The sequence below is a fragment of the Equus asinus genome, chromosome 19, assembly GCF_041296235.1.
Source record: "Equus asinus isolate D_3611 breed Donkey chromosome 19, EquAss-T2T_v2, whole genome shotgun sequence".
Taxonomy (NCBI): Eukaryota; Metazoa; Chordata; class Mammalia; order Perissodactyla; family Equidae; genus Equus; species Equus asinus.
Window position 1 is genome coordinate 19,489,969 of NC_091808.1, and position 108,372 is coordinate 19,598,340.

Here is a 108,372-nt window from a genome sequence, read left to right on the forward strand (position 1 = left end):
CATTTTTCTTTCACTCGTATGAAAAGCTTCCTTCACGTCCCTTTTATCGTGGGGTAGGAAATGGCCAGGACACCTGACACTGAAAAAAATTGTAGACAAACATGTAGGGACCATCAGACCAGGGCGAATGTCAAGAATGGACACTTATGGAACTCTAAACCTATTGTGAATGTTTTGATCCAACTACAGGCTTCTGGCTCTAGCTTCAAACTGCAAATTTAACAGATGAACTAAAGGTGGGGCACATGGCAGCCATTGTCTTTCTGATTGGTCAGTTTTACTGTTCTTGAGTAGCCTGTTTGTTTAGAACTGTTTTTCCATTCTCTTCTGAAGTCTCTAGATGATTAAAAGTTCATGCTTCTTTTCAGCAAAGGACAAGGCTTCAATCAACCCTGAAAGATCATCTCTAAGGCAAAGGTGAAACAAATGGAAAGGAAAACAACTCTCCCATGCTGAGGAAGGACGTGGCACAGAAGTCAGGCTCAAAGTCAGGTAGCATCACCATATGGTACGTCCGCCTGAAGGCCAAGGACATGAACTCATAAAGGAGCTCATCTGCTCAGTTCTGGGTTTTCTCTAATGTTGTTTTCCCCTAAAGAGCAAGGATTGCTGAGTCTACTTTGTGAAACTGAGATATAACTTGGTTCCCTATAGTTCCCACGTCCTTGAGCATCTTCCCATTTGTGCCCTATTAAGGGACAGAGGCTTCCTATTCCAGCGCAATTGCTGGAGCCAAACCACTTGAGTTTGGATATCAGCTCCACCATCCACTAGGACTGCGGCTTTCAGGAGAGTAAGCCTGTCTGTAAACTGGAGTTAACAGCATACACCTCAAGGTTGTGAGGGAAACATGAGTTAATAAATCACAATGTACTATGCATTCAGTGTTAGAGACTATTTCTTTAGCGTTTCTTGGCCCGAAATCAGTTCCGATTCAGGTATGGGTCCCACCTATTTGGTTCCCTCAGTACAGATAAACCAGGGCTGAGCGAGCTGTTAGCACACAGATGGCTAGGGACTTCTTAAGACAGTGTTAAGGTTGTAGGCAACATAGTAGAAACAATTGTTATGGCCCCAAATTTCTATTGATCGGGAAGACAAGGCAATTTCCTCCTGCATACACTTTATTCACACATGCTAAGTCTCACTAAACATATCACACTGTCAGGGAAGATGACTAAGGGGAGGTTAGGGCTATCAGGGCAATCCCTGCTTCTGGCCTTGTTTTGCACCAAGGTAAATCAACAGCCGGAGCAAGACTGGGAACAAGGAGGTAAGTCAGAGCGAGGGAGGACAGAGCAGTGTGGGGGCAGCTCGCAGTGAGGCAGGCAGGCAGGCAGGCAGCATTTCTAGCCAATCAACACTTTATTTTTCCAGTCAACACCTGCAGACATTACTGTCCACTCCCTGACCCTAGTAGGGGGTCCCACCACACTCGGAGCACCCACGGCCCAGAGAAGCGGGTCTCCTTATTCCTCCCTAAGATAGTAAGAAAGCCTCTCATCCCAACAAGGCAGAACTCCTGCTCACTGACGCAGTGCTGGTGCACGTGCTGTGGGATCCCTGCTCTTCTCCTGTATCATGAAAGGCAGGGATGAACTAGGGCAGGGTGCAGCGGAGGTTACACGGGCTACAGCGACCTAAGTGCGTAACTTTTGGCCTGACCCATCACCCCAGGTTTAGTCTGTACCTCCCAGGCAGGAGCCTCCCTAAAGCTCAGCCACAGCTGTGGAGGAGGGGCTGGCCAAGCATGGGGATTGAGCTGCTAAGGACAGGACACAGCAGGGAAATAAAGCAGAGAAGCGTGGGACAGGAGAGAAAAATGATAAAGTGCCTGAACTAAACAACCAAGTGGGACATGAGGACACAGCAGCACAGGTCCCTGAGGATAGGAGGAAAAAGAAAGGGATAGACCATCAGGACTTGGGACATAGTGGAATGAGAATAGAGATGAGGCAGGGAGGCAAGTGCAGGCCATGGGAAGGACTTCCGTAGCCCTGTTCACATCCACTAACGCAAACGTAAAATTATTTACAAACTTAAAACCAATCCCAGGTACTGTAGCAGGCCCGGGACAGCAGGCAGGCAGGCAGAGGGTGGACTGGCTACCCTGTGACAGCCAGCGTCCCCACATATTGCCCCTCCCAGTGTAGTAGGGAAAGAAGGAAACAGTGACAGCCCTAGCCAGGAAGCCCTCCTGTGCCTGCAACTCCTTCCCCCAGGGCTCACGGCTCTGCCACGGCCTGAGCCTCTTGGTCTGACTGTACCAGAGACAGGGTGTCGGGCCCCAGGGGTGGAGGGGGTGGAGCATCAGGGGGCTCTGGGGATGTCTCTGGCCCCAACCCCAGCTCCGCATTCAGCTGCTCCAGCTCCCCCTGATCCAGCAACTCGAAGTCCTCAGTGGTGAGTGCCTCTTCCTCCTCAGGGGCAGGCAGCGGCTGGGGCGAGTCCTGGGGAAGAGGTGGGAGCACTGAGGGGGAGGGGACCGGGTCACTTTCAGCAAGGCGAAGTAGGGGTGAGAGGGTGCTGGGCGGAGGGGTGAGGTCACCACCGGCTGCCTCGGGGCTCAGTGTCTCCACTGGTCCTCCAGGGGAGAGCTTCACTCCATCTGTGGGAGACCCTGCCCCATTGAAGTGCGTGTTCACAAAGTGAAGAGGGGACGAGAGCCGAAGCAAGGTTTCCTTGGCTGCCACATCTTCTTCCTCCTCCTCGGAGTCTAGGTCTTGCCTTGAGATGGCCTGAGGGGAGCCCAGCAGGTCTTCAGGAGGGGCCAGCTCTGTCTCCTCTCCCTCCCCCAGCTCACGGCTCAGGGCCTCCTCTGGCTCACTTGGCAGGCTCTGCTGGTCCAAATCTGTGCAGAAAACAGAGTCAGGAATAGGCCTGTTCTGAACATCCACAACAGGTCGATCAGTTCAAGGATGAGAACTCAGGATGTGGAATACTGGGCCAGGCCTCAGGTGTTATCTTTCAGGATGGGGGCAAGAACCAAAGAGCCCAGCCAGCACCCCACGACAGGAAACAAGAAGATCAAGAGGGGCTAAGGGACATACCCTCAGAGACATCAGTTAGTTGTGGAGTGGTGGCCCGGGATACAGAGAAGCCGCCACTCTCCAAAATAGAAGCCTCCTCATCAGACAGCTCGGAGTCTGTAATGGCCAAAGCCAATGCTGTTTTCTTCACATCCACCTGCAGGAAAAGCAGGACAGACACAACAGGCGAGGGGATAAGAGAACCCAGTTTCCAGAAGCCCCCCCCCCCGCCGCCTCCTGCCCCTTGAGAACCTCTAAAGCACAGAGGTTCTCCCCCCACCTTCCACTTGACACCCCATCTCCCTTGGACCTCACCACCGGGGAGAAGCCAGCCAGCTCTGCCTCGCTTTCACTCTCTGTCTCCGCCAGTGGCTCATCACCTCCAGGGGGTGCATTCTTGCCCTGCCGTTCTAGAGAAGCAAGAGTGGCAGGGCAGTGACCAAGCAGGGACTGGGGTGGGGTTGCAAACATGGGCAAAGGACTGGAGAGTATCTAAGTTCCAGCGCATTGCATGAGCCATAAGCCCCCCTCCCCTCACCCCCCATTACGGGAGCCCCTTACTTTTCTTGTCGTGTTTGTGATGTAGGGCATCAGCTTCCGCCTTCATGCTGTAGTCCAGCTGCATGAGCAGGGGCTCAAGGCGAGTGTACATCCGCTGGATGAGCTCATGATACACCACCAGGGGCCACAGCAGGATACTCAGCACTAGGGGTTAGAGGGGCCACTCAGAGCTCCGTATGCCTATTTCTTAAGAACCCTCATTCAACTGGTCCCTAAATAGGGCTGAAGGAAGACGAAGTCCTTTCTGGAGGCTGTGTCAACCTCCTCCCTCCACATCCACTGCCCTCCTCCCCAAAAAACCTCCCTAAATGGGTAACTGAGCAGAGAGAGAACTCTGCCCTCCCTTTGGTTCGGTCCAGGGAAAAGAGACAAGAACAGGGCTTTGGGAAGGGCAGGGGTTAGACCTTACTCACACACAATGTAGGAAATCATAATCCCCGGAACATAGTGTCCCAGCACAGCCAGCACAGCACAGGCAGAGCAGACGCGAGCACAGAACTGCAGAGAAGAGCAAAGGGTCTAAGAAGAACTGTGGGCTGAAGTATGCAGCCCACTCGGCTGGGTACGCCCTCCAGGAATGCAATGCCCAGTCTAGGCAAGAGAATGCTCAAGACCACCAGTTCAGGAAGTCTACAGCTGACACTGCCAAAAACCTATAATTCACACTAGTCTGCCTTATCAGGAAACAGTGTAACAACATCAGAAGCTTATGCCCTGAGGTGAGCCTGCCTTCTGTCCCAGGCTACTAGCTATCAATGTGGCCTCAAGACAGCAGTAGGCCTTTTCCTTCGCTGTCTCCAACAAGGGAGTTCACACCACTGGCCCCACCCCCGACCTCTACTCCCCACAGTGCAGGAACTGTTGCACGACTCGGGGGAGGTTACCTGAGCCGGATTCTGCCTCTTGTACTGCAGCAGCTCCTGCAGGTGAATCTGGAAGGTGAGCCAGCTCTCAGCCAGGTATCTGCACAACTCGGGCACACTCAGCAGGTGCGGCCGGGCGCCTGACCCCGCACCCTCACTGGGGAGACATGACATGACCCCTGGAGGCCTCAGACACCAGCTTCCTAGGCATTCAAATCCCTCTTGAGAATGCCAATGAGATCTGCAGTCTAAGGAAGTGGACAACCCCACCTCCCAAAGGGAGGCTGTCCTGGTGCTGGGATGCAAAGCCCAGAGCTCCCAACCCTCTGCCCGCAAAGGAGCAGGCACACAGACACCTACACGGAACGTAGGACCAAGCTTGGCACCAGCCCACTCATACGCTGGAGTCTGTGCCTGCAGAAGCTGCAATGCTGCCCTGTACCGCGGTGACATCAGCACCAAAGCGAGACAGGGTTTGGGCATTAGTCTTCAAGAGGTGGCCTGCACTCACCTGTCAGAGTGTGGCTCCTCTGGGGTTGATGCTATAGAAAGAGAAGGGGTACACGTTACTGAGCGGTAGGGGTTCTGGGAGACAATCCCCAAGGCAGAAATAGGTGCTCCTCCTTGGTAGTCCCAGAGCACTTTCTTCAGATGCCAATCCCAGGAAACATTATGTTGTTACTGTTCCCTGGACAACTGTCTCCTTCTTTGGACTTTAGCCTTTTCAAACACAGGAACCACATCTTATCCACGTTTACATCCTAAACAACTCACACACAGCCTGCACCTAGTTGCTCCAAAACACCTATTCAGCAAATATACAGATAAGAAAAACAGCAAGAAGAGCTAATGTTCCCATCACATGTGAAGCCCCATCGTAACCACATAACGTGTGTTAACTCATTTAATCTCCACCTCCCTACGAAGTTAAGTTCTATTACCCTTGTTTTATAGATGAAGAAACCGAGGCAGAGACTGAGCGACTTTTACAAGCTCACACAGGTGGTAAGTGGCACAGCAGACAATGGAACCCAGACGATCTGGCTGCAGAGTTTCACAGTCACATTAATTTTGAGAAAGGGGCAATTCTCGATTTCCTAACTGGGAGAGTGGTGGTGCCTGGGAGGCAGGGGGCCTGCTGTCCACGCCCCTCGCCATTCAACCCAGCCAGTGGGGTCAGGCACAACGCAGGCGCACGATGGGACTTGCTGGATGAAGGAAATCACACTCACCTGAGACATCAGGGAGGAAGCGAGGCTGCCAGAGATCCAGCAGAAAATAGGCCAAAAGGGAGATGCTGAGTAGGAAGATGGGCCGGAGGCACGATGAAGACAGCAACCTTCGGGAGAGACCGGGACCTCAGCGGGGAGTGGGTGAGACAGGATCCCGCATCCACCGCAAAAGGGGGAATAGCGCCCACGGACGGCGGAACGGGAACCTCCAGGCCGAACTCGGGGTCGAAAGTAGGCGAATGGGGCAAGCCAGGGGGAAAACAGCCTTTACAAACTGGGCGATGGGACCTTCCCCCAAGGCAGGTGTCAACTCCAGAAAGGGGACCGGGGCTCCCGGCCCCTCCCGCCCCCGCTCTCCCGCGCAGCCCGGCCCCGCCCCCTCCTCCGCGGCCGTTACCAGAAGAGGCCGTTGAGCGCGGCCGCCGTGACCAGGCTGTGCAGCGGCTTCTCCCACACCAGCAGCCGCTGCGCCGCCGCCAGCACGGCCTCCCAGCCGCGGAGCCGCAGCCACAGCGCCGTGGCCAGGCGGCCCACCGCCTCGGCCGTGGCCGCCTCCTCCTCCGCCTCGCCGGTGGCCTCACTCATGCCGAGGCTCAAGCCCAGGCCCAGGCCGAGGCCCAGCCCCGGGCCCCCAGCTGCACCGCTGTTACCACCGCCACCGCCGCTCGCCATAGCCCCGCCGCAGCCGCCGCCCGAGCCCGCGAGGAGCCAGGGCTGCGCGGCCGCCGCCGGGGGCGCGTCAGGCGGAAGGGGGCGCACGCCGCGGAGAGCGCCGGCGAGGCCGCGGACGCGCGTCACGTGACGGCGGGGCGCCGACCCCGTCACGTGACGCGGCCCAACCGCCGGGATTGGGAGGCCCGCGCCTGCGCGCTGGGGGCTGCCAGGGACCTCCCCCCCGCTTCTACGCAGGTGTGTGTCCGGGCTGTTGAAGTAGTGACCCACGTCGGCGGCTGGGCTGTGTCTGGGTCAGCCTGGCGGAGGGATAGTGTCTCCGCGTTTCCCCACCCCAACCCGTTTTCTTCTCCCTGGATAGGCAGGGCGGCTAGGGAGTCTAGTGCTGGCCCGGTGTTCCCGGTGTGAATCGGACCCAAGGGGCTGGAAGGGGGCTTCCAGATGCCCAGTATCCCCGGTAGGATCGGCTTCTGCTCTGGAAGGGCGGCGGCCGTCCTATTACTCAACCCTCGACATACTGGTCCTCCCAGTTCCCTCCCCTCCGCGGATAAACAAACACCAGCGCGTGACTCGACACACTCCAAAACAGCTTCGCAACTCAGAAAAACAACTTGGAAAAGTTGTTTGCTCCCCATCTCTTTTTGTAAACTTTACCGCCTCCACGTATCGGCGCTCCTTCCAATCCCTTGTTCCATCGGGAAATTGGGGTCGAGGGGTGAGTTTAAAAATAAAACCCTGCGTGTTTACTCTTTGCGGCGCATGTTAACACCATTTATTGAGGCTTACAACGTACCAGGCCCTTAATACTTTCTTGAGATCGTTTAATTTTTGCAATAACCCTACAAAATACGTAATTAGGTTTACATTTTCAAACTATACTAAAAGGAAGGTATACAGCCAAAAGTAAGTTTCCCTGCCACCTTGTCCACAGTTCACCCACTGTTAAGTTTCTCGTGTATCCTTTCCAAGGCTTTTTATGGACATTGCTCTGTGTGTGTTTATTGTTTATCTCCAACTCGCTGTCCGGCGTCTTTGTCTTACTGATATTAACATCTACACAGGTACGAAAGGTCAGCCCGGCTCGTTCGTCCTCAGTGCGGCATGGTCCCCTAGGAATCGTCCCCGTTTCGCAGACGAGGGCGCGGCGGGGCTCAGCTCCGTGACTCGCTGGGCTCAGGGCGGCCAGGAATTCGCGCGCGGCGCCTTCCCGGCGGTCGGGGCCGGCGGGCGGCAGGAAGTGCCGGGCGCGGACTCGCCGGCGACACCTCCGCGGCTTGTAAACGCGGGGCGGACGCGCGGCGCCGCATCCACACGGCCGGCGCCTTGCAGCCGGGTCTCCTCTCCACTCCGCGAGGTGAGCGCCCAGGCCTTCGAGCCCCACACCCGAAGCCCGGAGCCCCGCCCGGGGCGGAACAGGAAGAGGCGCCCGCCTGCTCGGGCCCCGCCTGCCGCCGCCGGCGCGAGGGGAGGGGGCTGCACTGGCCAGGGCGGCAGTGCGCGCGGGGAGGCCGGCGGGCAGGTGGACAGGCGGGCAGGAACGGCTCCGCGGTGCCCCTACAACTCCTTTCCCTCCCTTCCACCTTCGCAGGGCGGTGGCTGGCGGCACGATGGACCTGGCCGGGCTCCTGCTGGACGAAGAAGGCACCTTCTCCCTCACCGGCTTCCAGGACTTCACGGTGAGCGCGCGGCCCGGCCTCCCCGCGCTTGGAGCCGGGACCCCGGGCGCTCCCCTCGGGGCCCGATCGCGGCTGCGAGCTCGCCTGACGGTTTTGCCCGAGAGCCGGGCGGCAGCCGCTCGAGCCTTGCCTACTCGAGGCCCTGGCTGTTTGGGCCCTGGGCAAGGAGCCGCGGGGTACAGAAATGGGGGTACGGGTGGCCAGCCGGGGCCCTTCTGGGAGAACCTCTCCTGGGGAGCCCTCAGTGGAGGAGGATTCCTCCCCGTGTGGACAAGCCGACACTGGCGAACAATCCACAGATCGTGGGGCTGGGTGGGGCGCGGGCCGGACTAGCAGTGAGGCGGGCCTCCTGCCCCACACCCCTCTCCTAGCCCGGAGCCGGGATCTCCATCATGCCCTTCACCCTCTATCCCCCTCCTGCCCTGTTTCAGTTCCTCCCGGGACACCAGAAGCTGAGTGCCCGGATCCGAAGGAGACTCTACTATGGCTGGGACTGGGAAGCTGATTGTAGCCTGGAGGAGCTCTCCAGCCCCGTGGCAGGTCCGACAGTGTTGTGTCTCTGGGCACGTGAGAAGCGTGAAAATGGGGTTGTCAGCAGTCGCCGCACTGACTCTAGGTGTACCCTCCCTGGGCTATGCAGTTTCCTTGTAGCTAGTTGATTGGTAGTTGGTGTAAGCACTAGGTTTATATGTCACATTTTTTTTTAAACCCAAATGAGTGAAAAACATTGCTGTCTTACAAATCTGTATCACTTTTGATTTGTATACTAGAAACTTTTTGTTTTCTGAGGCTGTCACGTGTTTTCCAAATAAACATAGCAAGTTTATTTTCTTAAACGAGTAAGAGTGGAAGACAAATCCAGATAATTTCAGGCAACAGGAAAATAAGGAAGGAGCTGAAATTCAAACTCAGAAGGGGCTTTCTGTCTCAGCGTGGGAGAATCTGATCTGTATTTTGCTACTGTGGTCCTGTCCCCAAGGCCTCAGATGGTGTAGATCTGGGTCTTCTGTTGACAGCAGTGGGGACTAGCTGGGGAGGGTTGTTTACTCACTCTGCCTTCCTTCTGCCCCCTGCAGACATTGCTGTGGAACTGCTCCAGAAGGCGGCCCCCAGCCCTATCCGCCGACTCCAGAAGAAATATGTAGCTCATGTGTCACGGTGAGCCCGGAATTGAGGGAGACAGGATGAGAGGGTTCAGCCTCTAGGGAGAGGGAAATAGTTATCTCTGAAGAGAAGATGTAAAGCCACAGGGATGAGCACCAGAAGAGTTACAACAGCTGAAAGACCCTTGGGTTTAATTACTGATCCTTTCCGCCATCCAGGGAGGCATGCATCTCCCCGTGTGCCATGATGCTGGCTCTGGTGTACATTGAGCGGCTCCGGCACCGAAACCCCGACTACCTACAGCACGTGTCGTCCTCTGACTTGTTCCTGATCTCCATGGTAAGACGCCCCCTCCCCTTCATCTCCCTGGTGAGCCAGGAGCCGGGTGTGAGCTCTACAGACACCACTTCTGCCTCCTCTGCAGATGGTGGCCAGTAAGTACCTGTACGATGAAGGGGAGGAGGAAGAGGTCTTCAATGATGAATGGGGAGCTGCGGGGGGTGTGGCCGTGCCCACTCTCAATGCCCTGGAGAGGGGCTTCCTGAGTGCCATGGTGAGTAGCTGTCCTTTCTCTTGCTCTGTTTCTCTGGCCCATCTTTTTGTTCCTTTCACCTTTTTCTTTTCTTTCTCAACCTTCTGTTTGTTCGTTTCTCTTTCTGCTTATCCTCCTTGTGTCTTTCCTTATTAGCGTCTTCCCTTCCTAGCCCTTCTGCACTAACCACAGACCTTGGAGGTTCCTAGTGCCGTGAAGCCAGAAGTGGAGCATCCCCCACATTCCTCCAGGCCCAACAGGGCACGCTCTGAGTCAGAGCTCATCTTACGGGGTTCTGCTTATTTGCTTCCTAACTTTCCTTGTCTCTAGACTCTGAGCTCCCTATGGGCTTGGACCATTCTCAGAATTATTTTTTCCCGTTGCCCTTAATGGAGAGTATAGTGTGAAACCCGATATGTGGAGAGTAAATGAGTTAATACGTCAAAGCTCTTGGAACAGTGTCTGGCACAGAGTATGTGCTAAGTGTTAGCCGTAGTGGTGGTTACAGTTGCTCCTGCAGCTCCGGTTATTAAATGACTGTGGCTCGTACCTGGACCCAGTTTGGTGCCCTTCTCTTCCTACCCACAGGATTGGCGTCTCTACACTGACCCTCGGGAGATCTTTGAGGTGCTGAGCTGGCTGGAGAGCTGGTAGGTTCTAGGAGTTGGGAAGAGAGGCTTGAGTGACTTGGGGGCTGAGGCCTAAAAAGAGGAGCCAGACAGAGATGAGGGCCTGTGTAATTGGGAGGTGGGAGGAGACAGGAAAGAGAATCGCCCAAGGTAGTGGTTCCCAAGCCTGGTTGCCCTCTTCATACTCATCTTTGGGAGGGTGGGAGAAGCTTATGGAAAATACAGATCTTGGGCTCATCCTCAGTTTCTGGATCAACAGGTAGCCTGGGAATCTGTGTATTTAAAAAGCTCCCTAGTCCTTTTGGTGGGTTCCAGGGGGAATGAAGGTGTCGTTGGGCCAGCTGCAGGAGAGTGGCAGACACTCCCTGTCTTTTCTCCCCTTCCAACAGTGTGGCTGAGCAGCAGGGACGGCGGCGGGGCTGGTACACCTACACAGACCTGTGTGTGCTGCTGGAGCAGCCGGCCTGGCAGCTGGCCCTGGGCTCCCTCTGCCAGCGGCTGGCAAAGGTGAGGAGGGGACAGGAAGAACAGGGGGCTTGAGTGGGCTGGTGTGTAGGGTGGGACGATGGAAAGCAGATGCTGAAAGGCTTAGGAGAAGGGATTTGGGAGTAGATGGTGACAGAGAGCTCTGACTTGAACGCAGGTTTCTAGTGACAAGGGATGGGTGTGTTAAAGACAGACAGCAGCAGGTTTAGGGGGAAGGGTATTTGGGTACTGACCTTTCTGACCCTCTCTGCTACAGCTCTCCTGCCTGTTAGCCATGGCATATGTGAGCAGTGTGGCCCTGGCTGTGGCATCGGTGGCTGTAATACACCAGTCCTTGGGGCTGTCCTGCAGCCCTCCACCTGGCCCCCCCGACCTTGGACTGGCCTCCAGGTGCCTCTTGGAACCCTGTGTACCTTCTCCTGTGCCACAGTGCCTGCCGTGTCCTGCTAACGTCTCCAGCTGCCTGGGAGGCGATGTAGGGCTGCGTTCACTCTGGGGCAGTCTTCTGGCCTCACTGACTCCCCCCCCACCACCTCCCCCTGACCCTCCTGCCCCTCCCACTCTTTTCCATAACTGCCCCCTTTGCCAGAAGCCCCGGAGAGACTCCCCAACCTGCCATGCCTGCCACCACCTCAACCATACGATCCCCACTGGGCCCCCCAGCCCTTGGTACCACTCCCATGGCCTGGCTCCCCCCTGGTCCTGGAGCCCAATGCTCCCTCTGCTCCCACAGCCCCAGCAGTGTTCCCTTCTCAGCATCATGGAGCTGGCCCGCCTCAAGTCTTTCATTTTCCCAGGCTAGATAGGGCTCCAAGGAATGCATGAAGAGGACTTGGGTGTCTCTGAGAACCTGGAGGAGCAAAGCTTGATTTAGATCTTCTCTACCTCTCTGGGTCCTTGGCTGGTCTCCAGTCCTCCTGGGTGATGGAGCTTAAGGGGTTGTGGGACAGAGGACTGAAGGTCACTCACTCTCCTAGACTCAGTGGCTGGCTCCTTGGCCAGGGCAGTGGTGGTGCCTGGGAAAGTAGCTGCTCAGTGATCAGGGGCATGTCACAGCTGGGCAAAGGAGAAGCTGTGCTCTCTCCACCTCCCCTGGGCTCTGCTAGACTTTTGTTTTTGAGCTGCCTAGGATGGAAGGGTAATGGTGGGAGATGGGAGAATTGGGGCTACAGCGGCAGGGGGGCATGGGGCTGGGGCGCGGGACGGACGTTGACTGGGGTCTGTGTGATGTCCCTGGAGCAGGAGAGCTAGGGACTGATCTGGCCAAGGTGGTAATTGCAGAGGGAAGGGGGGAAACCCTCTCCACATCCGTCCCTTGGATGTCGTCTAAAGGAGCTGGGGACTGCCGGGACTTTCAGCCTTGCCCTTTTGTCTTCCAGCCTTCTCTTCTTAGTACCCAGCTCCCAGGCTTCCCTCTTTTCCGGTTCCTCCTGGGTATTTTCTTCACAGGCCTCTCTGGCCGCCGCTTTGTATCTGGGTTTTTCACGCTTTTGTAGAACTGACGTTTCAATAAACAGTTTGAGTTGGATGGCCTGGCCTTTTGTTCCACGGCAGCCCCTGAAGACCCTTCCCCATGTCTGCCTCTTCCTCCTGCCTCATCCCATCATCTGCAGTTCATCTTCCCTGAACCCATTTCAGGACTGCCCTGATTGATGGTCATAGGCTCCCATGTCAGACTTCCCCTCATCCCTGCTCCCAGCACCTTGGGGCCCTTAGCACTGCTTGACTTGGCTGCCATGGGACACGGATGGTGATTGTCCCATGCCTGGGGTTGCCCTGTCTGTCACAAGTTCTGGGTGAGCCCCATGCTTGTGGATCCTGAAGAACATCTGGAGGAGAGGCCAAGCTGAGCGTCCAGCAGAGCCCCAGGAGCTCACTGAGGACAAGCCCTGGGATGCCTCTCTCTAGCCTGACTTCCAATCCGGTCTGACACGTGGCGGCAGTCATTGTTGTTGAGAGACATCCAAGGCTGAGTTATTGGAAGAAGGAAAACATCCCAGGCCGCTGGAGTGAGGGTATTTGGGACTGCTTACGATGATCCACAGCAGTGGTGGTACTGCCCCCTGGGGGGCAATTTGGAGATTTACAGGGCATTTTTTTACACAAATTTGAGGGGACAGTACTGGCCTTTAGCCAGCCTGGGCAGGATGCTAGACATCCTGAAATGCTCAGGACCCCCCTTACTATGAAGAATTTCCAAGACATCTGAATGACCCGCTGGACATCATGTATATAAAAAACCTGTTCATTGGAGCCAAGAACGATCTAAATTTTCACATGTAAACACAAGATAGTTTTTGCACCTTTTGAAGAAGACTCAGTTCGAGAGGAGTAAACCCCCATGCAGATTAAAGCTGTCCCCACTTTGTTCAGCACTGTATCAAGAACTTGTCCACTATCTGGAGCAGCGGGTCACCAATGGCAGCACTGCCTGTGGCACAGGAGCCGCCAGGAAAGACCAGTGTCAGTTGGCATTGTAGCTGTCACAACCATGATGATTCTACATGTGGGAGTGGGCACTGGACTGCTTCATTGTCTTCTGGTTTACTTGGGCCCGAGCTTTCACATATTGAAATACCTGTTGTTATAAATTACTTTGATTTCTCCTTGATGTGACAATGAGGACATTACAGCAGTTGTGGTCACTGCTATTGTCATGCACGATGTAGGGATGTGACCCTTGCATTGTCTTTTGAAGTGTTCTGGGGCCTTGACCCTGAAAGGGTTGAGAACTATGGTGTGGGAGTGATAGTTGGAAGAGGCGCTGCTGAGGAGGGAATACAGTCTGTCAGATCTCCCCAGGCTACTTTATGGATCTCCTCCCCGGCCCCCCTACCCTGCTTTCCAGAGCTTGGAACAGGGGATCTAGATGGAGATTCTTGGGGAAAAGTGTCCAGAACACGACTCCCTGGTTAATGGGTGATGGAATTTGCACAAGAGCTGGGCAAAGGTGAAAGGGCCCTGTCCTGACCCCAATCCTCATCCCTTCGCTCCGCTTCATTGACACCCCACCCCCTCCGCACTCCAGGCAGCTAACTTCACCCAGACTCTGACCTCTTACTCTCTCTACTTAACTCTGGCCCAGGGCAGCCAAGACAACACAAAGGCAGGGCAGCATGAGCCGACCAGGCCCCCATCCCACCCAGCTGTGCTCCGAGGGCTCCCAGGATGCTCCCCTGCCACCGCCACCACCGCCACCACCGCCACCACCACCTGCTGTCCCAAAGCCCTCTTCTCACTCTGGGGCCTCTCTGGGCGGGCCTCCTCCTTGGGGCCTCAGCTGCCTTCTGGCTCTGCAGGTAGGAGGCAAAGGTGCAGGAGTTGGTGCTGACCGAAGGGAGTGTTTGGGAGAGTGGGTGTGGCATGAAAAACCTTGCAGAAATAGGTATTTTTTTCTATTTCTGAAGATTGCCCCTTCCCATTCCTCCACCTACAGCATATCTTGGTCCTGGCTTCTCTGCTCTGTGCCTCCCACCTGCTCCTGCTTCGAAGTCTCCCCCAAGGAGGACTTTCTTACTCTCCTGCCCAGCTCCTGGCCTCCAGCCTTTTCTCATGCGGTGTGTCTACTACCCTGCAAACTTGGATGGGCAGCAGGTGAGGGAGAACTCTCTGGAGAGAGAGGGATGGGGTCCCGGGGGTAGGAGAGGCTGGGGGAGTCCTTTTGGCTGTCACAGTTTTCCAGACCTGCCGGGGCTGCTATTCCTACAGGCTGCCTCTTGTCCAGGCTCCATCTTTAGAGTTCCTTGTCCCCGCTCTGGTGCTGACCAGCCAGAAGCTACCTTTGGCCATCCAGACACCTGGAAACTGTGAGCACAGAGCTAGGACACGGGGTGAGGGTGGGGTTGGGAGCGTACAGGTATAGGTGGGCGTGGAATTGCGATTGGGCAATGATGGGATTGGTGGGCACTGTGGGGCCTGGAGCGGTGCCAGGCACCAGCTAGGACTGAAGAGCAATGGGTCTTCATTTCCCTCCCTTCTCTCCAACTTTTCCCAGCCTCCCTCGTGCTGCGCCTGTGTAGGGGGCCTGGCTGCCCTGGCCTGGAGCCCTGGAACGCCTCTCTCCGAGAGGTGCGTGCCTAGAGAAGGGGAGCAGGAGGGCTAAGGTGGTGCCAGGATTGGGGAGGTTCTTGTTTCCATTTTGCAGGGACTAAGATGCTCTGGAGGAGGGACCCACCCCTGGAAGTAGTTACAAAGTCCAGGCTGAGGTCAACTCGATTGAGCAGACTGTCTTCTCTTTGTCCTCTTCTCCACTCCACCAGGTGTCCGGGGCCGTGGTGGTGTCTGGGCTGCTGCAGGGCATGCTGGGACTGCTGGGGGGTCCTGGCCACTTGTTCCCCCACTGTGGGCCCCTCGTGCTGGCCCCCAGCCTGGTTGTGGCAGGGCTCTCTGCCCACAGGGAGGTGGCCCTGTTCTGCTCCACGCACTGGGGCCTGGCTTTGCTGTACGTAGGTCCTGAGAGGCGTGGGGTGGTGACCAGTGGGGTGTGTGGGACTGGGGGAGGGCAGAGCTGCTGGCCCTACCTGATTTGGCAGCGATCCCAGCACGGACGACACTTTGTAGACTTGGAATCCAGGGCTTTTGCTGAGTTTGTTCCTCCCCCCTGATCTTCACTATCTCCCACTCACCCCCAAGGTGCTCTCCTTCCCCCTTCCACAGGCACCTTCTCCTCTGGGACCCCCTTGTATGGTAGTTTGCCACCCCCACCTCCGTTACCCCCCTCAGGATGCCTGCTGCCCCTTGCTCCTAAAGCTCCTGCTCTCTCCTAGGCTTATCCTGCTCATGGTGGTCTGCTCTCAGCACCTGGGCTCCTGCCAGTTACCCCCATGCCCCTGGAGGCCAGCCTCAACCTCAGCACCTCACACCCGCATCCCTGCCTTCCGGCTCCTCTCGGTAGGTGGGGTCAGGGCAGGCGCAGTTGAGGGTAGAAGGGCTGGCATAGAACACTCGCTCAGCCCCTACATTTTGGCTTCTGTCCCCCATCTCAGGCTGGCTGGGAAGGTTCTGGGGGAGGGATTCCTTCCGTCTCAGTCTCGCCCCTCAGGTGCTGATCCCGGTGGCCTGTGGGTGGATCGTCGCTGCCCTTCTGGGTCTCAGCGTCATCCCCCTGGAGCTGTCTGCCCCCTCCAAGGCACCCTGGTTTTGGTTGCCTCACCCAGGTGGGTCTTCTCCTAGTCTTCCATCCTCTCACTCAAATAAAGGTGTCTATTTCTTTAAACTCAAGATTTAATGAATTTCATTTCTGAGTTAAATCCCGTGTTTTCGCAAAACACACAGGAGAGAAATTGCTAGTCTGAGGGGCAATGCCAGCCCCTTATCACAGGTGTTTTATTTAATGTTAACAGACAGCTGCAGGCCCCACCACTCCCAACTGTCCTCCTCACCCAGTTTACACATTTATGTTACCTACTCCCACAAGGCATTTGGGTTAGTGACCTATGTATGAAGACTGCTTTTGAGACATTGTATATGAAATGTACTCATTCATCCACTTAATAAAGGTCTGTTGAGTGCTGATTATATGCTAGACATGTGACAGGGGACATAGTGATGAACATGACAAACATAGCACCTGTCCTCATGAAGTTTATAATCTGCTGGGGAATACAGATACTAATTAAACAGTAACCCAAGTAAATGTAAAATTGCACATGGTAAATGTAACAAAGGGGAGGTACACTGTGTGATGAGAGCTTATAATGGGGACTCTGACTTTATCAGAGAGGTCAGGAAAGGTATTCTTGAGGAAGTGATCTCTGAGCTGAGATGTGAGAGATGAGTAGGAGCTAATTGGGTGAAGGCAAGAGAGAAGAGCATTCTAGGTGGACAGAACAGCATATGCAAAGGCTCTGTGGTAGCCAGCAGCTCAGCAAGTACATGGGTCTGAAACAAGGCCAGTATATCTGGAGTGAAGGCAGTGAGGCAGAGTGTGGTGGGAGATGAGGCTAGAGAGAGAGAGGTAGAGATCAGATCAAAGAGGCCCTTTTAGACCATGGTAAAGGGATGGCTCTTTATCCTGAGAGTTTGGTGGTTTTGTCTCAAGACATTATCTTCAAAGACAAAGGAGCCTCTAGGGTTCTAGTGGCATAGGCCTTTGGAAGCAAGGGGATGCTCCAGACTTGAGTCTGGCCCCAAGGCAGCTCTTTCTCCCTCCCCAGCTGAGTGGGACTGGCCCTTGCTGACACCCAGGGCTCTGGCTGCAGGCATCTCCATGGCCTTGGCAGCCTCCACCAGCTCCCTGGGCTGCTACGCCCTGTGTGGCCGGCTGCTGCAGTTGCCTTCTCCACCTCCGCATGCCTGCAGCCGAGGGCTGAGCCTGGAGGGGCTGGGCAGTGTGCTGGCCGGGCTGTTGGGGAGCCCCATGGGCATTGCATCCAGCTTCCCCAACGTGGGCACAGTGAGTCTTGTCCAGGTAGGTGGACGGGGCGCCCATGGGGGAGTGAGTGCTGCAGGAGAGGGAAGGGCACTCACACTCGCTGGCCGCCAGCTGTGCCCAGTGCTCTGTCATGCTCTCCACACCAATGATCTCATTTAGGGAGGTGCCTAGAAGTGGTGAAGGGGCTAGGGGTGTGAGGAAGACACTAAGTCACTACAGAACGCCTTCTGTGCCTCTGGACACTGGACCAGGGCTGGGGTTCCAGTGAAGAACAAGTCAGATCAAGTCCCTAATCTCTTGCGGACAATTTAAGAAAAGTAAACAAGATAATTTCAGAGTGATAAGTGCTATTAAGAAAGCAAAGCAGGGTAACGGGATACTGGTTGGTAAAGAGGCCCCTTTAGGTGCAGTACCCTTGGAAGGGTAACATGTGAGTTGGGATCCAAATGATGAGAACGGCCAGCCAGACTAAACCCTTCAACAGCCCAGGAGGTGGCTGCATCTTCCAGTGTCTCCTCTTCACCTAGGCTGGATCTCGGCGAGTGGCCCACTTGGTGGGGCTGCTCTGCATGGCGCTTGGGCTCTCCCCAAGGCTGGCCCAGCTCCTCACCACTATCCCGCTGTCTGTGCTTGGTGAGTGGATATATCAGCAGGACTGGTGTTGAACCAGTACCCGCCAGCATGACCAACTGGTTTGTTGTGGCTGGCACCCTTCTTTCTGAATAGCTTCCCCGAAACATGGATATAAGCATGGGTCAGCTGCCCTCATTTTCTCAGCCCCATATCTTGGCCTCTTGACTAGGCTTCTGGCAGAATCAGAAATAAGCCTTTTAGTGGTCTCTCCATCACAACCTACCCTGCCCTGCCACACTCCCTGCTGTACCAGCCTTCTCTCAACCCCTTTGATTACTTCCATATGAGACAGGTGGGGTGCTGGGGGTGACCCAGGCCGTGGTTCTGTCTACTGGATTCTCCAGCTTCCACCTGGCTGACATTGACTCTGGGCGGAATGTCTTCATTGTTGGCTTCTCCATCTTCATGGCCTTGCTGCTACCAAGATGGCTTCAGGAAGCCCCAGTCCTCCTGAGCACAGGTGGGAGGCGTGGGGAAGGGAGGTGGAGTTGCTCAGTAGCAGGAAAGCAAGGGCTTGAGCTTCAGGCTCTCTGGACTCCAGGCCCCACACCCGTCTCTGGGCTTTGGTGTAAACAGTTGGCCCCTTGGGATACAAAGGTGCCTCCAGATGTTACAGTCTAGTAATAAAGAGATGAAGTGTGAAGGAACAAACAGAAAAGGTTCAGATGAAGAGCTGTGGTGCTCAGTAGCGAGAGAGATGGCTTCTGTCTGAGATAATCCCGGTAAGGTTTAGGGAGAAAGTAACGTTGAGCTGGTCTGGAAGGATGGCAAGATGTAAACATATTTGGTGAGATGAAGGTCATTCCTGGCGGAGGAACCATCATAAACAAAGACATAGAAGTCAGAAATCATAGGGTTTGTCCTGGGAGCAGCAACAGGTAGCCTGTTAGCTCAGCTTAGCAAATAGCAGTGGTTCTCAACTGAGGATGATTTTGCCCCACAGGGAACATTTGGCAATGTCTGGAGACATTTTTGGCTGTTACAAACAGGGGAGTGGGGATTGTCATTGGCATTTAGTGGGCAGAGAGATGCTGCTAAACATCCTGCAATGCACAGGACAGTCCCCTTCAAACAAAGAATTACCTGGTCCAAGATGTCATAGTACTAAGATTGAGAAACCCAGGCTAGAGCATGGAAGGTAAGAAGTGGGGAATAAGCTTGGGGCTTTTAATACCAAACTTTCCAGAGATGGAGCCTTGAACTATCAAAGCCTAACTGGAGGTGCATGTGGATGCTCAGAAGACTGAGAATTGAGCAGGGATCCTGTGGGAAGGGCCTGGGTGTGGGAAATGGAGAACAGAGGGACAAAGGTAGGGGGATGGAATGACAACTCAGAAAGATCTGTTTTTAGTCCAAGACGTAGGTTTAGAGCTAGAAGTATGAGACCTCTTGGCCTTGCATAGGATCAGAGTTCCCTTCCCGCCTGGCCCCAACCCCCTGTAGGCTGGAGCCCCTTGGATGTGTTACTGCACTCGTTGCTCACAGAGCCCATCTTCCTGGCTGGACTTTTGGGCTTCCTCCTGGAGAACACCATTCCTGGTAAGCTGAGGCCAGGCTCCAGCAGACTGGGGAGTGGCCAGGAAGTCATCACTCCCCCGGTTGGGCAGTAGCCTGACCAGCCTCTCTTTTGCAGGCACACGGCTTGAACGAGGCCTAGGTCAAGAGCTGCCATCTCATTTCGCTGCCCAAGAGGCATGGATGCCTAAGAAGTGCAGGGAGAAGGCTGCTCAAGAGTACGAGCTTCCTTTCCCCATCCAAAACCTGTGTCCCTGCATCCCCCAGCCCCTCCGTTGCCTCTGTCCGCTGCCTGAAGTCCCCGCGAAGGAGGAAGGAGGGCCCTCTGAGCCAGGAGAGACAGCTGACTTGCTGCCTAGCTTTGGGGAGCAGTGCCCAGGGTCTAGCAGAGAACTTAGGTCCCAGTAATTACTAGGACTCCTACTTGTGTCCTAGTTAGTTTAGCCCTATTTCCCAGCTTGCTGGAGAGTCACCTCCCAGGCTCTGCTTTCTCCTAAGGAAAGGGTGTGTGTGTGTGTGTGTGTGTGTGTGTGTAAAACGGGCCACCTAAAGGTCTCATTTCCCCATAGGTGTGTTGCCTTCTCTTAATTGAGCCTAATGGTTCCAGAGCAGGGGCCATGGTTTGATGGACCATGAATGAATGAATGAGATTTTGCCTGTGAACTATCTATACTTGAACCCCAGCATCCACTTAACAAATATTTATTGAGCACCTCCCATCTGCAAGGTCCTGGAACTACAGATATGGATGTGACAGGGTCCCTGTCCTCTCAGGGGACTTACCGTTTAAAAAGACTTATGTAATTACTAACTAGAATCCAAACCAGAAGGCAGTCTGTAATAAAGATTAAAACAATGCAAAGAGGAAGAAACAATTCATTCTGATTGGGGATAGCGGGAAAGGCTTTATGAAAGCAGCAGCACGGAGACTGGCCCTGACAAGAGCAGGATTTTCAGTGGTGGAAAATGGATGGGAAGAATTCTTCAGGCTCAGGTATCCAGCCTTAGCAAAACTGTAGGTGGTACAAAGCACAGATGAGCTGAGGGATTTCAAGCTTCTCAGGAGCATAAGTACAGGAGTGGAAGGAGACAGGAGAGGCAGAGGATGAGGTCAAACCGTGGGATTTATGCCTGGGAGACTCATCTCTTAAACAACTCGAGCGCTAGTGAGGACCTGAGACATTATCTAGTGAAGGTCAATCCTCTCGTTTTATTTGGAAAAAAAAAAAAAGAGGTTGGACAGGTAGGGGGAGGGAAGGGAAGGGATTTGAGTTTGCCAAGTCCAAATCTGGGGACCCCTCTCCTGCACCTCGTGCTGCATTCTTTCTCCTCCGCAAGAGTGACTCTAAGGAGCGCCACCCGCCTCCTCCCTACCGGCAGGTCGCCCAGGCTCTCGTCTGGCTCTCCTGGCCGCGATGCGCCTCCAGGTCCGAGCGCTCCTTTAATCAGCTCAGGGGGCGCAGATGCCCCGCCCACACCGGCCCGGGCCCCGCCCCTGTGCCCCAAGACCCCGCCCCCCGTGGCAGGGAAATGCCAGTACTCTAGGCCTTTCGGTTTGCGCGGGCGGGCGGGCCTGCTGCGGAGAGAGTGGGAGCTCTCGCAGCCGCTCACGGTAGGTGGGGTCGGGCTCGAATAGGGGCCGAGGTGGGGACCGGACGGCGAGGAGCTGCCCGAACCCTGCGGACTGGCCCGGGCAGGGCGCTATCCCCGCGCAGAGACCCGCGCGCGCCCTGGGTCCTGGGGCAGGCCTCCGTGGGTGGGCGGGGCTGCAAGGCCGCGCGTGCGCAGCCCGCCTCCCGGCGGCGGGGCGGGGTTTGCAAGGATGCTCTTTGGCTGCAGCAAGGAAGGAGCTGCTTGTGCGGTTTGTTATCTCCTGAGGCGTCCCGAGGTGCGCCTCAGTGCAGCCGCTGCTGTAGCAATGGAAAGGCGGACGGCGAAGGCCCTTCTAGCGAGAGCGGGTGGGGACTGGACGCCAGGCGGGGCTCCTGGGGTGGGGCTGTGGTCAAGGGAGCGAGGGTTCGCCCTTTTCCAGAGGGACGGGACGTGGCCCAGCCTGGATGGCCGCTGGGGCCTGGCTGCCCTCTGCAGGATGGCGGAGGAACTGCGCTGAGCGGGGCTCTCGGTCGAGGGGCGGGAATTGGTGCAGACGCCGGTTCTCAGCGACCTCACCCCGCTGTTGGCCCTCGGCGCTCCCCACCTCCATGCAGGAATAATAAACGGGTGAATCTAGTTAACGTGAAGGTTAAAGGCGGCCTCGAAGGGAAAAAGAAAAAAGTGGGCTATAGAGGCCTCAGAGTCGACAGGACGTGTGTGGTGGGAGCAGCTAACCCCAGGTCTGGTGCTGAATGTCACAGACCTTTTTCTAAAACTCCTGCCCCGCCCCCAAAACAAGACAAAACAAAGTACAACCATACAGTTTGAGAGTCTTGAGCCTCAGGGCTTTGATGTGACAGGCTAGGATAATTAACCCAATTTTGGTGACTCTTAGAGTGCACACTGGGGAGTGCCTAATAGAGAAGGGCTTGGCGACTTCGCTTGCGTTTTGACCTTTGGCAGTGTGGAGCTCTGGTCCGGTGAGGACTAGCTTAATCATTCCAAGATCCTCTCTTCCCCGTAGGAACAGCAAGTGAGACTTGTGGCTGGTGACTCAAGTACTGCCATCCAGCAAACAGAGTTTTCAGACAGCAGCAAAGGAAAATCACAAAATATATTTATATTTCACCTGTCTAGTGACTGTACAAATTAAGTTGTGTTACAAGACTGCGCTTCAGAAACTATAGTTGGAAAAATAATGGCTTAGACTCAGATGGAATTGACTGGAGGAACAGAACCCTGCTAACCGTGTTAATGAAATTCAAGGAATTTCGTTATTTTCTTTATATTCTAAGATTTCCCCCCCACCTTCACTTTGTATTTATAGACTGAAATAGTGAAGGAAATTATATCACCTTTTTTGTAACTCACAGGAAAAATGATCAAAGTTCCTGTAAAGTAGGCATAGTTACTGAACATCCACTGGGTTATGGCTACAAATGTAGCTGCTGCAGGAGGACAGGTGGTTTCCAGGAGCGTTAGGATGTGCAACAGGGTCTGCTGTCGTTGGTGGCAGGACCTCGGGGTGGGCATGTGGGGGAGGATGGGAGTGGGAGTTAATTCACCGCCTCTCCCTCTGCCGTGCTGTGCTTGTATTCATGACTTCTTAGTCGATCAGGCTCTTCTTGAAATGGGATTTGGGGCTCTTCTGTTTGCTTCTGGACACAGAGTTTATTAGCTGTTTATTTGTGTGTCATTGATCCCTTTGAGAGTTTGTCCATAGCTGTGGACCTCTTCCCCCCAAATGGGTATACACATGTATGCACAAATTTTGCATGTAATTCCGGAGGATTCACATGCATAGACTCTAGATTAAGAATCCCTGTCTTAGAGAATATATATATATTTATATATTTGAAATTCTGAGAGCTTCTAGAGTTTTGCTTTTAGATAACGATCAAATAATTTGAATTTCCTGCCCATGACACTTATGACTTATGATGTTTTATAAGACAAGAACTATTTCTTCTCTTCTAGAAGTTCTGGTAAAGGACAGCATTGACGGATTTATTAGGAATGTGATAAAGATGCAAGAAGAATGGTTTAGGTTTCCACGTTAAGTTCTATTATTAGAAAGCAGAAGTACTGATATCAATATGCTGAGGCTTAAACTCTATAGAAGAAAGGTTTTTTTGTGTCCTCTAGGAACTTAATGTGGAAAAAAAACCCCTCTCAAAGTTATAAATAGATTTTTAGTGGCCAAGAGGTAGTAAGGTTGGTACTCAGCTGGTTATATGTGGGAGTGGGGGCTGGGGGGTGGGAGATGGGGGAGAGGGGTAGAGTGTAAATCCTTGCCTTCTGTTTACTAGGGAGGATTTTCACAAGACTTGTTTGATATAGACTGTCTGCATGGTGCCCCTCCCCAGGCCTACACTACCCTAGGGCACTTTGCTGAATGAAGACTCTCGTGCAGATGGACGAACTGGAGCGAGGCCTGTTGATGCAGCCGTGGGCGTGGCTACAGCTTGACCAGAACTCCCTCTTGGCCAAGGCTTATATCACTAAGCAGGGCTATGCCTTGCTGGTTTCAGATCTGCAACACGTGTGGCATGAACAGGTGGACACCAGTGTGGTCAGCCAGCGAGCCAAGGTAAGTGTGAAGAGAAGTCTTGCTGTGGAGTGGAAGTGGATATAATTTCTTTCCTGGTGAGGGTCAGGGGACATTAACATCCACCACCTTGCTTGGTGGCAACTGCTAGGTTGCCAAGGAAGGTCGGATCCAGTTGAGACAATTCCGGTTAATGCCCTGCACTTCTCCCTGTAGCCCTGGGATCATTCTGTGGTTGTGAGCGTGTATGTTAGTTTCTGTACTGCATACGGTACAAGGTGGAATTGTGAAGTAGACCAGTTGATCACTCTCTTTTTGTTTTCTTTTTCCTGTGTTGATGTTTTTATCTTCCCTTCCCTTCCTCTCATGCCCACCGTCTTCATGTTAACTGGGAGTTTTTCTTTGCTGTGACTTACGAGGGAGTCAGTTTCCTTTAGCACCCTCACCCTTTACAACTCCTGCTGTCTTTTTAGGAGCTGAACAAGCGCCTGACTGCTCCTCCTGAGGCTTTTCTCTGTCATTTGGATGATCTGCTTCTCCCGTTGTTGAAGGACACTGCTGGCCCTGGCAAAGCCACCTTCTCCTGCGATCGTGTGGCAGAGGCGCTGGTACTGTGCGTGCGGAGTGAGCTCTCTGGTCTTCCTTTCTATTGGAATTTCCACTGCATCCTAGCTAGTCCTTCCCTGGTAAGTGCAATTCCAACATGGAATGGGGAAGGGGAATGCCAGCTGCTTTGAGATGAAGCTTTAGGTGTTCTTGGTTTTTTTTGTAGACTCTGTTTGAAATTCTTCTCCAATTAGAAAACTTTCCTTGGCTAGACAGAGGGCAGAAAGGATTCTTGACTGCTGCGTCCTTTCCTTGCAAAGGAGCAGACTTTGGGTCTACACACTTCATAGGTGTCTTCATTCATTACTTTATTTGTTCAGCATTTATTAAGCATCTATTATGGGCTAATTGTTGCGTGTCCAGATCTAAAACAATATAGCCTGTTCCTGGAGTTCATCATCTAGTGAGAAGACAGACAGGAAACAGGATAAAGTCTGGTAATTCTTTGATTGAGGTAAGCCCAGGATGATTGAGGATCCGAAAGACCTTTTTGAAGAGAGAGTTTCTGAGCTGAGTTTTGAAGATGAGTAGGAACTAATTGGGAGAAAATAGAGGTCATTCTAGGCGAGAGTGCAATTTTGAGAGGCGTGAAGATGTCTAAGCGTGGGGCAAGTCGGGGGACTTCGTGACCGCAGGGAGTCATGAGAAATGAGGCAGGGAGTGGCCGGATCTTGAAGGATTCTAATGAGTTTGGGTTTTATTTCAAAGGCAACAGGGATTCCTTGAAAGACTTCAAGCAGGGGTTTAACTTGATCCACTTTGTCATTTATCAAGATCAGTCTGGCAACAGCATAGAGCACGGACGAGGGTTAGGTATCTTTCTGAACATTATCTCGTCGTTTAATCCTCACAACCATCCTGCAAGATAAGTAGTCTTATCCCCGTTTTTCAGAGTAGGAAACTGAGGTTGAAGGTAATTTGTCCAAAGTCATCCAGCTTATAAATGGATGAACTGGGGTTCAACTCCCAGAGAGGTCTGATTCAAGAGCCATTTTCAGGGACTAGGAGGATAGTGTCCTTTGTTTGTTACTCATTCTTGTGATAGTTTTTATTTAATCTTTTTTGAATGAGTAATTCATGCAAAAAGTAAACATATCAAACGTCCTCTAGGAGGGTAACGTCGTAGAAACGTGTAGTTTTCTAGGCCTCCAGAGCTTTTATTAGAAATTAGTTGAGGGGCTGGCCTGGTGGCATAGTGGTTAAGTTTGCGCACTCTGCTTCCATGGCCTGGGTTCACGGGTTCGGATCCTGGGTGCAGACCTACACACCGTTCATCAAGCCACACTGTGAGGGCATCCCAGATACAAAATAGAGGAAGAGAGGAAGAGCACATATGTTACTCCAGGGCCAGTCTTCCTCACCAAAAGAAAGAAAGAAATTAGTTGAGAGTGGTCATTAAGAACCAGGTTGCAGGAGTTACTACTGCTGGTCCCTTCCACCCTTCTGTATAAACAGAGCCTGCTCCAGTCAGTAGCGTTAGAGGACGGAGTCTTCTGTGGGAGGCCTAAGGGTGTGGGTTTATCAGCAGAGGGGTCTGAAGATGAGTGGGCATCACTTCCTATCTCCCTTCTTTAGTCTCCCAGGGGTGATATGATGCTTTGGCATCAATGGGGTGGATGGAACCAAGTGCTTTTTGAGAAACTGTTCTCTGGTGTTTATTTTTGATCTGGAACCCCATAAAACCAGACTTGAGTGCTTGGAGAACTGCTTCCTATTCCTCTCTGAATTTCTAAGGCCCATCGACAGTGCTTAGCAGATAATAGTCACTCATGTTTATTGGTTTTAATTGAATTTCTTGTGAAATTTTCCATCCTGCTTTAGTTCCAGAATTTACCTATTTTGTTCAAAACCCTTGTAACCTTTTCCAAGGAACACCAGGGGGCACTGTTCCCTCAGTAATACTTTTTCTGGGACCAAAACATTCGGGCTGCCTTTGGGAAGCAAGTCTCGTTTTCCATCGCACAGCCCTAGAAATTCCGAATGGTCACAGTGGGGAGGCGGTTCTCCTTTGGGGGTGCTGCGCTCTGATGGTTTTTTCCTTCGAAAGAATACGGGAAAGAACACTTGTATAATGATATTATGGTTGAAAATAATGCATAAAGAAAAAACTAGCTGTTCTAGGCACATTCCTCTAGTCGAGGAGCCGCAATGAGAAAAGAAACAACAGTGGTTAGCGTGGAATGAGTCTTGTTGGCGGTGGGGAGAATTTAGCGTTGAACAATGGATTAGCAATTATGCTTTAAGGTAAAATAAAATATTTATTATTGAGAAAGGAAGAATGCCACCCCCAGGGAAACCCCTGACCCCGAGGAAGCTTTTCGAGCCAGTGGACACTGGCAAGGATGTAGGAGGTTACTATTTTAGGCTTGTGTGTGTGTCTGTGAGGTCACACAGTCATAATTTTTGTTTGTTACTCATTCTTGTAATAGTTTTTATTTCATTTTTTTTTTTGAATGAGTAATTCATGCAAAAGGCAAACATTTCAAACAGCATTTAAGGGTGTATGGTTAAAAATAGGTCTTCCTTCTACCCCCTTTTCCAGGCCCTTATTTTCCTTCTCTAAAGCAACTACTGATATCAGCTTCTTGTGAATTCTTAAAGAAAGCTATATATAGATATGTATATACTCAGACAGTCAAAAACGTATCTGGGTATGTGTGTGTATTTTTGCAAAAGGCGGCATGCTATTCACACTGTTCACTACCTTGCTTTTTTCACCTAATTATAGAACTTAGAAAGCATTCATAGCAATATGTTGAGAAGACCTGCCTTAATAGTTTTTAATGGCGGCATAGCGTTTTATTTAATGAATACATCAACATGTATTTAATTGATGTGCTACTAGTCACCTAGGTTGTTTCTATTCTTTTGTTGTTGTGTATAGTGAATATCCTTGTATTTACTTTTCTATGTGTAAACGTGTGAGGAAATTCCTGGAAGTGGAATAGCTGATTCAAGGAGTATTTGCGTCTTTAATCTTGCTAATGTAATATTACCAAATTGTCTTCCAGAGAGGTTATGCAGTTTAACTCTGACTCGTCATACGGGAGAGTGGGAGAGTACCCGTTCCCCACGCTCTCTACAACGTGCTGGATTCACATTGCCAATGTAATACTCTTAGGTCTCTGCAGGATATTGTGGGATATATACACCTTTGAGTCTCTGCCTTCTAACGCTGGGCCCGTTTCCACTTCTGGCCAACTTCTCTTCCTCTCTTCCTCCTTCCCACTGACTATTCTTTCTAGTATCTCACTTAATTCTTTTTTGTTGTTGCCGTCTTTGTTTTTTCTAATGTAATTTCTTGATATTCTGTACTTTGACTTTCACGTCTGTCACCTCTTTGGCCATTTTCTAATTCCTAGGAGTCACATCCAAAGCTTTTCTGTGGTGGAAAGAGCACAGGCTTTGGGATCAGCAGTCCTGAATTTGTAGCTCAGCTCCACCACTTTCACTACCTTGTATTACCTTGGATAAGTTACTGAATTTTTATGAGACTTGGTTTCTTTGTCTGTAAAATGGAGATACCAATCTTTACTATGGAGCTGTGAGCATTAAATAAGAGAATACATATAATATTACTTAATCTTAGCATTATAGTGGGCCTGTGAGAGCAAATATCCAACTCCATGATTTTTATTTTTCTTGTTTTCATTTTTATTTTTTGCACAGAAGGATTGGCCCTGAGCTAACGTCTCTTCCTATCTTCTTTTTTTCCTCCCCAAAGCCCCACTGCCTGGTTGTATATCCCATGTTAAGTCCTTCTAGTTCTTCTGTGTGAGCTGCCGCCACAGCATGGCAACTGACAGATGGGTGGCGTGGTTTCATGCCCGGGAGATGAACCCGGGCCGCCCAAGTAGTGAGAGCACCGAACTTTAACCACTAGGCCATCAGGGCTGGCTCGCATAATTTTTCTTTTTTAAAAAAGACAAGGACCATGAGAGTCTTTGGGAGTAAGCCACTTTCACGTATAGGTGCTATCAGAGCCAGGACTAGAATCTAGCTCTCCTAACGCCCGGTCTGTTAATTCCTTTCACTGTCTTGCAACCTGATATGATTCATCTTGGGATTGATGACTGCCGTTCTGCTCTCCTGCCTGTGACTTGTGAGCATTTCTCTGAGAAATCTGAAGATGTTGGAGGAAATTGTAAATAGCTTTTCCTCTGGAGAAGATTGGCAACTCTTGCTTCGATATCCACCCACTGCCTGAGCTCCTCAGCTGTTGTGAGCTTTTTGAGGGCAGAGGCCTATAGGGCCAGAGCATGGATTGGGCACACAGTAGGTCTTTGTTGAGTTAATTGCTGAACTGAATCTCTTTATACATTGCCATGTGTAAATGAAGAGGGGGTGTCCCTGACCTCCTAAAACACGTCAAGATTTTCCCTTGTGGTGTCTGTGGATTTGCTATGAAATCCATTACTTCAGCCGCAATGCCTTGTTCTAATTAACTAATCTGAGTTAGTGTCTATCTAACTTTGAAATGAGTTATACTCCATTGATTCAGAGTGGTATAACCCAATCCTGTGAAATTATTTGAGAAATATTTACTGATAAAAAGCTTTTTTGCTATATAGACATTGGAGTCTGATGGATAATTTCAGGTGCTTAGTATGGCATTAAGTAGACTTGGCATCGATTAAAAACAGTTTCTGAGGCCAGCCTGGTGGCGCAGTGGTTAAGTTCGCACATTCTGCTTCTCGGTAGCCTGGGGTTCGCTGGTTAGGATCCTGGGTGCAGACATGGCACCGCTTGGCAAGCCATGCTGTGGTAGGTGACCCACATATAAAGTAGAGGAAGATGAGCATGGATGTTAGCTCAGGGCCAGTCTTCCTCAGCAAAAAGAGGAGGATTGGCAGCAGATGTTAGCTCAGGGCTAATCTTCACAAAAAAAAAGAAAAAAAAAACCCAAAAAGCAACAGTTTCTAATCATGTTTTGTGTTGTTATATTTACCACCACTCAAAGAAATTGCTATTAAGGTGGCCTCCCAGGGAGAGGCTGGTTATTAACTTCAGGAGTTTCTGTTATTTGAAGGCTGTCGCCAGATGGACCGTGATGCTGCTTGGGCAGCAAATACAGTTACTTTCACTTCTACCCACCAAACATTGACTTGCTTTCATACAGGTATTCACCTATTTTTCCTCCTGATCTACCTTGAACAGGACCAAACTTCAAACAATTCCTGGGAAAGACGGTTGGGTCCAGAACAGATAAATTTTCTGGAAGCAGAACTTCTGCCACGTTCTGAACAGCACTAAGAACCTGATCTGGAGACAGTACCAGGTTGCCACGTGCTGTGTGACAGAAAGAGGTGGCCGGTGGCTATAGCTGGACTTGATTTCTTGCCTTCCACTCTGCTCCAGTTCCCCGGCATCTCTTGGGTCCTAGTGCTGGTACAAAAGCTGCTGCCACTAGCCCTTAACCTCCCCCCTTACCCCCACACCCAGTCGTTTCTAATCTGTGCTTACAGAAATGTGGAAAAAAAGTCCTTTCCTCTCAGTTTGAGCCACCATACAATTGGAGTTGTTAGTAGTAAGTTTTACTAGACAATTAATGGCAAACAAAAACATAGAAGTCTAAAGAGCCCAGACGTCTGATCCTGATCCAGATGAGTCTGGCTTGCACATCTTATGGGGCACTCCAGCAGCATCTTTTCCTCCCTTCAAGCCTGTGTGGGGTATCGTGTCTAAAAGTTCTCCTTTTTAGGTCTAGGGCGAGGGTTGGCGTACCATGGCCAATGGGCCAAATCTGGCTTGCTGCCTGTTTTTGTAAAGTTATCTTGGAGCCCAGCTGCCCTCATTGATGACATGTTGTCTATGGCTGCTTTCATGCCACAACAGCAGTCGAGTATTGCGACCAGGACTGTATGGGCCACGGAACTGAAAATGTTCACTATCTAGCTCTTCCCGAAAGAGTTTGCTGACCTCTGATCTAGGGCATTTCTTTAGTGCCTCCTTTCGTTCTTCTCCTTGGGGGAAGGGAGAGGAACTCTGATCACATCCCCTAGCCACAAATAGATTATCAACTTCATTTTCTTTGACAGGCTAATGGACACCTTGTTATAGGTGAATTAAATGATTATCCTGTATAGCTGTACATTCTTATCACCCTGGCCGCACCTGCAGTATGGCTGTGCTTGCATCCTTCTTTCCGCCCTTTAAGAGCAAGATGTGCATGTGTCTGTGGGGAGGTGATTAGTTCCTTCCTAGGCTGGCCTCTTGGTGACTGGCTTGCTTCTATGATAACAATGACCTTAGACTTTGCTGTGTTTGTGGGAACAGATTGACCCTCTGGGCTGATGCTGGGCTGTCATCAGCCCTGAAAAGGCTCTTACTTGGTGTCTGGGTCTAATTCGACTTTCAGAGCTCTCTGCTTTCTGTTGATTTTCGTCTTCTGTTATACTCCAGCTGGCATACTGTGTTTTAACCATGCCTACTTTCTTGGAGATCTTCTGCTTGTGTCTCCCCGTCTCTGCTCTGAGAGTTGAGTCAACACTGTCCTCAATCACCTGTATCACCTCCTTCTCTTTAAATCACCCTCTGGCTTATCTATTCATGTGGGTTCTCCTTTACTCTTCTCCTCCTTTCATCTGTGCCATGAAGAAAATCCTTGAGCTTCGTCCTTTACTTATTTCATTGTTATATTTGTATTTACATTCATGTAAATGGATTGCTTGCCTATGAAACTACGAATTCCTGTGAAAACATTTATTCCTCAGTATTTCTTCTAGTTCCTAATATAGGGAGTGCTTTGTAAGTGTCTGTTGGCTAATTAATGTCTCCTCCTTGAAAGGTTTCCCAGCATTTGGTTCGTCCTCTGATGGGCATGAGTCTGGCATTGCAGTGCCAAGCGAGGGAGCTGGCAACACTGCTTCACATGAAAGATCTAGAGATCCAGGACTACCAGGAGAGTGGGGCTGTGCTGAGCCGAGGTGAGCGGACATTCTTTGGGGAGTTGGGTGGGGAGGGGTACAGATGGTCAGAGGGCCACAGAAAAGGCATTAGAGAGGTGCTTCCCCGGGCAGGGCTGCTCACTGACCAGGAACTGGATACTTGATACTGGGACACTTCTCTCTGCCTCAAGGACCTGGCTGGCACCTGAGGGGCCTCTAGAAGCTGTAACTGAGTCCAGACATGCCCTAGGCAATGGCAAGGAAAGACTTGGGAAAGGGGCCAACGGCAACACGAAATTGTATGAGGGCGACACCACTTGGGACTTTAGGAAGCCACATAGCTCCCACTTCAGAATAAAAGTTCAGTCTGACCTTTGTCTTTGTGAGGGGAAAACCTCCTGGAGCACGTGCTGCCCCCGACCCCGTCATTTGTTGCTCATCGCCCTCTCTTCCTCCTCTTTGCCCGCATGCTCTCAACCCTTCTTCTCCCGCTGGACTAGGTGCCTCTGGGTGTCGTATCTTTACCCTCTCTTTCAAGCTGTTCTGTTCTTGCCTCTGCTCCCTTTCCATCTCACAGGTAGGAAGCTCATGCTAAGACTCGCATGTCTTCTCTTTCTCCCTTCTTATTACAGATCGGTTGAAGACAGAGCCATTTGAAGAAAATTCCTTCTTGGAACGATTTATGGTAGAGGTAGAGTATTTATTTCCTTTCTCTTATGCAACTTTCCTTTCCTTCGTCTTTCCAGGTGCCTGAGTGGTGACTTGCATTTTAGGTGTCAGGTTGCTTGCATGGTTGGGAAGCCCTTTTGTTGTAAAAGCTCCCTGTAGAAAAACTGTAAAAGTTTGAGATGTAACCATCTCTGTCCAAGAACCTAGGAATTTCATTTGGAATCCTCTAACCTTGGAAAGTGTAGTTGACCAGTTGCTAAATTTTGGCCTGTTGAGATCTGATCACAGGTCTGGATTGTGGAGCAGGGGGATAGTCATTATTTCTTGTCCAGGCCCCTTCAGCATCCCGCAGTAGAGGAAGGTGAAGAGCTCAGGGCTACCATTTGGGGACTGTCTTGTGGGCACAGTAGGCTGTGGAAAATCACAGTGTTTGTACAAGGGGCCTGGCAAGGGCATGAATGGGGAGTAGATAATTGTGGCCTGTCAGAAGCTCCTGCCTAGGTTTCCCTTCTAAGGATTGAGCTTGGCCAAAAGAAACATCTATTAAATGCCAAACTGGGGGAGTATTAATAATAGTGACCTTTGATAATACCAGTCAATATTGATCTTCTTCTCTAACTCTTCTGGGACTTGTTGGTTGCACAGTAAGTACCCTAGTATTATTGCTCTATTTTCTAATTATACATGTTACCCAAGTTGGTACTTTATTATGTAAATAAATAATGCTATTATAATATTGTGTTATGTATAGATTATTCATATTTCTGTCTTGTCTTCTAGGCTAATTTGTAAACTGCTTGTGGACAGGGATGTGACTCATATGTCTTTTGAACCTGAAATTAGTACTTTTCACAGGGCTGGGCATCAAGCAGGTGTTCTTGGCTTGGAACCTCTGTTCTGCCTCTGTGCACTGGCTGAGCAATGACCCCAGAGTGCTTGGGGTCGTAACACTAAGCAAAAAATTGCGAGCTGAGTGCTCAGTCCGTCTGCTGAAGCAATTGTGACTTGGAGAAGAAGGAAAGGATGTTTTGTTAAGCCCTGAAGCAGAATAGGTTTCAAGTCTTTAAGGGGAAAAAGAGACCATTAAACCTAGACTTGTAACAGAGATTTCCTAGGCCATTTTTCTCCCAGATGGCTTCCCCAGTCTATAAGTTTGGGCATTAAGGAGGTTAACATAGGCTGACATAGTAGTTTGGATGGCTAAAGTAGGATGACGTGCTAGTTCCCTGCCTCAGCCACCTAGATAAACAATGCAAGGCGTATTCTTAGCCTGACAGAGAAGTCCCTTCCTGATCTAGTACCTGAGAACCTATCCAGCTTGGTTTCTTGACATTTTTCTTGATGTGCTTTATCCTTCAGCCATATAGAATGACTTTGAATTGCCAGAAATGCTGTTTTCTCTAGCCTTTATATCTTTGCACGCATTGTTCCCCTTATCTAGAATGCCCAATGCCCTGGCCTTATCTATCTTATAAACTTCTATTAATCTTTCAAGTGGCAGCCTCAGCTTCTTTGGGAGACCTTTCCAGACTCTCCTTGTAAAGATAATCTTTCTCCTCTGCTACTATAGTACCTTGGTTCCTACCTCTGTTTTACCACCTATAATTTTGTAGTATTACTGTTTGTATGTCTGCAACACTGTGTCTTTCTCTTCCACTGATCTGTGGGCTGTTTGAGGTCAGGGACCATGTTGAATGCATTTCTATATCCCCAGCACTGAATATAGTGCCTAGGAGTAGTAGCTTCTCGGTAAGTTTGTGGGTGAATATGTGGATAAGTCTATGCCAGGGAAATTTTAGGAAAATCGTGGCACTGTGGCCTGTGGATACAATGTTGCTTGTTAGACCTATATTTGGTGTCTTTTAGTTATTCTCCTGGTTTATTCTTTGGATAAATCACTTCTCTCAGAGCCTCTATTTTCTCATTTATAAAATTGGAGGCTCATCTCTTCTAAGCCATTGGGGTGGGAGGAACCCTGCAGAATTGAATGAGAAAGCATATAGAATGTAGGTGCTAGCCCGGGAAGGGTATTGGTATTTGGAAACCAACTACTTTAAAAATACCTGTCCTTGGGGCTGGCCTGGTGGTATAGTGGTTAAGTTCATGTACTCTGCTTCGGTGCCCAGAGTTCATGGGTTTGGATCCCAGGCAGAGACCTACACACGGCTCATCAAGCCATGCTATTGTGGAGTCCCACATACGAAATAGAGGAAGATTGGCACAGATGTTGTCTCAAGGACAATTTTCCTTAAGCAAAAAGAGGAAGATTGGCAATGGCTGTTAGCTCAGGGCCAATCTTCCTCACCAAAAAAAAAAAAAAAAAAAAGGAATACTGGTCCTTTAGGTTCTAGGTGGATCACACCCGAGCTACATAGGCTTGTAGAATTTTTTTATATCTGGAAAGGATCTGAGAGATGGGTAGTTGTAGATTTCCATTTCATAGATTAAGGAATTGGGCCTCAGAGAGGTTAAGTGACATGCTAAGGTCATGGAGGGTGGCTGTTATGTTATGTCCCCCTACAGTTCTTGTCTAGGATTATCCATATTTTATTATGCTGCTTTAACTTGTGGTACACACGGATTAGAGGAGAGTTAAGGGCTAGGATATTGTGGAATTCTTGTGACCTCTGGGGTCATTGCACTGTCCTTTGGGATCACTGAATGTCCTGTGGAGCTGCTAGAACTGCAAGATTTCCTAGTGGGACTGCAGAATTTTTTATGGCCACTGCATCTTTGCAGTTACTCTGCTTGCCTGGGGTCCTACAAACAGGACACAGAAGGGTCATGGGGTCACCCAAGACTGAGCTGGAAGGATGTGCCATCAAAATAAGCAACATCGGAAGATAAACAAACCGGGGACAGAGAGCTCGGGATGAAGGTACGGGGGGGCCAGGGCTGATGTCAGAGGGCCATGCGGTCAGAGCCGGGGGTCTGTTTTTCCTAGTTCTTGTTGGGACTATTGCTAGGCAAGAGGCCATAGGGGTAGGGACAGAGGACAGGGGGACAGGGAGGTTTCTAGGATCCCAAGGCCAGGAAGAATGTTTAAGGATTGAATAGGGGTTACTTCTCCATATTTAGTCCTTTTGCTTTTCCTCTCCACGTAAGAGCCTCTTTCTCTTTTCCAGGGAGCCCAAGGGGGCCGTTCGATAGTGGCCTATCTAGAGGGGAAGTACTGGCAATGTCGGTTCAAGTCAGCTGATGGGGTGGCTGCTGGCATGATCCTCATAGAGGCAAGATCCCCTTAAAGAGCATTTCCTAAGGCTGGGGGCTGAAAGGCACCATTAGGAGGGGAAGACGAGTTAGGGAATTGGCGAACATTATTGCATAGCCGTAGGAACTGTGTTAGAGAGGAAGTTTAGGACGAGTGGGCTGGCATGGCCCACTCTCAGTCTAGTCCACTGGAGGGAGTTCCTTCCCGTGGCCCTGTCCGTGCCTCCTTCTCTCCATCTGGTTGCCATCAGGCTGTGCGGCTGCTGGCGGGCTCTTTATTTATTTATCCCAGTGTAATGGGGTGAGGAGGGAGCTGGCCTAAGGCTGGCATTCCGAGGCCATGCCGCTGAGCCACAGGCGGTTTGCATGGGTGTGTGAGTCACTGGGGCTGCATGCTGCTCAAACCAGACGCGGCCAGGCTCAGGGACAGCAGGCAGCCCAAAATAGAGCCCCGCCCTCTGCAGCTGGCAACCCCTGGCTAAGAATCAGCCCTTGACACCAAAACCTGGGCAGTTGTGCGAAGTTGGCTTTCTTGGGGAGGGGGCCCTTAACAGACAGAGAGATTTTGCAGTTCTCTCCTGTATCTTCAGAGAGGAGTATTCAGCATAGCAATCACACCCATGGCTGCATTCTGAATGCCTTGTGAGACTTAAATTAATCTGTTCGGTATCATACCTTAACCAGTTTCTATTATCTACTTATAGTTATATAACCGTAGTTAATGTTGATTTGACTCAGCATCCTAAATGTAGCCATGGCCTTTGTGTCCTGTCTAGTTTTTGTTACTGTCTTCATCCCCTGTCTGGTCGCATCCTGATTCTAGAGCAGCTCCTTGGAGCTATGAAGATATTCATTGCTGCTCTTAGGAAGCTAGAGGTTATATCAAAGACATCTGGGGAAGATGGGGAGTCCTTTAACCTGAAAGTTGCTGTCCTGGTAAGTTCGTTCATAGACAGCTTCCACGTGGTTTCCTTGGCTGGCTTTCCATTCTTTACCTGCCCCTTAAATGTTAGTGTTACCCAGGTTTGTGTCCTTGATCGTCTCACCCTTCAATGTCTTTCTCTCTGGGTCATCTCATCCAGACCCAGCTTCAACTATCATTAGTACACCACTGAGTCCCAATTTTATATCTCTATCATGTGTCCAGCCATATTTCTTTCGGTACATTTGACATTTCCACCTGGATGTCCCACATGCAACACCCTAAACGTGTCCAAAATTAATCATCTACTCCCCCCAGCCTATTTCTCTTCTTATATTCCTTCTCTTGGGGAAGTATACCATTATCCATTCAGTTTTCTAGGCTAGAAACTTGGGAGTTACCCACTTTTCTCTTGGTCCTTACTTCCAAAGCCTAACTTGTCAGCTGTCTTTTGAATCTGCTCTTCTTCTCTATTCCAGCTTCCGTTGCCTTAGATTGGCCACCCCACTCTCTTTTTTGGTTTGACCATGCAACAGCCTCCTGATTTGTCTCCCAGTCAGTCCTTATTTCCCTCCAGCTGACCTTGCAGTTAAATCAGAGTGGCCTCTTTGAAACAGAAACAGAAACTTGATTGCTTAAAGTCCTTCAATGGTTCCCTGTTGCCTACAGGATGAAGTTCAAACTCCTGGCGTGCCACACAAGATCCTTGATGATTTGGTCCTACTGACCTCTTCGGTCTTATCCCTCTCTGCCATAGCACTGAAGTGCTGACGGCTTCCTGTCCATACATCCCTTGACCAATTTGCCTGTAGTCCCTGTCTCTTGTTCTCCTAGCAGACTCCTGTTCAACTTTCCCAACTCTGCACAGGCATCATCCCTTTTGTGAGTTTTCTATGACAATTTTTCCTTTCCTCAGTCTGCTCTCTTTCTTCCAGGCATAGGTACTCTCTCCTGCTGTTCCCACAGCTCCCTGTACATACCTCCGCCATAGTATTTGTTGGAAGGGAAGATACAGAAATGAAAAGGAAGGATGGGGAGGCAGGGGACAATTGAGTTGGCTGATCCTTGCCAGTTTAGCTTTTTCCTTTATAATGCTTAATTCCTTCTCCTCGATATACTTTCTTTTTATGTGGCTTCCACACCACAATACTCTCCTGTTTTTCTTCCTATTCACGGGGTGCTCCTTGGAATCTTTTGCTGGTTCTTCTTCTCCCTTACCTCTTAATATTGGAGTGCCCCAGGACTCAGTCCTTGATGCTCATATCTTTTTTCACTCGTTCCGTTAGTGATCTCATCCCATGGCTCGAAATACCATCTTGTTGATGAATCCCACATTTAACCTTTATTCCTAGACCTTGCCCCCAAACTCTGGACTGCCTGCTCAGCATTTCCACATGGACGTCTGATCGAGTCTCAGACTCAACATGTCCAAAACTGAACTCCTAATCTTACTCCCAAATTTGCTTTTCCAACAACCTCCTCCCACGTTAGTTGATGGAAGCTTCATCCTTTCTCTTGCTGGGGCCACAAACCTTGGAGTCATCCTTGACTTCTGTCTTTCTCTCACATTCTACATCTCATCCATCAGGAAATCTTGTTGGCTCTACCTTCAAAATATACCTGTAATTTCATCTCTGCTGCCCCCACTGTGGTCTGAGCCATCATCTCTTTCCTGCACTATTGTGATAGCCTCCGTCCTAGTGTCCCTGCTGCTACCTGTGCCCCTTCTGGCCCATCTCTGATGAAGTGATCTTGTTGAAACACAGATCACACCACGATATTGCCCTGCTCAGTGCTCTTCGCTGGCTTCACATTTCCTTATAGAGTAAAACCCAAAGACCTTACGATGGCCTATAAAACCCTCCATGGTCTGGACCTCGTTACCTTTCTGATCTCCTCTCCGCCTACTGTCTCCCTCCCTTGCTCCTCTGCAGCACCCTGGCCTCTTGCTGGTTTTCTAATGCTCTAGGCATCACCTGCCTTTAGGCCTTTATGCTGCCTGTTCCCTCTGCCTGGAATGTTCTTTCTTCAAATATTTGTGTGGCCAACTCCCTCACTTCCTTTATTTCTGTATTAGTTGTCTATTGCTGTGTAACAAATTACTCCAAAGCTTAGTGTCTTAAAACAACCGACATTTATTATCTCACACAGCTTTGGAGGGTCGGGAATCTAGAAGCAGCTTAGATGGGTGATTCTGGCTCAGGGTCTCTAAGTTGCAGTCAAGATGTCGGCTGGGAATTCAGTCATTGTGAGGGGCTGGAGAATTCACTTCCAAGCTCTCTCATGTGGCTGTCGGCAGGAGGTGCCACTTTCTTGCCATGTGTCCTCTCCATAGTGCTGTTCACGTGACATGGCCTTGGCTTCCTCTAGAGCAAGTGATCCAAGACGGAGAGACCAAGCCAGAGACCACAGTGGAAGCTGCAGTCTTTCTAACCTCATCTCAGAAGTGACACCCCATCACTATCTTGCTATATTCTCTTCATCAGAAGTGAGTCACTATCCAGGCCACACTCAAGGGGAGGGTAATTAAGAGCCACCTCTTAAGAGGAGGTGTGTCCAAAAAATGTGTGGACATATCTGCATGGACTACAATCATGGCCTTGTTCAAATGTCACCTTCTCAGTGGTTTACCCTGACGAGCCTATTTGAAACTGTGAGCCACATCCCTGCCCTTCTGCACCTGGCACTCCCATTTCACTTTACCAAACTCTGCTTTTCATTTTTTCCATAGCAGTTATCTTCCAACGTATTACTGTAAAACTTACTTATTTTATTATGTTTGTTGTTTATAGTCTGTCTCCCTCTGGCTAGGATGTGTGAGCTCAGCCAGGATAAGGATGTATGTTCGGTGCATTGGATTATCCAAAGTGTCTAGAACAGTGCCTCCCACATAGGGGACACTCAGTAAATATTTCTCGGGTGGATGAAAATCATATCCTCCCACTCCTCTTTGTTTTCCCTGTATTATGACTGGGCCATGAAATCATCACCTGTTGGTGGCCTCAGACTGAGACAGCCTACTGTGAATAGATGAGTAGCCTAGGGAGAGGACCACTGTTGGAGTGCCATCCTCCACCTGCCTCGTTTCTGTGACACATAGTTTACTGGAAGGTGGTCCCATCTTTGCGATGAAGTACAAATCTTGAATCTTTTATTATTGAGAGACCCTAGCAGCTCTTTTTTAGGCCCAGTTAAGAAATTAAATGTCTCAAAAACGAAAGGAATAGGAACCTAACAAAATCCTGGAAAGCACGTTAGTCATAGAGCCAAGTAAGTTGTTAAGTTCCTCCTTTGCTCGGTCTTTCCTCTCTCTGGGCTCTGCTTCCACCGTTCGAAGGGCGGCTCCCCTACCGTACGTCTGTTGTTCGATATGTAGAGGAGGACAGAGATTCAGAACATGTTTTTCGGTGTCCCTCATGGGCATCAGAAAGAAGGATAAGTCTAGAAGCATGAGAGTGGCCTCCCTACCGTTGTGTGTCAGTTCTCGGATCTAGAGAAACTCGCAGTTAATTCCTTCTTCCAGTATTCAGCATGGCGCACGTGCCCTGTGCCAGGTTCTCTGAGCGTATGAGGTATGACAGTAGTGTCATCAGAGAGCTCACTGTGCTTACTGAATGATAATAGGGGCCAGAGGCGTGGAGGGGTGGAAAAAAGCTTCCTGTAAAAGGCAGGATTCCAATGTTTTTTTTAGGTTTTGCTAGGGAACTACATGGAAGGCATTTTAGGTGGGAAGCCCACGGGCGAAAGATATAAAATAAGAATAAGAGTGGGTGAGGATTAGTAGGAAATAAGGTTAGTAAGATAATAACTTGATGCTAGGTTGTGAGCAGCCTTAAATGCTGGCCTGGAAGATTGGTGCTTTTGTTCCAAGGGGAAATGTGTTTCAGCTTTTGTCTGCCTGTAATCCATTGATTTGCCCATTCCAGTCCGTTTATTAACCTCCATCATTACATGCAGTGATTCTCAAACGGGCAAGTCTCCCAGGAAGGAGATGGGGCGCTTCCTTCTCGCGGTTATTAATTACCGTTGTAGATAGTGGGGAAGCAGTGAAAGTTTTGGAGCACTGACATCTGAAAGTGATCTTTTGGGAAGATTAGTCTGTCAGTGGTATGCCTGTGTGATCTGAAGAATAGTGGTGCCATTGACAGACTAGGAAAATCATGGGTGGGGCTGCTTTAAATCTAATCTTGGGCATATAAAGGAATGGTTTTCCTTATTTAAAACACAAATCCACCAGTATTTGAGCTCTGGAATGAGACTCTCCAGGGAGGAAGGGGTGGCTGCACGTGTTTCTCAACTATATTCTTCTGAATTTTGTCCTCTCTTGGGGGCTTTCTCACTGTGATTCCTGTAGTCACCATTGAGCCCTGCTACCGGGGGTCCCCTCTTCTTTTATTTTTGGCCCAAGAATGCATAAAAAGGCTTCTTTCTTTGTTTTCCTTTTACAAAGCTTTCTGAGGGCTTATACTTTTAACAGGATAGTTGTGAAAAATCTGAGGGAAAACAGAAAGGAAATCAATATAGAAAATACAAAAAAGATAAAATTACTCATTTCCAAAAGATTTCTGATTCTGGAAATCCCAATAGTGAAGGACTGTTATCATATTCCAAATTCTCTTATCCTAAAAAAACTCAAAACTAGGTGTTACAAACTCAAGATGCCTGTAGGGGGTAGGCATATAACATAAATATGTGTATCAGCCTGGATAACAGACAACAGAGATTTCTAGAGGCCGGTGGAAAACTAAATTGTGGATGCTCCCTGTATCTAGACCCAGGTAGGCCAGCACAGTTTAACACATGCTGCTCCAGGCAGGTGTGTATCTTACTTCATTTAAAGGAAGTTACCAACTCTTCTAAAATGAGAACTTTTGCCTTTTCTGTTTAGCCTCACTACATCTGCTGTTAGTCTCTCATTTGGTTTTAATCTCCAGTCTGAGAAATTCACTTAGTTCAGAACTGAGTTGCGAGGTGCTGATGTTTGATGCCTTATTTCTGGTGAGTGATCGAGCCCTTTTAGGCCTAACCTAGAAGCTTCATATACCGCTGGACCAGTTTGCCATGATTCCCACAGGTGAGTCTCTCTCCTCTTCCAAAGGGTTTCATAAGAGTCCATTCATTACGGTGTGACCATTTAACCATGCCTTAGCTTACAAAAAAATCGATGGCTTAGCTATAAAGGTAATTTAAAAACATAAGATGAAGATTTTTTTCAGTACATGTTGGCTTCAAATTGATTATAGGACATACAAGTGGGAATGTTCAGGAAAGAGTTAAAAAAATAGGGTTGAAAAAAGAACTTGTAGAAATAGATTTGGGACCCTTCTTCAAAGGAGTAGTGTTTGAAGGCATGAGAATGGGTGCATCTTTTGCTGGGAAGAGCATGGAGAAAAGAAAAGAACAAAAGTCTGGTGATTGAGATTTGGGGCAACGCCACAATTGGAAGGAGATGTCGGAGCCAGTGAAGGAAGTGTGGGCGAGGTGGGAAGAGAATCTAGATAGAGGAGTAAATTAGCCAAGAAAGGGCAACTAACAGTTATCAAGGACATACTGTGCCCGTGCTAGACACAGAGGTAAGTGCTTTATCTAAGTTTTGACGTTAATCCTTACAACAAACCTGTGAGGTTGGTGATATGATCCTCGTTTTAAAGACAAAGAAGCAGAGACTCAAGGCTCAGCAATTTGCTTCAGGTCACTCAGCTGACTTACTTGTGTTTGTCTCTACTCAAATCCCGTGCTCTTCCCGTCCCCAAGGAGGGTGATCCGCAGCGCCACGTGCAGGAGAAAATCAGAGGGAAAGGGTGACTGCCTGAGTGCCTGGGGAAGGAGCAGCGGGCAGGTCACGGTCTTGGCAATATCAGCGGATTGCAGGCAGCTACAGAAGGATGAATTGATAAGGCCGTGGAGACAATGAGTGTAGGACTCCCATCAGAGAAGTTTCACAACGGAAAGGAAGTGAGTTAGCTGGAGAGCTAGAAGTGGCTTCAATAAAACCCTTTTTTAAGATGGGAATACACACAGATGTTTGACAGCAAAGGGGAAAAGGAGGGGAAAGGAGAGATTTCTGCTGGAGAAGGGACGGTGATCGTGTGAAAGCAGGGGCCTGCGGAGCTGAGCGAAGTGCAAGGATGAGCCCTTCATCTGGGGTTTGTGGGTGGCCTGAAGGCACTGGTGATATTTTGAAGAGAGATGACTTGATTTCTGCCTGTGTCCATCCCCTTTCCCCAGGCAATGTAGCCTTTTCATCCAAGAATTTTTATGTCCTTTCCAAGGGCATTGAATTCGCCTTGCTTAAAAAGAGGATCAGATGGTTACATGACTTCTCTGTTATGACAGAAATAGTGAAAGGGACAGAAGTAGAAGGATAAGCAATATTCTTTCCCTCTTCTGAACTCCCACGACTCTTGGTATCTTTCCTGTGTCACTGATCACGTTGGCCTTGTATTGTAGGAATTTCTATACTTATCTTCCCCTGTTAGGTTATAAACTCCTGAAGTGCAGAACTGTCTTGCTCATTTTATTTCCTCTTCTGAACCTACCGCAGTGCCTTGTAGATAGGCGGTTCACAATAATGAGTGGTTGTAGCTTAAAGGTCTTGGCATTCGAGGAGTCTCCCACGTTGGTAAAGGTTGTCTCTGGATATAGAAACGAAGAGAGAAAACAACAGTATCAAACAGCTTACTCTTAAGCTTTACCTGATCTGTTGGCTTCCTCACTTTGGCCTTATACCTAAAGTGTTCACTTACGGCCTGCACTTACGGGTGGTATTTCCTTTGGATGGGGGCTGCATTGAAAAGTGGGAGTTCTGCCAAGACTGAGTCCTAGAGCTCAGCAGCTTAGCTGTCCAGGGTTTAGGGAATGATGCTGCAGGATTCATCAGCATCCTTGTTATCTCCCGTAAGGGGAGAAATTGCCACAAAGTGGCAGAGAGCATTTTTTTCATTCTGTGTAGGAGATCTTTGGTCTATTTGTTTTTCTGTTTGGAAATTTAAACTCTGTGTGGACAGTACTTATTAAGTACCAGTGAAAATGTTAAACATCGTGGAGTCATACTGAAAAGTGAAAACATGGTTTCTGCCCTTGAAAGATGGACTTCTGAGAGAGATTAGACCACTGGGATTTACACATATGCAAAAATATTCTAAATAGATAAAATGTATCTTACCTGAGACAAGGAAGAATAGATTGATTTGGGGAGGATCTGGGGTCCGTACCAGGCTACTTTGGGAAAGGTATTTGTGGAAGAGGCGAATCTTGAGCCAAGAGTCCAGAGGGATTTTGAATGGCGGATGGCTGCCAAAGGAAAGACACAGCTAAGTGCTATGTTCAGTCATACAATCTGAGAGGCGCTCCCTGGGTGCGGTGGTTCAAGGGAATCCTTCAAAAGCTCTTGGCATCCATTGCTCTTGTGCTTGAAGCTCAAGCACTTGTGATGCTGCACATTGTCCTCCAGAGAACCCCTCCCGGTTTGGTGTGAGTGAAGTTAGGAACGAGAGGAACTTGGAGACAGGATGCCAGTCCTGCTTGATCGAAAGAAGGAATAGTCAATCGTCTTAGCATATAGTTTTCTGCAGTCCCCCAGCAGTCAGGGGAAGAGCAGAGTGAAACTACTGAATTTAGTGGGTGCCTAAGGAAATGCAAATCTCAAACAGAGTACCCCCAAATTTGGGCTAACCTCTGATACTGAGATCAATTAGAATCAATATAAAATGGAGGAGATTTGCTATCTACAGAACTAACCCACCCAACTGTTTGTAAATAAATTGCTTATGAGACTAGGCTACAAATCTCCTCCAGGCGTAGGCTGGTACCTTAAGGAAGGAAATCATGGCATCTTATATCTTGTACAGAAGATTAGAGCCATAGACTTTATGAGCTGGAAGGGACTATCAGTCTAAGAATCTATCAAGCCTCTTTGTTTTACTTATGAGGAAATGAGGGCCCACAAAGGTAAAAGAACTCTTATGTAGACAATTAGTGGTAGATTTTGCACCAGGACTCAGAATTAGGTACCAGGACCCAGGGCTCTGAACTTCCAGTCCAGTATTCTTCCATCATGTCCATGGCCTTGTCACATGTTACACAGCTGTGGGCAGTAGGCAAGTCTGAGTCCTATTTGTGAGTGGGACAGAGACCTGATTTAAGAGAGAGGAAAGTGGTCCATAGCTGGAGAACTCTGCCCCAAGTACTGCCTTATTTCTTACTCCACATCCCTTTCTTCCATCTCTTGGTCTTGCACACCTCTAGGCTCTTATAAGCCATTTGAGAGAAACTGTTATATAATTAATTCATGAGATCTGAGGAGATGTACGAACAGAGGAGCAGGGTTGTATAGAATTCAAAAAAAGAAAAGCCCAGGAATAACAATTTATTAACTTATCTAGCACAGTGCCACAGCAATGACAGAGTAGAATGAGGATGAATGTCTAGCTTTTTCCACGATGTGTGTGAACTACCCATAAAGTGATGTGCTGTTTTTTGCCCCTTTTCTGTGTCTAACAAGTAGCACTCTCAGCGTTTATTCAGCTTCCCAGGAAAAATCAGCTGAAGATCTATAGTCACTGGAATGGCATAGCCTCTAACTTATAAACTAATACATTGGCATTTTAATTTCTAAATTAGTTTCTTATGATTTTAGTTAGTGTCAGTCAATCTTCCAGAGTCTGATTATCCCTAAATTAACTAATGAGAACCAAGTTAGAGACTCTGGGCCTTTGATGACCCCTACAAAGTATTGATTCCCATGAGATGCTGCTTGAGCAGCCGCTTTGGGTATCTCCGTCCATGGATCTCTTTGCCTCCCCCAAGAGTTCTTAGTGAAAACACTGAGTCCTGGGGGCCCCTCTACCTCCATCCGAGAGCGTCAGGCTGGATTTAAAAGTATCACAGAAGTACTCGGAGTGCTTATCGGATGCTCTGTGCAATAGTGGACCTGATCGTGCAGCTCCTTTCATCGAACCTAACATGCACACTGAGAAATCCTCCCTCAGTCTGGGGCTTTGCCCAGCTGGAGAAGCCCTTTGGATGGTCAGTGGGGGGTGTGGGAGTACTAACTCGGAGGGGGTCTCCCTCAGCACTCTCTGAACTCAGAGCTTCCCTTTCTTCGACCTCATCTGCAAGGGAAGGAGGGAGATATCGGTGCTCCTTTGCCCCTCTTTGTTTTGTCATGTCCATTTTAGGAAATTCAGTGCCAGAGGACTGCCCAGAGTTGTGTGCCCGTGATCTAGCAAGCCCTAACACCTCAGAGTCCGAGGGTTGGTTGGAGCTGTACTGGTCTGGTCAGAACCCCATGGTTCAGTGATGTCCAGACCAATAGCCCCTCTTGCCTCCAACTGCTTCTGAGCCTGCAAAGCCTGAATCAAATGACCATTGTACTAACCTCGTATCGGGGCTCAGAATGTCAGTTTTCAGCTTGTCCTCATATATAAATATAGGTCTCTCTAGATATAAAAAGTGAGAGTCTTTAAGTTGCTTTTTTTTTTTTTTCTATACCCCCTTTCATGGGGCAAGCTAATGAGATGCATATCATTAAAGACCCGATGTTTTGTGGGACGGAGCCTTTTAAACTGGATGTGCCTGGCTTAGTCATGGCAAATATTTACCAAAAAAAAAAAAAAAAAGGGACATACCATATAAAATTAGAGTTCTGAAAATAGTACTGAGAGAGGGAGAAAGAAAAAAAAAAAAAAAAAGAAAGAAAAAAACCGGGACAGAAAATACAGGCCAGTCTGTTTGGGGAAAAGGGAAAAAGAGATAAAATGAGAGAAACCTCGGCAGTAAAAACAGCATCTTGGTAAACAGACTATAAAAAAAATTGTGACCTGCTTTCTGGCAGCCCTGGCGGCTGTCGAGCGGGTAAAGGTGGCGGAGCTGGCGTCTGTGTGGACACACGGTGCCCGGGGCGCACGGCTCCCCTGGCCGCGCAGGGCGTTAAATTTAGCCACATAATGATGGGCCTGAGGACAGCCTCTTGTTGACCACACCATAATTACTGCTTCGCTTTATGAATTTTATTTTGCTTATTCTGTTTCCTCCTCCTTTGGCATGAAGGAGGCCTGGAGTGGGGGGAGCCCCACCCCCACACCCCTCCCCTTACTGGACAAATGAGTCTTCATAGAAACTTGGGTTCTTGGGCCATCGAGGTAAAGACTAAGCTCCCTTGATTAATCAGAGAGGGAGGGAGGTTTGCTGGTCCTCAAGGCTCTTGAATTATCATAGTCACATCAGAAATGGGACTGGCCAGCCCTGCTGCGCAGAGCTCTTGGACAACGTGTCCTGAAGGCTTCGGTCTTAGAAAGCACTTCATGTGAGGCTGAGAGGTGGACGCTTGCGCTCTGTCTATACCGCAAGGGCGAGGTCCCAGGTGGTGTTGGAGTTTTTGGTCTTTGGTCCTAAGCTCCCTAGCTGGCTACTTAGACGTTTAGTTTTGACAACATTCTGCCTCTGGAAGAGGTGCATTGTTTTCTACATGTTGGTCTTAGTGATAACTGGGTTCTTAAAGCTGAGGGTCTAATATAATCAAGGGGCTGTGCTCAGGTAACATCAAAATGCGTGTTCAGAATGTCCTATTGAAACCTCAGCTATTGTTCTTCTTGGCACTTGGACAGATGCTCTCGGTTTTAGAAGTGAAATAGTGTAGTTTGCTAGAGCGTACCGTGGCCTTCGTCAGAGGGGTGCCCTGAGGCTTAGAGGTACCTGCAGCTCTGGGGAAGGGACCAGAAGCCCTTGGTCTCAGACCAAAAACACCATACTGGGAGAGAAAGTAGGCTGTAGAAAGGGCATCAGAGGAGTTGTATGGGCTAAGGTACTGGGTCATTGGGGGTGAAGTTCTTGAATGGTGACCTAGGCTGGCAGCTACCTATGGCCCCACAGTGGCCCTCCAGCTGAGGAAGTGGTGGAAAAGGAAAAGCAAACAGGGGTTGTGGTCAGGGTACTGGCTTGTCTGTCATTGGCCAGGACTGTCCTGTTTGTGTGTCAGGGGTGGTTGGGCTCCTCCCGAAGCCAGGCAAGAACGTGTCAAGGAAAGGCTTCTTGCAGCTCTTGTTTTCTCAAAACAAAGGAAACTCCTTGCATTGCTGGAAGTCGCGTGCTTGGATGCTGAGTTTGTTATTGCCTGATAACCTGGCCACCAACTCCTGCCCTCCTCTTCACCCCATACAGCCAGTGGCCTAGTGGGAGCAGCTTCCTGTTCCTCATCCCAGGCAGCAGATTCACTCTCTGTTGTACCCAGAAAGGGGAAAAACGAGGAGCTAGCCCTCCTACCCCCAGACCTATCTTCTTCTCTTCCCATGGAACCTTCTAGAACAGTGCTTTTCAAAGTAATCTGACACATGGTCTTACTGTGCATAACTAATATGTGACAAGTTCAACAATACTCAAACTCTTTCATACCCTCTTCATCGAGATGAGTCCTCGGAACATGTGTTTGATGTCATGGCAATGTCATGTTGCTATAAAAGTTTTTTAAATACTTCAGATTCAATTTCTATACTTACCTCATCATGGGCTGGTAACCAAGAGTTCACGGACCAGCACCAGTTTGCTGATCACACTTTGAATAGCATCGTTCTAGAACCTTAAGACCTAGTGAGTTTGAGCTAGTCCCTGTTGGACATAGAGGTCCTGTCCTAAACCTGATCAGTGGAGGCTGAGCAGACAAAGGAATTCTTAGGGAAATTTCAGGCAGTAAGAGACAATCTGATCTCAATTGCCAAGTCATGCCAGAGAGCTCCGAAACTGAGGTGGAAGGTTGGACTAGACGATTAAAAGTTTCTTTCCCAGTGCTAAGGTTCTGTGATTCTAAGGTTAAATGGTGAGGCCAAGAGATAAAGTTAAGGGCCATGATGATTTTCCCGTAGAGTATTGATTCTAAGCCCTGAACTCTAGGTGACTCAATGAGGTGAAGAAAAAAAAGGAGTGGGCGTTCTTCGTGGAGTTCATTTACGAGTCTGTCATTATCGTCTAGATATGGGGTCTGTCTTATACAGATCCGTCTTGTGTTTGGTCAGCATTATCTTAGTCTTCTGTTAGGAGACCACCAAATTGTTTCTAGAGGTTGAGAGATCTAAGATTGAGGAGAAAAGTAAATATTGGCAGAGTTGGTGGAATTCAAGTTAGAGATAAGAAATGGGCCCTGGATTAGAAATGTGGATTATTGGCAGGGCTACCTGACACCCTTGTTGGAGAGTGAGGGTAATACTCAACGCAGGAGGCTGGCAGCCCAGGTCCAGACAGCAGCTGGTTGGAAAGGACTTGCCACGCAGTCAGAGGTTTTCCTTTGCCAGAGAGAAAGTAATAGGGGACTGAGAGGAAAGGCTGTTCGGGAAGGAAGCCAAGAATTTAAAGGACTGGAGAGTTCCATGAGGAAGGGAGTGGGAACCTGCGGGGTCCCACCCTTGCTAAAGGACAGAAGGAAAAGAAGTGGGCCTGGTCTCTTCTTCTTTTCTCTTTTTAACACTCCACTGACCGCAGGGATCTGCAATCAGGAAAAGAAACCAGATAGAAGCTCCCGATTAAAGTAAATCTGGTCACATGTCCCTGCTTAAAACTATCGGTGGCTTCTTATTACCTTAGGATAAAGTCCAAACTCCTTAGTAAAACCATTAAGGCCTTTTATGATCTGGCCTTTACTTACCTCTTTAGCTCCAACTGCCACTCGCCTGCTAGGCCCCACTCACCCCCATCCACGCTCCCCACCTTCCATCCTAAATCTACACTTCAGGCTCAGTGAACTGATGTCAGTTCCTAGAGTCCATTATTCTCTCTCTATCTCTAGTCCTTGGCACATGCTGTTCCCTCTGGAAATCCCCTGCCACCACCAGCAGACCTTCTCACCCGGCTAACTCCTGTTTACTGTTTGCGTTTCAGTGAAGATTTCACTCCCTCTAGGGAGCTTTCCCGGCCCTCTGAGTTCAGGTCAGTTGCCCTTCTTACGTGGGGCTTTATTTGCTGTCTTAGGCCCCATCAGCACTGCATCGTTGTTGCTGGTTTTTCTGGCTCCCCCACTAGATGCTAAGTTCCCTGAGGACAGGGATGTTATCCATCTTATGTAACCCGTCTGATCCATTGGAAGCACTCCGTGAATTTTGTGCTGCTATGTATTCTGCGCAGGATTTTTGCCTTTCTTATTTAATTTGATTCTCTTATAACTACCTGGTGAAAGGAGCAGGCTAAAATGAAAGAACAAATTTACATAAAATTTTTTTTTTTACTGCACTAGGGCCACTTCAGGACGACGAGATATGATGGATTGGCTCAGAGAAATTGAGTGACCCTGAGTCCTGCGAGTAATTGCAGTTGAAACCAGGAGCTCATCCTCGACTTTCTAGTACAGAGCTTTTTTCCACTCTCTCACACTCTCGTCTCCGAGGCTCTGTCCTAATGGAATGTTCTCGGGAAGGCAGCATGCTCAGAGAGTGAAAAGCATTCCTGTGACTCTTCTTGAGGCTGCACATTGAAACACTGGTCTGAAATTATAGAAAAATGGCCAAGCACCAAACTGGAGTGTCATCACCTGGAAAGTCAAAGGAAAATGTCAGGGCCTCGAAACATGGAAATGAGCTGAGACACCGTTAGAGGGGAAGCCTCGATCTTGGAGAAGGATCTGAGAAACGCTGATATTTTCAGCTGCCAGATGTTTTCCTTGGGGCCGCCCTGAGAAGAGGATAGCCAGTTGGGACCAGAATAGAACTAGGGGGAATATTTGCTGGCCCTCCGCCGGCTCTAGCAATTTCCCAGCCACTGAGCAAGGAGAGTGGATGAGCTAGAACCTTTAAGTCTGCCTCTCAGCCCTTTTTATCCTTCAGCTCTTGGGAGCTGGAGGGAACTGGTATCACCCAAATCAACGGAAACCTAATCTCTAGGCAGAGCTGGCCACAAGGCCAGGTTCAAAATTATCCCTGTGCCCTGGCCTTTGGGCAGGGACGAGCAGGCCTGGGTTCTCTCACCAGCAGCGATTAGTAAATTCTAGCCATACAGGACCCAGACGCTCTTTGTCCAGCAATGTTTTCCCAGTGTCTCCTGGGGAGTGATTCAGGGCCAAGGTGACAGTGGGTTTGGAGCCCAGATGAAAGGATCGCAGGAACCACAAGACAAGATCCCTTGTGTGGTGGCCGGCTGGAAGGAGGAGGGAGTGAGCGTGTGTGGAGGTCAGTGACGCAATTCCCCTGGCTCGCAGGGCTGGAGGAGGAGAGGCTCGCGGTGTGTCTCCTTATAAAGAGGCCCTAGCCACATGAAGCAGGGGGTGAAGGTGATCCCACTGTGAGTCACCCAGGAAGGGACGCCGTGTGCCCAGAGCCCAGAAGAGACGACTTGTGGATTTCCCACTCTTTCCTTCTACGATTGTATGCGTAACACAGGCTGCTCCCGTCACTCACGCTGCGCTGCCTCTCTTTCTGTCTTCCAGTCCCTTCTTCCTCCTCATTCTGCAGTATCCCTGATGTGTGTGGGCTTTCAGTCTATCAATTTCTTCTGGATTTCTAGAGTTGTTTTGCTTTTTTAATCTAAAGTTTTATATCTGTTGATTTCAAGAAACCCCAACCGTACTAATTGTGTTTGCCTTTGAGAAGATGGCCTGGTGGCTCCTTGCCAAGCTGGTTGTTCTTAGATTGTGTTTGCTTTCCTTGTTATCTTCACCAAGGCAGGTATCATATCCTGGACTGGAATCCGAAGGGATTTGAGGGGCCCCTGGATCCGATTGCCCCTCGGTTGAAAGCAGCTCTCGTCTGGTCTTTATTGAGGTCTGGGACTGAAGGGAGCTCCGGGGAGTGTCCCTCTAATCAGCCAGCCACCAACCCCACACTGCCTTGTAATAAAACAGCTCTATATTTGTTCTGTTTATAGTCTCCTCTGTAATAATGCCACAGCCCTCACTGCTCTCTCTCTTTGGGGAGATTTTCTGGGTAATAGAAAATTTTGAAATGTTAAAGAGGGTTGTAGCCTCCAGTATGTTTTTATCTAGGATGTGTCTTAAGTTGGGAAGATGCCCAGGAAATCCAGGCAGCCAGTGAGTGCTCTGGGGAGGAGTGTGTTGTGGTGAGCGTCGTGTGTGTGTGTGTGTGTGTGTGTGTGTGTGTGTGTGTGTGTGAGACACTGTGGCTGTGAGGACAGGGTGTGAGGAGGGGAGGTGTGGGAGAAGCTGTGGGTACGTGCTGTGTGGTTGTCGTAGGTGTGGAGCGCCCTGCTCTCGTGGTGGCGGCAAGTGGAGAGTGTGGTTGGAATGGGGAGTGTGAGAGGTGTGCAAAGGAGCCAGTGCAATGATGGAAAACCCTGTTTTGGCAAATTTCAAAACTGTCAGGTATGTTGGATGGTGAGACCGAGAAGTTTAGCCTCAGAATGGAACCTTTTAAGGCTCACATTCCATTCATTCTTTTGACTGACGTCCCCTTTACTCTGGTCCCGAGCCTTTTCAGGCCTGGGCTCCACACAGTTCTGCTGACATTCCTTGTTCCTCCTTCCTTTTCCTTCCAAGGTTTCTCGTCTCTTTCTTTGTTGACCAGGAAGAAATCAGAGACAGACTGTTATGGAGGGGGGTGAGCAGAAAGCCACCTTGATCTCGGTTAGCAAGAAGGACCCTGGTGTCCCAGGCTGAGGGCTTGAAGTCCACCTATACAGTGAATACTGGGAGTTGTCCTTACCAGGCTCTTGCTAACAATTCTGATTCCTCATTTCCCCCTCCTCCCTCTCTACCTCTGCCTACCCCCACCCCCCGGATTCTATAAATACTTTATTATATGGCACTAGTAAAACTTCAAGTATTTCTTTTTATTAGAGCTACATAATATGGTAATTGTGTGACAGAACACAGCTCCGGTGAGCAGTCCCCACCCTCTTCCTAGGTGTGGCCTCTCACCACCTCGGCCTGGGCTAGGCCCACAGGCTTCTCTGTTCCTCCTGAGTGTGTGTGAGGGGGGCTGGGTTAGCATTTCAGACAGAGCTCAGGGGTCAAGGCCTTTGAGTAGGACCAGGCGGGAGGAGTAAAGTGTGTGAGTACAGCAGGAGTGTTACTACGAGCATTAATTCCCAACACTGCCTGAGGCCACTGAACCTGCCTTTCCCTTTTAATAATGTGGTCATGTGCCATAGATGTAGCTTGTGAACTTAGACCCAGGGCCAGGGGTGCATGGGTTTCTTTGGTCGACTCTGATTCACAGGACTGCTCCCTCATTTATTTATTTTTAATAACAGTCATCATTTGTTCTGATGTCTCCTGGGTTCAGAATCCGTAGGCGCTAGAAGAACCTTATTGCTCCTGTGTCTTGCCGCTTGGCTCTGGAACATCTTTCCTCTTAAACCAGAGTCGTTGGCCTCTGTGTCCACTAGTCTCACAGAAGGTGTGGGGCTGGAAACTCCACGGTCTGTAGATCTTTCACTGCTGTCACTGTGTGACCTGCTAACTGTGTATTTTGTTTCCTAAATGAGCCTTATTATTTGATTCTGGGTTTTGTCCAATGAGATCCGACTTGGAACCTTCCCTACCCGTCTGCTGTAGCTGTTGAACTGGGTCAGTCTGTCCCCACCAGTTCTTCTCTGCATTGAGTGGGACTCAGTTTCTGCATCCTTGCTCTGCAGAACTTGAGAAGTGGGGATTTCTGCCTTGGTAGCAGCTAACAGAGCCCTCAGTGCCAGGGACGTGGGGCACAATGTTTAGTCCTTTCTTAACTGCCCTTGTGTCCAGTGTTTGCGTAGGGGCCAACCCCAGTACTAGACTCCGCCACGCGCTCTTTACTCCCCATGGAGACGTATGGGCATATGCTCTTCCCACCTTTTGGGCCCAGCCAAGGCTAATATTAGACCTTCTAGCTGGGCTGCTGTTCCCGAAAGCCACAGGGTGTTGTTAATATTCATGTGACCGCAGAGGCTCATTAATATTCATGAGGTATCTGCAGTCTTCCTTTAGGCCCTTAGCTTGGAGAAAACAGGAATGATTAGAGTTTCTAGAACTTAAAACTAACCCTATTTCCTGGAGTCTCTTGAGGGGGAGGCAAACCTTAAGAGTAAATGTCTGGGCCAAGAGAAAAAGGAGTTTCCATGCCAATACCCTAAACTGGTCTGACAACTTAGTGGAGTGTGCTGGATGGCTGATGTTAATGTTATCATCCTCACCCAGTGTTTATTGAATGCTACTGGGTTTAGGTTCTTGTATGAGGTGCTGTAGGGGGTAGGAAACTAGCATTGTTAAATACTTGGTGAGTGTTGGGGATATAATGATAACTGACATGATTCCTGCCCCAGGAAGCATACGGAAGAGAAGGGGAGACAGCTGGGTGTACACATAACCCATAATCCAAGGTGAGAGGGTTTACTGGAGATATAGACAAAGTGCTGAGTAAGGACAAATGAGGAAGTCATTTTCTGTGGGGAAATTAGTGAACGATTCCCAGGAAGCTTTTGAAAGGAGGGTGGGTTTAAGGAAAGTAAAGTAGAATTTTCTGTGACTCCTTTGATAACCCTCAACAAGGCATAAAGCCCCACCTGGGCTCCCTGCTTACCAAGCTTGCCTGCTACTCCTTTTGTCAGATGCTTTGCTCTTCCAGTATCTTATTTTTTATTTATTTATTTTTTTGGTGAGGAAGATTGGCCCTGAGGTAACGTCTGTGCCAAGCTTCCTCTATTTCGTGCGTGGGACACCACCACAGCATGGCTTAACAGGCCGTGCTAGGTCCACACCCGGGATCCGAACCCATGAACCCCAGGCAGCCGAAGTGGAGTGCACGAACTCAACCACTACACCACCAGGCGCGCCCCCTCCAGTATCTTATTTAATAGAACTTCTTTCCTATAAAGTACCTGTCTACTTCCCAGATGGGAAGTTTCCCCCTTTTTTTTCTGAAAGATTTAGCTAGTGAGAGCTCCTGTGATCTAGACTTTGGCCTAGTTTGAGTATTTCAGAAGAGGGACATAATTCCAGATTGTGTAATTAAAATAAGAGCTTGAGAGCCTGAGGCCACCCTCCTTTCGTGTTTAGCATTAGTTGGCCTAGGATTTTGGTGTCTTGTTTGAAAGGTGCATGGGGTCCTAGTGCCCATAGGAAAATCAGAACAATAACAAAAGGGATGGAAACAGAATAATAAAAAAAAAATATCCAAAGAAAATGAGATTCTTTAATTCAGAGAGTAGACTGAGTGGTAAATCATTCTTTTAAATATGAAAAATTAGCACATGTAGGATGGTAAATAGCTTTTCTGCATTTCATTCAAGGTATTGCAGGAAAAGATGAACTTGAATTACAGCAGTAAGGACGTAGCTGAAGTAGAGAGAAGAATTTTTTTTTTACCTGACTCGAATGTTCCCAGGGAAGCTGAGGAAACTCCCTTCCTAGAATTCTTAAGATTCTTTCCCCAACGACAGGTGTAGCACAGTTCTGCTTGGAAACAATTGGGGAGCAAGATTAGGAGAGGGCATGGCTGGCCCTAAGATTCTGTGGTTAACTCTCTGTTCCCCTCGATTTACTGGCTCATGCTAGGACCTGACAGAAGCTTCTCTTTCTTCTACCAGATGACAATACTTTTTATGGAGCCCCACATATTTCCTGTGGTGACATTTGGGGAAAAACCTGTGTATAATTAAAGCTGTCACTCCTAGGCACCCTTCCACACTTCCTACTAAAGGCTTGTAAATCTTGAGGTCTGAGGAAGCTGACCTTGGAAGCTGGAATGCCGTTCCTAGAGTTAGGGCCAGGAATGGGTTTTAAGGAAAAGAACTTATCCATAAAGAATATGAGGAAGAAATAATATTAACAGTTCTTTTTCTATACACATTTGTTGTGCTATTCTGCATCTCCTTCCTCTCATGTCCTCTTATATTTCTTCATTCTGTCTCTTTACAAAGTCTGTTTATATTTTTGTCTTGATCTTTGCTGTTCACACAGGTATTCTTTAAAATGAGCGAGAAATTACTAGGTCACTTCATGGATCAGGTCAATGATGCTAAAATGGGGGCTCCGTGAGAGTAGGTTCCTCGTATGTCTTATTTACCACGGTGCCTCCAGCTTGTGCCTGGTTCATCGTAGGTGCTACAGAAATATTTGTTAAATGGATGAACAAATGTTTATATTTGTGAGGTGAACTGACTTCTCAGTGAGCTTATTGCTCATTAGAATGTTTGCCCAGACCATAGTGAGGACCACAGGAATGGTGGAGCAGTATAAAATGTCTAGGTCATTGCTCATTGGATGACACTGCTCTCATTCTGCTGTTTGATGACAAAGGATCATGTCATTTGGTGCAAAATTAGAATTTCTACCTAAAACCAAGAAAATCAAAACAGTGTGATATGGCAATAATTTTTAAAATACATGGAATCTATTAAATGGAGGAAGGGCTTGTTGAGTATTCATAGTTCTCAAATCAGCACGACTCTTGGAGAATGGAATTCACAGACTAATGGCTGTTCAGACTGGAACTAAGAGACTGGCTAGTTGGAGTTCCTAAGACCTCTCTCCCGGGAAAGGGGCGAAGGGTGGAGTCTGGGATTCGCTCACTGCGCTCCATAGGAAGATTCTCTTTGGTGGAACTTATGGTTTCTCTTCTCTTGGATTCCATTCCTTTAGGGCTTATGATGAATTAAAGAAGGTGAATTTCAGGTCCAAACCAGTTTTAGGATCTGTTCTACTCAACTGTCAATAAGGGACAGCAGGTGGCGCCAAAACATTGCCCTACTTCTGGTGCTGGCTTGGGAAAAGACTGGAGATGGAGAGAGGGGAGTATTCTCTTTCGAACTGGGGAAGGGCGGGGGACTGGCTACCCAGGCCGTTGCTCAGGTAAGAAATGCTTGTGGGCTCTGTGTCTCCAGCTCCCCGTCACCCAGCATCTGAACCTCCAACGTCCGACTTTGGCAAGAGGATTGGCGGGGAGAGCGGGATCCCAGCAAATTAAAGAATGGAAGCAGAGCCTGTCCACTGTCTCTCCTTTAGGGCCTGATTCTACCAGATGCCATGGTTTCTGCGGCTCTCGCCTCACTTCTGTGAGCCTCTTTTTCTTTCCTGGGAACTTGTTTCTCTTTTTCGACGGATATCTATCTTAGGATATTTCTTGTTCCAGGACACTTTCCTTATGGATAGATTCCTTTTCTTCACTGGCCCCTGCCCCAGTTTCTCTGGGAGGCTGGGAGTGGGGTTATGGCGGTGGAGAATGGAGAACACGGCCCCTGGACGAACTTAAACTGGCGATGCTGGTTGGGAGAGCGGAGGAGGACGGGGAAGCTGGTTCGTGAGAGGCTCCTGGGTTCTGAGAAGGAAGCAGAGCACTGTCAGGGCTGAAGGACACGGAAGCGGAGAGTGAAAAGTCGCCTCAGGATCTGCCAGAACACAGAGGCTGGCTCGTTAGTCCTCGCTGGAGAGGGCACAGCTCCCCAGCCCTGACTGATTCCCACAGCCCAGTCGTTAGCTCTCTTCGAGTATTGTCCCTGACGCCCCTCACTTCCCCACTCCCCTCGCAAACCCGCCGGGCTGTCTCCAACCTTCATTCCTTGAGCTTGTTCCTGGGGCCTCCCCCTTCCCTGGGGCGGGTTTAAGGGCTGGGCGGAGCTGTCGGCCTGAATCCCCTGTGGCCCCTTTGGTTCCTGGTTCTATATATATCCCTGTCCTTCTCTGCACAAGGTTTGATACGGCTTTATGGGCATTTCCATCCGCTTCACAGGCGCAGCCATCACAGAGGCGTGTTTCACCCGAGAAACCTCAGCGGAGCCTGGCCTGTGGCGGACTCAGTCTGGCCCCTGAATCAAGGCTCTCTTCTCTTCCTGCCCTCCCCCGTCCCTCCGCCTCCATCTCCCCACTGCCTACCCCCAAGTGAATAACAGAGCTCTGGGGAGCCCTCAGCCTCATTGGCAGAGCGTTTTGGAACTCCGAGACTCATGGAGAATTCTTTAGTGTCTGTTTCTCCACGTTAGTTGGGGAAGGTGTGAACCCTGACTTCTGGTTTGGACACTGCTGTAATAGGGCAGTCGGGCATTCCTTGAAAAGAATGGAACCCAGTGGGTTCTGGCAGGTTCTCTTGAGGCATATGAAGAGAGAGAAGAAGAGCCATCATGAACTGAGGCCGGAGGAGCCAATGGGAGCCTACTGAGGAGGGTCAGGAGCAGAACTGGGTCATATGAGTTCAAAGTGATGAAGGGGCAGGGACTCAAGGCAAAGGATAGGAAAGAATACTCCCCCAGGGGACTCCCTTTTGGCTCAGTCTCTGGCCAGGAGATGAAATGGTGGAATCTGGTTTAGAAAGGGAAAGTTTGCATAAAATAAAGGGAAACTTGTTAAGCAGGCAGAATTTGCATGGGGAAGCAAGAGAACCTCCCTTCCCCATTTTAGGATGTCCAACATCCCAAATAATCAGAATAGCTACCATTTCTTTGTACTTATTGAGTGCCAGGCCCTCTGGCTGTAAATCTTGTTGTGACTCTTCACACCCCTTTTATGAGTTGGTGTTTTCCCATGGTACAGAGAGTGAAACTGAGATCCAGAGAATCTAAGTTGCCCAAATCACATCGCTAATAAATAAGTGATGAAGCCAGCTCTCAAGGCCAGTCAGCTAAATCCGAAGCCCGCGCTCTTTCTACTATACCCTGCTGCCCCGCTAAGGACCCCGTAAGAAGGTGACAGAGCTGATTCTGACTTAGTTTGTGGTCTGAATAAGGTTTAGTCTCTCTCCGTTATTTAAAAGTTCACATTTCCACATGGTTCTCTAAACCTGACACCTGTGTTTACTTGTGAGTTACCCTGACATTCTGGCTGATTCTCTGAGCCTGGGAATTCCCAGGGCACCAGGATGCTTGGCTGTGCCCCATATAGGATTGGCACATCTGTGTGTGCATCTCTTTGTTATTATGCAGCCGAGCTCAGGCAAGAAGCAGCTCACTGTTGTTGCGTAGAGGCCTCCATCCCCGACTTAGAGACATCAGTCCATTTGTGACTCTGCTGTCCAGAGTGGCCTGGCTAGGTATTTTCTTTTCCCTGCGATGTTTACTGTTCTTTCGTGGGATTTCAGATTTCCATGATGGCGGAAGGCTTGTAAAATGCAGGGGTGGGGAAGGGTTACTGTGGCAGGAGCCTGGGCCAGGCCAGGTCGAGCCAGCAGCACAGACAGCTTTTATAATGGTGTGCAGGGCTAGAAGGCTTGTAAAGGCGATGCAGGCAGATAGGGGGATAAATCATGCAAGCAGTGGGCAGGGTGGTGAGGCGAGGTTAGGAATTAACTTTGTGTTGGATGGAGCCCAGGTTGTGGGATGGGAAGAGAGGCCTCTCCTCTTTTCCTCTCCTCTCGGCTCTGTTCTTTGCCTCTCCTTTCTGTTGGCCCTATTCACTGCAGGCTGTGACATGTTTGCCCCAGCCCTTCCTGTCCCTGCTCCAAGTTGCTGAACTAAATCAACAAGGGAGAGGGTACCCCAGAGCAAAGGAAGAACGTACTCCATGCTTCTACCAATCAGACTGCTTTGTTTTATTGCAAGTATGGAATGGAACTGGCTGACCCCTTCCTTCTGATAGCCATATATGAGGGTGCCCATCCCTGGTTCCTTTCTGCTTGTTCTCACGTATTATGGCCTTTACCTGGAAAATGGATCTGAGTCCTTCGGGATCATAAAGAAAGCAGAAAATGCCCTTCTAGCTATTCTGAGATTGCCCGTCTTTGATGTACGGTCTCAGCCTGCCTGAGCCAGGATGTAGACCTTGACTGGCTTCTTTTGAGGGCTGAGGCAAATCCAGATAGCTTTGTTCAGGAATTATATTTGATGATGGCCTCTTTTTCTCTTGGAGTTTCTGTGTGTCATGTATGGAAATGAGGGAGCCGGGAGAAATGCAGAGAGAGGCCACGTGAGTGGTCAGAGTGGAGTTTGTGTATAAAAAGAAGTCAAGGCTACATTTTCTCTGAAGACTTATGTGTGTGTCTATAGTGGCTGAGTGTTAGGAGCTGGGTACTTATTGCAGGGACAGTGTTTATAAGCCTCTTCAGGCCCCAGTGATGTCTGTTATGATCTTCGTTTCTCCTTACAGCCCTTGTGTAGTGCTTTGTGGCTGATCAATGCATATTTTTGACTATCTGCTTGGGCTCTTGATTGGCACGAGCAACCAATCCCCAGGCCCTCTTCTCCTGTGCCTCTCTTACCCTCCAACATCTCTCACCATAAGTTGTCCCTCTAATCATCACAGCTTTCAAGTGGATGGCTCAGCCCAAACTAAAGTCATTGACTGCATTTCTTCCTCCCCAGATCTGTAATAATAGCACTGCCACTTTTCTTTCTAATTAGGCCCTAATTGAAAACTGGTTGCATTTGGATTTTTCTTCTTCTGTTCTGCTTTTTAGTTCCAGTGGTGGAAAAACATTCAACTGAGGTTTGGGTTTTTCCTTTCTTCCCCCCTACTTTTTTTCTTCTCCTCCTCCTCTTTCTTCTTCTTCTTCTTTTTTTTTTTTTATATGGTGGGATTCTTTTGGAAAAGCTGTCTCCAGCCTGTTGGAGCCCCACTCGCAAACCCCAGCCTTCTCCTAGAAGACCGGGTCTTTTCAAGTGGTTTGCATTGAACACGTCGGAGGCCCCCAATGCCTGTGACAGTTTCTGTTAATTATAGAGGCTCTTTCCCCCTCTCACATTAGTCAAAGGAGTTTTGTGTGTTTTAACAGCGTTTTCCCTTGGCTTGAATAAGACTCTGTTCAGACATTTCCTTGGGCTGGTGAGTCGGCAGGACTCGCTGGTACCCGGTAGCAATGTTTCCTTATTTGCTTCTCTAGGGGCTTCAGAGATTACGGTGGAGAGATGCTTCCTAGTATGCTTGAAATTTAGTTGTTTCGGGATTACAGACATAGTTCTTACACAACCCAAAACTTCTGCAGTGTCTAGGCCTCGGATATAAAATAGATGTGCACTTGTGTGTGGAGATGTTCTCCAGGTCTGTGGGTCTCTTCTTGGTGCTTCACTCTGCTTGCAGCCATGTCCAGTCGCTGTGTAAGAGAGTCCCCTTCTGACCCGAGTGTTCTTAGGTTACATCAGAGCATTTCCGGGGACCCTGGCTTCCATTTTCTATTTCTTAGGCCTTCTAAGCATTATCTCTTATAGGCTTTTAGAGCACTTATGTTGCTGTCAATCTTTAATATTAAAGTGCCCTTCTGTCTTGAAGCCCCCAGGAATGACACTTTGCTTGCGTGGGCCAACGCATTCTGAATCGGAATCCACCCAGGCCAGTGATCTGCTTAGGGACGTCTCTGAGCGATCGGTCTACCAGTTTGGCTAGGATAGAGCGGGAGATCACGAAGTCATATTCAGCTAGAAAGCCTACGTGCGGCTGCAGTTTGCTGCATTTTGTTGAATTTAGGCAGCCTGCATTTAGTCTGGCAGGAGAGACTGGATCAGCAAGGTCTCCCAGATGGGGCTGTGGGGAGAACGTCAAGAGACCCTCCCAGGCACTGTGTCCTTGGACACGTCACTTCCATTGCTGGATGATAGTCACGTGCCCCGTCATGGGCTTTATTGTTTTCTCAGAGATTTACTTAGCGGTGAATTTCTCCTTAAGAATACATTGATTTTGTTTGGATGAGAATGTTGTGGGAGGAAGGTCTTGAAGAGTGGTAGACCGATGAGTTCTGTTCAGAGCTTCTCCTGTGAGCTTTGGTGCTGAGAGTGAGGGGAGTGGACTTTTTTGAAGTATTAAATGGGTGACAGTCTTAATTATGGTAACTCTCATTTCCCTTTTTCTAGAAGGATGGGATCCTTGAAAATAATATCAATTCTGGCAGTAGCTTAATAGGTTTGGCGAGGAATCTTAGGCTCGTACAGGGAAGGTCAGCTAGCTCGGCTTCTCCAAGGCCTATAGAAGATGAAACTAAGACCTAAAGAGGGGGAGTCATTTACTGATGGGAAAGATGGGGGTGGAGCAAGGAGAGAATTCTTGTCTATGTTAGAAAAACAAAAGCCTTAGAGGCCCTGAGTGGCTGAACCTGGAGGCACCTCACTTCTCTGGAGCCCCTGAAGCAGGACAAAGTCATAGGAAGCACATTATGGAAATTCATAATGATGACATTTTCAAATAAGTTGTTGGGTCAGAACTCACGGAAGCCGGTGCCCCACCTGGAGTCCAAGCTCCCCCTTCTCTTTCCCTTTTCTCTCCTATCCATCTCCCCCTCCCCAATTCCCTTGGAGCCCGTGCTTCTGCACGTGTTTGCTGCACCAGATGCAAAACATCTTCCTGCCTTGTGACCACAGAGACTGCAGCGTTGGAAATTCTTCCTGAATTGCTGACATGGTTGTGCTGTAGATTGTTTATGTTTTATGACACACGTTTAACAATATAAACTGTGATATATTAAGGTAAAACATTGAACAAGGGAAGCAGAGTCGAAAGATACCAGTGACATGTGTTTGGTTCGCGCCGAGGAGGTAAAGGACTTTAACTTCATCTCCGCCTTCTTCATGTGACAGAAGTGACAGACGCTTGTCTGCCCCGTGCCCTCGAGGTGCAGGTGTAAACAGTGCACCACGCAAAGGCACGGGATCTTTCTGTGAAACTGGGCGACTGATCTCAGCAAAGTCTTCCCATGTCTCTTTCAAAGAATTTTTGTTTGGAATGCTTTCAGATTGTGATTCTTGGGAGCACAACTTGGGGGTAGGTCGTTGTCATGCCCTACTCTCTGGAGATTGGATCCAGACTCTTTCTGCTCATTGTGCTTCATCATGAAAGTCCTGAGTGTTAGGAAGTCTAAGAGGGTGACGGTCTCAGAGGTTTGGCACAGAGCGAAGTTGCGCAGCGTCTGTGATGTCTGCTCCTGCAAGGCTGTGGGTTGCCGGAGATCAGCTTGCAGGGAAATGGTACTGAGGAGTCTTTCGTCCTCCTTCGTATCTGGACCTTTGGCAGCTGGGATTGTGGCTTTCGGGCCTCTCTCAGCGAGCTGGCCTCCCTGTCGTCCTGTAGTGAGGGTGGATTAGGTTGTGCCTCTAGGAAGCTTCTACCATACCAAGTTCAGGGGAAGCTCGGCTCTCCCTTCTGGTCCCTGGATTTGCTCTTGGAGAGACTACAGTTTTTTGGCCAGTTTGAAGTATAAAGGTGCACAGTTAGCTAGGATAGAGTTAATAAAAATATGGCTTATATCTGTGTGGTGTTTATGGTCAGCAGAGTGCTTCCATTACATTGTCTTTCAGTGTGGTCTTTGTGAATGAGGGCAGTGTTTTTCTCTTATTACCCCTATTTTATAGATGAGGAAACTGGGGTCCCTGAGTTCCCAAGCCTACATAGCAAGAGGGCTGCAGAGCCAAGACTCAAGCCGGGTCAGCTTAGATTGTTCCACTGGGTTAAGTTGGTCACCTGATCTTCTGCCTTATGACTCTTGGGTTGACCAAGGGCCAGAGTTCAAAAGGATAAGCTCCCCAGTGTTCTCCCCATTCAGCTTCAATCTCGGTTACATTTCTCACTATTTTTAGCAATTGTTTTTCTTCCTAACTCTTCCTTTTCCCTCTCTATCCCTGCTTCTCTGGCCCCCACTTTCAGAGACGGCCTTATTGGCTTTCCTAGAAATTCCTCTTGTAAGGCTTTTGGGAACTTTGACCTACCAGGAGTAACTACGTTTAAGAGAGTGTTTAAAATGTCTCCTGCCCCTCTTGTTCGTCCCCCACCCCCAGAGCGTGGCCTCGCCCCATCCTGCCATCGTGCTGGCCAAGCGCGTGGGGCAGCTGTGGTCAGTCCCATTTATAAAACTGGTAAATATGGGACCGGTTTCTGTCCCCTCCAAAGGTCAATATTTGTGCAGAGTTTAATTTTAACTTAACAAGCAGTTGTTTTCTGCAGCTGCCCTGGTGTGTTGTGTTGTGTGTGCTCTCCTTCCCCGTCTTGCCCCGACTGTGCGTCTGTGTGTGCGTGTATCTGTGTGCACACTGTGGACGTAGTTCTGATCTTCAGAACCTGCAGCCCGCAGGCTGGGCCAGGCCCTGTCTCAGGAAGGGCATTTGGGCTGAAGGGAGCTAGACAGAGGGCAGTGGGCCTAGCATGTGGAGACAACAGGGGACAGAGAACTACTTATCTTTGGTAATCCTAATGTCATCACCACATCTTCCCTTGCAGGAAAGATTCTAGAATGCAGCCTTTGAGAGAAGTGGTCCCCTCTTTTAAAATCTGCACTGTCCTCCTATTTTGCTTTCTAAAGAGTTAGTTAACCCCTTATCCTGGGTTCTGATTTTGGTAGCTGCTGCTTGAGTGAGGCGAGGGGACTACATTGGATAATCTCTTAAATTGTCTTCCCACTGTTTTGTTTTTTTAAAGATTGGCACCTGCGCTAACATCTGTTGCCAATCATTTTTTTTTTTTTTTCCCTTCTCCCCAGAGACCTCTGGTACATATGGTATGTTCTAGTTGTGAGTGCCTCTGGTTGTGCTATATGGGGTGGTGCCTCAACATGATCTGATGAGCAGTGCCATGTCCATGCCGAGGATCCGAACCCACGAAACCCTGGGCCGCCGAAGCAGAGTGTTCAAACTTCACTGCTCGGCCATGGGGCCGGCCCCTCCAACTTTTAATGTCCTAGGATTTTATGAAGAATAAAGCAGTGGACTCGCTATCAAGAGTTAACTCTATTCCAGTTTCTAGTTTTAAAATCCTTCAAGAACTGATTCTTGAGCTGGTCATTTTTTCCCTCTGATCCTTAGGTAAGGGGACGTGACCTTTGTTCCTTATAAGGATTTTGTGCGAATGGATGAGATTTTATTTGAAAGAACTCTGAGCTGTTTAAACAAAGAGAAATACTTTAATACTAAGCTCATCTTACAGACCTGTGACCCCTTGCACAAGCTTTTAAGTTTTTTCTGCTTCCGAGCATGTCCCTGCCTTGGACAATTTAGTCCAACCGGCCATCAGCCCGGCTCCTCAGAGCACAGGATCTGAAGTGGAGGAGGAGCTCGGCCGTGCATGATGTGGGCTGTGGGCTCCAGCCACTGTGGCCGCCTCCTTGCTCTTCCTTGAGCACTCTAGATGTGTCTGCTGCCTCAGACCTTCGCACTGGCTGGTCCCTCTGCTACGAATGCTCTTTCCCCTGTTATCTGCATGTTTTTTCCTTCTCTTCCTTCAGGTCTTTTTTTCATATTCTGCCTTCTAGTTGAGGACTTCCTGGCCATCCTACCTAAAATTCCATCCCCACTTCCATCCACACTGCCGCCACCATTTTCCATCCTCTTTCCCTGCTCTCTTTTTCTCCTTTGCACTTATCCTTACCCAACATACCACCAGTTTTGCTTTTCTCTTGTGTTGTTTTTCTCCCCTGTGAAGGCATGGATTCTCCATGAGGGCAGAGATTTTGCCTGTGTGTTCATTGCTGTCCCCCTAATGCCCCAGTGCCTGGCACATGTAAGCTCTCAAAACGTGTTTGTTGAATACGTGGAAGGAAAGGAGAGAGGGAAGGAGAAGAGGGCTTCCGAAACTGATGGTTCTTCGTAGGGGGTACGGAAACCGTAGGACAGGTAGTCAGAATGATTTGGAGGCCTTTTCAAAATTTTCACACTCTTACCAAAAAAATTCTGATATGTACCCCCTCTACCTCAGAAGGGTGAAGAGTCATTGCATAATGACCTATAGTTGCTGATGAAAATATGGGGCATGCCTCATATGTGTTGCATGGAAAAAGGTTGAGAACCACTGTCCTAGGCAGCCTGACAGCCTGTCCCTCCTGGCCTGTGAGTTGCAGGCAGCCCTCCTGGATGCGAGGAGATTTGTTGTTTTTCTCCCCCTTCCCACTTTCCCCTACCTCCTACATACCCCCCACCCATGTCTCCTTGCCCCTCCCCTTTCCTTTATTCTCAGCCAGACACCCACCCGCCTCCAGCACTCAGAGGCTGCCTACTTTGTGAGTGGCTGTAGTTGGGACACAGAGAGCCCTTGACGGCAGCGAGCGCTTCTTGTGACATCAGCTCTGTGGCTTTAGGGGGAAGGCTGTGGCTCCGGGTCCCCAAGGGAGGGGGCTGTTTTTCTGTTCTTGATCGTTCACGTTGGTGCCCGTCTGACTTATAAACTTTAATGGCCAGTTTTAAAGGTTACTGCCATGGGGCACCTTTGTTGCCAGTTTTAGTTTTTTAATTTGGAAACTTTTTTCCCCTTGTGGTCTTGGGAGGAAAGATTTGGGGCCATTTGGGGCTGGGAATTGGTATTTGTGGGTGATGATGAGATAGCACAGCAGTATTCTGGTTCTGGCACCAATAACCAGAATCCCTGGCATCTTATCCGATGGTCCAAATGAACCCCAAAATGAGGAGAGGAAGACTGACATCGGGATGTAGAGTCTTGGGCAATATCAGTCAAGGATATAGAGGTTGGGAGCTGGTTGGGCTGTCTGAGAAGAATGGAAGCCAGAGTTGGGGCACTGAGAAAGCAAGGAGACTCCTCACTTTTATTCTGAGCCTCCTAACTCTTCCTTCGCCTCTGGTCCCAGTCCTTTGCTCTGAATATGGGCATCGTTGACAACGGTCAGGTTTAATTGGAATGGAGACAAGGCTTCAGATAGAGAATTGATAGTCGAGAATGTGGCTTGGTGGTGGCTGCCCCAGTGGAGCACAGATACAGAACCAACAGAGAAAGCTTCATCAAGTCTTTTTTGCTGTTGACCTTTGTGCTTTTATAAAACCACCACAACAACAGCTTTTCTCCACTCAGAATAACTTCACAAAGCCTCGCATGCCAAAAAATGGTCCTTGACCCATCTCAGAGTCATGTGCATTTCTAGGGGGAAAACAGTATTATAGAATGATGCTCAAATAATAACATCTTGGAATCAGAAGGGGTTATTTCTAGCACTCTAATAAAGCTATCATCCTCAGGACCTCTGTCAGAAACTGAGAATGTGGGGGACTTCAAATGTATTTGGTGGGTGCTAAAAAAGAATTTTTCGAAGTTTCCTTCTGAGCATGCCTCCTCCCTGGGTACTTTTCTTGTTGTGGAGCAGTCATACAAAAAAATGGGTAGATAACCTAACAAATAAACCCCAAGAAGTGGCAAGCATGCCAATCCATGGATGCTTAGACGCTTACTCAAAGAGGTATGCTCTTTACTGGACTGTTGGCTGGTGTCCTTGATAACCAGAACCCAGATCTCCCCTCTTCGGTATTTGAGTCGGTTAGCCTGAACTCAGGATTTCACTTCAGGTGAACTTAAAGAATTCAGGAAAGGACGCCTGCCGTAGAAGGAAGGGATAGCTTAGCTCTCCGAGACATGCAGTACGAAGGCAGACCCTTCTGGACAGTTTTGATACCTTCCACAAGCCATGTAATACAAGGTCTTGGATTCAGATCTCACTCCTGGCTGTTCTTCCTGGGCTGGACAAAGCTGGATTCGCTCCTTGTTCCCTGTGTTGCAGGGCGGGGGAGGAGGTGTGGGGGTTGGCTCGGGGCTGGGCCACAATTAGTGACCTGGAAGCTGGGCTGGGCACCCAGAGGCTATAAATAGCAGACATGGAGCAGTCGCTGAGCGGACTCGAAGCCCAGCCAGACTAGCCGCGTTTCAAGTGGTCTGGGTGGGATTTTTTTTCTCTGTTAACCATTTGTACATCTGGTTTCCTCAGCGTTGGTGGGGGCGAAGGAGGAGGGTGGGGTTGTGAGCAGAAGCAGAAGTTCCTATGTGGAGTAGCTTCTTGGTTAGTATTACTGTGTGTATGTCTTGGAGCTTCTAGGGTCCTTAGGACTAGTGGGCATCCGGGAGTAAGACTTGTGTCTTATGATAAGGTCTCAGAGGAGGACGTGTGGGCTGGGAAATGCTGAAGTCCTGCAGGCCTTTGTCACTAAGATATGGGGGGTGTTCCTGAAGAGGGAGAGAAGTGGAGTGTTACATGGAGCCCCTCAGTTCCCTGGGAGTACACTGGGGCTGCTGCTCTCTCAGACCTCTATGAATCCGTCCCTCTGTTCCAGCCAAGCCCGTCTGCTCACCTTCCTCCTTACAGCCATTGCTGACGCTTGCTTCTCTGCACTTGTTTCTGTCATCTGCCCTGGATTTAAAGTCACAAGACTTTGATTCGAATTCCAATTCTCCCACTTATTCATTTGTCACTTGGACATATTATTTAAGCTCCCTGGGCTTCTGATTGATTCGTCTGTCAATGGGCAATTTTGACAGAATATACCCTAAGGTTCCTTCTAGCTTTTACAAACCCATAGATTGATTTCACTGAGTCCATTTCTAGTTTTCTTCTTCAAGAAGACAATTCACCTCTGCCAGGAAGGCTTCCCTGAGTTATAAGTTCAGTCTTATCTTCCTCTTACTTCACAGACCATTAGCAGTTACAGAAATAGTTTATCCTCTCTTCTCTGGCATATAGCATATGTTTCTTTGTGGCTGTTTTCTTGGTATTTTCACATATTTATATTTTGTCTCTTGGAGGAGATTACAAGTTCTTTGAAGCAGGAAACCACTTCTTCTCTATCTCTGCCACTCACAGCACTGCCTGTAATGGCGTAGGCACCACCGAAGCCCATAACTGCCCGAAAAGCAGGCAGGCAGACTTGGAATGGGATGGGAAATAGAAGAAGCGAGACATTTTCAGCAACCTCCACTTTGAGAGGCGTCTGTGTTACAGTCAAATGGGAAACAGCGAATGAGAATGCAGATGGGAGATTGCATGCCTTTTTTCCCCAAACCGTGAGGTCCCAGTCCCACGGCTTTGCTGATTCTCATTCTCCCTACTTTTCCTTCTTTCCTCTTCTCTCCAAGGTGCCTTTGCTAGGGGTGGGTCTGAATCAGTGGTTTTTTGGGACACTGATAGGACCGAGTGGGTGATGGTGAAGGGACTTCCTGTTCCAGGCATGGGCTCTTTGTGTTAGGTTTCAGTTCCTCTGGTTTCAGTAAGCCGTTTGTAGACCTCCCGTGTGCCTGAAGGTGAGGATCGTAACACTTGTTGATATCTGTGAAAATGTACATGGCGTTGTTTTCTGAGTCCAAGGAGAGCAGTGTCGCTCCTGGTTCCTTTCCTGTCCCGGTGCTTTGATCTTCCATCCCTGGTGTCATCCTTTCTCCTACTTTGAGCTCTTGGGACCAGGCTAAACAATTCCTCCCCTCTTAGGTGTTTACAGTCTCCCGGTGCGGCACAAGGTTATCGTGTGTAGTCTCAGACGTCACTTAGGCCATCTGCCCAGCTTAAGCCCCTGATCGCTCCTTTTTCATCCTTCCCTCCCCCACCCCAAGTCAATTATGTTACTCTTCCTAGAGCCCCCTCAGACTTATCTCTACAGTTTTGGTGCCAGAGCGCATGATACCGGGCCTGGGGACCGGGCGAGGCCTCCCTAGAACTGGGGGAAGGAGACCATTTCTCTGTCTTCAAGGCGGGATGCATGATCCCAAGGCATGAGCAAGGCATGATCCCAGCCTTGGGATCTGAGGCGAAATACTTACTTTTGTTGGTGTTATCTTTCTCTTGGTTCATTCATGTAATAAACATTTATCGAGCACCTATTATATACTGGCTTCTTTTCAGACACCAAGAATAGAATTCTATTTTATTAAACATAGCAGACATTTAAGTAATTACTGTTTGCAAGACATTATGTTAGAAGATGGAGGCTCAAGAATAACTGAATCCAGAACTTTGCCCTCAAGGAGCTAACAACCCAGTGAAAAGATCAGACATGGAAATACTGAGCTACAAGGGAATGCAGAATGAAATGGGAGCAAATCCAGGTCCAAGTTATGTGCTTTGCAAGAAAAGAATAAAGAAGGTTTAATTCTGTCTTTTTGAAGGAGGTAGGGTTGTGGGCAGCAGGCAGGGACCAGGGAAGACTTTGAGAAAGAGAATGAATTTGAGCTGGACCTTGAAGGAGAAGAATTTCCCTAAGTAGAGAATGTGAAAAAGGATATTAGACAGAATGAATTACATTCATTCTTTCTCTCCAGAAATATTTTTTGAGAAAATAGGAAAAGGGCCTGTTAAACAGAACAGCACAGAGCAGTGTTTTTTCCTTCTTTGCATATCTCTGAGTGCCTACTGTGTGCCAGTCATGGTTCTAGAGACAGCGACAGAGCGGTAACCACAACACGGTCCTTGCTCTCATACAACTTATAGTCTAATGAGTTGTCAAAATGAATGTGGCAGTTTTTTCGGTCCCATCGCTGTTCATTCATATACTTCTTATTGTACTGAGTCCTTTGAACTAAAATAAATAATGTCTCTTAGTTCTCTGGGTATTGTCATGTCCTTATTTGGTGCCATCTACATCTTTCTAGATTGTTCTTCTTAGCCAGATCTTTGCCAGGTCAGTATCTGAGACCAGATTCTGCACAAACCTGAGAGAGTAGCGACGGTTGATACTTTTGGTAAACACCTCATGTCATTGGAAGATTATGAGGTGTCTTATATTTTAGTATCATTTTTATTTTACAACATACTTTTGAATTCTTTGAAAATTGATTATCTGTATAAGTAACATGGAAAATATTAAACTAGAAACTGTGATTAAACAGAATATCCCCTTCTCAATCAAGCGAGTGGTCGGCACTCACTATGATCGTGTTTCCCCTCGCTGAACCTTCTCCATTTCTCAGTTACTGTGCCGATTCTCAGGGCCCATCTTCTGCCCAGCTGATGTGTGTTTCTGTTTTACCCATGGTGTCTTCATGGCTTCAGGCCATTTTAATTTGGTCAAGTTAAGCCTTTCTTCCCAAGTCTGCAATTGCCTTTGCCTCAATTCTAAGAGAGGCTGACAGTAGGAATGAATCCAAAATTCCATTCGTTTTATATTCACCACATCTGGGTTTCTTTCAGCATCATTTTTCCCCTTGAGAACATTTTCAAGGTCCTCCTAATTTTCTAGTGTGTGTTGTTTTTTTTTTCAGGGGGAAGACTTCTGGAAGATTACTAAGAAGTTTCCAGGCCTGATTATCTAGTCTCAAGTCTATTTATGTATATCCCCCCTTCTCTACCACCTTCCCTAGTTAGGAAGGTCATTTTCCTTTCCTCTCTTCGTTTACTGTGTAAGCATCTTATTCCTGAGACATGAGTTGTGGGTGATGCGTATGCTCCATTCCCCTTTGTTTCCTAGGGAACCTTTGCTTCTCAGTGAGTAGTCTTGAGATATCTTGCCTTCTCTTGTAAGGGAACACTCTAGGTAGAGAGAGCAGTAATTCGTTTTCATGTCTCTTAATTTCACTTCAGTAGCCACCTTAGTTCTGTCAGTTCTGGAGATCTCTAGCTAGATTTTTGCAGGTGTTAACACTATTCTCAACCACTAGGGGACACTCTGTTTCCCTTAGCTCTTTTGGCCTAATCTTGGGGAGAAATCTCCCTTTTCCTTTAGTCTCTGTCTTTGGTCCTGGGGCCGCCATGTTCAGCCCTGCAGGTTGTGCACTGCACAACCCAAGTGAGTCCCAGTCACGTAAAGTGTGATGCGCCTGGAGTTGTGCCATGCAGAGGCCCTGCCTTTAGTTTAACCAAGGAAATATCAGTATTTTCTTTTAAACTTAGGCAAAGCAGAACCCAAAATACCAAAACCAGAACCAAAATAAAAGTTTAGATAGGAATAAATTCTTTCCTACACTATCATTGCATTATTCACAGAGATAATGCAAGTTCTGTTAAACAGACAGACCCCTTACATATGTGTGCTCTGGGTCAGGCAGAGCTGGCTTTCAGTCCTGACTGTACCATTTGCTGGCTGTGCGACTTTGGTTGAACAAGTTATGCAGCTTGTCTACATGGGGGCTCTAAAGTCAAGTGGTCTGGGTTCAACCTGGGTCTGCCTGGTTACTAGCTGTGTGACTTTGAGAAAGTTACTTAACCTATCTGGCTTCAGTTTCTTTTTGTGTAAAATGGGCATTTTAATGCTCTCTATAGAGTTGTGAGAACTCAATAAGATGATATACTTAGCTGCTTTTCATAGTGCCTGGCACATAATAAACATTCAAAAGTACTGATTATGTGTGTAATTATTATTGTTCTTGTGTTTCTTTCCATTTAGCAATCAGTATATTTAATAAAGATGGCATCCATTTGGTTCAATGTTTATGCGTATACGTGAATTTGAATACAATTTTCATTCTTCTTCTTCTTTTTTTTTTTTGAGGAAGATTAGCCCTGAGCTAACTGCTGCCAATCCTCGTCTTTTTTGCTGAGGAAGACTGGCCCTGAGCTAACATCTGTGCCCATCTTCCTCTACTTTCTCTGTGGGATGCCTACCACAGCATGGCTTGACTAGCAATGCCATGTCCGCACCCGGGATCCGAACCGGCAAACCCTGGGCTGCAAAAGCGGAACGTGTGCACTTAACCGCTGGGCCACTGGGCCGGCCCCCAGTTTTCATTATTCTTAAACTGACATTATCTTCCCCCACGAAAATAGACAAACAAAGCAAAAAGGAGTTCACATTGAAACAAGAATGAGATCCTCTTCTCCTACCAGTTGGCAAAAATTAAGACTGATTATTGTAGCTTTGGGAAGAGTATGGGGAACTGGGCATACTTGATACAATTTTAGTGGGAAGGTAGATTGATACTTTACTTTTGGAGGGCAATTTTTTAAGCAGTATCAGATATGGCCTTTAATCCAGAAGGTAGGTATGGAATGTGTAGAGTTGTTAACATGTGAAGGTACATGCACAAATATGTTCGAAGCAGCGTTGTTTATAATAGGGAAAATTGGAAACAGTTTAAATGCCCATTGTCATGTAAATATGAGAAAATTATGGTTTGTTTATACAATAAAGCCATTAGAAAGAATGCAGTAGACTTGTATATACCTTGAAAAGCTGACCATGATATACCATTAAGTGAAGAAAGCAAAATGCATAACAATATATGTAATGTGATCCCATTTTGGGGAAAAAACCCACCTCTGTATGTATATTTATATAAGAATAGAAAAAAGTCTGGGAGGATACACACCAAAGTGCTCACGGTGGTTACCTCTAAGAGTGGGTCGGAGGTGCAGAGAGGGGGCTTTGACTATGTGCTTCTGTAGTGTTTAAACTTGTGTTGAGTGTAAACTCAAGTGTCAGTATGTTTTTTGTAATTTTTTTAAAAGGAAGAAAAATAAATGGATCAGTTTACTCAGCACCAATTCCTAGTCCTGAGAGAGTTCATTGCCGTTTCTTAGCTCGATGGCTTTAGTTTTCTGGGCTAGTTCATCCAGGGTCCTTTCCTCCACCTTGTCTGGCTGGGGGAGTCTCAGTCCCGCTGGGAATTTACATTCTAATTCTCTTCCGGGGGTAAACACTAGATCAGGTCCTCTGGCTTCTTGGCCGTATTTTATTCCTTCTTGAGAGCCACTCTGCCCCTCTTAGATCACCCTAATTTCTAGTCCTCTACTGAGGAAGGCACTTTCCTAATTGGTCCCAAGAATTCTACTTAGGGCTTTAGGCCTATCTGCACTAAGCTTCTACCTAACCCTTCTCGAAGGTTTCCTTCGCTCCTGCACCCTTGAAAACCCTGTTCTCGTCTCCTGATAGATGTGTGTCTCCTTGGTTGACTTCCTGATATTAAGGTTGGTCCTGTTCTTTGGTGATGCTTAGAAAATTACCTTTTTGCTCTAGCCTAGTTCTAGCCTAGGGTGGGTAATTATAGTGTGACTCCTAGTAACGTGCCGTATTCCCGGCAGATTCTTGCCTTATGTCCACCTCCTTGCCAAAATAACAGAAGGCTTCCTTCTCCTCTTGTTTTGAAGATCGGTGTCCACTACACCCCCACCCTCTTAGTGGACCTCCAACTGGATTCCACCCTCCCATTTGAGGAACCCGTCTTGCACTTCCCCATTCTGTCCTCTTTTCCCACCCTTCCCCGGTTCCTGAACCCTTCCACTGTGCCTTCTGGAATTAATAGTCCATCACCACAAAATCTTCTTTGTCTTCAGTCTTTTCTCTGAGCATTCCTTTCTCCTTCTTGCTGAGAAAACTGGCTTTCCCCTGAGGACACTTCTTTGTCTGCAGGCCTCTCACATGGTGGCTCTTTCTTCTCCCAGAGTCCTCTTACCACTGAGTATGGAGGTGGGGTTCATGTGCTCCTTGTTTCTAATTGCTGCTTGCTGACCATTCTCCCTCCTCTTCCCTAAAAGCCCAGCCTTGAATCTCATGTCATCAGATGATGTCATCCAGTACTCTTCCCTGTTGTAATGCACTCTGAGTCATTCCCTCGCATTTCTTGAGGACTTTAGCTCCTGACTCACTGCCACTTTCTCCAGTCTTCTCTCATGATCTTGACTTCTGCTCCATCTCATTCACTGGTTTCTCTGGACGTACTCTAGAGCAGAGGTTCTCAGCAAGGGGGAATTTTGCCCTTAGGGAACGTTTGGCAATGTCTGGAGACGTTTTTGGTTGTCATAACTCGAGAGGTACTACTGGCACCTAGTGTAGTGGGTAGCGTCCAGGGCTGCTGCTCATCATCCTGTGGTGCACAGGAGGCCCCATGACAAAGAACTGTCCAGCCCCAAGTGTCAGTAGCGCCGCTGTTTAGAAACTCTGCTCTGGAGCATACTCTAGACCTTGTCACTTGCAACAATTGCAACCCCTCCATGGTCTCAGTCATCCTACTTGCCAGCCACTTCCTCCTCTTATTGTTCTAGCTCTCTTTCTCTACCTCGACTCAATATTCCTTGAATCCCACAGCGACCTGCAGCCCATTGATCTCAGCCTCCTCTTCATTGTCCTGACTGCTTTGATGCTCGGCTTCCCTTCCTCACCCAGCCTCTGTGGTCAATCATTATATTGCTTTCTTACGTGCACTCTTGATTCTGTTGTCCGTCTCTTGTGTTGTGTACCGTTAAACCTAACTTTTCTACCTCTTCCATACTTGCATATGCAGCCAAATGTAGTCAGAAGAAAACCATAACCACCATGCTGACTAGTTTCAGTTTAACTTCTTGACCATGAACCTCAAATGCACACTTCATACTGCCAGTCAATCATATTATAGTTCCCTAGTCTGTGCACTCTCCCATCATTCTAGATGACTATTTCACACCTTTTTCTCTCTCCTCAAGCCCCCATCACCTTAACCTTGCTTCCCGTCTCCTGGGGAAAAAAAGAAGAATCGAACAGAAGTGAACTTTAACAGGCGTACACCACCATTTCTACATTTCTGCTAACAGATATACCTTCATAAGCCGCCTTTCTACCTGTTTGCGTAGGTAAATTAGCTGTCTGCCTGTCTAAACACAGTCCCTCCATTGGTACGTTAGATTCCACGTCACTTATCACGGAAATTGCTCCAGTAATTCTCCTCGCTCTCTAACTTTTTGCTTTCTACAGATTTATTGTATTAGCGTATAGATGTGCTATTATTTTCCTTATCTTAAAAATCCTCCTCTTGATATCCTATTTTGCCCACTAGTTATGACCCTACTTCTTTGCCCCCTTTGCTGCAAAACTCCCTTCAAGAGTTGTCTATTTTCATTGTGTTCAATTTCTCTCTTCCAGTTCTCTCTTAAAACCACGTCAGTGGGGTGTTGACTCCCATCACTCTTGGAAAGGTCATGACTGACTTTCTCATTGGAAAAACCAATAGTTAGTCCTTGGTTCTCGTCTTACTTGGTCTACAAGCAGCCTTTGATACAGTTGGTTTCTCAGTCCTTGACACACTTTCTTCATTTGGCTTCCAGAGCTGTGCGCTTTCCTGGCTTTCTTTTCTGTTTCTTAGTGACTTCTTCACCATCTCCTTTGCTGATTCCTTCTCTCCTGCGCTACCTCCAGGCTCAGTCCTTGGTCCTCTTCCGTTCTCTACTGCATTCACTGTGTTGGTGATTGCATTCAATCTCATGGCTTTAAATACCATCTTTATGCCTATATCTCCAGCCCACATCTTCCCAAACCCCAGACTTATCTTTCCAACTGCTTGTTCAACATTTCCACTTGAAAGTCTAATAGACATCTCAAGCAATATATTCAAATTGAGCTGATTTTCCCCCCTCCCCAACACACATCTGCCAAGCATGCTCCTCCTATAACCTTCTCCTTCTCAGTTGGTGGCAACTCCATCCTTCTACTTGCTCGGGTTAATAAACTTAGAGCCATGTTTGACTCTTATCTTTCTCTCATACCTCACATCCAGTCCATCAGGAAATTCTCTTTGGCTCCTCTTTCAAAATAAATACAGACCCTGCCACTGCTTCTGCCACCTTGATCAGAGCCACCGTCGCTTCTTGCTTGGATGCCTGCAGTGGTCTTCTAACTGGTCTCCGTCCTTCCACCCTTGCTCTCCTACAGTCTCTTCTCACCTGGGAAGCTGGAGTGATCATTTAAAGTTCTAAGTCAGTTGATGCCACTTCTTTGCTCAAAACCTTGCAATGGATTCCCATGTCACTTCAAGTAAAAGCAGTCCTCACAATGGCTTACAAGGCCCTGTGTTATCTGACCCCCATAACCTCTCAGACCTCATCTCCTACAATCTCTCTCTCCCTTATTCACTCTAGACACACTGATCATCTTATTATTCTTTTAGTACACTGGGTACATCCCACCTTAGGCTTTTACACTAACTATTCCCTCTATTTCTAACTCTTGTCCCTCAGATATCCATGAGCTGAATCTCTCAGGTCCTTCAAATTTTTGCTCAAATGTCATTTCATCAAAGCCTACCTTGACCACCCTGTTTAAAATTTCGATCCACCCCTCCGTGCCTACACTCCCAACCCCTTACCCTACTGCTGCTCCTTTTCTTTTCTTTCCATAACACTTAGCATCCTCTAACATGCTATTTAATATTGGTGGGCTTTCACCAGTAAAATGTAAGTGCCACAAGGGCAGGAATTTTTGAATGATTTGTTCACTTTTGTGTCCCAATAGCCAAGAGCAATACCTGGAGCATAGTAGGCCCTCAAAAAATATCCATTGAATTAATATTCATCTAGTTTTAGGCATGACCATGGAGCACAGATTGTAGACAAGTTGAATCCAACAAGTAGTAATTTCATCTCTCTCTACACACCTTATATTTACAGACTCTTTCCAAGCTCATTGCCAGCTCTTCTGCTTCCTCAGGTATTCTCCCCACTGGGGGACCAGTCTTGCAAAATTCTACCAACTTTATGCGATAAAAAATTCAAAGAGTTTTAAAAAAGACGTAAACAGCAAGAAGTAGATCCTCTCACTTTCCTCCTGCCCTGAATTATTTAGAAAGAAGGAAATCTTAGAACTCCATGCTTCCTTCTTCTCCAAGCGTCCCGCTCTCAGTTTGCGTCCTAGATTTCTGGGCTTCGGCAATCCAGTGTTAGGAAATATTTCTGGATGAGGCAGAACATGGGAGTCTCTACCTCTCTCCCCCAATCTAAGTTTTGGTTTGTTGACCCTCTTACTTTTTGCCAGTTTTTCAAAGCTTCTCTTCGTAGACCCAACCCAGATGTAGTCTAATTGATACATTCACTGCTTCTCCCAGCTTTTATCTGGTTTTCTGCCTTCAGCACTCCTCATTGACCTCAGTGAAAATGTTTCTTACTTCCTGTCTACCTTGAAACCTGCCCCTTAGCTCTTCCTAGTTCTTATGGTGATGGTACCTCACTGCTTGCATTCATAGCAGTGCCCATATTCTTCCTCTCTTAACTAGATCCCAGGCTGTTAAGAATTTGATCGAGAAACTGATCCTTTCTATCAATGATGCTGTCCTTATTCTCTGTTGGCTCTCATCGTTGTGGTAAGGCTCTTCTTGACCCAGGTCAGGCCTGGGCACAAGGAATGGACAGAGGCTAAAGAGATTGTATGGAGGATGAGGTGGGCAGGGGACAGCTAGTAAGTGACCATTAGATGTAAAGCGTGGTATTATATTGGCTAGAAACACATGCTAAGAGCGGGTCGTGAGGTCTTTGAACAGCCAGGACTCTCAGTGAAAGAGACACTCCTCACAACCTGGAGAGCTGGCCTCTCGGGCTGGAAATCTACTCACTGCATGGTCTCTTTTTATCAATTATTTTATTCCTTTCCCTTCTCTGCTTTATTCTCCCACAGATCATACAAAAGCTGCCCCGGTGGTTAGACTCAATGGAAGTGGGAAAGGAAGAAAGCTGATGTGGCCAAGGGTTTCCTTAGCCTTTCTCCCATATCCACGGCCCACCTTCCCTTTCTAGGAAGGGACCGATACAGCCCTTGACATCCCTTGGTCAGTCTTTTTCTTAGATCCTGCCTTAGGTGCCCTTTTCTGGCTAGTGGCCTCTGGGGTGGAGTGTGTGTGAGGGGCTTGCTATTCCCTGGGGTGGGAATAAAATTCCTCTCCCCCTCTTCCTCTGTTTTGTGGATTGGAGGGCCAAAGCCTTGACAGATGATGTTTTATTATCAGCAGGTGTTCAGATGCCCTGTAACCAGAGCCTGGATGTGGTCCTTCCTTCATCCCCTCACCTGGAGATGAACCCTGGAGAAGCTCTTCCTTCCTGAGGGTCAGCCTGGTGTCAGAGCTGCTGCCCTTGCCTCCTAAGTGAGCCTGAGGGTATAGCAAACTCAGTGGGAATCTTAAACCCACAGGGTTATGGCTTCCTGCAAGGACCTAGGGATTGTACCAGTGCGGAAACTAAATTAGGTGACCAGGGCCTTCTCTCCTCCTCAGTGAAACCTAGATCCAAAAGAATGTGAGATGTGCCACAGCTAGAAATGATCTGGACGTTTCAGAGAACCTGGCTATCGCCAGGAGAGAGGATAAGAGTGCAGAAATCTGGGCCAGGGCACTAGAAGTCTCAGAATGGAGCTTTTAGCCTCAAGCCTGATCATATCCATTTAGGAAAATTTCCTCCTAATCAGGCCTGTCTCCACTCCTCTCCAGATTCACACCTCTGTCTTTCTCCGGCCCCCTTCTCCTCCCACCCACTCACCTCCCCAGAAGGCGACCACCCTCCTGTGTTGAGATCTGACTTGAGGTGTGCCTTTTAGCCTCCACTTTTTTCTCCCTCTACCCTGTCTTTTTCTGGTATCTCTTTCATGCCTCATTAGGCCTGTTTAATTTCCCATAGGCACTTGGTTTTAGAGTCATCACTGGACAATTTTAAGTCACATCCCTCCATCGCTATCCCAGCCATGGGTTAGGCAGGGCCCTGTTGTGAATGAGGATTTTGAGTTCAACTGGTGGCACATAATTCAGACCTTCTTGCCTTTCTGGAAAGTGACTTCGCATCCAGAATTTTTTCTAGAACCTCAGACTCCCTGGAATCCTTACCCTTCTTTAAACTCAGAGTCCAGGGGGGCCAGGCACTGGTACAGGGTCTGGAGAGCATGTCCCTCAGTGGGCTTGCTGTGCTTGGACTGTGGCAGTCACTGTGGATATTGTATTAAATAATTTTCACTTTTTCGTTCGGATATTTGATTTGATTTGGTTTTCGCTATGTCTTTTAAGATGTTTTGACTATAAAATATTTAATACATACAAAAGAAAATATGACATGTATAAAGTGTAAAGGATAATAAAACAAACCCCGTGTCCCCACTTCTCACTGCATCTTTAAACAGTTGAATGGCATTCAGCCACTGTCCCGCACTTCTTTCCTCTTGGCTCCGTGGGATTAAAAACCGTGGGAAGAGCAGCTGGGGAGCCCCGGGGGTCATTCTGTTCCCTTCTCCACAGAAGTGGCCCCAGGCCTACGCCTGTCTGGTGGGAGTCTAGGCGTTGACTGTCGGTGTTATTTCTAACAGCAAAGCTGTTCAGGACACAGTTTATCGTCCTCAGTTTTCTTCCCCTCAATAAAGTAGAATATCTATTTAAGACACGTTTTCCAAGAGGACCTCGGACAGCTTTGGTTTCTTCTTCTGCCATTTCTGTCTCCCTCTGGCCCTTGCCCTCCTTAAACCTAAAGATCTACGATGATTCAGATCGTCCCACGACTTCTTCATTGATTTGTCATCCTGCTCCACGTCGTCTGGCTCCTGCAAGCCCACTGTGTAGAGATAAACTGCCCGGGTTTGCGGCCTCGTTTAGCCACCTGGGCAGAGGAAATGCAGCTTCCCCTCCTCCCTGAGGCATTTGACATTATTCGTATCTTCTACGGCGGATCCCAGCAGCTGTGGGCTCTACAGAATTAAGGTTGTACACACTCCGAACTGGCAGGGAATGTATAATCCGGTAGGATGTTAATGTACACAAATATACACAGTCTGTTATACACAGGTCTCAGTCAGCTCATTTGTGTAAAGTGTTAACTCATGCAATTATTATGCAATTAATTGTGAGGAAGAAAATCCCCTCAATTGCCTTAAGGAACTTTACTGAAAAGGCATAGGGAGCTCTCTCAGGACCTAATTTCAGGATGCCTCACCAGCCTCCCAGGAACTAGAAAGGTAGCTTCTTTCTCTGGGATCTCAAGCTCGCTCATGGCTGCCCCTCACAGCCAACCAGCTGGCTAGTTTGTTTCTGCTTCTACAGACTATTGACTGACACGTGGCTTTGGCTCGCCTTGTCGCTACCTCTGACTGGCTCTATGTGGCCTTTCTAACTAAGCATCCACTGTTATCCAATGAGAGTCTTTACAGGAGGGTTTTTTACCCTGGGGTCCACGGATCCCTTGAGAACCCATGCTTAGAATTCAAGATTTCATGAATTGGATGGGGTAAAAATTGCATTTTTATTTTCATTAACCCATAACTGAAATTTAGGATTTCCTTCTATTATAAATGTAAGCAAAAGCCACCATGGCATTAGCAGCTTCTGTGACTTTGTCACCAACAGAAATCAGATTTTTCATAACATTTTATAGTTGCTGCAGATATCATGAAATATAGTTTATGCTCATCACTATTTGAAATTACGGTGATTTTTAAACCCACTACTAGATCTCGTAATTTAACATGGTAATAAAGAAGCAGATATATATTATGTTACACATTTGGGATTTTTAACATTTGAATGGCATTTTAATTAATTGGTTTCCTTTGTAATCTTATATATTTTATTTTATGCATTTAAGAAGGATTCCCAGCCTTCACCAGACTGCAGAGGAGTCCATGGCACACAGAAAAAGCTAAGAATCCACGCTCTCTGGCTTTGGGGTCACATAGCTGATGGAGAGAATCTGATTGGTCTAGAGATTGAGTTCTCTTGGGTCAGGTGTCCATCCTTGGTCTAATTAGCTGGGTCCAGGGGATCAGGGTCACAGGATCCCCTCGTCCTGCTCTTTCAAGGGGGCCTGTGGGTGAATAGGACGTACTTCCAAAGAAGGGAGCTTATTGGAGCTGGCCACCTTAATTTACCTTGTAGCCATTTGTCTTTGATACAGAGAACGGTTTTCTTCCACAGTCACGTTGTACCATCCATTTGGAAAATATGTGCTATTGATCATCAGAGGAACCAGGCAGTAGAGTGTGGATAGGGCAATATGAATCCAAAAGGAGCCCTACTGATGGTGCTAAGTAGCATCATGTTAGTATGGTAAGAAAACACAGTTAGTGATTGGAATAATAGCAACGTTTTGATGTTGAATGAAAACAGTGTTTTCCCTCCCCCATCTCCCGGATCATGGATCCTGGTAGAGCCACTCTTTCCATACTCATTTTCTCCGAATTATAGGTTGTTCCTGTTCAACGTGTCATGGATGGGTCAATGTATTCATCTAGGCAGTGCAAAGTCCCTACACCAGGAGAACAACATGAAATTTACCACCTGCTCAAAGAGGGGTGAAGGAGATTAACACTGAGGACGTGCGTTCTTCTAACCTGGGGCTGACTTAGGAATTTGAGTGCAGAGATTTCCAGAGAATCTCACTTTCCTTGGACAGTCTCACACAGATTTCCCTGCAAAACCAACCTCATCCCCCACGTGACACTGTTTCTTCAGCTTTCCTACAGTCGCATCATTAATTCTGATGGATCTGGCAGCGCTGGTTTGGGCTGGGGGCTCTTAATTGGCTGGTTCCTGTGGATTTCCCTCCTGTTTTCAACTCAATGTGCTGTTCTGATTTAATGGACACACCTTTACCCCAGCCCGACCCTCCAGACCCACCCGTGGTGTGGCTTGGTTGCCTCCAGTGCAGATAAGGGCAGGGAGTTTGGGGGCGGGGCTAGGAAAGCGCAGCCGAGGATGAAAGCTCCTGCCTCCTTCCTGCTGCTCTCTCAAAGCAGGCTATGCTTAGGCCTGTGCCGTAGAACTGAACATATTTTGCCGAACCTGCAATCATTCATTTATTTCTTTGGACCTAGAACAATCTGGCTCAGAGAATGTGCCAAGTAAGTGATTCTTGAATGAATAAATGTATTTGTTTATGTGTCTTGAGACTTTTGTCTTGATTCTGCTTTTGGGACATTATCTCCTGCTATGAAGCAAAGATTTATTCCATATGTATGTGTGTGTAAACATGCACACATACACACCCTTGTTCATTTAATAAAGAACTCGAAGCAGCTTTGAGGATAATCCTTTGACTTGTATTATCTCCCAGTCCTGGAAAACAGGACTGTTTTCTCTTGGCCTATCCCGGAGAGCTGCAGTAGAGTATATTTACTGGAGTCTAATTCAGTATCCCTAGACCTCAGGCTGGCTTTAGCAGGAAGCAGCCTTTGGGATAAGGTCCAGCTCAATGGCAGAGAAGCTCAAACTATGGGGAGCCGTCATCTGAGAATCTCAGGGCACTGAATTGAAAGGTGCTGAGGGCTCAGCACTCCAGGGGTAGCTGTTCCTTCTCTGTGGGGCTTAGGGAGACTCTTGCCTCCCTATCCCCACCTCTCACCCCATCCCCTATCCAAGCCAGTATTCCCTTGCCCGATACCAACCTTTCTTGCTCTTAGAATGCTGTTAGGAACCGCGTTAGAAGGAAAGGACTTGCAGAAATGGCCCTGAGCTTGTGCTGTTTGCCCTAGCTTCAACGCTACTGGGCCGTGGGCATGGGAATCTAGGACTGCAAAAGGGAAAACCAAGAAGTCCCCAGAGTTCCAGCCTCCTTCTTTTTGGACTCAGTGAGAGGTTGGCAGCCAAGGGCTCATATCTTCCTGGGCTGGTCAGAAGAGAGTCCTCAGCCAGGATTGGGATAAACTTCCATCCCAAAGCTCTGCAGCAAATAGAGACTGTAGGCTCCATGAGGGCAGTGGCCATGTCTGAACCCCAAGCTGAATTCCCAGCACATGCTTCAGAGCCTGGCACACAGCAGATACTCAGGAAATATGTGCTGAATGACCCTGAACTCCAGGAGCTCACAGCCTAGTGGGGGAGACAGGAAACAAGTACACAAATAAATAATTGAAAATTGTTATAATTGTTTTGAGGAAAAAGAACAGTGCTCTAAGAGCAAATACTTTAGGTGATATGGTCATGGAGGGCAGAAGAAGTGACATTTAAACCGAGATCTGAAAGATAAGGAGTTACCAGCTGCTTGAAAAGTAGGGGGAGAGAGAGGAGATGCCCATAAGCCCCTGCCATTAGCCGTAATGCTGAGGTGGAAGTCTGCATGCCTGTTATCTAGACTCTTGTAGGCGATTTGTCGAAAAAAGAAGGGTCTACTGTTGATTCATAGCTAGTCTGGTCACCACTACCCCCACCCCACGCCATTCCTTCCATATCCAGCTTTGTTTTATAATGCCTTAGACCTGGTGTCGCTGACGGAACTGAAAGGCTCCAGTGTGCGCCTGGCCCTGAAGAACAATGATTTGTTTCTGTGTCTGACTCCCCAACCAGACTACGAGCTCCTTGAAGGCAGTGAACGCTGTCTTATCCTTAGCACACAGCACGCTCTCTGACATACTCAACGGTGTTGTTTCATGATTGAATTAATAATAGCAGTTAATATTTATTGAGTGCTTTCTATGTGCCTGGCAGTGTAGTGAGCATGTCACATGCATTATCTCATTTAATCCTCATAATAACTCTATAATGCAGGTATTATTATTATTCCCTTTATACAATTACAGAAACTAAGGCTTAGGAAGATAAAGTAATGGACTTGGGATTTGAGTGGAAGCAATTCAAATCCAGAGCCCACACTACTTTGCCGAATTGAAGTGCTTCTTCTGGTTGCTTCACGTGGCTGAGATTGCCCGGAACTCTCAAGGGCATGGAATTAATATGTTATATACATTATCTCATTTAACAATCCTCACAAGAACCTTCGCTGATAGGGATTAGTTTACTCATTTTATAGAGAGAAGATCGAGGTTCGGAGAGAGTAAGTCACTTGGCCAAGATCATAAAATGAATATGTAAGTGGTGGACTTATTTTCAGAGCTGGGCCCATGTGACTCCAGATGCCGTGCTCTGTCCCCATTCTCTGCTAACTCCAGTCACCCAGTCACCCAGGAATCTGCTCCACTGACTGTGTTCAAGTCCATTAAAGGTTGTCCAGACCTGTTAGGAGCTGAGAGTCTGTTCCTAAAGAGGGAACTGAGTGGAGAACAGGCAGAGGAGAGTGGGGTAGTAGAGACTTTCTTATCCTTTTAAAAAATTTAGATAAAATCCGCATATCATAACATTTACTAAAAAGAGTACAGTTCAGTGGTTTTATAATATTCACAAGGCTGTGCAACCATAACTACCATCTAATTCCAGAACCTTTTCATCACCTCAAAAAGAAAGCCTGGACCCATTTAGTCATTCTCCGTTCCCTCCTTCCCCCAGCTGTTGGGAATCACTAATCTACTTTCTGTCTCTGTGTGGATTTGCCTGTTCTGAGTATTTCATAGAAATGGAATCATACAGGATGTGGTCTTTTGTGTCTAGCTTCTTTCACATAACATTGTTTTCAGGGTTCATCTGCTGAAGCAAGATTCAGTACTTCATTCCTTTTTATGGCAGATTAATATGCCATTATATGGATATACCACATTTTGTTTATCTGTTGATCAGTTGATAGACAGTTGGGTTATTTCTACTTTTGAGTTATTATAAATAATGCTGCTATGAACATTCCTGTGGAAGTGTTTGTATGACATGTATTTTCAATTCTCTTGGACGTAAAACTAGGAATGCAATTGCTGGGTCATATAGTAACTCTATATTTAACTTTTTGAAGAACTGCCAAATTGTTTTTCATAGTGGTTTATCTTTTATTAGTAAACTTTTTAAAGCAAAGTATAAGTTGCGTACCAAAAAGTGCCATACAACTTGAAGCATTATTGAAACATAAGCATACAACTTGAAGAATTATTACAAAATGAACATAGCTGTGTAATCAGTACCCAAATCGAGAACTGGAAAATTCCCTGTACTCAGTACCTACCCCCTCCAAAGGGTAACCACTATCCTGACTTCTAATGTGACAGATTAATTTTGCCTGTTTTGAACTTCATGTAAATGGAACCATGTGGTATACATTCTTTTGTGTCTGACTTCTGTCACTCAACAAAGTGTTCATGAAATTTATCCATGTCGTTGTGTGTAGCAGTACTTTGCTAATTTTCATTTCTGTATAAGACTTCATCGTAAGACGGTACCACGATTGATCCATGCTTTTATGTTGGATATATACACACGAGTGGAATGGTCGTTTCAGAGTTACGCATATGTTTAGACTTAGTAGATACTGCCAAACAGTTTTCCAGAGTGACCATGTCAGTATACTCACAGAAGCAGTATGTGCAAGTTCTGGTTATACCACATCCTTGTCAACACTTGTGTTGTCTACCTTTTTCCTTTTGGCCCTTATACAGAATATGTAGTGGTATCCTGTTGAGGTTTGAACTTCCCTAATGACTAATGAGGTTTTGTACATTTTCATGTAACTATTGGTTATTTAGATATGACCAAGCCTTTTGTCAGTTTTCTCTTGGGTTATTGGTCTTTTTCTTATTGAATTTTAAGAGTTCTTCACATATTTTGGAAACAAGTCCTTTGTTGATTATGTAAATTGCAAATATTTTCTCCCACTCTATAGCTTGCTTTTTTGCTCTCTTAATTGTCTTTTAGTGAATGGGTGTTCCTAATTTTAATGTAGTCCAATTTATCAGTCTTTTCTTTTATGATTTGTGTCCTATTAAGAAATCTTTACCTACCTAAAGTCATGAAGATGAGGCCCCTATCACAAGGGGGTGTGTGTGTGCGCGCGTGTGTGTGTGTGTGTATGTGGGCGAGTGTGTGGGGGGAGGTGGGGCATCACCCTACAGAGTAAGACTTTGTGGGGTGGAGAGGACCCTGTGTCACCCTATAGGGAGCAGGCAGCAGGCGGCGTGGGGGCAGGGAGCCCATGAGATCACAGCCGCCACAGGCTGTGTTCCCAGCTGTCAAGCGTGTAATCTGGAGTGAAAGGGAATCCCTTTGGTGGTAGAGGTCCTACAGAGAATACTGCCGGGTCCTCTAAATCACCTCTGCCCTGCAGACCCAGCTGACTGTCCTCTCTTCTCCGCTAAAACAGGGGAAAAAATCAAGTATGCGCTCCTGCGTACTGCTCGTGGCACAGGGCAGGGATGGAGGGCGCCTGGAGCAGGATGCCTGCCTTAGAGCTCTGATTTTCTTTTTGCTATTAAACCTGATGCTTTTTTCTTCCTGATTTCTACCACGTTGTTTCATTTCCATTTGGAAAAGGATGGTGAGATGGCCGGATTTGAGGCACGTGCTAAACTGTCCTTCAGACTGGTTGTCTCCCTGATCGGCTGGTCGGAGCCCCTCCCTGAGCTGGAGCCCACAGGAGCTGCTTGTTCTCCTTGGAGAAGCAGAGGGAGCAGAGAAAAGAAGGAATGAGAGTTGCTACTGCACTTTCTGAGGGGCTCTGAGGATTTGTCCCCCCCAGGAAACCACTTTCGTCCCCCCAGCCCGTTGGCTGCTTGTTAGTCGCTCCCCAGACTAGAAAGCCACGGTTTGTACTGGGGCTGGGTGGGGCTTCAGGGGCAGTTTAGGCTCTGGCCCTCCAAAGGGGAGGGGGTGGTTATGAAGCGAGCAAAGGGTCACAGCTTAGGCTGTACCATTTGCTTGTCACCTTGAGAAGTTCCACCTTGTCTAGCAAAACCTCCTTTCAGAGGCAGCCACCACAAAGGGCTCTTATGAGAGCAGAGGCCCCTGCCCCCACCTTCACTTCCACTCCCTTTCCCATTATTTTTCTTTTGGGGCAGAGCTGAGGGGCCTTCCTGCTATGACTTTGAGGGGCTGTACTTATTTTAAAAGGAGATTTAGAGTCTAGAGCCTCCCCATAGCAGAGAATCACTTTTTTGATTTTCCAGTCCCATTGGAAGATGCTCAAGGCGTTAAGTAAGGCTTTCCTTCTCTGGAGGGAATTTTGTCTTTTCCCTCTATCAGCCTCTTGGGCTGTTTGGAGATTTAAGAAAGGAGGTGAGAGCTAGCTTTTAGTATGACTAGACCTCATAAGAGGGACCCAGCCTCTGTCTGGGGAGGGGGCTGTGGGGGTGGGAGGGAGAAATGGATATCTCACCGGGCAATTCTGGGAGGCGTTACACTGAGGAGGTGCAAGGGTGTGTTCTGGAGTTTGGCTCCCTGGGTCTCTTCCTTCCCGCTTCTGCTACTTTCTAGCTGGGGCCTTGGTCAAGTTCCTTAACCTCTCAGAGCCTTTGTTTTCTCATGTACAGAAGGAGAATGATTTTAGTGCGTAGCTGATGGAGATTAATTGAGATAACACATTAACATGCTTAGTCTAGTACACCTCGAAAGCATTCCAAAATGTTAATCTTACTAATAGTAGTCAAGCCTTCTATTTGGACCTCTCTTTATAGTCTTTCTTCCCGTCTCCCTTCTCTTCTGACAATGCAGTTCAGGGAGCTGGTTAGGCCTCAAGCAGACCCAGAAAAATCTGAATAATCTAAGTAGAACTGGACTTTATCTTGAACTGTTTGGAACTCTGTACCTATCTTATCTCCAGAATATTTCCAGCACCATGAGAGAGAGTGAGGCAGCCAAATTATCCCATTTTGAAGGGCAGCCACAAAGAAGGGGATTTGGTGATTTGACTAGATTGCATCCTTGCATGCTTGAGAGTACGGATGTATGCATGCATCCATTCTCCCACCTTGTTTTTAAAAGGGAGGAAGGACAAGACGGACTGTAATTAATTTGCAAGGTCCCAGACACAAGATTAAGTTCGGGCTTCTCGGTGTTTTTCCTTTAGCAGAGTGCAGCGCTGGTGGGTGGGTGCTCAGGGGCCAGAGGCTGACGGGAGAGCGCGGTGAGGTCAGCAGTGGCAGGGCGGAATGGTTGGGGGCTTTGTGCGGCACAGACCCAAACAAAGCTAAACCAGACCAAACACGGGAGCAGCGTGAGCTGTCTCGTCGACTGCACATGGGATCTTCAAGGGCAGCGTGCCTCGTGTACTTGGGCTACTGTGTTCTCTCCCCAATCACCAAGGTTTGTGATCAGTGAACTGAGGGAACGCAGAGGAGTCTTCTGTGCAGGACAAAACAGAGGGACCCCTCAGGCTTGGATCTTGCCTGACACTCAGAAACAGCTCATCCAAGTGAGCCGCTGTGGAAAGATCTGAAGTGGGAGAAGGGAGGGTGAGCTGGTTGTCTTTTTAAAACCTGGGCGCCACCACCATATCTCTTTTCTCTGTCTTAGTCACATTTCTTCTCTCAGATTCTGAAGAAACTGTGAGATTAATCCCATCAAGAACCATTTGGCTGTTAACCATTTGGATGACATGCCTACCTGTAGATTATGTTTCTCTCCTTTCCACAGAGCCTTTATTGAGCATATATTGTTTTAAAATGGAAATGGCACAGCAGAGCCTCTTGCACAAGTCACATTAGGGAGCAGGAAATGGTGGTGGGAAAGGGTGCCTGGGTGAAGCGTTGGACCAGTTGGGCTCCGAGGAATACTTTTGCTAAAACTTTTTGAGGAGCTAGCTGTTAGTGCTTTGTGTGCTTTTTAGCTTGACGCTCCACTATTATATCCACCCCCCAAAAAGGGTGAGGCGAGGGAAAATGAAACCTTGGCCTCTTGGGTGGGTCCTGAACATTGGGAGAGTGAGGGAGAAATTGAGAAGCCACAAGAGCAGCTTTGAGGAAATAAGGGGACATAATATATACTGAGCAGGAGTCAACCTTTACAAATGTTACCTCATGTAATCCTTCTGTCAGTCTCACAAAAGTGGGTATTGGTCTCATTTTCCTGGTGAGGGAGCAGCACTGAAAGAGGTTAGTAACATAGCTGCTAACTGGCAAAGCCAGGACTGAAGCCAGGACCTTCTGATACAAAAGCCACGTGGCCTTAGTCCTTCCCAGAGTCTGAGGAGGGGCTTATATGGCGATGGTGGACAGTGACCTGCCCACAGGTTACGGCTAGGATTTCCGTGACTGTATCTCTGCTCTGTCTGGGCTTTGATTAGTCACTGAATTTTCAGAAGGTCGTGTGCTTCGGGATGCAGTGGGGAAAGGTTAATCATTGGGTCAGACCCTGGCCTCTCTGCGCACAACAGCATTAGGGCATTTCGTGGGCCTCCTTGGCACTGGACTGGGGCCAGGCAAGAAAAGTCTCAGTGTGTCTCAAAAAGGGGAGGGACAGACATTTCTTGGGTACTTGTTGTACTCTCTCATTTAATCCTTTTTTGAGGTGTTGTTAGTTTCAGTCCCTCCGCCCATCTTTCCACCCCATCTCTGTCTCTCTCAAAATAAGACATTGATTAAGTATAATAACTTGCCCAAAGTGTCACAGCAACAAATAGGAGACCTCAGGTACAAATTCAAGTCTTCAAGACTCTACAGACAGAACTTAAAGCTTGTTTCTAGTTCTTTTTTTTTTTTTCTAGGAGTTTTTTTTCCTTATTCCTGGATAGTCTTGCTTCCTCCTCTTTGAGTGAGAAGCCACTTTCCGCTTTCTCCTTTTAAACCTTGATACTTCCCTTGGGCAGTGGGTTCACCCTTCCTTCTGACTCTCACCCTGACTGTCAAAACTGGGTCTACGTTGCAGGCCCCCAGGCCATCTCAAGTTATCTTTGATTAAGGGATTTTATTTGAGGTTAATGGCTCATCCCTCTGTAACATCTGCCTTATGCCCTACAGTGGTGTTATCCTTGACTCCTCTCACGTCCTCCACCCAATCCATCAGCAAATCCTGTTGGCCATACCTTCAAATAGATCCAGAATCTGATCACTCTCACCACCTCCACTGCTATCACCCTGGTCCAAGTAGCATCATCTCCCGCCTGGTTATTGTGACAGCCTGCTAGCTGATCTGCCCACTTCTTCTCTTGTCCCTCTGCACTCAGAGAGATCCCTTTACACTGTAAATCAGATCTTTTCGCTCTTCTGTTTATGAGCTCTAGTGGCTTCCCATCTTACAGAATAAAAGCTAATGCTATCTCACGATTTCAAATCAACACACAGATACATGTGGATACCGCCCATGTTCTTCCTCTGATGTAGGGTGACCATCTAATTTATCATCCAAATTGGGACACTTGCAAGAGAGAAAGGGAGCTTTGTTAAAAAACAACAATAAGCATAACCTGGGACCGACCCAGGCAAACTGGGAATCTGGTCACTTGACCCAGATAGCCATACAGATCATTCTCTCTTCCCTTTAGGTCTTTTTAAAATGTCACTCTCTCAGTGAGGGTTTCTTTGACCTCTGTTTAAAATTGCAGTGCATCCATGCCCCATCCCATAAAGCCTGTGCTGATTTATTTTCCTCCATGGTGCCGTCACCATCTGATGTTCTGTGTGTTTGAATTAGCTATGTATTTGTTGTTGGTCTCCCCTCTCTAGAATGCAAACTTCAAGAGGGCAGGGGATGTTTATCTCTTTTGTTCAATATCCTGTATCCCCAGCATCTAAATCATCCTGAGCACCATAGGTGGTCAGTAAATATTTGTTGAATGGATGGATTGGGGGGGGGGGGGTTCTATTTCTTGAAGAGTCTTTCTCATTAAAGTCCCCTTCCTAAACCATTTTTCTCATTCGTCTCTTTGAGAGCTTAGAAGAGTATAACTGCTCCTCCTGCTAAGAGGAGCTAATGATGAAAATTACCGTGATTTCCTAGACTGAGACTTGGGCTCCCTAGGGAAGGAAGTTTGTATCCAGTACCGGCAGAGTTTACCAGATTTCAAGAGGGAGGAGAGAAATTCTTACCCTTAGGAAGTCGCATGTTGGGGGCCCTGCCCTGCGGGTGTGATATTGTGCTGGTCAGTGTCAGGGCCTGAGGGCTGTGCCAGCTTCTGGAGCTGGTGCCAGAACCAAAGACCTGCTCATGGCTGATGCTGGGGAGCTCCAGTTTGCTCATTTCCCTTTTTCTTCTATTAAATCTGTACGCTCAGCCTGTGGGCCCCTGTTGAGTAGGGTAAGCAGTACTTTTCTTTACCCAGGACTCTAAAGGTTTCTTTTCTGAAACAGCCTCAGAGGAAAGGAGGGATGAGATGGAGGTGAAGGGTGGGAGTGAGAAAAGATCAGATTTCTTAGTTCTAGTGGGAAGTGGCAGTTGTGATCTCTCCAACAGATCCTGCTGGGGTCCAAGAGTAGGAGGGAGTCTTGGAATTTCTGGACCACTAGGAATGAGTTTTAGACCTGATGAAGATGGAAGCTATCACAAAGAGGGGAGTTTGGGCCCTAGGACCAGTAGGGGCTGCACTGGGACAAGAGGGGAAATGAAACGCCCTCTAGGATTTCTGTAAGTTTGGTTTTCCTAAAGCTTCTGATATGGCCGTAGAGCAGGGCCAGAGTCCTAGTGAACTGGAGATGGGAGAGTAATATAGCTCTTGTGACCATTGAAAAGTCACAGTACCAGTGGTGAGTGGTGAAGAGGTACGAAAAGAGTTTGCACGAATGTAGCTGAGAGCCTGAACAGGGAAACTAGAGGAAGCTTCTGATGCCTCGTTGTTGTATTAATAATAGTTGGGAGTAAGGAAGCCTTGGCAAGCAGTTGTACAGTGGAGAAAGCTACTTGGTGAAACAAGAGGAAATTCGCACGGGCGGATCCTTAATTCAGAAAAGGAAGCCCTTTGCAAGCTGGTGGGTGTGCATTTCGCCTTCTAGTCTCATCTCCCGGGAGACCCGTCCGCGCGTCCCCTTCTCACACCTTGTGCCTCAGATACTTCCAACATGTTCAAAGTCTGAAACCTTGCACGGCTTGACTTGATGGCACCACCTCCGAAGCTTTCTGCAGGATTCTCAGTCAGAATTCGTCCCTTTCTTCTTCTCTGGGTTCCTAACACCCTGTGTTTATAACTCTGCTGGTGCATAATGCTTGGGGGAAAAACCCATATATCTGCACTTTTCCCAATGTGAATATAAACTCTCTGAGGCAGGGCCTCTGCCTTACTTGTCTTTGTACTAGCTCGTCTTGTTCTGAGGAGGGAAGGACGGGTGCCTCCATCTCCCCTCCCCCAGTCCTGCAGTGCCTGGCACACAGTAGAATCTCGGTCACTCTCTCGCTGAGTAGAATTGATTCTAGGTTAATCAAACGAACACATTATACAGTAGACTGACCTGTCTCTTCTTCCCTCCTCGCCCTGGGCAGTGACCCGCTTGGTGGCTGGTACACCTTGCTCCTGGCTCAGTCCTACTTACAGCAGAGCATTCCTGTTTGCTTTTCCTCATCCTGCCTCCAGCCTTTTCCCTTTGATCTCTGCCACCCGCCCCACTCGCCCCTGCCATTGTCCTGCCCAGGAGCTAACCGTTTCTCCTTGCCACGCTCAGGCCTCTCCACCTCTCTTCCCTAGCATATTCTGAGCACGATGCCCAAGGAATCAGGGATGACGGGGAAGCTAGAATAAAGTAAAGGCATGGCCTCTTAGCCCCTGGGCTTCCAGTTAGGGCCTGCTGCCTCCTTTTTGTCTGCTCACCTGTTTCTTGTCACCTGAGGGACCTTGTTCCTGAGCTGGATGTGGATATCGTCAGATGATCTGTGGTGTGAGGGATTAAGGATTATAATCCTGGGAAAGGCTGTATTGCCTTTTGACTAAAATTCTGCTGTTCAGAGAAGAAAATAGGGTCATCATTCTATGAGTGGGCCCCGAAGCCACACTGTCTGGATTCTAATCCTGCTCCACCACTTACTAGCTGTGGCTACATCAGTAAGATGGGGTTATACTGTTGCCTGCCCTGTTGAGTCATTCACAAACAGTCATTGAGCCTACAATGGGCGAGGTTGTTCTAGGTGCCAGGGAAACAGCAGTGCATAAGACAAAAATGGGTTAATGCATTTAAATACTTAGAACCGTGTCAGGCACATAGTAAACATGCAGCAAATGTCCCAGTATTCTCTTCCCAGTACCTTTCTGAGAACAGATTCTCAGGTGGGATAAGCTTTGGCAGCAGCCTCAGGACCAGACCTCTCTGAGAATGGGAGGGCTAGAGGGTGGGCTAATCCGTCCATTCTAGATTTGGACTTAGGTTCAAGACAGCACTGGCTTTAGTGGCCTTTCATTGCTGGCCCTTCGTTTTGAGACTGAATACATGAGCTGGCTAAAGATCACCCTGGGAAATTTACGAGTCTGTTTAGTTCCATAGAAAGGGCAGGAAGAGGTGACCCTGGACTGCCGAGATTCTGCCCAGCCCATTTGTACAAACAGCACAGTGCCTACCCAGCCATGTATGGATGACCCCAAGAGAGGCCACGTCTCTTGAGCAACGTGAAGGGAGGTGCTAGATTCATGAGCTATAAGGAAGAAAGACAGGTTTTGGCTGCTCCACTATCAGGCTCTCTGGCTGTAGAGGGCCTTCTGCTGGAGGAGGTGGCTTAGAGCTTGGAGAGCTGAACCAAGGGAGGAGAGCGGGGTGAGGTGGAGGTGTGCGGCCTCATCGTTTGCCTTCCCTGTTTCCGTTCGTTCCTCGGGGAATGCTGCTGAAGAGGGTTGAACTCCTAGTTGTGATTACTGCCCAGAAGTAAAGTTTGGACTCAAGCCTCCTGATTCATTGTCTGTGGTTTCCAGTGAAAGTTCAAAACTGATAACGTCTTTATGGGGATAGAGTTGGAGTAGAAATGTATGTTTCCTGGGGATCAATGAGTTTTTCAGCTACCACCATACTTAGGGAAAGGTAACTGGATCATCTTGCCTATGGTTCAGCAACTACTTCGTTGCTTCTCCCACCTTCTCTCTTCCATCCTTTTCCCACAATAGGTTTTCAGAAATGAACACCCTGGGCCAGCCCAGTGGCACAGTGGTTAAGTTCGCACATTCCGCTTCGGTGGCCTGGGGTTTGCCAGTTCAGATCCCGGGTGTGGACCTATGCACTGCTTGTCAAGCCATGCTGTTGCAGGCGTCCCACATATAAAATAGAGGAAGATGGGCATAGATGTTAGCTCAGGGCCAGTCTTCCTCAGCAAAAAGAGGAGGATTGGCAGCAGATGTTAGCTCAGGACTAATCTTCCTCAAAAAAAAAAAAAAAGAAATGAACACCCTTATACCCCAGAGAAAGTGCCCTTGACAAGAGATATGGGTCAATCTAGGATTCTTGGGTTGGTTCCCATATGAGCTGCTGGCATGGCTTCCCTTGGAGACGGCTGAGAACTGTGACGATTTGCATGCATGGGGACAAATGAAGTCGTTCTGGGCCCTTTCCAAGATTCTGAAGTGCAGCCAGGTTTGGGACCACTGGACACCATACTCGTTCATCTCATTTGTATTGCACTCTCTTCAGTCTTGGCCAGTATTTCAGCTCAGTTCAGCTGAGAATATGAAACTGGAACTGGGCAAAGCATTTTGCTGTGGATTTACATCCACAGTTCATTCCATGGTGAAGGAAACAGATGAATATAGTATGATTATAGCAGTGTTTTGCAACTTTTTTTTCCATTATTTCATTTCATTTTCATTATCATTTCAAAGGCTCCCTAAGGAACCTTTTATTTTTTTCTTAATCACCCCCCCAAGGAAATTTTAATTCTACAGATTACCAAAATTATGTTTATGTTTATGTATTTCTGTGCTTTTACTTTAAAGAGTAAGACTTTTTTCATCCTTCAAGAACCAGTTTTCAGGGGCTGGCCCTGTGGCCAAGTGGTTAAGGTTCCCTGCACTCGGCTTTGGCAGCCTGGGTTCACAGGTGTGGACCTGCTCCACTCATTAGCCATGCTGTGGAGGCATCTCACATACAAAGTAGAGGAAGATTGTCATGGATGTCAGCTCAGAGCTAATCTTCAAGAAAAAAAAAAAAAAGGAGAGAGATTGTCAGCAGATGTTAGCTCAGGGCGAATCTTCCTCCAACGCTTTGTAAACTTTGTTTCTTCCATCTCCTCTGACTGAACATCACAACTTCATAATTTTTTCTTGTCTTTCAATTCCCATTTCGCGCTCTCTGCCCCATCCTGGATTTCATCCTTTTTCTCTCTCTAATATTTAGAATATTTGGAAGTTTATAAATGAATTTAATTAAAATAGTAATCTGTACAGCTTAGGGACAACTTAGGGAAGATAATTTCCTAAAACTGTCCCCTAAGAGGTCATCCCTGTGGAAGGAGGAGCCTAGAGACCTATGGGGTATTCATGGGAAAACATAATAGACCTCAGTATTGGGGGAAATAAAGATACGCATTTGGAGTTACCTTTCAGAGGAGATGCCTCCCAAGAGGTCTTTATATTGGTCCCAACAGGCTTGGATATGGATGCCCCATATTGGAGCTAACTCTTTTTTTTAGGGAAATGTTTCATTATTTTATTATTATTATTTTATTGAGGTTGTAATGGTTTATAACATTGTGAAATTTCAGATGTACATTATTATTTATCAGTTTCTGTATAGACTGCATCGTGCTCACCACCAATAGTCTAATTTTTATCCGTCACCCTATATATGTGCCCCTTTACCCCTTTCGCCCACCCCCCGACCCTTTCCCCTGGTAACCACTAATCTCTTCCCTTTGTCCATGTGTTTGTTTATTTTCCACATATGAGTGGAATCACACGGTGTTTGTCTTTCTCAGTCTGGCTTATTTCACTTAACATACTACCCTCAAGGTCCATCCATGTTGTTGCAAGTGGGACAATTTTTGTCTTCTTCTGGATCCAGCTTCTTTATATAAATTCTTTTGGGGTTGATGCCAGTTCTGCCAGTGGAATATCAAGTCACTTTTCTCTGGCCGTTCAGTGTAACCAATGACAGCATTTCCTGTCCCCTATAGAAACTACCAGAGGCATGCAGTGTTGGTGATGGGAGACCCTTTGTCACGAACCTACAGAATCTGTATTTGGCAGTCACCAGACGAGAGGTCCAAGTGAGACAGGAGCATCAAGGCACTGGTGAGTGGTCGCAGGGGTACTTGTCTCCCTGAGCTTAGGGTTAGGGTCTAGGTTTGTGATGTCCAATACAGTAGCTCTAGCTGCTTGTGACTATTTAAGTTTAAAGTAATAAAAATGAAATAAAATGAAAAATTCATTTCTTCATTTGCTCTAGCCCCATTTCAAGTGCTCAACAGCTACATGTGACGAGCGGCTACCAAGTTAGTGCAGATATAGAACATTTCCATCATTGCAGACAGTTCTGTTAGAACTGGTCTAGGTGCTAAGGAGAATTAGTGGAAGAACCAGGAGAAAGATTAATCTCCCTGCCTGAGACATGTCAGGAAACGTGTAGAATAACAGTTGTCTATTTTGAGTCCAGGAAACTCTTGTCTTACCTGGTGAAAGTGGGCCCGGGGGATCGTCACAGTAGAAACAGGGCTTTCCGAAAGTCAGCTGGAAGTTGGATTTGTGGCTGCTTCTGCCTACTTACATATTAGAACCAAACCCTGGCCTGTTATCAAAATGCTTGGTAAATGCCAGTGTCTTTCTGGTAAGAAGAAGGCATTTATCACTATCCTCCCTGATCTTTCTGATGTCAGGAGAGCCTCAGACCTCAAGCAGCGCCTCCCCGCAAGGACCTGATAGCCAACTTCTGAACCAGCCCGAAGAGCCGGACTCCTCAGCACCATCCCTCCCAGCGCCGGAGAAAAAGCCCACAGTGAGTCCTGAGCAGCTTCCTGGATGGCATTCTGAGAGCTGGCGGAGTCTGCACCGACAGCCACCAAGCCAGTGGTCCCTGGAATTGCCACCTAGTTGATACCGCCTTAACAATATTGGGGGCTGTTTGTCACCAGGCTTCCGCATGGTGGATTTCCAGATGGAGAGTCATGGTTTTCACATCTTCCCATGCTGTCTCCTCTACAGTTCTTGTGCTGAATGATGGACCTTGACTCCTTTTCTACCTTATCCCACCTCCAGTGATGGTCTCCAAGGCTCTTCCCTGGGGAAGAAGGGATGCACATGTCTCCTGCATAGCATCTCATATAGCATTCACTGCCTGACATAGACTTCAGAACACCCGTGTCAGCCCCTTCAAGAAGGCCTCACCCTAGCCAGAGCCATGGGACGAAGGAAGTTCCTTTCCTAACTTAACTGGAACTGTTGAAAACCTCTATTAACGTGGGTTACTTTTTTTTCTAGGGTACTTCAGGCCCCATGCAGAGACTTCAGCTGTCAAAGGCCAAGAGGAAGAAGCTAAGGGGGCTCTTCAGTTAACCTGTCACTTTCTCAGCTGCTGAAGATGGAGTTGGAGAATAGTGTCACCTTGAAAGGAATTCCGTGGCAGCCGTCTATCTGACACAGTTATACAGTCAGAGGCCCCACTGAAGGAGCCAGACAACTGAAGTTCATGTTGACAGGCACCTGAATGGGTACCGTTAACCGAGGGAATCTTGGCTCCAGCCCCCTGGGCTTTGGCCTTCCCTATCGAATTGGAAGCCAGTCTCTGGGAATCCCATGTTCTCCTCCTTTTGGTGGAGGTTCTCTAGACACCATGGACTTTAGGTATATAGGGCAAGTCAGCAAAAAGGCACAACCTGCTTAGGAAGCCTTGGCTACCTCTCTCAAGAGTCCCTAGCCAGTCCCAGGGGCTCCTCAGAGACCCTCTTCTCTCTTTAGCATGGAATAAAAACCACTCACCTCCCCTTGCTTTTGAGAGCGCTTATTCTGTGGAACACATAACCCACTGCACTTTGCTGGGCCCCACCCCACTGTCTTCTCTGGATGAAGCCTGAGCCCTCAGTCCAGTCCTTCAGTCCTTATGCTTCTCTGAGGTGGCCGGTGCCGAGCTTTTGTTTGGGAACTTCGATCTTGAAAACTCTCTCCATGGTGGGCACAGGGCAGAACAGGTGGCTGCTCTCTCCTTTGTCCAACTTGATGTGGGTTTTTTGGTGTGTTACCAAGGCATAGATGATAGGTTAAACCACAGTAGGGGATTAAAATGAGAAAGAGCTCAAGCACTAGGACCAAGGTAGTTTCCCACTGGAGTGGGAGAAAAATGAATTTTACTTTCCCCTCCTTCACTCCACTTCAAATAACATGGTAACTAGAAGAACTAGGAAAGACAGGATGACAGGGAACAGGAAATGGCCACACGAGTTCTCTGGGATGACAGAATTGACCTGTAGAATGAATCGTGCTTAGCGAGAGAAAATGTAAAGGCTGTAGGATAGGCAGAGCCTTAGACAGTTGGAAAGTCAACTCTGACAAATCTAGCAAGACTTAGCAGACCAGTGTTGGCCAAGTCCCTTTGCCTTCTCCGTTAGGCTTTCCTCTCTAGGTAAGACCCTATGCGACATTACTTGGAGAGAGGAATTGTTAGGTGGAGGAAGGGGTCAAGGTCAGAACCCACAGAGGGCTTTTCTGCTTTATTTATGAATGATGGTCAAGTGCCTGCTCCTTCACATATTCTCTAGCTGGGACTAGTGTTTCTGTCCTCATGTCAAGTCATGGGAGAGAGGACAATCCAAGCAGTAATAATGATCATAATAAGAACAACACAATGATAAAGTTCCTGAGCAGTTAGTGTATACTAGGTACTCTAATAAGCGCCTGACATTGAATCCTCACAGCATCACATGAGGAAGATACTGTTAAGCCACTTGGAAATGGAGGCTTGAGGTGATTAAGTGACTTACTTAAAGGTCACACAGCTAATGAGTAAGAGCCAGAATTTGCACCCAGACAGCTGAGTTCTTAACTGAGTTATATACATTACTGAAAACATTTTCCAGGAGCGATGTGAGGTCCTTCTCTCCCGTCTTCCACGGTAACATCCTTCTCCCATGACCTTGCCTCCTTTCAGGAGGATGTTCTTGTCTCCATTGGCTCTTCAGGGCAGGAGCCTTCGAGGACATCAGGACTGGGCCCCATGCCTTGCCTGCTGGCAGAGTCTGAAGGCTCCATCAGGGCTGATTCCCAGTTGCTGCTGGTAACTTTCTTTACCTCCAGACCACAGAGCCCCCGGGTGCACCCCATGGTCGTGACTGTCATCGAAGTGAATGAGGAACTATGTAAAAATCTATCAGATGGCTCCCTTGGTTCTTTAGTCTCTTTTCGGCATAATTTGATAGCCAGATTTCAGTATCAAGATATGAGACCACATGGAAAATGGCAAGACTTCCCCAGCAAGCAAGAAGATGGGTTCTTCACCCTGGATACTCTCTCTGCCCTAAGAGGACAGTCTCCAGAGCAGGCATTTTTAATCATAGGGGATCAGAGGTTTGTGAATCCCCCAAAATTGTAAGGACCATCCTAAAAGCATAACTTTTTTCATGTTCTCAAAAGGAATGTATCCTTTTTTAAAAGGTCGGGTAAGAATATGCCTAACGACCTTCCCACCCACTGCTCCCTTTCTCCCCAAAGGGGGCGGCCTCCATGGGGATCTTGCCCCAACACATCCTTAGAGAAACATTGCTCCCAGAGGCCCTGCCTCCGGTGTTCTTGCCCCAAGCTCTTACCCCCCAAAGCTAGGAGTGGTTGAGAATCATTCATCCCAGGGCAACTCCAGGGAAATCCCTGCCTTGACAAATTGGCCCGGCCAGGCTGTATTCCAGCCCTGCCCCCTGGCTTGGGCCCCTCCCCAAGGCCCCCAGCCTGGCCCAACCCCCACTCCACATGCACATAAAAGGGTCGAATTCTCGTGGCTGCTCCATAAATTTTATTCCGTAAATATTAGTTTTCCCTGTGTTTAATAAAGCGGTGGCCCACCTCCCCGCCTCCCCGCCCGCTCCCCGGGGCCGGGGCTGGGGCCAGGGCTGGCTGGTGGGAGAAGGGACTCTTTCAATTGCTTTGGAGTATTTTTAGAAAAAAAAATAATATAAGGTGGTTTACACGAGCAAGCCAGCAAACCAGGAGCAGGACTAGGGACCTCGAGGAAGTTCCTGCAGGAACTTGACCTAAAAAGTAGAGAAATAGCGCCACCTAGGCTGCAAGGCCTACTTGGCCTTGCCGGCTTGCTCACCCCTCCCCCACAGTCAGCCAGGACAGGGCAGCTCTTTGCTGGAGGAGAAATCTTCATCCCTTAGCACTCCAGCTGAGCAGCACCTCCTGTGCTCAGGCCTCACCGAGGGCTTTCCCAGCAGCCCTTGAGGGCAGAGCCCGAGCTGGGTCCTGGAAAAGCCCACGGGGGTCATTCTCTTTTCTCCTGTCACCAGCCAGCTGGTCTCCCAGGTCAAGGAGTGTTTCCAAAGGGTAGCAAAGTTATTGAGAAGGGAGGGAGGAGCTTCTCATCTCTGTCTTCTCACTGAATCCTGAGGAGCGAGCTCTGGAATTCCTAGGCTGTAAGGTGGCAGAGAGAGACCCCTGCCCCTGTGCGCTAGACTGGGAAAGAATCTGTCGCTGTCAGACCAAGATCCTTCCAGGGGCCTGACGTGGTTCACCCACAGTGCGCACTTGCGGGAAGCACAGATGCTCGAACGCTCAGCCCTACTGCTGCTTAGTTTTATCCCGTGGAACATTTGAACTCTCCTTTCTTGCTTTCCCTTTCATTTAAACCTCCCATTCTCCGAAGCCCTCACCTCCTCCTTTGCCCTGGTCTGCTGGGAGGTGAGCTGGAGCCCTGTGTCATTCTCTGTGCCGAGATGGCAGGAGGAGGGGAATGGAAAAGGCCGCGCCTCTTCTTCTGGTCCTGGGTTTAGTCTCGTTCTTGACATTGTCACTGGGGACGACAGAGTGAGTGACATACTACAAGGAAGCCACCAAACTCAGAGCTCAAGACCCTTGGTTCCTAGTCCCTGTTCCCAGCATCGTAACTGTTGCTCACAGAATTGTAAAGGGTGACGCTAGGCACTTAGATACAGAGAGAAATGCCAAAGAGAAGGGAGCCCGCGCTGTGGAGGGAGGGTTTCCTTGCCTCTGTGACCTCCTGGGAGCTGATATATAGCACTCTTGTCCAGGGCTCCTTATCACTCTGTCTTCCTTCCCTGTTCTCTTGGACGGGGCCTCAGAAGATCCCACCGTGAGGGGAAACATCCCGAGGGGGGCAGGGCACGAGGTGCTTGTCTGTGTGAGGTGGAGGGACCTTAGGGACTCTCTGCTTGAGGAGCTCCCTCAGGTAGAGGTTTCTGTCTGTGCTCCCTCGTCCCAGACCCTTTGAGGAACGCTTTCTCAGCTCCTGAGACTTTGCTTTATGGTGGCCCCTATGCTTCCCCTCAATTCCGGGGCCTCATTTCTGTTCCCTGGCACGTAGGAAGTCATTAAGTAGCACCAACGCATTCTAGCCAAGGCTCAGTCCCTCCAAGCTGTGAAGTCCCACCTGCACTCAGTTTCTCTATCCTGGAGCCCAGCTGATTTTGCTCTGCTTTCCGCACTCCTGGACCCTTTGAGTCAGGGGCTAGCGTCTCAGCACCCAACTCTCATGGGTTCCTGGGAATCGGGGCCACCCCAGGGGAACCCGGAAGAGGCATTGAGAGAACTCCAGGGTGTGGGGCTCACACGGCCATTGACTCACCTGGGAAGACTGTGCCGGGATTACTTGTCCTGTTGGGCCAAGGGCCAGGAGTTAAAGGATCATTCAGTGCCACACTCCTCTTCCCTACCCTCACTTTGGGGCCAGGGTTAGAATTGGGGAGTAGGGTTTGGGGCCTGCTGGGAGTCCCTTCTGAGATCTGGGTGTTGTATTGACTTTTTCATATTGGCAGCTGGAAGGGGAAGCCCATCCCAGTACGGCATTGTTGTCTAACACAGTTAATCAGATCCTATAATCCTGCTGTGGAAATATTGGGCCTCACTCAAAACAATAGAGACCAAGAATATTGTGGTTAAATTTCAACCAACTGCCTCCCTGGCCTGTTTGCCTAACCCCTACCCCCCTCTCCCGGGCCAGAGTCCTCCTCGCTTTATGGACCCCTGATAGGATCGACAGCCGGTCAGAAATCGGTGATGGGAGAAGGGAGAACGGAGAAGGGAAGGGAAGTCCTCTTGCCTGGCTCTCCATCCTGCTTCTGCCCTCCCACCCCAGGCCTTGAAGGGTGAGCAGGGGTGGTGGAAGGAGCTGGAGCCGGTGGGGGAGCCCTGCAGGGTCTGGGTCTGTGTTCAGGGGTCAGGAGCAGTACTGATGGGAATCCCGGGCAGTAAGGAATCCCTTATTTAAGACAGAAAAAGACTGCTGCCAGGTGAGAAGGAAAAACTCCCAGCTTCATTTATTATTGCTGCCTGGCCCTTCTAGGGCACAAAGCAAGACCCTTTGGTCCTATGTCACATATGGGAGGAACAAGAAGGCACTGGTTAGGGGAGGGGAGTTGGTAATGAGGGTTTCTGTTTCATTAGTAACCTGATATAACAGCAATATAAATAATAATACTCTGATGATATGTGGGGGTGATACTGATATCTCAACTTGAGTGGTTCTCTGGTAGTGGTGATGTCCACTGTGTTGCTCTCTTTGATAGGTACGAATTAAATGTGACAGGATAATTTACATAATTAGAATAGCAGGACAGAGGGAATAGATAAGCTGTACAATGGCATTTTGAATCAAAAAAAAATGCAGTGTCTGGATTGTGCTCGTGGGGAAAATTAGCATGGTGATCTGTTCAGCAAAAAGCAGAGAACGTTCCTCTTACAGACACTAGGGCACCTGGCTTGTGAAGCGGCCGACTTCAAGTTTGTACTTGGCCGTCATGCACCCCGGATGCACTGGGCACAAATTGCAGCCACCCTGCTTTTGGAGGTGTCGCCAGTCAATGAGGTGAAGCACGGTGAGGTCCCAGCTCCAGCACCGTGGACTATTGAACGGTCAAAGTGTATGTGCATATTTAGGATCTGAAGAATGAAAACAGCAGAACGGTGCCAAACGAAACTGTATTTCCTTAATCTGTTCTTATAGGGTGGGGTGGAGCAACAACAGACAGCACTCGATGTTTCTCACCTCGGGTGCTATGTGATAATTCAGGGACTGGCATGGCTCCTGTGGGTCATTCATCAAAGCCATTCTAAAGCAAGGACTGCTTGGTGGGAGCTGAGCTTCCCACCACAAAGACAGCTGGAAAATAGTTCCTGGAAACAAGAATCAAAGAGGTATGTATGCTTATGGGTAGGAATCTCAAAAATAACTTAATGGCGGTCATCAAATGGAATTGCAACAGGTATGAAACTGATATCAAAGTCATCTAAATATTTATGGAATATATTCCATAATTTCCATTCTAATATTCCATTCTAAATATTATGGAAAATATTTCGACAGTTAAACAACTTAGATAATTAATGGGAATAATTCAATGGGAAGAAAGACCCCCAGTGGAAGCCCCAAGGGGGTCTTTATGTGTAAACTTAACTGAGAATGGGCTATATTCCTAACCAGGAAGGAAGATATAAGAAACCAAATTGGTTGGTTACACCTTATGCTGAGCATGGATTTGAACTGCAAATGGGAAAGTCCAACAGGAAAATTCCAGATCACTACAAAGGAATTCAAAAGAATGGCACCAGTTGTAGGAAATATGTTGGGAACGAGATAGAAAACCCGTATTCAACAAGAAACAGGAATAATTGAGCACACATTCTCTCAAATCGTATCTATATATTGGGGGCTTACTCACTAGCAACCCCACCAGCAGGGGCGTGATTCTACTTGCTGTGTGGCCACAAAAACATTTCTCCTGATTTCAAGAAGCCTACAATCCAAAGAGGATATTTAAAGGATCGATTTTTCCCCCCAAAGTTTTTTAAGTGTGTAAAGTAGAAAGTGAGGGCCACATCTATATGGAGCTTTTTTATAAAGTTGAAAAGAATTGTATGTATACTGTTTTGTTACCTGCTTTGACTTTGACTTAACTCTGTTGTGTCCATATTTACAAGTCAATACATAAATCTCTTTAAAGGGTAAATTATCTTCATTCTAAGCTTTATAAAAAGTTGGAAAAACACCCTCACGATCAGAAAGTAGAAAGTCAGGCTTACCCACTCCGTTTTCCCCCAGCTTCGTCTTTGATCACACCAGTCTCCTTACTGTTTCTCTAACAGGCAAGCACATCAGGGCCCTTTGCTCTATGCAGTTCCTTCTGCCTAGAATGCTCTTCCTCTAGCTATCTGCTTGGTTGAAGCCCTCGCTTCTTTCTTGGCTTAAATCGCACCTTCTCAATGAGGCCTTCGCGGATGACCCCACTTAACAGAACCACCTGCCTCCTGACCTCACCGCCCCCCCCCCCACAATGAGCCTATGCGCGCCCAGTCCTCTACCATTTTACATTTTGTGCTCATAGTCCTTCCTTATTCCCACCTAACACATTGTATATTTCACTTATTTTTATGTTTATTTTTAATTGTCTGTCTCCCCAATGCCTCCCCACTCAAATAAAACTCCGTAGGGGCAAGACTCTTTTTATTGTTCTCTCACATCGCAACCACCTCAAACAGCATCTGGCACTCAGTAGGTGCTCAAAAATACTTGTAGAGTGAATAAATGAAGGAAGATTATCACACACACCCCCCTCTACCCTGTTGAAGTGATTCTAGTTATAAATGAATGTAATTTTTTGTGGGGGCAGCCAGTCACAGAGTGGGAGAGGCGGTTAAATACCATTCTGTTTGCTATAACCATAAGAGAATGAATTTGTCATTTTGCAGAAACTGAGAATACAAGTTATTAAAAAGCAAGTGACTGTGTATCTTCTTGCTTGCTTTGGCTATCTGTCCCCAGGATCCTTAGGGTGCTGTCTCTTCCAAGAGAGATTGGTGAGAGGGTGTGGGTGGACGGTACAAACCCAGATACAGGAAGCCGACAGGCAGGTCAGGAGCATCCTTGAGTATTAAAAGAATGGTGCCCCCAGCCCCTTTATTGAACATTCACTGGACTGGTATTTTCCAAAATTCTCTTTAAAGCAACAAATTTCTTTCCAAATAGAGCCACTGGAGTGGAAATAAAGCCCATTAATTAGTAAATATATTATAATCCATATACGAAATATATTTATATGTATGTCTTTCTGTCTGCAAGTGTCTTTCCATATATAAGAATTTCCCACAATCTTTAGTCTCTTTTGTGGAAAAAACACTCACTTGGTAAGTAATGCTGCCACCTTTTGCTACCTTTTCAAAGTCATCAAAGTGAGGCCTTTAATGCTTGAATCTCTCTGAAGTGCCTTGTAATGAGCTTATTGTTTGGGCAAAGGTAACTTGACATTCCCATTTCTAATCAATAGCCAGCTTTCAAAGCATTGTTAGCTTTGAGTGGCTCTAATTGGATCTCCAGGTGTGTTCTGGGCTGACCTGAAGCTTGGAAGACAGGCATGCTTCCATGTCTACACAGGAGCCAAACTTGGTGGAGTTGCTAACCTCTTCCAAAAATCAATAGTAGAAATCAGAATGATGCCAACCAGTTGGGGAAACAGTCAAATAGCGTATCCTCAGGGGATTGGCTGGAGGACACCCCCCCAAACCAAAATCCACGGATGCTCAAGTTCCTTATATAAAAGGGCGTAGTATTTGCATACAACCTACGCAATCCTCCTGTTTACTTTAAATCATCTCTAGATTACTTATAATACCTAATACAATGTAAATGCCATGTAAATAGTTGTTATACTGTATTGTTTAGGGAATAATGACAAGAAAAAGACGTCTGTAAACGTTCAGTACAGACGCAACCATCGTGGGCCTTTCCATCCGCAGCTGGTTGAATCTGAGGATGCAGAGCCCACAGATGCGGAGCGGCGACTGTAGGGGGGCTTAAAGCCCAAGAAGGTAACAAAGGAGCCCTAGATTTAGAGAGGAAGAGTGACTTGAACAGAGATCAACAACCTAGCACGCCTGCCCTAGGAATCACTCACCAAGGAACGGGATTATTGTGGAGTCAAACAGGCCTGAATTCCCACTCCAAGTGCCTCACTCGCCAGCTCTGAACCTCAGTTCCTCGTTGTAAAGTGGAGATAATGGTGTCAGCTTCCTAAGGTTTTTGTGAAGGTTACATGAGATAATATTAGGGTTTCTGCCCTTTACCAGATCCAAGTCAGCTCTTCATCATTGCGAGTGCCATGATCTCTGCTCACGCCACTGCCTTCTCCTGAACACCTTCTTCATTCTTTCAGTCATTCCTCTCCATCTTTCAGGACTGATTTCTTCTAAGAGGTCTAACCCAAGGCCAGTCGTTTCCTAATTCCATAGTCTTCTAGACCAAGTTCATCTTATCTATTAACCTGTCTAGCTTGTAATGCATTATTCTGTGCTCATTTATGAGTGCCATTCACGGCTTTGTAACTGCCTTTTATTTTCATGACTTATCTTTAAGGTTAAATCGTACAACAACTTGAGGACAACAGCTGTCTTCTCCTTTTCTATTTGCATTCTCTACCCTTATGTGCCTCTTGTGCTAGAGTGCACAAGCTGGATGCTGCCTAGTAGACACAAGCAGGGCCTCCTAATCCCTACCACTGTCTTGGGACACACATACATGAGAATCCCGATGCTTTCCTCCGGGGGATCAGAGAACTGCTGCCACTGCTAGTGAGCCCAGCAGAGGATAAAAACAAATTGTACATAAGATTTGTACTTTAAAGCTTGTATTTTTAACCCGCTCAACAACCGTGCAAGGTAGGTGATATATTTTCATTTTAGAGATGAGGAAACTAAAATTCAGAGAAGTCAAGTGACTTGCCCAAGGCCACGCAGTAGAAGGTATCACAGTGTTCAGGCCACAGCTCTGCCAGCTCCAGGCCTAGTGCTCTTTCTCCTGAGCTAGGGCTGCTGTGCACTGAGTCATTGGAGGATATTTGAGTAACTGCATTCCTGAAACTTCTCCGGTTGTGGCTCGGCACCCATGGATTTAGAGCAAGATTGATCTGGTCAAGTGGCAGGATTTGGAGAAAAAAGACTAGTTGACTATAGAAATACAGACCTACACAGGAGATGTGTTTGTGTGAACATATATATGACTGTATCCCTGTAAGTGCACTATATTTGTACTATAGCATTAAATTTGAGATTAGCTAAAAATACTAACATGGTAAACGGATGTTTACTAAACAGATGTTTAAATTATCAGCTTCTATGGGGTATTTTCCTCCCTCCCTTTCCTTCCTACCTATTTTTCCAACTTTCACTCTTGTAAGCAAAAAAGTAATCATATCATCCAAAGAAATAAATTTTACTTTGTTCTCTTCAAAATAGAGATGATCAAAGGGTAGAAGAGATCTAAAAGTGAGAGAAGAAAAGTGATTTTACCAACAGGCCCAGGGCTCAGGTGTGAGGGGCCCTGATCGGGTCTGTCACTGCTGCTCCAACCCCAGGCCATTGGTGCCTCCAGAGTGGCACACCTCAGTTCCTTAATGTACTGGTGGCAGGAGCCTGGCAGCAACTAGAAAGAAGAGCCAGGCTTTGTTGGATAGGTCAACGAACTGGCCCTGTTCAAAAGCTACCCTACATCTACTGAACAGCCGAGAACATAAACAGACAAGAAATGACCAAGGTTCTTAGGCCCCGACTTGGATTAAAAGTGCGCCAGGGTCACTGCTGTAGAAACGATGATGCTTCCAATCTCTGACTTCCTCTCCTCCTTCCTGCGCTGAAGGAGGTTGGACTGATGCTGATCGAAACTTGACATTCAGATTTTCAAGCGCCACTGTGTCCTGAGAAAAGAGTCTGGCTTTGGGGTAAAAAAAGCTCCGGGTTCAAATCTTGCCTGTGGGACCACAGGCAAGTTACTTTATTTCTAGAACTTTAGAGTTGTAAAATGAGAATACTAATTGCTGTGCACAGGGGTTTGTTGTGAAGATTTTACTAAGTGCTTAAAGCAGCTATCATAGAGAAAAGCCTAGATGGATGTTACCCCCACTTCTTTTCCCAGGATACACCCTGATCACTGCTCCTAAATGAGCCGGGCTGAGGAGGGTCACACATTCTAAACCAGTGAGGTTGCCCTGCTCTCCAGGCACCGGTGATGCCAAGCTACATCAGCACCGCATCAGCAATTCCTATGTGACACTGATCAGATCTTTACCAGAGATGTGTATTCAACAGGATCACCGTTGAAGAGGAGAAATGAGAGGAAGATTGTCAAAGCTAATATGTGGTTATCGATCAGAACTTCTGAGAGAATCTTAAATCATCTTTCACGTGGAGGAAAGAAGACTGAAAGTGGATTTAACAACTTTTATTCAACTCAAGACCATGCATACGGGATATCGGCAGGATGATGGCTCCAGTCACAAAGGCCAGAAAATGAGGAAGGGGAGTCAAATTTGCATTAGAGCGGGAGGAAGAAAGAAAGATTGAATTTAAGATGAAGCTTCTTTAGAAAATTCTTACAAAACCCCGGGATAGGTGACAATGGAAGCCTATGGGATTTTCTCTTGTGGAGCTCTGTGAAAACGGACAGCCCCTGTTCGTCTGGGCCAGGAGAGGTACTCACCTGGCTACGTAGTCTGCCCCAGAAATCTGAGCAGGAGGGGAGGTGGGTATGGCAGGGATAGTTCCTGAACCCTGGAAAACACAAGTTAAAGCACTTAAAATCTTTCAGCGAAAAGAAGCAACCTTAGAGTCATCTGTGACTGGGAGACGGAATCCGAATGCTCACGTAAGATCGAGCGGGGGAATGGGGCGCGCGGAGGAAGTACAGGCGAAGCGGAGGAAAAGACACAGGTCATTTTGTTTCCTAGTGAAAGACACCACTCCACTCCTGGTGGAACCATCCTAAATTCCCATCTGTGGGCCTCAGTTTCCTTTTCTGTAATACGAAGTGCTTGTGTTACGCATTCTCTTGGGTTCCTTCCAATTTTGAATTTGTGTTCGTGAAATTGATCCAGAGAAAATGTGAGGACATCTGTGAAAAGACACCTCAGTCCCAAACCCAGGCCGTCCCAGTGGGGTGAGTGGTGCACAGAGAGGCCAGCGCACCTGCACGGTGGAGGGCTGGGCACTGGGGTCAGACGGGGCAGGTAGGGGTTGAAATCTTCCCTGCTTGTCAGCCAGAGGCAAGTTACTTATCTTCTCTGAACTTCAAAATCTTCATTTGTAAAATGGGGATAATAATAGCTCATTTGAACTGAAATTAGAAAATGCGAGTAGAATACTTGGTACAGGAACATCTAATAGCTTCCATGTATCAGGCATATAAGTATCAATAAAACAGTACCTATTGCATTAATATTTTTGGAATAATAATTTTATACCTTTTTATTTCTCACCTTTTTATTTCTATCTATATTGAGTTTGTAGGATGTATGCAGCCAAATCATATAGTTGGTGGTGGCGGCGGCGTTTTTAACACACTTGCCTTTTCTTGTTTTAGCAGAGCGAATCCTAATTCACTTATCTTTCCTGAATGTCGTATTACAACACGCACGCCCCGTGTTGACTCCTCTAGCTGCCTCTATGTATTCTCCTTTCTGGCTTGTAAAGTAGAACCAGGGGACTAAGCATTGAGCAGCTCCTGTGTGCTTTCAATGCTTAGTCCTTCAATGGTTTTGGCATCCTTAGCAATGGTTTCAATGGTTTTGGCATCCTTAGCAAGCCCCTGCCCTGAGCTCGGTGCGCCCCTCTTTGCCACGGTCAGTCGGGCTTTCTTCGGTATTCCGCTCATGTCACCATTTAGCTGTTCTTCTCTACACCTTGGCCTATTCCTTTGCAACTTCACCTTGCTCCTTTCAACAGTGTTTCCAACTCAACAATCCCTGTTTGACTCCTCTAAGCCTGGACGCCCGGCTCCCAGCTTCACACCCTGCGGCCGTGGGATGTGCA

The 108,372-nt window shown here is 47.8% G+C and overlaps 4 protein-coding genes and 1 long non-coding RNA gene across 16 annotated transcripts; 4 read left to right on the forward strand and 1 right to left on the reverse strand.

The window, feature by feature from the left end:
• Positions 1–1,103: 1,103 nt before the first annotated feature.
• On the reverse strand, positions 1,104–6,503 carry RETREG2 (reticulophagy regulator family member 2). 2 transcript variants are annotated; one of them, XM_014856159.3, is made up of 9 exons: positions 6,083–6,503; positions 5,686–5,792; positions 4,965–4,995; positions 4,475–4,610; positions 4,004–4,088; positions 3,591–3,734; positions 3,345–3,439; positions 3,051–3,186; positions 1,104–2,851 (listed from the first exon to the last, which is right to left on the reverse strand). In XM_014856159.3, exons 1-9 carry the CDS (start codon positions 6,355–6,357, stop codon positions 2,226–2,228), a joined length of 1,635 nt encoding a protein of 544 aa, XP_014711645.2. In that variant the 5' UTR covers positions 6,358–6,503; the 3' UTR covers positions 1,104–2,225. The 2 variants fall into 2 exon arrangements, with proteins under 2 accessions (XP_014711645.2, XP_070345799.1); XM_070489698.1 differs by having other exon boundaries at positions 4,475–4,522; positions 6,083–6,437.
• Positions 6,504–6,593: 90 nt separating this feature from the next.
• On the forward strand, positions 6,594–12,312 carry CNPPD1 (cyclin Pas1/PHO80 domain containing 1). Of its 3 annotated transcripts, XM_014856107.3 has the most exons (10): positions 6,594–7,072; positions 7,419–7,711; positions 7,946–8,033; positions 8,465–8,573; positions 9,110–9,191; positions 9,356–9,476; positions 9,562–9,690; positions 10,258–10,319; positions 10,688–10,805; positions 11,041–12,312. In XM_014856107.3, the coding sequence occupies exons 3-10, from the start codon at positions 7,965–7,967 to the stop codon at positions 11,584–11,586; spliced, it is 1,236 nt and encodes a 411-aa protein (XP_014711593.1). In that variant the 5' UTR covers positions 6,594–7,072; positions 7,419–7,711; positions 7,946–7,964; the 3' UTR covers positions 11,587–12,312. The 3 variants fall into 3 exon arrangements, with proteins under 3 accessions (XP_014711593.1, XP_014711594.1, XP_070345800.1); XM_014856108.3 differs by lacking the exon at positions 6,594–7,072 and having other exon boundaries at positions 7,386–7,711; XM_070489699.1 differs by lacking the exons at positions 6,594–7,072; positions 7,419–7,711 and having other exon boundaries at positions 7,783–8,033.
• A 624-nt stretch (positions 12,313–12,936) lies between these two features.
• SLC23A3 (solute carrier family 23 member 3) lies at positions 12,937–20,164 on the forward strand. Of its 2 annotated transcripts, XM_014856105.3 has the most exons (12): positions 12,937–14,083; positions 14,221–14,378; positions 14,493–14,590; positions 14,779–14,852; positions 15,044–15,225; positions 15,551–15,674; positions 15,826–15,940; positions 16,940–17,193; positions 17,685–17,790; positions 18,083–18,250; positions 19,234–19,329; positions 19,424–20,164. In XM_014856105.3, the coding sequence occupies exons 1-12, from the start codon at positions 13,901–13,903 to the stop codon at positions 19,711–19,713; spliced, it is 1,848 nt and encodes a 615-aa protein (XP_014711591.1). In that variant the 5' UTR covers positions 12,937–13,900; the 3' UTR covers positions 19,714–20,164. The 2 variants fall into 2 exon arrangements, with proteins under 2 accessions (XP_014711591.1, XP_044607266.1); XM_044751331.2 differs by lacking the exon at positions 16,940–17,193 and having other exon boundaries at positions 15,582–15,674; positions 15,895–15,940.
• A 626-nt stretch (positions 20,165–20,790) lies between these two features.
• On the forward strand, positions 20,791–96,345 carry NHEJ1 (non-homologous end joining factor 1). Of its 8 annotated transcripts, none has more exons than XM_014856114.3 (8): positions 20,791–20,917; positions 23,312–23,488; positions 23,920–24,132; positions 30,840–30,978; positions 31,572–31,630; positions 94,539–94,656; positions 95,238–95,356; positions 95,839–96,345. In XM_014856114.3, the coding sequence occupies exons 2-8, from the start codon at positions 23,312–23,314 to the stop codon at positions 95,911–95,913; spliced, it is 900 nt and encodes a 299-aa protein (XP_014711600.1). In that variant the 5' UTR covers positions 20,791–20,917; the 3' UTR covers positions 95,914–96,345. The 8 variants fall into 8 exon arrangements, with proteins under 8 accessions (XP_014711600.1, XP_044607308.1, XP_044607307.1 ...); XM_044751373.2 differs by having other exon boundaries at positions 20,796–20,917; positions 23,208–23,488; XM_044751372.2 differs by having other exon boundaries at positions 20,796–20,917; positions 23,265–23,488.
• Positions 96,346–100,540: 4,195 nt separating this feature from the next.
• On the forward strand, positions 100,541–101,643 carry LOC139041056 (uncharacterized). The gene is made up of 3 exons (XR_011495556.1): positions 100,541–100,667; positions 101,264–101,386; positions 101,525–101,643. It is a non-coding gene; the product is annotated as an uncharacterized lncRNA (long non-coding RNA).
• The last annotated feature ends 6,729 nt before the right edge of the window (positions 101,644–108,372 follow it).

What these genes read in the sequence shown, in the direction of transcription:
- RETREG2 (XM_014856159.3), bottom strand. Translation starts at nt 6,357, where the DNA reads ATGGCGAGCGGCGGTGGCGGTGGTAACAGCGGTGCAGCTGGGGGCCCG. An exon ending in CTTCCTCCCTGATGTCTCAG is followed by an intron (nt 4,996 to 5,685) that starts GTGAGTGTGATT and finishes CTCTTTCTATAG; the next exon opens with CATCAACCCCAGAGGAGCCA. An exon ending in TGGCTGGCTTCTCCCCGGTG is followed by an intron (nt 3,187 to 3,344) that starts GTGAGGTCCAAG and finishes CTTTTCCTGCAG; the next exon opens with GTGGATGTGAAGAAAACAGC.
- CNPPD1 (XM_014856107.3), top strand. Translation starts at nt 7,965, where the DNA reads ATGGACCTGGCCGGGCTCCTGCTGGACGAAGAAGGCACCTTCTCCCTC. An exon ending in GCTCTCCAGCCCCGTGGCAG is followed by an intron (nt 8,574 to 9,109) that starts GTCCGACAGTGT and finishes TGCCCCCTGCAG; the next exon opens with ACATTGCTGTGGAACTGCTC. An exon ending in CTGAGCTGGCTGGAGAGCTG is followed by an intron (nt 10,320 to 10,687) that starts GTAGGTTCTAGG and finishes CCCTTCCAACAG; the next exon opens with TGTGGCTGAGCAGCAGGGAC.
- SLC23A3 (XM_014856105.3), top strand. Translation starts at nt 13,901, where the DNA reads ATGAGCCGACCAGGCCCCCATCCCACCCAGCTGTGCTCCGAGGGCTCC. An exon ending in GCTGCCTTCTGGCTCTGCAG is followed by an intron (nt 14,084 to 14,220) that starts GTAGGAGGCAAA and finishes CTCCACCTACAG; the next exon opens with CATATCTTGGTCCTGGCTTC. An exon ending in CAAACTTGGATGGGCAGCAG is followed by an intron (nt 14,379 to 14,492) that starts GTGAGGGAGAAC and finishes CTATTCCTACAG; the next exon opens with GCTGCCTCTTGTCCAGGCTC.
- NHEJ1 (XM_044751373.2), top strand. Translation starts at nt 23,294, where the DNA reads ATGAAGACTCTCGTGCAGATGGACGAACTGGAGCGAGGCCTGTTGATG. An exon ending in TCCTAGCTAGTCCTTCCCTG is followed by an intron (nt 24,133 to 30,839) that starts GTAAGTGCAATT and finishes CCTCCTTGAAAG; the next exon opens with GTTTCCCAGCATTTGGTTCG. An exon ending in TGGAACGATTTATGGTAGAG is followed by an intron (nt 31,631 to 94,538) that starts GTAGAGTATTTA and finishes TGTCCCCTATAG; the next exon opens with AAACTACCAGAGGCATGCAG.